The 107,467-nt window shown below is 32.7% G+C and overlaps 18 protein-coding genes and 2 non-coding genes across 39 annotated transcripts; 11 read left to right on the top strand and 9 right to left on the bottom strand.

Moving 5' to 3' along the window:
• Positions 1–6,528: 6,528 nt before the first annotated feature.
• Positions 6,529–11,117, bottom strand: LOC101247931 (RNA-directed DNA methylation 4). The gene is made up of 10 exons (XM_004242442.5): positions 10,900–11,117; positions 10,725–10,805; positions 10,004–10,095; positions 9,529–9,597; positions 9,391–9,432; positions 8,077–8,228; positions 7,854–7,972; positions 7,358–7,442; positions 7,198–7,271; positions 6,529–7,097 (listed from the first exon to the last, which is right to left on the bottom strand). The coding sequence occupies exons 1-10, from the start codon at positions 11,000–11,002 to the stop codon at positions 6,835–6,837; spliced, it is 1,080 nt and encodes a 359-aa protein (XP_004242490.2). The 5' UTR covers positions 11,003–11,117; the 3' UTR covers positions 6,529–6,834.
• A 1,173-nt stretch (positions 11,118–12,290) lies between these two features.
• Positions 12,291–14,378, top strand: LOC101248788 (protein LURP-one-related 7). Its single transcript, XM_004242445.5, has 3 exons — positions 12,291–12,835; positions 13,264–13,476; positions 14,153–14,378. Exons 1-3 carry the CDS (start codon positions 12,593–12,595, stop codon positions 14,297–14,299), a joined length of 603 nt encoding a protein of 200 aa, XP_004242493.1. The 5' UTR covers positions 12,291–12,592; the 3' UTR covers positions 14,300–14,378.
• A 146-nt stretch (positions 14,379–14,524) lies between these two features.
• Positions 14,525–20,598, bottom strand: LOC101249096 (uncharacterized). Its single transcript, XM_004242446.5, has 7 exons — positions 20,158–20,598; positions 19,759–19,922; positions 17,942–18,153; positions 16,954–17,208; positions 16,729–16,815; positions 15,440–15,612; positions 14,525–14,981 (listed from the first exon to the last, which is right to left on the bottom strand). The coding sequence occupies exons 1-7, from the start codon at positions 20,511–20,513 to the stop codon at positions 14,870–14,872; spliced, it is 1,359 nt and encodes a 452-aa protein (XP_004242494.1). The 5' UTR covers positions 20,514–20,598; the 3' UTR covers positions 14,525–14,869.
• A 1,522-nt stretch (positions 20,599–22,120) lies between these two features.
• LOC101249376 (U2 small nuclear ribonucleoprotein B'') lies at positions 22,121–26,934 on the top strand. Its single transcript, XM_004242447.4, has 5 exons — positions 22,121–22,408; positions 23,598–23,770; positions 25,291–25,375; positions 25,992–26,080; positions 26,410–26,934. Exons 1-5 carry the CDS (start codon positions 22,333–22,335, stop codon positions 26,686–26,688), a joined length of 702 nt encoding a protein of 233 aa, XP_004242495.1. The 5' UTR covers positions 22,121–22,332; the 3' UTR covers positions 26,689–26,934.
• A 268-nt stretch (positions 26,935–27,202) lies between these two features.
• LOC101249655 (uncharacterized) lies at positions 27,203–35,471 on the top strand. 4 transcript variants are annotated; one of them, XM_010324816.4, is made up of 4 exons: positions 27,203–27,553; positions 34,180–34,317; positions 34,409–35,038; positions 35,144–35,471. In XM_010324816.4, the coding sequence occupies exons 2-4, from the start codon at positions 34,182–34,184 to the stop codon at positions 35,221–35,223; spliced, it is 846 nt and encodes a 281-aa protein (XP_010323118.1). In that variant the 5' UTR covers positions 27,203–27,553; positions 34,180–34,181; the 3' UTR covers positions 35,224–35,471. The 4 variants fall into 4 exon arrangements, with proteins under 4 accessions (XP_010323118.1, XP_010323117.1, XP_069155600.1 ...); XM_010324815.4 differs by having other exon boundaries at positions 27,238–27,553; positions 35,138–35,471; XM_069299499.1 differs by lacking the exon at positions 27,203–27,553 and adding an exon at positions 33,322–33,411.
• LOC104648134 (putative F-box protein At4g38870) lies at positions 35,222–42,382 on the top strand. 5 transcript variants are annotated; one of them, XM_069299496.1, is made up of 5 exons: positions 35,222–35,281; positions 37,927–38,015; positions 39,862–40,379; positions 40,471–41,232; positions 42,110–42,382. In XM_069299496.1, the coding sequence occupies exons 2-4, from the start codon at positions 38,002–38,004 to the stop codon at positions 41,190–41,192; spliced, it is 1,254 nt and encodes a 417-aa protein (XP_069155597.1). In that variant the 5' UTR covers positions 35,222–35,281; positions 37,927–38,001; the 3' UTR covers positions 41,193–41,232; positions 42,110–42,382. The 5 variants fall into 5 exon arrangements, with proteins under 5 accessions (XP_069155597.1, XP_069155598.1, XP_069155595.1 ...); XM_069299497.1 differs by lacking the exon at positions 42,110–42,382 and having other exon boundaries at positions 39,865–40,379; positions 40,471–41,753; XM_069299494.1 differs by lacking the exon at positions 42,110–42,382 and having other exon boundaries at positions 40,471–41,753.
• A 54-nt stretch (positions 42,383–42,436) lies between these two features.
• On the bottom strand, positions 42,437–44,724 carry LOC101268771 (F-box/kelch-repeat protein At3g06240-like). Its single transcript, XM_004242501.2, has 3 exons — positions 44,630–44,724; positions 42,922–43,448; positions 42,437–42,813 (listed from the first exon to the last, which is right to left on the bottom strand). Exons 2-3 carry the CDS (start codon positions 43,436–43,438, stop codon positions 42,437–42,439), a joined length of 894 nt encoding a protein of 297 aa, XP_004242549.2. The 5' UTR covers positions 43,439–43,448; positions 44,630–44,724.
• Positions 44,725–45,981: 1,257 nt separating this feature from the next.
• On the top strand, positions 45,982–50,803 carry LOC101249933 (protein DOUBLE-STRAND BREAK FORMATION). 4 transcript variants are annotated; one of them, XR_003247289.2, is made up of 6 exons: positions 45,982–46,135; positions 46,207–46,414; positions 47,340–47,483; positions 48,186–48,309; positions 48,517–48,711; positions 48,780–48,823. XR_003247289.2 is itself a non-coding variant. In XM_004242449.5 (6 exons), exons 1-6 carry the CDS (start codon positions 46,077–46,079, stop codon positions 48,783–48,785), a joined length of 741 nt encoding a protein of 246 aa, XP_004242497.1. In that variant the 5' UTR covers positions 45,982–46,076; the 3' UTR covers positions 48,786–50,803. The 4 variants fall into 4 exon arrangements, 3 of the variants coding, with proteins under 3 accessions (XP_004242497.1, XP_069155594.1, XP_010323120.1); XM_004242449.5 differs by having other exon boundaries at positions 48,512–48,711; positions 48,780–50,803; XM_069299493.1 differs by having other exon boundaries at positions 48,517–48,849.
• Positions 50,804–52,968: 2,165 nt separating this feature from the next.
• On the top strand, positions 52,969–56,558 carry LOC101243798 (LOB domain-containing protein 12). The gene is made up of 2 exons (XM_004242502.5): positions 52,969–55,361; positions 56,035–56,558. The coding sequence occupies exons 1-2, from the start codon at positions 55,203–55,205 to the stop codon at positions 56,398–56,400; spliced, it is 525 nt and encodes a 174-aa protein (XP_004242550.1). The 5' UTR covers positions 52,969–55,202; the 3' UTR covers positions 56,401–56,558.
• LOC101250229 (UDP-glycosyltransferase 87A1) lies at positions 56,541–60,107 on the top strand. The gene is made up of 2 exons (XM_004242450.5): positions 56,541–58,723; positions 58,960–60,107. The coding sequence occupies exons 1-2, from the start codon at positions 58,240–58,242 to the stop codon at positions 59,832–59,834; spliced, it is 1,359 nt and encodes a 452-aa protein (XP_004242498.1). The 5' UTR covers positions 56,541–58,239; the 3' UTR covers positions 59,835–60,107.
• Positions 60,108–61,619: 1,512 nt separating this feature from the next.
• LOC101250815 (uncharacterized) lies at positions 61,620–65,057 on the top strand. 2 transcript variants are annotated; one of them, XR_742147.4, is made up of 3 exons: positions 61,655–62,743; positions 64,173–64,356; positions 64,432–65,057. XR_742147.4 is itself a non-coding variant. In XM_004242452.5 (2 exons), the coding sequence occupies exons 1-2, from the start codon at positions 61,967–61,969 to the stop codon at positions 64,642–64,644; spliced, it is 990 nt and encodes a 329-aa protein (XP_004242500.1). In that variant the 5' UTR covers positions 61,620–61,966; the 3' UTR covers positions 64,645–65,057. The 2 variants fall into 2 exon arrangements, 1 of the variants encoding a protein (XP_004242500.1); XM_004242452.5 differs by lacking the exon at positions 64,173–64,356 and having other exon boundaries at positions 61,620–62,743.
• Positions 65,058–65,304: 247 nt separating this feature from the next.
• On the top strand, positions 65,305–65,375 carry TRNAG-GCC (transfer RNA glycine (anticodon GCC)). Its single transcript has one exon. It is a non-coding gene; the product is annotated as a tRNA-Gly (tRNA).
• Positions 65,376–65,454: 79 nt separating this feature from the next.
• On the bottom strand, positions 65,455–70,925 carry LOC101250520 (shewanella-like protein phosphatase 1). Its single transcript, XM_004242451.5, has 10 exons — positions 69,430–70,925; positions 68,536–68,636; positions 68,301–68,414; positions 67,898–68,110; positions 67,371–67,506; positions 67,108–67,283; positions 66,768–66,856; positions 66,568–66,637; positions 66,286–66,391; positions 65,455–65,732 (listed from the first exon to the last, which is right to left on the bottom strand). Exons 1-9 carry the CDS (start codon positions 69,644–69,646, stop codon positions 66,305–66,307), a joined length of 1,203 nt encoding a protein of 400 aa, XP_004242499.1. The 5' UTR covers positions 69,647–70,925; the 3' UTR covers positions 65,455–65,732; positions 66,286–66,304.
• A 64-nt stretch (positions 70,926–70,989) lies between these two features.
• LOC101251102 (mitochondrial import inner membrane translocase subunit TIM17-2) lies at positions 70,990–73,658 on the top strand. The gene is made up of 2 exons (XM_004242453.5): positions 70,990–71,127; positions 72,666–73,658. Exon 2 carries the CDS (start codon positions 72,781–72,783, stop codon positions 73,489–73,491), a length of 711 nt encoding a protein of 236 aa, XP_004242501.1. The 5' UTR covers positions 70,990–71,127; positions 72,666–72,780; the 3' UTR covers positions 73,492–73,658.
• Positions 73,659–73,916: 258 nt separating this feature from the next.
• LOC101251392 (laccase-3-like) lies at positions 73,917–76,253 on the bottom strand. The gene is made up of 6 exons (XM_004242454.5): positions 76,118–76,253; positions 75,883–76,034; positions 75,556–75,800; positions 75,310–75,438; positions 74,290–75,231; positions 73,917–74,204 (listed from the first exon to the last, which is right to left on the bottom strand). Exons 1-6 carry the CDS (start codon positions 76,205–76,207, stop codon positions 74,074–74,076), a joined length of 1,689 nt encoding a protein of 562 aa, XP_004242502.1. The 5' UTR covers positions 76,208–76,253; the 3' UTR covers positions 73,917–74,073.
• Positions 76,254–79,656: 3,403 nt separating this feature from the next.
• Positions 79,657–82,147, bottom strand: LOC101251693 (laccase-3-like). Its single transcript, XM_004242455.5, has 6 exons — positions 81,960–82,147; positions 81,727–81,878; positions 81,404–81,648; positions 81,150–81,278; positions 80,130–81,071; positions 79,657–80,045 (listed from the first exon to the last, which is right to left on the bottom strand). Exons 1-6 carry the CDS (start codon positions 82,065–82,067, stop codon positions 79,915–79,917), a joined length of 1,707 nt encoding a protein of 568 aa, XP_004242503.1. The 5' UTR covers positions 82,068–82,147; the 3' UTR covers positions 79,657–79,914.
• A 1,538-nt stretch (positions 82,148–83,685) lies between these two features.
• On the bottom strand, positions 83,686–86,922 carry LOC101244091 (cation/H(+) antiporter 14). Of its 4 annotated transcripts, none has more exons than XM_069299492.1 (3): positions 86,568–86,922; positions 85,353–86,357; positions 83,686–85,192 (listed from the first exon to the last, which is right to left on the bottom strand). In XM_069299492.1, exons 1-3 carry the CDS (start codon positions 86,790–86,792, stop codon positions 83,942–83,944), a joined length of 2,481 nt encoding a protein of 826 aa, XP_069155593.1. In that variant the 5' UTR covers positions 86,793–86,922; the 3' UTR covers positions 83,686–83,941. The 4 variants fall into 4 exon arrangements, with proteins under 4 accessions (XP_069155593.1, XP_019069955.1, XP_025887546.1 ...); XM_019214410.3 differs by having other exon boundaries at positions 86,550–86,921; XM_026031761.2 differs by having other exon boundaries at positions 86,573–86,708.
• A 542-nt stretch (positions 86,923–87,464) lies between these two features.
• Positions 87,465–93,002, bottom strand: LOC101251999 (transcription initiation factor TFIID subunit 15b). Of its 6 annotated transcripts, none has more exons than XR_011221874.1 (8): positions 92,561–92,927; positions 92,258–92,489; positions 90,845–91,499; positions 90,421–90,571; positions 90,256–90,337; positions 88,938–89,151; positions 88,759–88,808; positions 87,465–87,756 (listed from the first exon to the last, which is right to left on the bottom strand). XR_011221874.1 is itself a non-coding variant. In XM_010324821.4 (6 exons), the coding sequence occupies exons 1-6, from the start codon at positions 92,766–92,768 to the stop codon at positions 89,031–89,033; spliced, it is 1,449 nt and encodes a 482-aa protein (XP_010323123.1). In that variant the 5' UTR covers positions 92,769–93,002; the 3' UTR covers positions 88,598–89,030. The 6 variants fall into 6 exon arrangements, 1 of the variants encoding a protein (XP_010323123.1); XR_011221875.1 differs by having other exon boundaries at positions 87,465–87,752; XR_011221872.1 differs by lacking the exon at positions 87,465–87,756 and adding an exon at positions 88,044–88,563.
• A 3,347-nt stretch (positions 93,003–96,349) lies between these two features.
• Positions 96,350–96,431, top strand: TRNAS-CGA (transfer RNA serine (anticodon CGA)). The gene has a single exon. It is a non-coding gene; the product is annotated as a tRNA-Ser (tRNA).
• Positions 96,432–101,081: 4,650 nt separating this feature from the next.
• LOC101252299 (protein LIGHT-DEPENDENT SHORT HYPOCOTYLS 5-like) lies at positions 101,082–102,604 on the bottom strand. Its single transcript, XM_004242456.5, has one exon. It carries the CDS (start codon positions 101,885–101,887, stop codon positions 101,219–101,221), a length of 669 nt encoding a protein of 222 aa, XP_004242504.1. The 5' UTR covers positions 101,888–102,604; the 3' UTR covers positions 101,082–101,218.
• Positions 102,605–107,467: the final 4,863 nt, after the last annotated feature.

Below are 107,467 nucleotides of genomic sequence, written 5' to 3'. Positions count from 1 at the left end.
TAGAAGGCATTAAAAGCTCATTATAATTGCGTCTATTTCACAAGTAAGAAAATTAAAAAACTTCAAATAATATTTGCGGCTGTAAAATATGCTAAATCAGAATATTATGAGTATGAAATTTGTTGTAAACGTAACATCAAATAGGGCAAAATCTGGTTTGCAGTTTGGTTAAGTAACTAAGTGAATTAAGAGTGTTGGACTCTTTAACTTCATTATTAGGCTCATATAATTATATTTTTTATTTCTAGTACTAATAAAAATAATTGTGTTTATATCTATATATGGCACTTTGGCATGTTATTTGTTTCGTATTAAATATAGTTTTTGTAGTTTTCAATACTTATAGATATATTCCAATACCCCTTTTCTCTATTTCATGTTTGTTTGACATAATCTTTCTTGTTTAGAAATTTACAAGGATGTTTACAACAACATGGCAAGTTGTATTTGTTGCTTGTGTAAAAAAGGTGGCACCAACATAAATAGTAATTGATCTCATTGTAACATGTTCGTTGAATAATAATATATTCAATCGTAATTCTAGTAAAATCTAAGGAAGTAAGGGTATACACAATTTTACACCTACTTTGTAAAAATAAAAATGTTATTTAATTTTTTATATAGACATTAAACTCAAAAAGGAAATACAATTATATCGAAGAAACAATAGAAATTAATGGAGAGAAAAATGCTAATACTTTCTCTGATCGAATTTATATGAGTTATGACACCTTTTATGTTTTGAGAGTCAAACAGTTTAAGTTTGATAAAAAAATTACGCATAAAATCTTCATTTTTTTAAAAATGAAATTTATATATTTGCAAACTACGTAAAAAGTAATATGAGTCACAAATAATCCAAAATATTTTAAAATCTATGAAAAATTTATAGTCAAAAATAGACTCATTTGACTCTCGATAATTCAAAAATATGGCATATCCAATATCTATCTTTAACTCAATCAATTTATGTCTCTTCTGTCAGGCTGACCTAATTATTTCATAATGTTTTTGTACCTTTTCTTTTTTCTCCCTTGTTGTTATCATGTAATTATGTTTATCAAGATTGAAACGAGAAATTTGTATTTTTTTGTCTCAGCTGAGATATGAATCGAAAACATCTCATGAATTCTCTAACTTATTTTATTGTTCACTACATCATAACCTTGGTTGCATATCCTTTTTCTTGTAGTAGTACAAATTTACTACACACATGTTTTAACGAGGTCATTTTATCATATATAAATGTTTTAAATTAAACTTTAGTCTTTGCTGGTTATGACTTGTGAGTGTGACCAAGCGAAACCAACTATGTAGAGCTGTCAATATGGGCTAGTCCACCCCTTCGGTTTATTTTATAGAGGCTTCCACATTTTACTGATCAGATCGAGCTAGTTCATTTTTTGTGTAGGTCAGAAAACGGTCGGCCCAACCCACAAGTACATGGGTTACAGGCTTGCCGGACCAGCCCATTTTTTAAAAATTATATATATATATTTTAATTATTAACTTAAATTATAATTTAAAAATATTATCATAAACATCGACAAAACAATATTACATGATGTTAATGTTACTACTTTTTAATCAGCCACAAATAAAATTATCTCTATAATGTTTATTAAGTTTTTTTTCAAGTAAAAATATAAATATCTAAATAGAAATATTAACCTAATTGTTTTGAGTTTGGACTCTTTTTAATTTAAATTTTATAATATATTATATTTTTTTAATTAATTTTTTATTGGCTATAGGCCGACCCTATCGATATTTTTCAAACCACACAAATTAGCAGTCTTATTCAGACCGGGTTAAAAAGTCATTTTCTTAAATGAACTTCAAAAATCAACCTTATTAAATCTCGAATTAGGCTAGACCAGCCCAATAAACCTAGCCTATATTAACAACTCTACAACTATGGACTTATCTTGTTAAAGAACCTAAATTAGCTTTGTCAGTATTGATTTTATTGGTTATATATGGTGGAGTCATCAAATTATAATTACTCCCAAAGTAAATGGTCCTTCAATTGTTAAACCTAATGTATAGAATATGTGAATAAATATTTCTAGATTTGTCCAGCATTTAATCAAACCTAATTTCCTCCAAGTTCAAAGTAACTGCAAAGTGTAATCTCATCCAAGACTTTTTTGGGACTCCTAATTTATTTCTTTTTTGAATTACCTATTTGTAACAAATTTTAAAATGACAAAAAAATAAATTATAATCACAATAAAATGAGAAGAAATATAACTTTATTTATTAAAATTGTGGTACAATTTTGTTGATCCTTGATTCTACTCTTTTAAAATTTATTCATGATTTAAGGACCGTTAACGGCATATTTTTCAAATTAAAATGAATGATTTAATTTGACCTCTATATTAATATTCTATCAATTTGTAGAATATCCGTGATCTTGATCTTTAAAAACACCTAATAGTTTATGGAATATTTTGAGACGCCTTTTAAGGAAATTTTGTACTCTATATATAGTCGTGAACTAGAATTTAGGATTGAGTAGCCTTCAAAAATTCTAATTTAAATTGAACACAATTTATAGAGTTTTAACTCAAATTAAACACATTTTGAAAAAGTCCCATAAAATTTCAAATACGTACACATGTGTTTACATCAAATAAACAGACTAAGATCCCTTACTTGTGGCCATAGTCTATATTTCTTTATCACTAAGTGATTACTAAATACTATCTTCCTCCGTCCATCATTGTTTGTTATACTTTATATTTTTAAAGTTAAATTATAAGAATTTTAATTAACATTTTAAGATGTATCATTTCATCATATTGATATGCAAAAATTACAATTTATAATACTTTTCATATAGTTATTTTTTTGTTTAAAATATGAAATTAATATAATCTGATTTAACTTTAAAAATTAATCAAATTTTAACACTTTAACTTAATGATAAGATAAAAACTTATCAATATCAAATATTTACGTCAAATAAATTGATATAGATCCCTCACTTGTGGCCATAGTTTTAATTTCCATTATTAGCTAGTACCTGCTACTTATTAACTATATAATGTATAGGTATCGATTGCATGGTTAGATAATTTCCAGCACTAACTAATTAATCTTTTCTATAGAGGACAAATCTGTCGCTCCCAGTAGTTATTGATGTAATGTTTGCAAATTACAATTATATTTTTTGATATATAATTTAATTTTGCTTTTTATTGTCATTTATATAAGGTTGAAGGTTAATCAGTCGTTTGGTAGAGAGCATTAAGAGAAATAATTCATATATTATGTGTAGTATTATTTAATTAATATTATATTTGATAGATTTTGAATCTATACCTTACGTGGTATTATAAAATGTATAACTAATATTTTTGATTTGGTGATATTAATAATCATAAAAATTAGATGTCATGGTATTAATCTACGTAAACACAAAATACCCCTCAATCTTTTCGTCATTTTTTTTTGTTGATTTTATATGTTATGTTTATGCTTAGAGGTGTCAAATAGACAGGTTGTATTGAAATTGAAAATATTATAATGGATTGAATAGAAATTGAATTGGGTCTTGACATGTTCAATTTTACTTTGGGCTCAAATGGACTAAAAACGGGTTGGGTCTTGATCCGTCCAGTTTGACCCGATTAATTTCAATAATTTAATTTTATAATCACAATTTGAATTTCCGCTCAAGATTCTTTTGAGTTCATTTTGATACCCCTATTTACGCTGGTAAATTTATTTAAATAAATCAGCTTACAAATTTTATTATTTAGAGAAAATTGTTTGCTGCTAAATAAATTCGAGTCAATATAATATTTGAAATATGACTTGTTTGACCTTTACTAATTGAAAAGATATATATCACTACATGACATTTTTAATCTTAATTAAGTTTATTATTTGTTGATATATGTCATTTTCTAATTAGTTGTAGTTTGAACAATTTATAAAATTGCATGCATATTAGAATTGCAACTTGAAATTTTTATACGTAGATGATTTATTCGATTTTATTATCGTTCATCGTCTTTTTGTTTTTAATAATAAATGGTCTATCTTTTAAAAATTGAAATTGATATATTGTGAGTTATTAATTTATTAAGATGACAATAATTTAATCCTCAAATAATTCAAGTGAGAAAATATCAAACATAACGATAAAATTATTCTTCTCCTAGCTAGTTAAAAGGACACAAAAAGATAATCCGATAATTATATATCTTGGCTCAATTACATAAAATAAAAAATTTCTTAATTATCCGAGGATATAATTAGAAAAAACTTTTTGTAGAATTTTAATTAAAATACAAGATTAGTTAGAAATTAGTAAATGAAACACTATTAAAAAAATATAAACACTACATATACTATACATACATTACTAATTCATATATTATTAATTTTTTACCAACTTACACCTAAATGTGCGAAATTGGAGAGTACAAAGACCAAAATTATAATTGAGTAAAAGTTATAGACACGTTTCACACATCATTCTAAAATTAGCTTCTTGAAAAATGAAATGTGAGGTCTTTTAAATTTGTTTAAAGCAAACTTCTAAAGGTCATATTAATTGGAGGGGTAAAATGAAAAAAAATTAATTAATACTAATGTAGTAAATGCTTAAGTAATATGGGTAAGTATTTTTAGTATGATATCTATCTAATATACTTATTCCGTTTAAAAAAGAATGACCTCCGTTTGTTTTAGTATGTTTAAAAAAAAATGACCTCTTTCTTTTTTTGGTAATAACTTTCCACATGGCATGTTTAAGGCCACAAAATCAAAGGGTAATTTTTGTACATTTGACCTAACTTTAATTTAGAATCACAACATTCAAAAGTCTTCTTTATACTCTTAAACTCTCGTGTCAAGTCAAATTAGGTCATTCGTTATAAAACGGAGAAAGTAATTATTACTCACTCAACTGTCTAATTCTAATTTCCCACGCAAAACATTCACTAATATTTAAGTTAGGACCATATTATTGAAACCTCTTATTTACTTTCTTAAATATTGTGTAAAGCTAAGATCAGGAAAAAAAAATGAACAAAGAGTATACTCCCATATGGTTTTACCTTATTTATGACTTAATCATGATAAAATAAAATTAAGCGTAAATACCAAATGAAATTTCTACATACAAATAATTACATATTTCCAGCCTTAGTTCCATCAAATTTTACAAATCTATACTATATTTGCACTCGTTCAATAGTTTTTATAGTAATGATTGGATCTACTGCTTTACATGAACCCTCTATTCATTCGACAGAAGACACAGGGGTTGATTGAACATAATGGTTGTTGCATGTCATGCGATTGGAAGAGCACGAGAAGAACAAGCTACTGACTGCAATTGCTGCTGAAATGGAACAACTGCAAAATGAAATTCAAGAGCACTGTAGAGTGCTAAACTTCCCTCGGGTTTGCCTAGATGCCTAGTAAAGAACGAGCTGGTGAGAAAGAGCTTGAGATTATAAAAAGCATTTCCACACAAGGAGCAGGCGACTGGGAAGTTTTGCTTCTAGAACGCCCTGTCGACTCCTTGCAAGCAACCTCGACAGAAAAGACAACAGTGGATGTGCTCTGACAACCTCGTCCGAGCCTCCCTCCCTTCATTCAATGCTTGACAGCTTTCTTCATGCGGCATGACACGTCCATCTTTGACAATTGGATAATGAGATTCCATTGATACAAAACCAACACCAATAAGAATTGAACCTACGAATTCGTCAACTATGAGTTGGGCGCTCCTCTCAGTTAGGGTCTCCCCCTACCTACTTTTCACTCGCTCCATTTGTAATTTCCTGTGTTAAGCTTATAGTCTCTATAGCCCAGTGAGCACTCCGGAGCCCAGCTACTAACCAGAGGCGCCGATTGGGAAAGTAATAAGGGACGTTAAACATAATTCTAGAATGGTCTTTCTGCAAAAAAATCGAGTACTGACAGTTTAAGTGAAAGTTTTCTAGACTAGTCCCTCTAAGGTGTTGAGGAAACTTACTTCCAAGAGAGCAATTTTCGCCTCAATAATTACCTAACGAGAAAAAGCCGATGCAAAAGTAGTCCTTTACGCAATACTTATGCTAATATCATAATAAGACCGTTGATCTTTGTATTTGTTCGCTCAATCTTGTTCAGTTCCATCCAAGCTCGGTTTGGTCTCAATAACACTTCTTCATATTTCTTTCTCTATGATATCTGTCGGTGAAAACCTCCTCCTTCATAGCGGGAGATCGTATCGGTGCTATCTTGTTAGGAGGTCGTAAACAAAGGGCTTAGAGCCTTATGCTCGTCCAAGAGAAAGAAAGAACGGCTGAAAGCGGAAAGCCTATCTAAAAGGGGAAGCAAAGTAGCTGATAGAGTGCACAAACGATACAAAGAGGTTATTTGATACATGAGATAAAACTTGGTGGTAATTTTACCCCATGTTTGATCAGAGGTACTATCTCATGCTGTGTACCAAATGATCCCGAAGAGAGATTTAATGAGCCCAAACACTATTCAACTGGGCCTCAAGCTGGACAACACTGGAAAACGACATATTCATAAATCATTAAACTAGGCAACTACAGTTGAGATGTAGGCAAACCCGGCTGAGATTTACAATACTGGCAAATTAGTTTTAAAAACGCAAAAGCTCGGGAAAAGATCTTTGCCCAATGACATAACAACATGCCATTCACCACTACATCAGATAGCAGAATTAGCAAGTTCAAAACACATAACTACATGTTATCACACAAAGCAAGGTTAACGATGATCTGCAAAGACATATACAGGTATGCACGACATAGGTACTGATGAGAAATTTTAAACATGGTGTTGTAGTGATGATCACCATATATCCTCATCATCATCGGAAGCTTCAACATCGGACTCACCATACATATCATCTTCAAGGATTGGATCTGCATGATCTGTCCAGTCTTCACGGTCCACATCCTCAGTTTTAAAAGAAATTACACCAACAGTTTCAGATCCAAATTGTTCCTCAGAAGTGCTGCTTGAAGCTTCTGATTCGTCATTTGATGCCTGGGTTTCATCCTCGTCTTCAGATTCCTCTTCGTCCGGGTAATCATTCCAGGGATTATGTTCAGCTGAAAAAGAAAACTTGAATATCAAAACAGTTCTAACAAAAAAGTACCTTAAAAAATAACAAATGATACTAAAACGGGGTGGAAAGGCAAGAGAGATGACCATTGGAATCATCAGATTCGTAGTCTGAATGATCAGGGCCGTCATAGTAATCATCATCTTCATCAACTTGTACCCTAAAACAACCACATCAACTATTTAAGTAAGAGCTGAAAAGTTAAGATAGCATATGAAGAAAGTTATTTGTTGTACGAATCCTTACAATGGAAAAGGGCAAGCAATATCCTCATCAGGGTTGTTATCAGTCTTAACAGTATAATAGTCATAAACGTAACCATCTGAAGATGCTGCACAGGAATTAGCATAACCTTCAATAAACTCACATAAAAATGACAACAGACAGCAAGCTCCAGTGCCCATTTGGCCAAATTCACAATAGTAATTCTTCCAGAGACTCAGGAACGGAAAGCATTCAAAATTCGATTGGTTAGGAATGAATGCAGAACTCTAGCTAGAGTACCTTCCCTAGAAGCATGGCTGAAATGGCCAGTGATGATAAGCTAGATTTTTTACCATTTCATCTTGTTTCAGAACATAAATACGTTAATGAAATTTGTCAAGTTGATAAAAACTTCACAGAGCAATCTATAGCTTATAGGGATTCCCTTGCGCTGGGGGGAGGGGGGGGGGGGGGGAGCAAATCATGAGATTGAATTTGAAAACAAATCCCTGGAAAAGGGAAGAAGCAATATAGAAACCTTGTTTCACTACGTAATTATGAATCTCTGACTCAATTTCTTCAGCAGCACTTGGCATGACTTCTCGTAAAAGAGGCAAATATTGGGACATCATCTTGTGATCTTCCAGCTCAGTAGTCCTGCATCAATGTCATAAAACCATCTCTTTTTCATTTGTGAAGGAAAAAGATAACACATGCGACAGTAACTTATGAAGCTAGCATGTAATTACAAAAACACTTACTCTTCTTGCACTTCTCGGCCTTTTTCTTCAGTATCAACACGAATAACATCATATAGTTTACACATCTCATTCAGCTCTTCATTGTGCATTAGTTTTCTCTTCTCTTTTCTGCTTTTCCATATTTGCTCAAACCGGGCATTTTTCGACAAATCCTGAAGGAGGGAAGAGCAAGATAAGCTAAATCTTAAAAAGCCTAGAAAAATTCAATTAGGAGAAAAGATAAGTGAATCTACTACACAAGAAACCACTATTAAGGTTATTCAAAACCCACTTAAGACCATAAGGTTTAAATGAATCAAGTTTGATAATATTGTAATAACGAAAAGAGCAAAGAGTGCCGCCGTTGGCACAAACTTCAAAACCCAATACATTTATGAAATCAATCACATGCACAAACCTCTAGAATACAATATAATAATAGCAAATCAGATGTGGAATTCGCTAAACTAGCAACACAGTTTCATAAGCTAGATTTAGCAACAAGCACCTACAGATGCAGAGTTAAAAAAGTTTAAAAGATATGTTGTAGAATAGGCAACAAAGTTTACGACCGCACTATCATATACTAAAAATATGTTCAGAAAAATTCTTCATCAATTTTCCCCACGCAACATTCTTTATTTTTTTTCCTTGGTAAATCCAAATATATCAGCTAAAACTGAATAATATATTCCACTTGCTTATTTTTTTCAGACAGATATGCATGTCATGTAAAGTGTTCCTATAGATAGTTTTGTTTCTTTATATCAATATCAGAACTGTTCAAGTATATTCATCCTTCGTTTGGTATTCAATTTTTTTTCTGATTGTTAGAATTAAACAGCATTTAAGAATGTCATTTGGGTATTAACAAGCAAATTACATCCTTAACCACTATTTGATTGTAACATTCAAAAACAAGTGGTACCATTGCTGGTGGGATGTGGTATGTATCCCATGGGATTAGTCAAAGTGCACACAATCTAGACACCATATTATGAGAAAAAAGAACGTAAATTTGTATTATCTCTCTTTTACTTTTTTATCAGTAATCTCCAATTAGAACATCAAACCACTTAAAGCAATTCTGTTTCGTTCAGACATAAATGTTTCGCATCAACATAATGACTAACCACACTAGAAATAATTACATTTGACAAAAAGGAAAACAAGAGTTCCACAAATAAAAAAATAGAACAGCAAATTACATGCTGTGTGGCTAAATTGCTATTAACTAGTACAAGAGGAAAGATCCATCCATGAAATAGTAAGAGTGAAAAAACAAAATTGAATTACTACACAAGTAGATCTGAAGGTATAGAACTCTGGTAATACCTCTTGCGTTTGCTTTGCCTTGGCAAGTAGTTGATCTTGTTTCTGCAGATATCAATTAAGTACATGCATTTATCAATTATAATTAAGCTAAAGCTCTGGTAGATGCAAAATTCTTGGGTAAATCAAGAAAGAGCTTACCTTTTCTGTCCTAAAACTTCGCCTAACCTCAGATTTCTCTTCGACTTCTGAAGAAACAGCTGGAGCCGACTGATAAAATGCAGCTATTAGAAAACTCATTGTAGCTTCTATCAGGGTGAGAAGTAAGCTAGTAAAATAATTGCACAAACAACTCAAAAACCCTTTTAAAAGTATGGCTTGATAATACAAGTGCTACAAAATTCTCACACTTCAAGGGTACAAGTACAACAACAACATACCCAATAAGGTCCCATAAGTGGGTCTTGGGAGGGTAGGATGTATGCAGACTTACCCCTACCTTTGAGAGATAGAGAGTTATTTCCGATAGATCCTTGGCTTAAAAGAAGTGAAAAAAAAGGAGGATTTGAAAGAAAATAACAACAGCAAAATAGCAAGATGAACAATGCAAAAGAAGCAACTAGTTGCAGTAAAATAGGATGTGTATATTAAAAATGTAGATTATACTACAACTAACCACAAAAGACTTCACGATATCAACAGTGACTTCTGAGCTAGTTACGGTCTCCACATGTTGCACAAGTACCTTTCTGCTCTTCAATTCCTCAACTGAAAATAATTATTAGTACATAACGGTATAGAAATCAAAAAAATAGAAAGACCTGGCATGTTACAATCTTAGAACTGCATTTGTTGCTCTTGAACTACAATAGAAATTAGAAATCCACAAAATAACCAATTACTCATTTGAGCATATATGTAACTAACATCCAACGAACTATACCTCTGTCAACCAGCTGTCTTTTTCTACAACTTATCAAACATTTTTCCAATACTTCTTAGAGTTAATGGTCAAAGCACAACTAAAGTTCCCATTTGTCTGAATTTCATATCTTAATTATAAGGTGTACGAGTTCCCTACCTGAAATATCACCAACTATTATTTATCAAAACACACTTCAACTATCCGTTGTTCCGTTGCCCAATCTGAAATACTAACATCATTCAGGTAGGAAAAAGAATACAATTGATAATTGAGGTGTTTTCTTGTAAATCGTTGGTGATAGTAACTCAAACCTATTTGATAGTGCACCTAAGAAACTCGAAAAACTGAGACATTTGAAATACTTCAACCTACTTTTTAACTACAAAAGTAATTTCAGATACTATATAAATTCAAAAAATGTCCGAATTCTCATGTTGAACTTTAAAGTGTTAACCATCAAAATTTTACAAACCTCTACTAGAAGATTCATCGATTGAAAGCTTTGCAAAGTCGAGCAACGGTCGTTTGGCTGGCCTCTCATTGATTTCAAGCCCTGGCGGTGCACAACAATAGGAATGATCGAAAAGTTAAGCTTCGAATAAACCGAAAATAACAAAAGATTGTCTGTGAAAAACCCTAGAACTTACAGAAAGCGTCAAGTCGAGACTGGAAAGCTTTTCTCTTAACCCTAACAACGACGAGCTTGTCTTCCTTCGCCGGAACAGAAGAACTCTCCCCGACTGCAGCCATTGCTGCCGGAAAGAATGTCAGCGGCGGTGTTTCCTGAGCTACTTCGACTTACATAATTGGGACTTCACAGTATATTATATGAAGCTTGTGCAAATTTTACTGAAAATAAAAATATAAATGTTTTTTTTGTCTATTAATATACTCCCAATTATTGAATTTTTTATCCTTTTTTTTTTTAGTATTATTAGGAAAACTCCCTTTTTAATTTATTTTTTACGCAGCATTTTATAAATAGATTAAATTTTTTTTTACTATTATGTATAATTTTTTATTTATTAAATTCTTTTTGTCTTCGGGCTAAGAAAAAACTCGTGAAAGTTCTCGTATGTTCATGTTTATTCTTTATATATATTTTATTTTTTTTAGTGAAAATTTTGGTTCGTTTACCGTATATTATTATTAACATACCTTTGCATGAAAAATCGGAGATTAAAAGCTTAGCAAAATCAAGCCATGGTCATTTAAGTGCCTGTCGAGCATAAAAACTGGATCGATTTAAAATTTATGATTCCAAACAATTTGAAAAATAACAAAATGTGAACAGTGAAAAAGCCCTAAAACTCACATAATGCGTCACGGCGAGATCGGAACCTTTTCCAATCAGAACTACTGGTGGCAGGTGGGTCATCTTTAGACGGACTTCCGATAATTGTAGACATTGCTAAGAAGAAACTTTACGGTGAAGTTTCACACGTCCGTCGAGTATAATTATCATGATTGTCAGTATTTATTTTTTCACAAAAATTTGACATTTTATCAAGTCATCAAAAAATGATGATAAAAAGATGATCGGTCAAATTATAAATTTTTTGATTTATTTAAGTTAAAACATTGTTTTAGAAAATCAAGTATACATAAAACATTGGAGTATAATTCGTTCACAATGATGTACTTACATCAAGTATACATTTTTTGAAACTTAGGATGATAGATCTTATTTTACAAAATATAAATTTATGCATTATGAAATTATATTTTTAATGTAAAATTCTATTTTTAAATTAGAGATTTAAATCAGTGTTGAAATTGAAATATTATAAACGTACATTGATTTTATAAAATTTTAAAATAAAATTTCAAATTTTATAATCAAACACATATGAATCTATAAATCTTCGATCATTGTTACATGAGAAAGAAATTATCAAAGAAAGTTCAAAATAACAATAAAATTATCTATAAGCCATGAATTTAATTCATCAAATAATTATTAATATATTAAAGTAATTATTTACATCATATTCCTTAAAATAGACCTTTTTTAGGAACGCAAAGTATTTTGTACATTAAACTTCTTCGCATGCAAAGGAAAATTTTAGGGAAATGAAATATATGTCATTTCTTTAATATTAAATTCATCAAATTGAAATATTTTCCAACTCGTCTCCTTTATTCGATTATAATTACAATATAAAAAATATCCCTTGTTGCCAAAAGTAATTTATAAAGTTAAATTCGTCCGACTTTTAATTTGATTCTTGTCGAAGCAAAACGCCGGCGAACTCCGGTCATTGCCACCATCATCTTCAAAATTTTCCGTCTCTTTTGGCGGAGTTATCCTCCCGGAGTTCGTCAATTTTAAGCTGGTTGATGGAAACCACTGCTACGCCGGAGGAGTGGCCGCCGGACGGGCAATTTCCATTTGATCTTTTTGTATCGAAGAAGTATAAGTCCTTCTGGGATGCTGGAAACATCCAATTTACCGATGCTGTTGGTAATTTGTTCTTCAGCGTTGACCGTCGTCAACCTCAGAATTCGGCAGCCCAGACCCACCCTCAAAAACTAATTCTCGATGCATCGGACAATACCCTGATTCGCTTAGTTCGATTAACTGTAAGTTTTCTTAATTGATAAAAAAAAAAAAACAAGTTTATAGTCAGAAACTGCTTCTTTATGCATCTGATAGTACTGTCATTTGAATAGTTCCATTATCTTTCTCTGTTGTTGATTCTAATTTGTTGAGACAATGTTTAGCTGTTTACGTTACGGAAGGAAGAACAATTACTAAAAGGAAGCTCATTTCTATGTGCAAATGGTTCTTTTGTGATAACAATGTTGAATGTAGACGTGAAGGAGTCGCTCAGATGGTAAACGCGTAAGGTTGAGTTCATAGGGAGGGGTAGAAAAAATGTAGAATGTATACTAAAATAATTTGAATGCATTGATATCATCTCTTAAAATGATGAAGCAAAAGCGTTTGTTTGTATGGTTGTTTATCTTCTTAAGACGTCGTGTGATGTTATTTCTGTCCTCTCTTGTAGAAAGGATCATGGCAAGGCTTTATGGTAAGTGATAATGAAGAAAAGGCGTTGATGTTCAGTGTGAATAAGACACTAAATACATTCACTAAACTAGAGTTTGACATATTCCTTGGTGATGGACATGTTGAAGGCGCAGAGGCTGATCTTAAGATGAAAGGTTCTGCCTTCAAGAGATCATGCACCATCTACAAAGGCAATTCCATAGTAGCTGAGGTATTAATATACTAGTATATAGCAAGTTAAATAGTTAACCTACAGTAATCCAAGACCTATGCTAGTGGAAGGTGATCGAGACTCGATAGAGAAAAAGAAAAGAGCAGCTAATGAAAATCAAGTTTTAGGGGAGGAAAATCACTATGATTCCCTGTTTTGAATGAACTTTACGCCTCTTTTGCTGACCCAGAGGTATCTCACACAGGCTAACAAAGGCTCTGAGCTGTATCTTTCCCCTCCTATTGAACGCTGCTCCTTCCCTTGAACATTGTTCCTGTGTCCTACATAAACATCTATTTTTTTTTCCTGAATTTATCAAGGAAAAGCTCAAATGTATCATACCTTAAATCCTAGACTGTCAAAGAAACAATCAAGGTTGAGCCTATAGAAACATAGCATGATAAAATAGACTTCCTACCCTAACTTGATACTGGATCCGAAACTAACTATTTCCTACACATAGCAGTATAATATCTCGTCATTGATCATTGTAACATTTTCTCATGTATTCATTGTTCCCTGGTAGATCCATACATGTAGGAAACTATGTTTATGGTCGTGTTGGAAGGTGTAGATTTTGACTGGATTCTTTAGATCTACACAGATCCTTAATGTGTTCTTATTTCATGTTTGTCACATGTTGAGTTTTAACCTGCTTCATTGTGCTTGAATGCAGACTAGCCTTATGTACACACTTGGGTTCAGGAAGCATTTCATTCCAAGGAACAGATTTCGAGTAACCATATTTCCCGGTTTGACTGAGCTTAGCCTTGTTGTGGCTTTGGTTGTAGTATTTTTTGACAAACAGAAATTTTGGCTATAAAAAGGTTGAGCCTCTGAGTGTAACAAAGATAATTAAATCCTCATTCCTTTTTATTTCATATGACAATGTTTCAGTGTTATCTTCTCCTACATAAAATTTCAAAAGATGAGCAAACAATTGTCACATATCAAGAGACATTATTGTGGGAACCATGATCGAAGAACTGTCATCTTTACAGCGGTAAATCTTAAAAGCATCCATCTTGCTAAGGATAAAGCCTAAGAATTCGAAAGGTTTAATGTATTGCGCAATTACAACATTATTGAATTAATACATCAGGTCAGAAAAAACAAGCAAAAGAAATTGGAAAGAACAATAGCCCAGTGTAATGATGTATATATGAATCTGCGGTTATGTTCTGGATACCAAAGCATACAAACACAGGCAGTATACGCCTAAACTAGCCTAGAGTACAGCGCAAAATTTCAAGAAGCAAACCTCACTTAGAGAGTTCGTCAAGAAAGCAGCCAGATTATTTGTTGCTGAGAATGACCAGATTCACAGAGCACTAACAGATGCAATACAGGTTAAAATCTCAAAGTTATCTGTTGAAGATCGATTCTTTGTGGTTCATCTCATGAAAGGAACCAGCCATCTCATTTCTGAACCATTTCCATTTGAAAGATAATAGATTTTCTTCCAGCTTTGTTCTGTAAATGCCTCACGCTGAATGAGTCGTTGTCTGTCAAATAAGAAAATTACACAAGGAGAGTTAGTATTAAACAGTGTTGTTCTGTGGCCACATAACATAAGATAGCTTTATGAAGCAGACCTTCAACTAAGTTATAAATCCTAAAAAATAACTCTACGTTCCTTCTCTGGGCATTCCATAGTTCTTTGTTTTTCTTTTGTTGTTTTCAAAGAAATGGTTCCAACTTTTTTACATGGTTTTTCTTCTTCCATTGTTTATTTGCTTGTGTTTCCTTTTGATAAATCAATTGTTCATTCTTTTTCCTTCTTTTTGCGGGATAATTCAATTGTTCACTTCCTTTTCCTTATTTAATAATTCAAATGTTCTTTTGTTCCTTTTCTTGTTCAATCGTAAGTTCTATTTTCTTCAGTATTTATGTAGTGAGTGAATGGTCACAACAGAATCCTCGCTATTCACTCTTCCTTGGGTATTATGAGGTATGTGCATACCTCAGGTAGTAATGACAAACTGATGCAGCTTCATCCACACTATAACGTGGGAAATTGACGCGAGCATCTGCAGGAACATCTGGTAAGTCTTTGCGTAGCTTCCCTACAGCAGTTGAATGCGAGAAAGCACCCACCATCATATTGTCATGAATCATGGACCTAAATGCATTCACCTGCATATGATGGGACTGTCAGTGACCACACTTAAACAGGCAAGCTACAGTAATAAGATATTTTTAACAAAATGTAACGATTAATCAAAAAAATTTACAGCCATGCCAAAAAAAAATAAGATGCATACTTAGTTGCTTATCAATGATCAGATCTCTTGCAGTTAAGTGAAAAGGTGCTACTTGTCAAGTGTATCAAATAATTAGAACAAGGCATTCCACAATTGACTTGTAAGCAATTATGGTACTGACAGAAGAAAGACAGATAATATGCCCATGTGCCACACCAAAGAATTGATGTATGCCACTGTCAGGCTAACAAAGGCTCCGATCTCTAAAAAATCAACCACAACCATCTATGCATTGTGGTGTAGCCTCTTCGCATCAATGTCAAGTTCTGAGCCCATGTCAGCGAAACAGACCTGTAATGACTCTAGAGAGCTCTTTGCTTTACTCCTTTACGAGTCAATACCATTTGGCAAGAAGGGGACTTTTTATATTAATTTTTTTACTTTGCTCAGCCATCCATCTCCTTTCTAAACATAAACTACACCAGAAACATATCCTAATAATTCAGAATAAGAACACATAATAATCACATTAAAAGAGCATCTTCCATATGTTACAGCAATAAGGATGGCACTACAGGCAGTATCACGAAAATTTTGGTTGACATTTCGTGTAAACACTACATTCTCATTGGTTACAATACGACATAGGTCACTAGTTTTGTCCACTTCATGCATCTAAGTAAAGTCTATAGAGTCTGTCCTAGTTTCAAATTGGGAGCCAGCACAGGAAACTCCCAATTCCTGATGAATCCTCAAAACTTCCCAAGATATTCCGTCAAACTTTATTCATAACAGTTAGCGTTTATATTCTCGGTGTTCCCAACCACAATGCTCGTGAAATGTGGAGTCAGAAAGAGGATGCATACACGGTATAATTTGCTCCAAGGAAATCCTCCCAGATCCAGTTTAGCAGGCTAACATAATTATATTAAACGCAATGTCTTGTTGTTTAAAATCAAATAGACTGATAGCCAAGAAAACAAAGGCAGGAGAACTGCATGAATAATTAACAAAGCAACATTTTTGAACACTTAATAGAACAGCTTACAGTTGCAAGTTCTCTAGCATGAATAGGTCGGCAAGAACGAACAGTTACTGGCTCCTCATACTCGCTGAATGTGAACCAACTGTTGTACTGTCCATGACCAAAAGAAAAATCAGGAAAAGGGATGCATGATCAATATCAATAGGAAAAGGAAATTAACCCTAACCCAGGAATGATTCAAGGGATAGAAAAAGGAGGCAAAGTCACAGCGAAGAGTATTTTTCTCACTTGATCAACGGCAATAAGAACAGGCACGTCCTTGACAAGGGATAATTCTTCCCTCAAACGAACTAGCACCCCAACAGCCGCGTGAGTCGAATTAAGCCCGATCTGAACCAGGTCAAGAAGAGTATAATCTTCTGGTATTTGTACCACATCAGCACCCTTCATCCATCCAACACCAGCTCCCTCTCCCAATGGAATAGGTTCAAAAATTTTGCAGGGTATCTTTTGGAGGTGATCCTTATTATACTTCAAGAAATCCTGAAATGAGAGAAAAATTAGATCCCAATGTTTAATTCTTAGACTTGTAAGCAAATACTTCTCCAGAAACAACTAGCACAAGATACTATATGAAAAAAGCAGATAAATATATGGATAATATCAGGAATTTGGTGTCGATCTTATTTGTTTGAATATAGAAGTTAGGCTAGACCTACACATGTATATACCTTACAAAAAATTCACTTTCATGTTTATGGAGTAGGATTAAAATGAAAGAGATCCTTAACACAAAGTCAAGCACTAGATGGAGGAGATAGAGTAATAGTGAAGTCACGGGGAAAACATGCAGAAATGGTGATCCATATTTGTTAAATGACATTGAAGAACAGTTTCAGATTCTTTTTTTCTAAAGCAGTGTATGAAGATCCACTAGGTATACATAGCAGAGCCAAGTTAGACGATTTCCGAGTATATCCTACTAGCAGATATATTTCTCACATCCTGGTGAGCAAAACTGTTTCTGCATAAATTATATAATATTTGAAACAATAAGTAAAGAGAAGCTGGGTTCATTCAGTTACAGAAGACAAAAATGTATTACAGTATCAATTAACAACAACAACATACCCAAGGTAATCACAAGTAGTGTCTGGGGAGATAAGATGTACACAAATCTAAGGTCCACCCTATCTTTGCTGACAATATCAATTACCAAATGAAATTTAACTAGTCAAACTATGTTTCATATATTAGAATAAGTACAATTTCTTGCCTGGAGAACATTTGCTGCTTGCACAGGAGTATCCCATAATCCTGTTTTAGGATTTTTATAGAAAAAGCCTCCATGAGTCCATTCTCGGCCTTTAGGAACATAAAGAACTAGCCAACCTTCATCACGTGCCCAATTAACAAGCATTGCAAGGGCAATACTCTTACCAGAACTCACAGGCCCATCTAATACAACTTGCTTTCGAGCTTTGAGACCTGCAAGTTGAGGAACATCGTCAATCATTCTCCTAAACATGAGTTCAGTAAAATCAGCTCATAAACAACAGACTTTCTTCGGATATCAAATGAAGTGGAACACATAGCTTTCTTAAGATAAATTAATCAATCTTCTTCAAATTATTGCACAACTATAAGTTGAGATATAAAAACTACTTTCGGTGTCACTAGGCCTCTGCATACTCTTGACATCATTATAGAAGAGAAATAACAAAAGAAGAAAATTCATGAGGTCTCAAGTTCGAATCCAAGTGAAGAAAAAAAACACTACGTGATTTATCCTCATATGCCCAAACATTTGGTGCGCAGAGTTACACAGTGCCTGTTAGCTGGTGGAGGTAGCGGTATCCGGTGGAATTAGTTGAGGTGCGCAAGCTAGCCCAAACACCACCATCATTTAAAAAAAGTGAAGCTACTTAATTTCAAAAAAAAAGTGAAGCTACTGAGTGTAGTTTATTAAGAAACAGTAAAATCTGGTAATGTAAGGGCAGTTTTATTTTCAAAATGATCCATGAGTCCTGGGCAGAGACTCAGCTTTAGCTATGAGATGATAAATCAATTAAGTTTTGATACTTCTGCAAGCAGCAAAAGAAGGGACATAATGGCAGCTTTACTTGTAAACCAATGCAGATATTAGGAGGAGAGAAAGCGCAGGTGATAAATGTAATGTAAATTATCGAACTGTCTTTCTCCTTCCTTCGGTGGGAAGACATACTCTAGGGTTTAGCTTGAATTGTATTTCCTACTCAACGTGTACTCTTTTCCATATTTGAGGTAATTGACTTCTCCCCTCATACTTCAAGAAAAGGAAAATCATTTTAATTTTAAAAATGAGAAAAACAATGTGGAATGATGAGTTCTCTTTGTAGATGAGCAACGCATAATTTGTGGGTTTAAGGCACGTCACAGGTTCAAACTCTACTGCCAACAAAAGAATGGTATATAAGTGGAGAAGGGTAGAGCGACAGGTCCATTATCCACTGAGTGTTGAACCGCACGCCACTGATCTTCAGCTTCAGGGACTTCTCGGTTATAAAAAAATACTTCTTTGGTAGATCAAGTCTTTAAACAACCTTCCACACTGATGCAAACCATCTAAAACTTTCTAAAGTGAATTTTTCCGTCCTATAAAACCACGTTCTGCAACCATCTGAATATGATTTCTTGAAGAGTTCATATTGCTGAATGTATTCTTATGAATTGAAGCTCATACCTCCAAATTACTCTCTTCAGTCAGTTCCAGCAAACTAGTTCAATCTAACCTTCTGCTGAAGGCTTAATTACTGATTATAAATCAACAAACTTGAAGAAACCAAATTCGCTTTAGTCAATCAATTATGCTGGAAGCCAAGTAAGTTGGAGCCAGCTACATGAATCATATGTAACCATCTAGTCCGTTATTCAATACTAAGTATTCAAGGCAGACTAACGGTTCTATAAAAGTAGATACTGATACTCCACTTAACCACATTTCACATGAGTACTCCTGAAAAACAGAACTCTTTTCAATCATAATTCACTATATCTGGTAAGACAGAAAATGGACCTTTAAACATATTCAGCACAAAAAGACAAAGAACACACCTTTAGTATTAGATTGCAAAGTAGGATCAACAACCATTCTAAAATTATCTCGAAGATCCAAAAAACTCTGGCGTATTAGCAATGCATCTCTCATAGAGTCACCGAATTCCTTAAGCATCCCCACTGGTAATCCCTCCGGCAAAACTCTATCCAGCTCTTCCCTCCTATAACAAACATTTCATGAGTACAGACACAAACCACCTTAGCAAGTAAATCCAAAACTTTAATTCCACGTGTAAGAGACAACACTACACCCACTAAAGCTTTGTTACAATTTGCACAGGTTAAGTATAAGCATATTTTTCACTCCAATATATAGTTTGAGCCGATCAAAAACATTTTCCTAAGATACAGTTCAAGCTAAAGGCAATTGGTACATTCACTACTCGAAAGATGTACCTGAATTTCATGTAAGTACATGTATCTTTTTTGGTAAGCTCAGAAATAGAAGCTGCCGAAGTGAATAGTGAACGACCATCTGGACCTATATCCAGTGATTTATCCTTCTCGTCTTCTTTGAGAAAGCGTGCACGAAGATCCTTGTTGAGCGTTTCAGCAGCTTTGGCACCTGCTGCAGCATTTTCGTGTTTTATATCCGGTCTGAAGTTGGGTTTCTTCGGGTGTGTGCTTGTCGCGAAGGTTCTGGAAGAAGAGACCTTAGAAGATGCTGAGATTGCTGCCTGTATACGGATATCTCCGGTGGTGGGATGGGATTTCGCCGCCGTAGCGGCTGATCGGAGTATTGACCGGAGCATTTCTTCAGGGTTTTGGAACTCAAGGGTTTTAGCCGGCGAATGCTTCAGTAGTGTTTTTGCAGTTGATGAGATTGGGAAATTTGAAAAAACATTGAGGGTATTTTTGTCCAAACAAAAAAGTATGGTTAAGCCCAAATGGTGAGGTCCATTTAGATACTGAGTGACTATTTGCACTGTATAGCCTTTTTAGGCCACTATTTAAATTAGGTCCCTATTAGCTTAGTGGCTAAATCGAAAAGTGATAAACTCCAAAATTTGAATGATTATTTGTCAGATGAATTTAGTTCACTAATCAAACCAGGGAGATAATTCATAATTAGATATAAATTGTTTCATCGAAATATTCATTATAATAAGTTAAATCGTATCAATACATTATAAAAAAACAATATTATTATATAGTATAACTTCAACACATAGTTAAATTAACCAAAAACATTTTATAGGTAAAAAATGTGATTGGACCACTCATTGAGCACATGAATGAATCTACAATGTAGACTTATCATATCTATCTAGACCAATAATGTAAAAACTAAAAGATAAAGTAATATAATATATTAAAACGTGTTAAATGTTAATTAATGTCAAATATTATAAAAGTTCTTTATAAGGTCAATAAATTAGATTAAAATTTATTTAATTTTAATAGAAAACATATTATGTGAGAAAAATTTATTAAATATTCCTTTAATCATTTGAACAGGGAAAAAACATCATAACAATAGCTTCAATTAAATAAGCTTTATCAAGACTATTGTACAATTTAAGCCAATATCATTTAAATCGAATGGCGTATTAATTTATTATAACAAGTTAAAAACTACATTAATTATTACTTATAATACAAATACTAGATGAGACCTAATTTGTTTGCACTTAATAGATGCATGAATCTTAATAATTCAGATTCAACACATTAAGTATGTTTGTTTTTTAGGTCTGAATATAAATCATTCAGATTCAACCATTAAGTCCATTTGTTTTATTTTTAAAAAAGTCTCTTAATGAGTTTGAAGTGGTCTTTAACAAATTAAAATTGTAGGTAGCTCTTAGCAACATTCAGACTTATTAAATAAGTTATCAAATAATAAATTGATTGTTTATCTGCTCATAACTAAAAACTTTATTTCTCTCCCTTTTTAATCAAACACCATTTTTTATCTCGTCAACTCGTAAGTTTTCATTAATCCTTTTAAGTATTTTTTTTATTAATAATTTTTTTGTATTGACGTGTGTCAAGAACAGTAATTGCAATAATATTTTTGGTGTATTGTTATTTATCAAAGTTTTTAAATGAGAAAATAGTACTCAAGTCATGGTTATTAAAATTTTTAAAACTTTTTTTTATCAAAGTGATATATTTTGTTAAAATGAAACTTTTATAATATTTTTATTAATATAATGTTCAATTTCACATGCACATTAAGATATTAAAAACAAATGACATTAATTATTTAGTCTTCAATTTTAAAAATCACGTCTTAATATTCAAATTAAAATACATAAATCATAATATAAATTTTAATATTTAAGATTTATATTCAGATTCAAACATTTTAATCTTAATAGAACCAAACGAAACAAACGAGACCTAAATGTATTGCAAGTTTGCAACATGGGTTGAAGCACCCTCTTGGGCCTTGATAACATCTTTTTATGGGTCGGTTGTCAATTTAAGCCCACCGACCAATAAACCCACACCCCACTTTGTGTTTCGTCATTCTTGTAGCTCCAAACTCTTCGAATTTTGTGGCGCAGATTCAGAAATCACAGTGAATATACAGATAGTGAGAAAGTTGCTCTTCTCTTCTCGGTAATGATGCTTACGGGAGACATACCACCGAATCAAACTATTTACATTAAGAACTTAAACGAGAAGGTCAAGAAAGAAGGTAACTTTTTTTTTTTGTTTTTGAAGATTTAAGCTAGGGTTTTAGCATAAATTCGAATCAGGAATTGTTAAGGCTGCAGAATTTCAGCTGTTTATGATCTTTTTATACATTTACGTGTTGTTGAATAGATGTAAATGGAAGGAAAATACCATATAAAGCCGTGGTGTATGAGTACTATATGGAGTTGTAAGTTGGCGAGAAGGTTTTAGAGAAGTCATAATATAAGGGTATCTAGAATATGTATGTTTATACCGGGTAAGGTAAAGGATAGAGTTTCAAGTGACTTGTAAGCGCAGATTGTTTTCCGTGAATGTTGGGTCAAATTCTGTAAGCCATGTACCTGAGAGGAGCTTAGTAAAGAAGAAGGGGTTTCTGTTGTTGGCGCCCTATTTTAGTTTAGTGGAGCTGGAGTTTGAGCAGTAATGGTGGTTTTTCCCAGTCCCATTCACCGTCTCTGTCTAAAGAATACAAGCCCTTTTGGGTGAATTGAATTCTGCAAAGGTAGGGGGTGTGATTAGTGTGAGGTTTTTAGAACCCCTATTTTCTATAAGAGATAAATTTTAGAATTAGAATGTTCCCGAATGGTGTTGGACTTCATTGGCGGACACCAACTAATTTGGGGATTGAACAGGGAAAATACCCTTCGATTTGATCAAGTTTTCTGGTGATCATTTCCTTCCTCTTTTTGTGCATTGTTGCCTCAATATCTATATTATTATCTTTGAATTGAGTGTTAAACTTGGCATGAAAAGAAATGTACTTATCAAGGAGAAATCATTAAGATTTGCTTTGTTATTGTTCTATGAAGTACCAAAACTTATGACTCTTATGCAACACTGACTTGAGAAAAGGTATTCTTATTACAACAGAGTTTTGCAATAGGACCCAATTATTGGATTGTCTATTTTCTTTTGCTCGTTTGTGCTTTCATATGCTTTTTTCTGTTTGCTTATGGTGCTCGTGGAGTTTTATTTTTATGTGTACTAGCAATGATGCCATTTTGAATTGTTGCTGTTATCTAATTTTGGAAAATGCCAAGCATACTCTGGCTTGTCTTTTGTATATGAGAAATAAATGTTGTATATAATTATGAACTCTTATAGTTTATAATGGGTTTGGCAACAGCTGTTTGCAGGAGGATTAGTGTATGCCCTTTGCTATATGGTAATGGTTTTTTCTTGTTTTGCAGAGCTAAAGAGGTCTCTGTATTGCTTGTTCTCGCAGTATGGGAGGATTGTCGATATAGTAGCTCTTAAGACTCCCAAACTTAGAGGACAATCATGGGTTGTGTTTAGTGAAGTAACATCTGCCAGTAATGCTGTGAGGCAAATGCAAAACTTCCCGTTTTACGACAAACCAATGGTGAGCATAATGACAGTTGGAATTGTGATCTGTTTCTCTTGTTCATTATTTATGTACTAACATGGCTGTTCTAGCTTAATTGTTCAAAACGTTCTGCTTCATTGTCCTTATTTTCTCTATCCATCTCCTGAAGTATGTGATGATCCTTTATCAACTTGTTATGTTTATGTGATATCCTTTGTCCTATCAGAAAAAGCTCTTACTATGTCTACTGTACAATAGTTCTCTACATGTATCTTTTTAGCTTGGCCTGCCCTGATTTCTGGTTTTATAGTCTGTCCATAAATCATGTATTCCTTCAAGATGTGGAAACATATTGCTGACTCCACACTTTGCTTAAAACCATTTTATAATTTTTGATAAATACCTGCACTTCATTAAAAATTATACCAAGTTATATTACTAAAACTAATGCTAATACAGTATTTGTCAAAAAGGTATGCCAAACTTTTTTTTACAGAATGTGGTAATCCTCACCCTAACCACCCTGCTCAGGAGCCAAATAGTGCCTTTTCCTACTTTGCCTCAATGGTGACTCGTACTCGCGATTGCATGGTTGGAGGTGGAGGCCCAGGCCCTTCTCACTAGGCTATCCATCCCTTGTCTGCCTTGGTTAAGATTTTTTGTTCGATCTTCTAATTTTTTTTTCCTGATTATGCTTGTGGTGGTATAAAATTGAAATATAGCTGCCTGCCTGAACATTGATAGACTATGACCTTAAGTCAAGCCATGAATTATTATTCTTATAAGGACCATGGAAACATCACACAAACTAACATGATACCATCTGGGCCCATAGGGTTCAGTATAGTGGTAAAAGTGCTTCATGTTGTATGTAGGTTATGGGCATGTCACATTCGAACTCTTGTTGAGGCAAAAGCCTAGTATTTAAGTGGTGAAGAGGAGACTGGATGTCCCATTATCCCTCAGAGTATCAAAGCATGCACCACTGGAACTCGGGGTTCAGTTATAAATAAAATAACACCATTATAAGACCTTAGATTGGATACATGTATGCATGTGCTTTCTGTGAATTGTCTTTCTGTATCAGTAGGAATGTGCAAGTTCGATCTTCTCTGGAGTCGGGACATCTACAAGCTCTACATAGCTAGCCAATGAAGTTATGGTCTAAAGCCTACAACAATCAGCTTAACCTTTACAAGCAAAAGAAACTGTGTAATAGGATAAAAAGAGTATCAGATTAATTCGATATGACCTGAAGTTTATCAACAATTAAATGGGAAGGGTTAGATGGAGGTTGCTGAAATAATCATACAGAGTAAAGCTCTGTATCTGTTACTCATTTTTGTCTAAATCCTTATCACCATATGCTTTTTAGGAAGAAACTCCTCAGCTTTGTAACAGTGGGACTTTTTTAGTTTAATTTTCTCTGGGGCTAAATGTTTGTATTAATTGCTTAAATTGGCTTGCTGTCCCAAAAAAATTTGGGTCGCTGTTGTTCATTTTACATGGTGTAGAATAGTAGAAAGGTCAGTGACTAAGCTTTTGATATAATGCAGCGGATACAATATGCTAAATCAAAGTCAGATTGTATTGCTAAGGCAGAGGGGACCTATGACAAGAAAAAGAAACAAGATGAAAAAGGTGACTTCATTCTGTTGTATATTATTCACCCGCTCCATTTCCTCTTAAGCTTCTCACTGGTTCCAAAGTGCATGTCATGGATAATCATCTATGGAAATGTTAAAAAGTGAATCTTATAGTCCAAGAGGAGCACTCCTTGCTGAAGCTAAGAGCATTCAAACAAACTAAATAAACATTAATTACTATTATAATTTCTGTTTACCTTTAAGATTTTACTTCTGGCGAACTTCTTTTGTTACAGCTCAGCTAAACGGAATATTTTATAGTTCAACTGAAGTGTCTTAACAGAATAGTACTAGATGTGTAATCCTCGAGTAGCACCTGTCATATTGATTGTGATCTTGTCTACTACATCCACTTACAATTTTCTCATCACTGTGGGTGCCTCATGTATCTGGACTAGTGATGGAAAATTTTGTTAGGAGTATTGTAATCATCCGCATGCATGCATGCATTTCATTTTGTCACAATCCTCGCAGTTTCCAAAGCTTGATAGTGTTGCAGTTTTGATGAACCACGTGTGTATTTGCATTGCATGTATAACTTTTAAAATCAATTTGTCAGTTATTTTGTCGACTTCTAGTGATTTGGACTAACTTGACTTACTAATATGTAGTGGAGAAAAGGAAACGTACTGAAGAAACTCCTCCGCAAACTGGTGCAGCTAATGGCTCAAGAACTGACAGTAACGGCGGAGGTCCAGCTGTAAGTTTGTTGCAACTTCATTATTTTTTTCAAGTATTGCTTCTTTTATTTGTTTTAGTTGTACAAAAACTTGCCTCTCCATTGTCCATAATTGTGTGATTGATAGTCCATATGGAACTTCAAATATAGTATGACCGCCTTTGTAATGACACCAAAGTAATGCGCTCACAGCCTGGTCATACTTACACCCATAGCTCCGAATGACTAGCAGCTTGACTTCATGACAACTTCTTATGTGTTACCGTTGATCTCTTTTTGTGAATATTATTATCTGAAATATATTCATCTATTATCTTCATTAATTTCATATTGTTGAACAACTTTTGCAGGCTGCATCTCGACAAGGAAAGCCAAGTGCTCAAGATGTTGCGGAACCAAATAATATTCTCTTTATACAGAATCTGCCCTACGAGACAACAAGTATGATGCTTGAAGTGCTCTTCAAACAGTATCCTGGCTTTAGAGAAGTTCGAATGATTGAAGCAAAGCCAGGTATTGCGTTTGTGGAATTTGACGATGATGTCCAGTCTTCAGTCGCCATGCAGGCCCTTCAAGGCTTCAAAATCACACCCCAGAATCCCATGGCAATTACCTATGCCAAGAAATGAGCATTCTTAATTCCAGTACATGCTGGGTATTGTATGTTCACCCCATAGGTCAATGTAGAAGGCACATGTATTATACACTTGAGCAGGCTTCTTTTGGGTCTTTGTAGCCAGTAAAAATGTTTTAAACAATTTGATTTTATGTACTAATCCTAAGAAAATATGTGTTTGGTTGTCGTTTTTCTTTCGTCACAATGTGAGTTGAATCAAATATTTGTTTTCATACATTAAGTATTTTTGCTAAGATAATGGATGATCGACAAAGCAAAACGCAAAAGGTGAAAGAGTGAATGCATTATAACTAGGTTCTCTGGTTTCACAATATGAGCTGCTAAATATTTTGCAAATTTTCATATTCTTCATTTTTCAATAGTGACTGCCAGAAGCTTTTTATATTATTAAATTATATATGAATATAACCTATATCTAATTGCCGGACTAATGCACGTTCTATAAGTTGATTATTCAATAGTTATAAAATGATTAATAATGAGTTATGTGTGTAACTAAGTTGAATAATGTTTCATTTTTTTTAAACATTTGTTCATTATTAGAGAAAGGATAGAGACGAAAACGGAAACAGTGATGTTCATTTTTCTAATACACAATATTGCATAGTCTTTTGTAGTACTACTAGTTATATTAAATTTAACTTTTTCCTAACAAACAATATTTGGGCGAATAAGGTTTAAAAGTTAAATAAAACAAACTAAAAGGATTTTGGTGTAAATATTATTATAAAACATACAGAGGGGTACAAACTCTGCATGTTAATACTTGATATATATATATATAATAGAAACTTGGGAAGGTCTTGCTTTAGTTGGAGAAGTAGCCATTTCCCCTTGAGCATTCTCTTTCTCGTCTGGTAAGTTCAATTCCTTTTTTTTTCTCATTTCTTAGCTAAATAATCGACGTTTTTGTGTTAAAAAGATGAAGAGTAGTTTCTGGGTTAGCTAAAAATTTGATGTTTTTGTATTAGAAAATGAAGAGTAGGTTCTGGGTTACCTAAAAATTTGATGTTTTTGTGTTAAAAAAGCTAGTAGGTTCTGGGTTAGCTAAAAATTTGATGTTTTCGTGTTACAAGATGACTTGTAGGTTCTGGGTTAGCTAAAAATTTGATGTTTTTGTGTTAAAAAAGATGATAGGTTCTGGGTTAGCTGAAAAATTGATGTTTTTGTGTTAGAAGATGAAGAGTAGGTTCTGGGTTAGCTAAAAATTTGATGTTTTTGTGTTTAAAAGATGAAGAGTACTGGGTTAGCTAAAAATTTGATGTTTTTGTGTTCGTTAATGAAGGAAGCTTCATGATGTTAGGAAGAAGAAGAAAAATCAGTTAAGAAATAGCTAAGAAGAAGAAGAAGCAGTTAAGAAGAAGAAGGAAGAGTAGTTTATTCTTGTATATGGTGTGTTTTTCATGTACAGAGAATGAGCTGTATATATAGCTCTTTAACATGCCCAACTATTATCAACTTTGTAACTAACTAATTGAAAAGTAGTTATAACTAACTTTCAGTAAAAAGACTATTCTACCCTTTCTATATTCAACAACTTTTCTATATTACAACACTCCCCTTCAAGCTAGGAGGTGCAAAAATATTCAAAACCCCTAGCTTGGATAACAAGTGTTCATGTTGTAGTCTAGATAACCCTTTTGTCAATACATCAGCTGGCTGTTCTTTGGTATGAATGTACTCTACTTTAATCAGTCCCTTTTGTAACTTTTCTCTTATGAAATGGCAATCGATTTCAATATGTTTGGTCCTTTCATGGTATACTGGATTAGCAGCTATCTGAATAGCAGCCTTGCTATCACTGTAAACTTGGACTGGTACTTGAACCTTAGTACCTACTTCCTTCAACAATCCCAACAGCCACACCAATTCTGAAACAGTTGAAGCCAAGCTTCTATACTCAGCTTCAGCTGAGCTTCTCGACACTGTTGTTTGCTTCTTTGCCTTCCATGATATTAATGATCTACCAATCTTAATCATATACCCTGTCACAGACTTCCTAGTGGGTGGACAAGATGCCCAATCAGCATCACAGAATGCAGTAACTTGTCCATCTGAATCACTTGCCAATAACAGTCCTTGACCAGGTTGATTCTTTAGGTATCTGATCATCCTTAATGTAGTATCCAGATGAGACCTTTTTGGTTGCTGTAATAATTGACTCAATGTTTGAGTACTGAATGATATATCTGGTCTTGTCATATTCAAATACAACAACTTGCCTATTATCTTCTGATATGCTGTTTGATCAAAGGATCATCTGATTCTGCTTGCTTCACATGCTCATCATATAGTTTAGATGTTAGTTTGACATTGATGTCAATAGGTGTTCCTGCAGGCTTAGCTGCTGTTAGACCAACTTCAGCTATAAGTTCTAGTGCATACTTCCTTTGATGCATTAATATACCAGCTGCTGATCTGGTAAATTCAATGCCTAGAAAGTATTTTAACTCTCCTAAATCTTTCATCTTGAATGCTTGTTGTAGTGCCTTTTTTGTGTCTTCTATTAGTTTAAGACTACTGCCAGTAATTAGCATGTCATCAACATAAACCAATACTAATATAGTTCCCTCTTCTGACTGATTAATAAACAAGGAATAATCATGTTGACTTTGTTTGAACTTGAGATTGCTAAGAGCTTCAGTCAACTTTTGATTCCATTGCCTAGGAGCTTGTTTCAGACCATATAGGGACTTTGTTAGTCTACATACTTTCTCCCCCTGACCAACAAATCCCTGAGGTAGTTGCATATAAATCTCATCATCCAAATCACCTTGAAGAAAAGCATTGAATACATCTATCTGATGAATATGCCAATGCCTAGCTGCTGCAAAAGAAACAATGGTTCTGACTGTCACCATCTTAACAACAGGTGAGAAGGTCTCCGTTTAATCTATTCCTTCTTGTTGAGAATAACCTTTAGCCACTAGCCTTGCTTTGAGTCTCTCTATCTCTCCTGATGATTTGTATTTAACCTTATAAATCCATCTACACCCAATAGCCTTCTTCCCCTATGGCAGATCAGTAAGCTCCCAAGTATGATTACTTTCTAGTGCTTGAATTTCATGTTGCATGGCCTCTATCCATCTTTTATCTTGAACAATTTCTAGATAGGACTCAGGTTCCTTAACAACAGAAGTGGCTGCAATATAGCTTTGATATGTAGGGGAAAGATGATCATAACTCGTGTACTTTCCTAAAGAGTACATGACATCTTTGTTAACAGTCAAGGACACAATCTTTCATCCAAGTTGGTTTGAGTTTCTGTCTAGTAGATCTTCTATTAGTAGTAAGACTTGCAGACTCTTGATTCATCTCATTTCTACCATACCATCAGTTGGAACTTTTTCTACCTCATCAACAGAAGACAAAGTATGAGTCTCATGAGACACATTATCTTCATGAGACACAGTAGTGGAAGGACACCTGGGAATCACAGGATTTATACACTGTACATTACTACTTAGCATGTCTGAAATTTGCATAGGATCCACAAACACTCTTTCTTGTAATGAAGGCTCTATCTTTGTAAAAGGAAACACATCTTCTCTAAACACCACATCCCTACTTGTGAAGAATGATTTATCAGTTAGATCAAGAAGTAGATACCCCTTTTGTAACTCTGAATAACCCATAAGAACTGCTGGTCTTGATCTTGGCATCAACTTATCATGTTGTGTTAGAAGTTTAACAAAACACAAACATCCTAGAGTTTTGACATGAGATATTGATGGTTTACTACCATACAACCTTTCATAAGGAGTATTAAAATGTAGAACACTACTTGGTAACCTATTAATGATATATGCAGCAGTCAACATACACTGACCCCAATATCTGATAGGAATATGAGCTTGAAGTCTTAAAGCTCTGGTAACTTCAAGTAAGTGTCTATGCTTTCTCTCAGCAACCCCATTTTGCCGAGGAGTGTATGGACATGATCTTTGATGTAAGATTCCCAATTCTGTAAATAGCTTATGACATTCTGAGTTTACAAACTCAGTACCATTATCAGTCCTCAACACTTTAACCCTCTTTCCAAACTGAGTTTGAACATATTGCAGAAACATTCGAATGGAAACACACACAGCAGATTTATGTGATAGTAAAAACAGCCAAGTTACTCTTGAAAAATCATCCACAATTGTAAGAAAATACTTCTTGCCATCAACAGTAAATGTATTATAAGGACCCCAAAGATCAATATGAAGTAGCTCAAAACAAGCAGTACTTTTAATGCTACTATTAGGAAACACATTCCTTGTTTGTTTAGCAAATGGACATACAAGGCACTTAGAAATGCTACATGCACTTTGCTTATTCATTGAAAACATCCTTGCAAGCACTGTTGATGATACATGACCCAATCTTCTATACCATAACACCATGTCTGTCTCCTTGACATCATTAGCAGCAAATGCAGCCTCAACTTCCTTTTCTTGATCATTATACTGAGTAGTCAAATGCTTTATTAGCAAGTACAATCCTCCTTCCTCTTTACCAACTTCTTTCACCTTCCCACTGTAGAGTTCCTGGAAGACACAAAAATGAGGAAAAAAGGTAACAGAACACCCTAGTTCCTTAGTGATCTGACTTACTGATAACAAGTTATACTTGAAATCAGGTATGTGAAGCACATTTGATATAACACTCCTTGTTGATAGACTACAAGACCCAATGTGAGACACCTGAGTAGTAGTACCATTTGGTAGATAAACAGGCTTAAAGACTTCATGCACAGTGTTTTTAGTCAACATATTCAAACTAGACACCATATGGTTTGTTGCACCAGTATCTATAATCCACATATTACTATGTGCAGAAACAAAAGATGTTTTACCTGTATTGTTTGCACTATTACACATAAAAGTTGTAGGCTCAGACTTTTGTTGAATCATTTTTAGAATGTGATCATATTGATCCTTAATAAATGTACATCCTTGAAGCAACTGTTGAACCTCTTTCTCTACTGGACTCACTGTTCTGTTAACACTGAGAGTGGTAATCTCTGATGAAGATTGATACTGCTCAGATATATTTCCCCATCCCGGTGGAGGAACATTGGTGTTCATTTCATAAGTAAGATTTGCATGTGTTAATTGTGCCTGACTGTAGTTGTTACTACCAGTATTACCATATGCAGGAGAAGTTCCTTGCACTTTTCTTTTGGACTTAAAATCAGGAGGATAGCCTACAATCTTGTAACAAAATTCTTTGCTGTGACCCTTACATTTGTAAAAATCACATATCAACAATGTGTTTCTTTTCAATTTCTGACTTACATTGGAGCTGCTACTTGCTTTAGAATATAGAGCAACTGACTCCAATGCAGCTGAAATACTATTAACACCACTTACTACAGCCTTTTGACTCTCATCACCAACTATCATAGCATAGGCATAGTTAATTGATGGTAATGGATCCATCATCAAGATTTGACTCCTTGCTTGATGATAGGAGTCTTTTAAACCCATTAGAAACTGGTATAACTTCTGCCTATTCATATGAGCAACAAAGCCTTTGGATATTTCACAGTTACAACAAGGAGATGGCACCATCACCTCAAATTCATCCCACAAGCTTTTCAGCTTTGTATAATACACAGAAACAGAAACAGTACCCTGCTGTAGTGAAGTTATATCTTTGTGTAGACTATAAGTTCTAGAGCCATCTATTCTATCAAATCTTTCTTTTAGATTAGTCCAAACATCAAAAGCAGTAGAAGCAAATGCAATGCCACTTAGTTAACTCTTGGATACAGAATTCATTAACCATGACAAAACAATAGCATTCACTCTTTCCCATTGCCCCCATATTTCCTTACCAAACATCTTCTTTCTAGCAGTTTCATCAATCAAACCCATCTTATTTCTTCCTAGTAAAGCTATCTTAATAGACCGACTCCACAAAGTGTAATTCTCAACACCAAGCAACTGAAACGAGATAATACTCATTCCACTAACATCAGTAGGATTAAGAAACAAAGGATGGTTATAATCGATACCTTGACTCTGCCCAGAAATGACTTGTGAAGATCTGTTTTGGACTGAATCTTCATTTTCACCTTCAATTGCCATTTGAGATTTGAAAAACAATGATTCAGCAGTAATTCAACAAACTTGAACTTAAAGATCTTTTCAACAACACTTGAGAAACTTGTGAATCTGTGAATCAGTAATTGATTCTTTGATCTTGTGATTTCTCTAAAAAACAAAACTGTGAATCTATGAATCAACTGTGATTCTTTGATTCTGTGGATTCTCCAGCTTCATCAGTGTTTACTGAGAAGCAACCTGGCTCTGATACCATGTTCGTTAATGAAGGAAGCTTCATGACGTTAGGAAGAAGAAGAAAAATCAGTTAAGAAATAGCTAAGAAGAAGAAGAAGAAGCAGTTAAGAAGAAGGAAGAGTAGTATATTCTTGTATATGGTGTGTTTTTCATGTACAAAGAATGAGCTGTATATATAGCTCTTTAACATGCCCAACTATTAACAACTTTGTAACTAACTAATTGAAAAGTAGTTATAACTAACTTTCAGTAAAAAGACTATTCTACCCTTTCTATATTCTACAACTTTTCTATATTACAACATTTTGTGTTAAAAAAGATGAAGAGTAGGTTCTGGGTTAACTAAAAATTTGATGTTTTTGTGTTAAAAGATGATAGGTTCTATGTTAGCTGAAAAATTGATGTATTTGTGTCAGAAATGAAGAGTAGGTTCTCGGTTAGCTAAAAATTTGATGTTCTTGTGTTAAAAAGATGAAGAGTACTGTGTTAGCTAAAAAATGATTTTTTTGTGTTAGAAGATGAAGAGTAGGTTCTGGATATATATGCTTCAAATCCATTGTGTAAACCAAATGTTTAGAAGATGACCAGTAGCTAGCTTCTAGTTTCACAAATGAAGTCATTGTGTATTTCTTGTTATTTTGTTATGGTTGAACTAAGAAATATGAAATGTTAGACTTCATGATAATTGCTTTATTGTCATTTGTGTTCTGAAATCTATGTCTAATTCCATGACAATGCATTTACTTTTTTCCTTGTTACGATCGTATTAGGTTTTTTTGTTTTTGTTTTCCTGCTGATTGTATTTGTGTTCTTAAGATTGTATTGGTCTAATGTCATATGTAAACTGATTTGAATTTGGTTTTCTGCTGAGTGTATTTATATGGTAGGTAGATGTTTAGCCATTGCAAGAAACAACTGGAAATAAAGAGCCCCTTATGTGGATTCCTTTGTCTAAGAATAATAACATGATCTTATTCGATTTTTTTCGTGCTGATTGTATTATTCTAATGCCGTGGCACACATGAAAATTATCTAATTTGAATTGATTTTCTGCTAATTGTTTTCCTCTAAATGATGTATAAAGTGATATATGGTTAGGTAGATATTTAGTCAAGTTACACTTGCATGAAATCCATTCAAGAGATAACTATTGTTTGATGTTTATTTGGGATAATAATGAAACTTCTGTCCAGGGATGGATATCAAATCTATTAAAGATTTATTGGAGCAGATGTTGAACCAAGTTCAACATCAACATACTGGGGATTCCAAAGATGTATATGAAATGATAGGGAAGCTAGAGCAGATTAAATCATATCTTTTAACCGAAGGTAATAATCAAACTATGTTTATAATTTAATTTTTTTTTTGTCTAGGTACTTTTTTTTGCTGATCAAATTTTGATATATTTCTTTGATAAAGCAATGCATAGCAATGTATTTTCTGGATTTCCTTCCCTTCATTCACCTACACCTCAACAACCTTCTCCTCCAGTAGCTGACCAGCAATCATTAGTATCAAATCAACAAACTACTCCTCTGATAGCTGGCCAGCAAGTAATGACACAGGCAGTAGACACTGTTTCTCCCATGAACTTGGGACAACCAACACCAATTGTGGTTCAAAATCCACAGCCAGCTGGCCCCTTTTTCAGGCATCCAGTACATTGGCAAGTAGTTGATGAGAATCTGTTTGATGCCGTCGACAAACCTGTTCTATGGTTCAGCAAGCTGGTCACAGAAAATATGCAAGAGGTGCTTACTGTTCCACCTAAGAAAATATCGTACTTGGTGAAAGGAAGCCCTCTTTCATCATATGCGCATTCTCCTCTGTTTACGGGCATGAGCCTACCTGTTGCACTGCACTGTAGTAAACTAGAAAGCATGATTGGTGGTGCTCCAGGATTGCTGTATAACAAAAGCAAAACTACAATGCATATATACTGGCCCTCCGTTAGCAGCTATTTTAAGATACCAACCATGATTGATGTTTCGTTTCAATGGAAAAAACATGGTCCGAGACATATGTTAATAGTCAAAGTTGAAGAGCAAGGTAATTAGTTAGGACTTCATGATTTTTGTCTTCCTTTATGATTCTTCTATAGTTTTTTTGTTTAACTAGGTTATTTTCTTGCTCACCCATTTGGAACAGGAGCAGGACCATCTGAAGCTGGAGCTGGAGCAGAGCCATCTGGAGCTGGAGCATCAAAACGTTCTAAAGTAGGTGGCGGCGTTTGAAGAGACTACGAATTTCTGCATCACAGATGTAATTTTCATTTTGTCCATCTATTATATGGTAAGTATTGAAGTGTTTAGTCTTCCAATCTTCTTTTTTTTTTAAAAAAAAGGGGCGCCTTGGCCAGAGACTACTGTTAGTAATACAGAATCAGAGGTGCCAGAACAAAACCTCGTTGCCCAAGAAAAGGGTCCATATGGACTAAACTTAATCATCATATCATAAATAATTTCTTTTGTTAGAACTAGAAGTACATCCGTTACTAATTTGTTCATAACAACACCAAGTAGAAAGGCAGTACAACTAAAATAATATTATTATTATGTTTCTAAAAAAAGATTGGTTGTCAAGAAAATAAGTTCAATGAAGAAAGGAAATAAGATATTTAAAGTTCACACACATTCTCCCATATATAACTACAACTACATGAATTCAGATCAGTATATAGTATCGTATATTGGGTTTTAGCAAACTGTGAATGAGAAATAAGAAATGAATCAGAAATTGGAAAATGTGAGAGACCAATGAAAAAGTCATATCTCCTGTATTGGAAGAAGAAATGACAAATGTTGTCCTCATATTAGGAAACACGTCATTTAGCGAGCTAACTAGAAGGTACCCTTACGCCATTGTCGCAAATTATTGAAGTTTGAGGTATTGCTATTATTCTTTGATAGTTAATCCATTTTTGCTATTTTTTGAAGTTTGAGATATCGCTAGTTAATCCGTTTTATTTTGGGATTAAATTTTTTAAGGATACATTGTGAATTTAGATTATTTATTTTCTATCTATTTGGTCTTTTCTGTTTCTGTTTTTACTAACTTGAATACCTAAGATAACTTTCAAAGAAAACTTAGTGCTTAATTGTGTTTGAACAACCATTGAAGGAGAAACTTAACTATTGATGAGGTTCGTTAGTCTTTCATGTGTAATATTACATATTACGTACCTTTTACGCATAGAAAAAATTAAAATGCAGTGAAAGTTCATTAGCATCTGATAAAGAGTCCATGTTATAAATAAAAACTATGTGTTGTAACGGTTCTAATTCTATTAAAATTATATATCTGAAGTTTATTAATTGTGTTTTATGTTTTATGTAATGAAAATTTTTAAGGATGTTTAACTCAAATAAGAAAATATAAATAATAATTTTTTTTAAAAAAAAAATTGATTTCAATACAAATGACATCAACTCGGATTTAGAGCCTGTTTGACAATATAGGTGGGAGGCCCAAAACACTCATTTAGAAAAAGAACCCTTTTTGTTGAAAAATTAAGTGTTTGATAAATGAGCAAGCTTGCTTTTAAACGAAAGCAGAAGCAATTTTTCGCTGTTGGAAAAAAAGCTATGTACAAAAAGCAGAAACAAAAAATTATTTAAGAATAAATATCTTTATCATATGTAATATTTAACGATATATTTCTTATTAATTAATTAACATATTTCATAAATTTGGTTAAATTTCATTTAAGAATTTAGTTTTTATTTTATGTAATAAATTTTATAATTTATTTTATAATTATATATTATATATTATTTTACGCATTATTTTTGTAGACAAAAAAACAAAAAAAAAATATTTTTTCAAGATTAGAAAAAAGAAGAATAAATTACAATTAAAGATTTCAGTTTCCCAAAAGAGTACTCCTATAAAGTTTTAATTTTAAAAAAATAAAAATTAATTATCTTTTCTAATAATAAATTTAATAATTTCTCGCTAAAAAGTTATTTTAATATTAGAAGTACATTAATAGTTGTCTTTTTTTATATATATAGTTTACTCTTTAAAGTACTTTTTTAAAAAAATTAATTAAACTCAATTTACTTATGAAAAGTACTTGTTAAATCAATTATCAAAACACAAATTATTTTTTCAAAGCACTTTTCTAAAAAAGTTCGTTTAATAAAAATACTTACAAAAATAAGTTATTGTTAGTGGCAATGCAAAACAAGGGCATCTCCAATTTTACATCAAATTTGGCGTCATAATCAAATTTGGTGTAACCAACTCTAACCATTACACCAAATTTTACATCAAATCTTTCTTTATTATTATATTATTATTTCTTATTTTATATTATTTTCTTACATAAAATAATTTTCTTTCTAAAACAATCATTATATATAATTTATATATTTTCTTTTATAATCGTTTAATATAAAATTATTTGCAGCATAGTTTTTTAAATAATATAAATTGCTAGCAAATATTATACAATGAAATGAAATCATTGATGGAATTAAATAAACATTACATAATTGAAAAAATTGTTTTAAATTCTATCTAAATATTCAACTTTCAAGATCACTACGTTGCTCCCACAAGTGCTATTTATGAATTAATGTTCATGAATTTGTTCGACAAGAACAAAGTCGAAGAATGAAAAAAGGAAGTCAACAATTTCAACAATCGTAATCACAACCATAACAATTTTTTATCCCATACAATTCATATTTTAATAGTATTGATGAATCTGGAAAGAATCTATCAGATTATTAAGTTATTATTATAATTTTTTAAAATTATTATGTTTTGTTGTATTTTTTAGAATTACAATGTATTTTATATTTCAATTTTAATGTATGTAAATTACTACTTTATTGAATGTTTATTATTATTGGTTATTTTTAAGTACATTCTATTATTTGTTTAAAAAACCATATGTTTGCATTTTTAATTTTTGTGAAGATTAATTGTAGGAAACGTAAGATGGTCAAGTCCACTCAAGATGAAAAGTGCAAGGCAGCTAGTAGCAAATACAGGGGTGGATTTACATGGATACGAAGAGGTTCGGATAAATTCCCTTCGTTGAATAAATTATATGGTATATATAGGATCAATTTTTTGATTTATACGTATATACTTAGTGCGTAAGCCGATGGCTTGATTCAGTGGTAAAGGGGGTTCAAAAATTCGCTAAATAAGTGCTAGGTTTGCAGGTATGATTTCATATAACAACGTTTTCCCCCCATAGTTTCAAGAGATTTTCATGTTATTTCTAAAAAAATGAAAAATCTGTTTGTTTGAAAATCTATTGGAATTTAAAATATTTTATTAGATATTAAAAAATAAATTTCTTTTCTATTTTCATAAAATTAAGTAAAACTTAAAAGCTTTTTAATTTTTCAATAATTAAAGTTAATAAATACATGCTCTCATACTCAATTTAAGTCAAACATTTAATTTATATTTGATTAAGGAATAATATAATTTATAAGTAAGATTAAATAAATAAGAGTAATTATTTAAAATTTACAAGTAGAAACGATTGTCTCAATATTATCAATCTTGATAATTATTTTCTCGACGCGAATTTTGTTGCTACAATATGATCAAATTCAGAAGTATTCTTTAGTTTCAAAAATTGAATAACGTTTATATACAACAATGACACAGATAAGACCCTTAATTATAATTTTAACAAATACGTTCTCTCGTACTTATTTTAATGTTATTCTAAATATATACTTACTCGATTTTATTGTTTTAGTTGAGATAAAATTGATTTTTTTAGTTTCTGATCCGACCTATTTATATTTGACCCGTTCCACCCTTTCCACTCATATAGATACTATTAATGTGCTTACTTATTTTTTTTAAACCCCTGAAAATTCTGTCTCCGCCACTGAGAAAATATGGGTGGCGAACAGTTTGCACATTTTGCTCATCTAGTTCAACTTGCACAGTATGAGAATTAAGGCAAATGTAGTGCATCTTTCACAATCCTATGGCCTATCTGGCACAAGCTAACACCAGTTCTTGGATATTAGATTCAGTAGCGTCACATTACATTAGGCGTGAGAATTTCAGTTCATAATAATAAATGAGTCCATTTTGTTTATATTTTTGGATCACTCATATTTTAATTGGTTAAATTTGAGCTTCAAACTATTTTAAGAGTCTTTATAAATATGATCAAAATGAATTAAATATGGGTATCCATTTGATCCATATTAGATCACTTATTTTCACTTTCACTCAATATTAATATTAATATTTCAGAAATACATTAATATTTGACCAGGGGGTTGGGGTATGTGGAGAGAGGTACATTTATGTTTTTGAAAAACAAATTTATTTAAATGGGTTAGAATCAATTTACCCAAACATATATGACCAAATCCATATTTGCCCATATTATATTTGAATGGATTGTAATTCAAATCATTTTTTTCTTAAACTATATTCAGCCCATACAAATCCGATCAAATCCAATGTACAAGCATAGCACAGGAAATAGGCGTATGACCCAATCTCCTGTGCTATGCTTGTACATTGGATTTGATCGGATTTGCATGGGCGTATGACCCATTCTTCCTTTAGAATGTGTATCAAATGCTCTTAAAGGAAGACCTAGTCTTTTGCTTTGCTAAGATCACATCAAATTATTCACTTCCATCAAAGTAGGAATAGAAGTGGTTGCAATCTTTTTCTGTTACTGCATTTTATTGAAATGTGATCTGTCTTTGGTTTTTTCTTGTTCTTAGCAAGTGTAAAAGGAGCGCAAACATTTGTTCTTAATTTTTCGTTATTGCTGCACTTGAATACTCTACTCTCACCAGACCTCAGTAGGTTGTTATCGTTGTTTAGTTAACAAATTGTCCAATAATCAAACCTTTTTTCTTCTGGATTAGTAGGCATCGTACCAAGAAAATCTTCATGGAAAATAAAAAACAAGATGTCATTTCTGTACCCAAAGAAGTTGTTATTGAGATATTACGAAGAGTACCTGGCCATGATTTGGCTGAAAAGTTAAAGATGGTATGTATGCAATGGTGTTCGATTATACATACTGGGAGCTTTGCCTACTTACATATTGAACAGAGAATAAAATCCTCGTCGTTCTCTCAAATGGAAGCAGTTATTGTTGCTTTTGACGGAAATGAAAATCGTTCAGTTAAAATTTCTTCCTTGGAATGGCACACTAATGATAATGAAAATGATCATCTATTTGAAGATTGGAAGACTAAACACTTATGCACTGCAAAAGATGCACTATTAGGCCAGAACTTTAATCGTTTGCAGAACATGGTATGGGCCAATTCTGTGAATGGTTTCGTCTGTTTTTGGTCTTATTTTGATAAACCTCGTTTGCATATCTTCAATCCTGTCACTAAAGAATACCTCATAACTCCACCGAATACATATCTAGGTATTTCTCTTGGTGAATAACATATCTCTTCAAAATGACACGATCCTTATTTTATCGCCTGTTTTAATTCTTTGTGCTACTTATATAACAGGGGTACGAAATTTTGATTTGGATACTACTGTGGGCTGTGGATTTTGCCCAGTTTCATATGAATACAAGGTTGTTGTTCTTGATGGAAATTCGGAAGTGATTAAGCCTTCGATTTTCACTATTGGAACTGCCCATTCATGGAGGGCTTTGAGAGTAATTCCTCATCACAATATTATAAATGTTGTTACAATTGTATATTTGAAGGGGATGTTATATTGGTACGTAACTTCTACAATTGAATATTCTTTTCATACAACAAGTTCAAAAAGTACTCTCCTTTGTTTTGATGTAAGGAAGGAAGAATTTGATACGATTGTGGTACCAATTGAAATTCCTGAACGTTCTGTATCAAATGTAGTAGAAAAGGGCGAAAAGCTTTGTTTGGTAACAATAAGTTATGCTCCTATTTGCTCCCTCTTGATCAACGTATACGTTAACATTGATGATGATGATCTGAGTAACTTAAATTCGTGGAAGAAAGAGTTCACTGTGACTGCTCCGAGTATTGCATATAAATTGGATCTAGATGATAATGTGTACACCCTCATTGTTACTGATGAGATCGTGGTGATTCAACTTGGTGACAGCAATGACCGTGGATTTTTCCATGTTGCAACTGGAAAGCTGTTGGGATTACTTTGGACTAGGCACGGTACTTTGATCCCTTACAAGTCAAGTTTGGTTGCTTTTTGCCATCGACCACTACTTCCTTCCTTGTCTTGAACTATTCTTTTTGATGCACCGCAAAATCACACGAGGAGAGGTAACTCACGCTCTACCAACCTAAGACCCTTATTCGAAATCACCTTTTATGTCACGCTTTAAATGGTTTTTTTTACATTCATTTACATAATTTTTTATGGCTCGTAATTACTGTGGGGTTCATTCCCATGTACCAAACTTTGAATAACTTTGTGTCAATTTCAAAGTTTGGTAGAGTTGGTAATCTATGAAGAAGAAAAAATTGTTTTCTGCCAATTTCAAAGTTTAGGAGAGTAGGTAAGCTATGAACAACAAAAAATATTTTTCTTCTATAGCACATTTGGAGGGTGGAGGGCAATTCTTCATTCTAAGTACACCAAAAAGAATTACAAAAGAGAGAAAAGAAGAGTCAGACATCACAGAGGAAGATATTCTGTGAGAAAAATTAGAGAGTGTGAGCGATATTGTAGTGAGGTGAAAAAATCAAAAGAGTGTTATTTCTTTTGAAAGTGTAGTGATCTTTGGAGTATTACTCAGACATACAAGTGTAAAATCCTTACTATAGTGATATTCTTTGCTCCACTCGGGTCGTGGTTTTTCCCTTATTTAGGAAGGTTTTCACGTAAAATCTTCGTGTCATTATTCCTCTTTTATTCTCGTTGATTAACCGCATTGTTGTGTTCCGCATTTATTGCCTTTATTACCGCAAATATTATTTCTGTTATGGATTTATTCCCAACAATTACAACACAAAAAGAAAAGTTCAAAAATATATACATTAATTTACTTTTGTTAGACCAACATTTTCGTAATCGTCATGTTACTTGTAATCTTAAGAGTCTGGGTTTGAGTCATCAAACAAATAAAAAGGATGAAAATTCCTAAAGAGGATCAAAGTAGAATAAAAAATAACAACTCAGTCTATCTATGGTGAATAGGAGGAGGAAGCAAGTAGTGGGCGGTGGCGCAGAGCAACCAAACTTGGCACATATGGGATTGCTGCAGTTACAAAATAAGGCAACGGAATTAAACCCAACAACTTGCCATTTGTTACGTGAAATAAACCCCAGTTTTTTTTATCAAGTTGAATCAACAATATCTCATCAGTAATCTTTACGAGATACACATCCCCAAGTCCGTCCATTCTGTATGCAATACTCGGAAGAGTCACACAAAACTTTATCTTCCATGAATTTAAATTACTCAGATCATCATCAATTCTATCTGCAACATATCCCTTGATCATGAGGGAGCAAATAGGAACATTATATATGTTTACCAGATAACCTTCCTCTGTTTTCCGCTACAGTTAACGGTCCTTCTGGAATTTCAATTGGAGCTACAACTATTTCGAATTCTTCCTTCGAAACATCAAAGCAAATAAGAGTGTTAACTATTTCTTCCCCAATAACATTTTCTCCAGACCAGTATAATTTTCCCTTCAAATATACAACTGCCTGAACTTCATTAGCAAAATTTTTATGGGGAATATCTTTCAAAGCTCTCCATGATTTGTCTCTTCCTATAGTGAACACTAAAGGTTTAATGTTATTCGAATTTGTATCATAAAGAACAACCACCTTATATTCATAAGTAACTGGACAGAACCCAAAGCCCATTGCAACATATCCATTCTGTAAACCTGTTATATGGTAAGCATGCACTTAATATTTGAAAATTAATAAAGAATTTCAGTATTTAATCGAGCAAAGATTGAACTTTGGCGTATAAAGACTATATATAGATATACCTTTATGTGTATAGGTTGGAGTGATGACATGTTCTTTACTGACGGGATTGAAGATATGGAAACAAGCATCATGCCTAGACCAAAAACAGATGAAACCATTCATAGAATTCGCCGTCTTCATTATCTGCCACTGCCACAGATGCAACATAGGTCTTGGTTGGGCAGATACGATTTTTGTTGTATATAAGTCTTTAGTCTCCCAATGTTCGAATTCATCACGATTTTGATTGCAATAATTGTGCCATTCCAAAGAAGAAACTGTTATTGACTGTTGATCATTTGCCTCCTTAATTATAACTGCTTCAAGTTGCGAGAACGATGATGACTTTATTATCTGCTTAATGTGTGAGTAGGCAAAGCTTCCACTATAGATAATCGAACACCATTGCATACACACCATCTTTAACTTTTCAGCCAAATCTTTTCCTGGTACTCTTTGTAATATCTCCATAACAACTTCTTTGGGTATAGACATCACATGTTTTTTCTGTCTCTTGCATATCTTTGTGATTTCCATTCTTTGATTTCTGAAAAATCAAATATTTATAATATGATTCATAATTTGTACTTCCATAATATATAACAAAGCTGTTGAAAATATATTTAATGTTGAAAATGTCAAAAGACATACATAATTGCACAAAGTAGTCTAGGTAAAAGTATGATAAAGAACCAAACATGTGTTGCGGTGCAATGATGGGAGTGTTTCACCGTTAATCAGAAGTCTCAAGTTCGAAGGTTGGGTATTGAAAAATTTTTGATGGGAGCACCACACTCGGATGCAGCGCGCGATTCAAATTTAGTTGGAGCTCCAATGTCAAGATACCGGTGCGCGATTCAAATTTAGTCGGAGCTTCAATGTCGAGATACCGGGTGGGAAAAAAAAGTATGATAAGAAGGTTATCCCAATTACTCCCTCCGTCCGGAATTGTTTGTCATGTTGCGCTTATCGAAAGTCAATTTGACTAACTTTCAAAGGTAAATTGAATCACATTAATTCGATATTTTAAACAAAAAAAATTGGATATTTTAAAACTATATGAAAAGTATTATAAATTACAATTTTTTGCATAATATGATGAAAAAATACATCTTAAAATGTTAGTCAAAGTTTTTTTATAGTTTGACTCTAAAAATAGAAATCATGACAAACAATATCCGACGGAGGGAGTAGCAATGTTAAAAGAGTGCATTGGAAATAGGGGGCGACCGACATGGGGTCTAAGGGGTTCATCCGAACTCCCTTGATAAAAAATTACACAGTATATATAAGGTAAATATTGTGTATTTATGTGAATATGTATATATTTTGAACCCCTTTAATGATAAAAATAAATTAATGGCGGGATAAATTAATAGCCCCGCCGCAAATTTCCTTGAAATTAAGCTCCATGTTGAGGGTTCAAATCCCTTCCATGCTAATTCTTAGGAAAGACCCTCAAATTAATCCCAAGGCAATATATAGCTAAAAAAAATTAATATTATGAACGATAAAAGATGGGTTATCAAGAAAACAAATCCAATGAGCTAAAAAAATTAATTTTATGAACGATAAAAAACGGGTTGTCAAGAAGACAAATCCAACGAATTTACATAATAAAGCAAATAAGATCTTCAAAAAGTTTGCATACATTCTCTCAACTTTTTTGTAGTTGGATCATTTAAATAAGTAGAATTATATAAATTCATAATATATAGTATAATGTACCTGCGATCACTTATTTGAGAAAATTTAGTGCCTAATTGTGTTGAACAACGAGAAAATCAACTGTTGATGAAGTTCGTTAGTTTTTCTTGTGTAATAAATTGCCCCTTTTATAGATAGAAAAAAATTAAGAGGAAATTCTGTTTTGTAATAGTTCTAATTCTATTAAAATTATATGTCTGAAGTTTATTTGTGATTTATATAATGCATAATTTTAGTGATATTAAGCCATAATATTAAATCAAATTAAGTAAAAAATTTAATAGTGAATGACATCAACTCGGATTATGCAAGGGAAAGAGGAGGCATTGTGTTAAAACCATAAAGTTGACGCAAGTTATGCATAACTTCATAAATCACTGGGAGGAAAGTGTAGTTTTTTAACAAGGATCTCTTTTAAATTTACCCAAAATTTAACTTAATAATTATAAAAATTGGTAACTATTCCAATTTGCAATTGTCTTTCATACGTGTATCTCACGTGGATTCTAGGAGATCTATTAATATGATACCTTCAGTTTTGGTTATTTCTTGTAGATTGATACGTGATTGGTAATAATGGGACGGGTCTTTCGGAAATTATTTTTCTGTTTCACAATATATAAATAAGGTTTAATAACATTTTTTACAATTTTATGACGTATTTGATACATGCTAACACCAGCATTATATCATATGTTTAATGATCACGTTTACTTTACCACTCTCATCCCATTTATCTCCTCCTTTACTTATTAGATTGCCTTATTCTTTTTAAATTTTCATTTATTAGAACTCCTTTTAGGCCTTATTGTTTATTTTGTTTTGTTTTTCCCTAGTTGACACATTATATTCTAAAGGAAGACCTAGTCTTTTGCTTTGCTAAGATCACATCAAATTATTCACTTCCACCGAAGTATGAATAGAAGCTTTTTGCCATCGACCACTACTTCCTTCTCTTGAACTATTCTTTTTTTTATTACCGCAAAATCACACAAAGAAAGGTAAACATACCAAGGCAAGTCACCTGTGACGAGCTCTACCAACCTAAGATCTCTATTGGGAAAATTCCTTTGACTTGACAACTTTGTGGGTCATAACTATTCTGTAGGAATTGTTTTATTTAAAGTAAGAAATCAACATTTATTACATGTTTAAATTATTTTTATCATTTCAATTTCATTGTAATTTACATTATTTTTAATGGCTCGTAATTTCAACGCAAAGTTAAAAAAGAATATTAATATTAATTTACTTTGTTAGACCAATACTTTATAATCATAACGTTACTGATGATGTTGAAGTCATCAACATCGCAGGGAGGAAAGTGTAGTTTTTATGTAACAAGAAGGAGCTCTTTGAAATTAACCCAAAATAAAATTAAAAAGGGAACGCGGAAAATACAAAATTCGAACAGACTATAAATTAGGGCAGTTTGAAACCTGCAGCTCCTCATTTCCTTCTCGTGAAGATGTCAACTGCAGTTTCGCACCAAATCTCCCTTTTCAGATTCCAAGTCGAGAGCCGTAGGTTTGTTTTCGATAATCAAAACTTCAATTCTGATTCAATAAAATGCACTTGTGAGCATGATTTTTGTGCAGACTGGATGAAGGAGCTCTTCGAATTCTCGAGTCCGTTTTAGCTTGGGACGATTACAAATCTCTGGACGGAGTGGTATGTATTTTGAAACAGTTCATGAGACACGAATCTCTCCGCATTATTGAGGAAATCGCTGGAAAAGCTGCAGAGCATAAGCTTCTGATCGTAGATTTTCTAGTTCGCGTTTTTGCTCTCATCGGAGATACTGAGGTATACAGCTTTGACTCTATCGATTTCAAATTGGTACATTTGACTTTGATTTGATTATTTGGAAACACATAGTTACTAGAAGACAGAGATAATCGGAAAGAACAGTAGTTTTCAGTAGGATGATGTTGAAGACACTGATGAATTAAACCATGTATTTTTGTGGAATTTGTGATAAGTTGAAGAGCTGCTTGAAATTTTGTAGCCTGTTGTGTTCGGTATTTGTTTTATCTTCGAAAGATAATCTCATGCTAATATTGTTTTGCTAAGGAAGTTATATCCGTAGTTTTAAACTTTTAGTGTTCGAATGCACTTCAAATAAGTATTAGTAGTAGACACAGATAACTTATATTCCTGTACAAGTGGCTGTGATTTTGATGGTGGAGGCAGGTGGTAATGTGAGTAGTACAAGATGTAAACAATGACTGCTGTATGCAGAGAAAATTGTATCTGTAAAGGAAATATATCCTTCCTTATGTATATACAAAAACTCTTTTCGGTTAGAGTTTGTGAAAATGAAGTAATCAGTAGAAGTGACATTAAGGAACACGAGACCTGTCTATCCAATAAGTGTAATGATTGGATAGCTTTCATGGTATATTAAAAACAATTTGACAGAGCATGAGGTTAAGAGTTAGCTGTAGTCTTCAACAGAACGTTGATGTAGTTGACGAGAATTCATCTGATTTTAAACATCACATCATGCTTTAAATTGTCCTTTTGAAATTTGTGAAAGCTGCATACAAAATTTATCAGAGTTAGTGTGTCGAACATTTTGGGACATCCAAAGTGTAGACATATCCTATGTTGTGAAAGCTTTAAGAAACCACAACTATTGATGATTTTATTCTTCTATTATAGAAATTCTGGTTTTGCCTTTTTATTTTCGGTTCCAAACACGTGACTTTTAACCATTGGGTATACACAGAGTTGCTTGGCGTTGAGATATGAAGCATTGCTTATGAGAGAGCAGAAAGCAATCTGTGATCAGAGGCTTCTTGTTTCATATAGTGAGTGGCTCACTTTTGCTGAGCATTCACTTGAAAGTGGCTTTTGTTCCATCGCAAAGAAGGTAAATTTCTGTCAAAATTTTGGGCACTTGTAAGTATTTTACACGTGCAAATGATCAAGGAACAAAACTAGTATATGCTGTCCATTGAAAATTTATGCTCAGGTCAGAGTTAATGCTAAATGCTACTTCTTGTACTGTTATGTTTCTATACTTCTGTGATCATAGCTTGAAGGGTCTTATCATGTCATATTGTTTTCCATTTTGGATGTGTTTGTAGGTTCTATCTCTGTTAATTTACCTGAATAATTTGATCTGTCATTCAGATGCTATTGTGGAAATCACTAAACTTTGTTATCTTTATGCCTCTTGTTGGAAATTTGTTAGATGCAAATTAAGTACGGTTCTTTTGCATTCTGAATTAGGAATTAGACTCACTGCTGAAAACATCTTGTTCTAATTAGCCTCCTCCACCTCAGCAATTAGTCCTCCTTTGTCTACTTCAGAAATACAATATGGACAGTTTGTCATGGCCTTATGTGTAGTGAAAGTTATGATAGGAATTAGATCAATCTAGCTGTGCAACTATTGCATGTTTAACATCTTGCCGACACTAAGAGCATATGTTTTTGACTTGATGCTATCTATTTTGTACGTTTATTTTGAGCCTGGTACCTTATGGCTTCATAAATATTGTGAAGTTACAACATCCTACTGCTTATAGTAAGTGTATTCCAATATCTACCTCTGACCTTTACTTTTCAGGCATGTGAAAAGGCGCTCTTATGTTTTGACGTGAACATCGTAGATGATCCTGAAAACTATTTCGTAATTGAAAAAATTAAGAATCTTAAAGATGTTGCTGTGATCTCAGCGTCTTCAAAATCTGGTATGTTCAAATATTTCATTAGATCCCTCCTTTGTTTCATAGTTAATGCTTTGCCGTTATATGTTCCTAACATGAAAGTGAAATGAATTTGGTGGAATGACATCAAAGTCTTCCATTAGATCATATGTAACTGGAAGGGTGGTGAAGGGAAAGCTAATTATTAACTATTCATTACTGCTAAAGCTTTCTTGTGGCACATTAGTTCAGGCTCAGGCAGCAACGTACTTCAAGAACAAGAATATTCAGCAGAACTCACAAGGATCCTACGTTCCTGTGGAAGCTAAAAGTTCAGGAAGCACTCTGTTTAGAGATGGAATCAAAAGAAGGCACAGACGCCAATTGGATGAATACCGACATCTGAAACTGAGTGGAATAACTGATGGAAACATGCAAAATATTTTGGTAGGTCAATATGCTAAGTAAAAAAGATCTTATTTAATTTCGTCAATTGATTACAATTGATAGTGCAGGAATGATTTTTCTCTGAAGTAATACTATTACGGAGTCACCAATATGATCAAAGATTAACTTCTCTTCTTATTGGTTAGTATCTTGGAAGGTAATTACTCTGATAAATATACCACAACACCATTGCTATGATATGTTTAATACTTATTAAAAATATGGTCTTATAACAAAAATATTGTGCTGTGGTAAGAACCTCTAGTTTCATCTATTGACTTTTTTGTTTCTTGTCTAACTGAAAGAGAATTTGTTTCATCAATTGAAAACTCTTCAAAATTTATTTTTGTACCATAATAAGCAATTTTTTGCATTTTTAAATTACTGATAATGAGACAAGGTCAGACTGCTTGCCTTGTCTCTTCTCGACCTTGGTCCTGCAATAGGAACCTAGCATGCTGGTGATAAGCCTTCAATAAAATATATTTCTTAGGGAATCTGTAATTAAGTCTAAGCAACAAACAAAGAGTACATTTGCAGCAAGATATTAGCTTCAGCCCCTCTCCATGCAATCACGTGCCTATGCAGTTGATTGTTTTGTCAATTTTTAGACCTTCGCCAAATTGGATAGGTGTAACTTACTAGTCAAAATCAGAGAGTTGGATTAGTAAGAAATTTTGACTCTAACAATTAGGAATTTGTATACCTTTTTAGAAATCCAAATCTTCTTTCTTTATATAATTGTATCACTTAAAGAATCAAATATCATGCACCGTTTTGAACAGGAAGAATTAGGTGCGGATATACGATACAGGGTAATACATAGATAACAGGTTGATCGAATACAGTTGCTTAGCATAAATCTTGTATGCGTTAAAACTCTCACTAAATTGCTACTTCCTTCGTCCTGATTTGTGTATTTTCTATATTCAATAACAAATTTAATTTTAAAATGCTTAATTTATTTTTAATGATATGATTTACAATCGCATAAATATTTATAATTATATTTTTTTACTTTTTTAATTAAATATTATCATATAAATTGATACAAAGTCAATACAAATAATAGATTCAAAATAATAAATTATTGACTATAATAAAATATAGAGTTTGAATAGATGAAGTTCAAATCTAAATTCGCACTCGGGAGAGAATGATGTGATGAACCCTCCATCGACTGTGACTGATTTCAGGCTCTGACGTACTCTCTTTCGATAAACCTCATTGAAAATTTTAGGATTTCAGGGAATTGATTTTCACAAAAATATTTGCCACCCTTTTTTTTCTCTTCAATATTTTATTGTTCAACAAAACCCGAAGCCTTGAATTTCCACCACTTTAGAGACGGAACAAAAGAAAAGAAAAAGATAATTTTTAAATTTAAATAAATAAGAAAACATCCATTTTCCCAATAATCGAATCTTCCATATCACCAAGTGCAATTAATGGATGCATTGAAGCTCGCATGTTTTTTATTTTCTCTAAGACGGTACTGAAGATGTCTGTTTTTCACTCTTATTTTATTCATCACCTTATAGAATTAATTATTCCATCAAATCAATAAACAATATTTACAAGGTTCTCATCCTGTCGACCACGGCTCTTCTTCTTAGCTATAAGAAGTTACTGGGTTTGAAAAATTCTAAATTGGAAACTGAAACAGAAGATAATCTTTTTTTTTTGTATTTTATGAGGTTAGGTGGGGGACCCATAACTTTTTATTTTTGTCTTAGAAGGAAAAGTGATTTGGTCATTTAGACTAGTTGAACATAGAAAATTGGATATGATGAATTATATAATTCAATAGAGTTTTTAGTAGCTGGGAAAGAGAGCTGTTTTCCTCGGAATAGAAGATAAAAAGTTTGGAATCATGTGGAAAGCATTAAATGCTAAAGAGTGGGAATCGAAGCTTGGGGTTCTTCAACTCTTATTGTTTATGGTGTATCATTTCAGAAACCTCGTGATACATTTGCTCTAATAAGCTCATGAATATTTTTTTAATTATATGTCTAGCTTAGCCATACTGCTCAAGAATCTTTTCATTTTCATTCCAAATTAATTAATGGTCAATCAGATGTGGAAGCTGTTACTGCTTAAATTACTTCATTTTGTGCATGTTACTACCGTGTTCTCCATGTTAAATTATCTATCGTGTTTCTCTTTTACATATTTTCTTAAAATTAATTTCTCCTTATTAAATATGTTGAGTAGTAGTACTAAGATAAAAATGAGAAAAAATAATGAACTTTATCTTGCATTTCTAAATGAGAAATTAATCTCTCCATTCCGTTTTAATTGTCATATTATAATATTTGAGAGTTGATTTAACTAAAATAACGAAAAGTATTATGAATTATATATCGATCAAAATTCATATTGTTGACTTGTTACAAAAGAAACTATGAAAATTAAAAGGAACTGAAAAAATATAATTTAAAATAACTATTTAGAAATCACAATAATAATTTGAGACGAATGGAGTACTGCTTTTGTTTTCATCTGGGTCTTCTCATTATTTGCAACAGTTATTTCAGCTTTGCGTGGACTAATTCAGTGGTTTTCATTAATATCTTGGTTGCTGGTTGTTTGTTGCTTTCATTTTGTTTTCCTCCCCAAATTAAAGAACTTCTCATTATTTTTTTCCAATTTATATTTTATGGGGGGATGTTATGGAAAATATTAGAATTTGCTGCTACAAATATTGGATTATTCAGTTGTCTTGAGGGTAGTATCGGCTACGGTCGAAGAGTAAAACTGAAGGAAATATCCAACTTTTAGAACTCTTGGAATATGTGTAATAGAAGGTGCTAAATTGGACGTAATGCATAATTAATTATTCTGCCTAAAAGTTTCTAAACCATCCATTCTTGTCCTTGAAAAAGGGTAAATACGTAATATGCCCTCATCAAATTAATTCAAATTACTATGATTAAAGTGATTGAATGAAATTTTTTAGATAGATTGAGAAATTAATTAACTAACCACGTTTAAATGACGGAAGCCTATATACAAACACGCAATATTCATTTATTAGTTCAAAATGTAAATAACTATGATATGGTAAGTTTTCGCATTAAACTTATCTGTAGGTGGTATTTACATTAAATCAATAGACAATGTGTTTTCAAATAAATCGTTTGTGCTTAATGATTGCTATCTCCGTTCATATTTAACTTAAAATACCCCTTAAAAAGCAATAAATAAAATTATAATTTTAATACTTCTTCCATAGCCAATTGATTGAATTGTTGAGACTTTTTAAAATTAACTTAATTGTTTAATTTTCAAGACTATTTTTAGAATATTTTTTTAATTTTATTCTCATAAATCAGTACTAGAATTAGTTATTAATTAGTATTCAGTTATTTAATCATAAATTTGACAATAATTAATAAGGGTAAAAATAAAAAATTATATTTAACTCATATCTTAAATCTTCTTTTCTTAAAGGATGTAAAACACCTCAACAATTCAATTAATTTGAAATGAAAAAAGTATATATCGCCCACTTATTCATCTAAATGTTGGAATAGTATATATTAAATGGTAATTTATCTCTGTATTTTTAACAGGATAAATAAAAATGAACATCTATTTAAGTATAATGAAGCAATTGATATGCGTTACTACTATATCGGATTGTTACTTCAACTTTAGTAAGTTGACATGATTTGAATATAAACCTATGTGTTTAAAGAAGAAGAGCACCCATAAACACTCTTTCAAGTTGGTTTAGCTCAATTTTACAGTTCTACTAATTAATTATGCCCAAAAATAACATTTCGTATATGAAGAAGTAAGTCATTAGAGTGCATGAGTAGAAACTAAATGGTGGACGTGTATATGATTATAATGTGATTATTAAACTTGGAACCTGTGTTAAGCACGTCGTATTTTATAGATTAAACAGCTTAAACACATGGTTTACAGCCTAAACAATTTCCTTTTTAATAAGAGTCGCTAATTAATGTCAACTAAAATAATGTTTGTCTGGAGGAGTACAAGTCAATTGGCACAAATTAAACCTTAAATTGTCAAAAATGTGGAAAAATTAAAAATAAAAAGGTTTCCCGACTTGATTTGTGTCAATATATAATTAAAAAATTCAATTTTCAATGCAATAGTAATTCTCTTACTTAAGCTTCTTTTGCCTACAATGACTCATGTTTTATGGTTACATCAATTCGTCTTTTTATTTTTTATTTTTCTCCTTTTTTAATAATTTAGCATATACATATTATATGTAATAAAATGTTTTTTACCGATGGTAACAGGTCATTACTAACAATATATTGCAGGGTTCATGTAATTTGAAATTCAAGTGACCTTAAATTGAAACCATTCAAATTAATTGAATAACCAAAGCAAGTTGATACGTATCGAGCGTTAGAAAAATATTTTTAGATGCTGAAATTGATTTTATTAATACTCACTCCGTCCACAATTGTTTGTCATCATTTTTATTTTTAGAATTAAAATATAATAATTTTGACTAATATTTTAAAATGTATTTTTTCATCACATTGATATGCAAAAAAATTTAATTTATAGTACTTTTCATATAGTTTTTAAATATTCAATTTCTTGTTTAAAATATCGCATAAATATAAACTAATTTAACATAAAAAATTAATCAAATTAATTTTTAAAAAATGTAACATAACAAATAAAAGTGGACAGAGGGAATAATCAATAAGATGTATAGATAGAATATTGAATTAATAATAAATGCGCCATTAGTCTGTTTGGTAAAATGATATTGATATGTAATTTTTTTTGGTTTAAATGACAAAAATGTCCACAGAGCTGTTTACAATAAAATTTTAGAAGTACTTTTAGATTAATTAAAAAGAAAAAGGACGGAATAACCAAGTAAAATATAAAAGATAATAGTTATAAGTCACAAAAGATTAAATCAAGCAATATATATATATATATATATATATATATAAGTGAACAACTTGTGACCTATAATTGATTTTAATGCGTATAAACTCTTTAGATATTTATCAAATACATAAATAAATCAAGAAGATATTCCAATTAGTGATTTTCATCAATTAATAGCTTGTGTATATGTAAAAATTGTAAAACTTATAACAAATAATACTCCTTCCTATTCATAATAAATGAATTTCTACCATTCTTTAAATGATTTAAACTAAATAAATTTTTTAAAGTCCAAAAACCTATTACTCAAAATACCTTTTCTCTTTGATGAGTTTTCCAACGCAATCTCTATTTATACAAGATTATTTTTTTTTTTTAAAAAATGTATATAATTAACTTTTTAAAAATATATCTCACACCTTAAAAATTTATATATATTTTTTTCAAGGATCACACGAGGTAATTTTTATGGTGGTTTATAAGAAAGACATATTAAAAAAAATATAGACGTTTCCATGTGAATGTCCGCCAACAAACATTCACGTCGAGCTCATCTTTTGGTCTTGCTCGGGTCTAGGGTTTTTTTGCATCGTTACTCACTATTTTGTTAAACCCTAACCCTAGTTGTTCTCCCATGAATTTATTGCCCCTTGTCTTATCTACTACTATATATACTATACTTTAAAATAAAATATTTCATTTGCAAAATTGTATTATTTATTAGCTACCTATAAGTATAGATCTCTAATATATATATTAGTCAAACAATAACGTGAAAATTCATCAAACTGAATTATTAGTTGCCAACCTTTAACGCTTCTTGGCGGTGTCACCATTAATTCTTTATCCTGTTTTTTTTAATTATTATTATTATTGTACTTAATTATTAAACTAACTGTATCTCAAAGATTAATAAATTAATGAAACTTGAAATAATTTTCTACTAATTAGTCCTTGAAGATCCAGCTTTATAATGTCATTTTTATATGATAAATGGACCTCATATTTTCTGATTGGAAGTTTCCATAATTCTCTTTTTAATAATTGTGATTTTCGGTTCAGTTTATTCACAATTATGGGTAGATTACGGCCATTTGAACCCATTAATTTTTATCAATTAGAAATTTCCTAAATACCTTTAAATATTTGACAATGAACTCGATTATTAATATTATTATATTAATTAGTCTGGAGTCATATGATAATTATAAAGTTTAAATCTTTAATCTGTCAATCACTACGGCAAAAGAGACCTATAGTAACTATAGATTTTCTAATATTGTAGCAAAAAATATTTATGGTTGATTGAGTTAATGTCATTGCATTCAAAGTCGTTATATAAAGATGCAAGATTCTTCATTAATTTTTGTAGCGTATGTGCTACTTGTTACTAGTATAGATATCAGATTACTCTATCCATGATATTTTATTTGTGAATACTAGAGTAACTCTTTTTGAAGTGTTATAAATAGGTTCCCAGCTGATTCTCTTCCAAACTACACTTTGTCCTAAGCTTGCTACTACAATCTCTCTCTCTCTCTCTCTCTCTCTTCCTTAATTCTCATTCTCTTTGTTGAAGTTATCTTTCTGGCACAAAAATGGGAACAGGAAGTTCTCCTTGTGCTTCTTGCAAGTTGTTAAGGCGTCGTTGCGCCAAAGACTGCATCTTTGCCCCTTACTTTCCTCCTGATGATCCCCACAAGTTTGCCATTGTTCACAAGGTTTTTGGTGCTAGCAATATTAGCAAGATGTTGCAGGTACTTCTATAAATCCTTCTTATTTAAAACCAAGTCCTCTTGTAACTTTCTTTCTGATGAAAGTTTTATAAAAAAGGTAAACACCAACCCTAAGGAAAACCTTAATTTTGAGTATGTATCCTTTTTGTTAAAAAAAAAAATGAAACTTTAGAATTTATTCAAAAATATTGTTTGACTTAGTAGTCATATTTTTTGAGAAAATATATATGGGTTAGGGTCATGCCTAAACCCGCACCAGTCATTAATTGGTGGTTTTAGTAGAAAAAAAAAACTTTGATCTCATCCGCCTTTAACCCGAGTTAGGTCTAGGGTTTCAAGTCCGTATATTGAATAACAAAACTCATAGTACAAAGTACTTCCTGTTGGCCTTACTCAGCGCGAATCTAAATTTTATTGGTCAGGGAGTTTCAAATATTGAATGCATACAACCAAAGATGAACTTGAAATGACCAAAAAGTAAATGTTAAATGAGTTGTTTCTTCATGTTATATTAATTTGGGAACTGAACCCCTTCGTCAAAAAATTATAAATTTATATTCAGTCAAAATTATTTCACGTTTTGGTTGTTTACTTCTTTTTTTTAATATTTGAAGTGAAAATCCTGGCTCCGTCCCACTAGTCATATATACGTATGATATATTTTTTTTCTTGGTTTACATTTGTATATTTTTAGGAACTTCCAATACAGCAAAGAGCAGATGCAGTAAGCAGTTTGGTGTATGAAGCAAATGCAAGAGTACGAGATCCTGTTTATGGATGTGTAGGTGCCATTTCATTTCTACAGAATCAAGTTTCTCAGTTACAAATGCAGTTGGCTGTAGCTCAAGCAGAAATATTGTGCATCCAAATGCAACAAGAACCTGTTCCTTGCAGTTTACCAACAACTTTAATGGAACAAGAATTAGATAAATCACCCTATGGAATAAGTAATAATAATAACAATAACTTCAATAATAATCTTCAGCAATATCTCAGCTTTGCTTCCTCTAGCAGTTCTATAATGCAAGATCCTGTAAAGAGAGAGTCTCTCTGGACATAAAAAACTAAATTAGCCAGCTTGTTTAATTACTTAATTTGGTTGTCTTGTTAATGTAGCTAGTGGTATTAGATGTTTTGAAGTAGTACTTGTTAACTAATGAAATGATTCCGTCACTTTCATTTTATATGACACTAGTTTATTTTATGTTTTTCTGAAAATTATAACGACGTGTACGATTTTATTTTTGGGAACTTTTTATTTTTATCATGATATTTTTAAATCAGAAGTTCAGATGATACCTACAAAAACTCTTCTTTTAAGTCAAAAAATCTAAAAATTTAAACATTGAACGTCGATTTCCAAAATTGAATAAAAAAGAATTATTATTTAATTTGTATATATGTGTTCGGGCCTAGGTCCCTATAGCATGTGAAATTTGTTGAGTAAGAGTTAAGTGAGGCTAAACATTTTCATGGAATTTGGTCGGTGCTTTAGTTTATATATTATTATATAAGTCTAAAATCACGTTGATTTTATTTATTTATTTATTTAAATCAGTTTTGATTGAGTAGCATCACCATATGATAAGGTTTTGATTAGTTCTAATGAATGATTGAATGGATATTATGTATGGATGTTGAATCACTAATTAATAAAAATTTAGTGTAAAATAAACGTTCGAAAAAAGTATTTTAAATGTTAATTTATCAAGCGGTGTAGAGCCCCTAGTAGGGGTGAATTTAAATTCTTTTTTTTTTTGCACGAATAGCCATATCATATACTCTTTAACTTTTAGGCAAATGTTAAGTACTTACTTCTTTTTTTAGCTTTTTCTATTTTCACTTCTAGGTTAGATATGTTGTTATTTTGACAAATTAAGTATAATGGTTAGAACTTGTCGACATTAAAATTATATTCAAAATTGATCTTATTTGGAAATGATAATTTGTGATTGAATTGTCTGAATTTGAAGAACGAAAAAACTTGTTTGGCAAACAAATTCAGCCATACGTGCATGCATGAGATCTAAACCAATTTTTACACACAAATTTTCAACCTTACATATGGTTAATTATTCCCAAAAAGGAGAAAACTTGTTAAAAAATTATACGAGGAGGATTAGTAAAATTGCAACTCCAAAAATGGATGTTTATGTACTTTACATGTTCAACTTTTACTAAATTTTTACTTCTTTACTTTTCTTCTTTCTATAATTGGTTAAGGTACCAAACAAAATTTATTAGTACAAAATTATGTTACAATAATATAAAAAACATATAATATATTATAATAATAATATCATATAGTGATGGATGACTCATTTTGTAACTTCTATATGGCATTGCCAACATTTTCAGGCCCACAAAACTTGTTTGGGTCTTTAGCCCAATTTTGAGTCAAAGCCCAAAGAAAAAATTGGTTTTGCTCCAAAGGAGTTGAGGGGAGGGGGTGTCGGTAATGAATTCAGCCAAACTCAATACATTAGTTTAAATTTGAATTTGTCTTAAATATTCATGGAATGTTTATAGATTATTAAAGGCATAATAAATAAATATATCCTTTTATTTGATTGACCTTATTTCACATTTATGTTGTCTAATTTTTAGTGTACACAAGTAAACATTTAAATCTGTAAATTTTCATGTAGGATGTCACTTACGACGTATATGTCTATTGCAACTTTATATAAATTTAAGTGTTTACTTATATACACCAAAATTAAATATATAAATATGAAATAAAGCTGAGTTAAACATCCTATTTATATATTATTTCGGGCAACATTATCACTCCCCTTTTTTCCCTGTCCACTCATCAACAACAGTGTTCTATATAGTAAGCTCAATCCACAAAACTAACTATTTTATTCAAACAGCTCTCAACTTTATCACCAAAAATATGGAAATTCCTTCACAAATCAATTGTCATATTGTGGCAATGCCTTATCCAGGAAGAGGCCATATAAATCCTATGATAAATTTCTGTAAATTCATAATCACTAAATATCCCAACATATTCATCACTTTCATTGTTACTGAAGAGTGGCATAGCTTAATCACTTCAGAAAATTTACCAGAAAACATAAAATATGCTACGATCCCTAACGTCATTCCTTCGGAATTTGGCAGGGCTAATGATTTTACTGCATTTGTCAAAGCTACTTTAACTAAAATGGAAAATCCCGTTGAGAAATTGATTGATGAACTGATGATGAAACCGAATGTTATAGTGTACGATACGTATTTAAGTTGGGTTATCGGATTGGGAAATCGAAGGAATATTCCGGTGGCTTCTTTTTTTACTATGTCGGCGACTATGTTCTCCATTTGTTATCACATGGATCTTCTTGCTCAGAATGAGCATCTTAGAGCCAATTTATCAGGTATTGCCTTTTCAGTCTTTGAATGTTTTAGCAACGACTACGAAATCAGTGTAATCCCGTAAGTGGATCTGGGGAATATAGAATCTACTCAGACCTTACCCATGCCTCGTAGGATAGAGATGTTGAGCTAATAATGACATTAATTGCAATGTGTTCTCCGCAAGCAAGCTATTGATTAGCAATTTCTATTTACTTACATGTTTTCATTTTTACATGATTGTGATTATTCATGACAGGAAAAATGCACGAACAAGTTGATTATATTCCTGGAATTCCTTCTATTCGCGTTTTAGATCTTCCTACGCCATTTTATGGAAAGGGGCAAGAATTATTGGATGTTGTTATGGAGATCTTCTCTACAGTTTCTAAAGCAGATTATCTTTTGTTCACTTCAGTCTACGAGCTCGAATCTATTGTTATCGATGTTCTGAATCAGATACTCCCCATCCCTGTCTACACAATTGGTCCAGCAATACCTTACTTTACTAGCGAAAAAAATCTCTCATCGACGACTTCAATCGATGAACCAGAGTACATTAAGTGGTTAAATGCACAACCAAATGGTTCTGTTTTGTACATTTCACAAGGGAGCTTTCTCTCCGTATCGTGTGATGAACTGGATGAGATCATAGCTGGTGTGCACGATAGTGGTGTTCGATTCTTTTGGGTGGCACGTGATGAAACTGATCGATTTCAGAAAAATGGATGTAGCGTAGGGCTTGTTGTGCCCTGGTGTGACCAATTGAAGGTGTTGTCACATCCTTCCATTGGTGGATTTTGGTCACACTGCGGATGGAATTCAACTAAAGAAGCAGCATTTTCAGGCCTTCCGATGCTGACTTTTCCTATATTTTGGGATCAGAAAACTAACAGTAAGCAAATTGTTGAAGATTGGAAAATTGGTTACAGGGTGAAAAAACATGAATCGAGGGAAGAGATCTCTAGCTTGTTGAAATGGTTTATGGATTCTGGAAATGAGGAAGTAATGGAAACGAGGCGAAGAGCGAAAGAAATACAGAAAATCTGCCAGTTTTCCACTGCAAATGGAGGATCCTCTGAAATTAACATTGATGCTTTCATTAGGGATGTTTTGTTCCATAAGTACACTTGATGGCCTGATGCTCGCACTCTTCAAAAAAATTCAAACAAGTGCATGTTGAATTTGCCAAAAATAGTGTATTTTTGAAGAAGAGTCCAAGCAACTAAGGTTGATGCAATGCTATATTGAACTTGTAATTGATTTATGTTCATGAGATTATTGTAGGAAATTACTGCAGGATTATGAAATAATGTAGTCTTTCACTTGTCATTTATCTCAGCTCTTTGGGTAATTAAGGAGCTTTCTTTTATTAATTTACTGATGCTGTTCGTTTTCTCTGTTTTATGTAGAAATTCTCTCTTTGCTTAATGTTTATTTTCTCTCTTTTATGTAGAAATTCTCTCTTTGCTTTATGTCTTCTTATAGAATGAGATATATTTGTGAGTCACTCTTATCGTCAATTGTCAAGCTTTATGGTTCTTGCTCCAAGCCAAAGCTTAGATATCCAACTACATGCGGAGAATCAACGGTGTTTTCACTTTTCTTTTATTTGATTAATATTTCTGATCTATATCGGTTGGTGGTATAGACTATAGATAGAGGTGTCAATTTATCATAAAACATTTGATTTTGAATATTGGAGAAGTTCAAATTTCATATAGAGAGGTAAGATGCATTTTGTCTTGTTTGGTCAAATGTTTTTTTTTTTTTTTTGTATTTGGGATAATACGTTTCCTAACAAAAGTAATTTCATATATAGAGGGACTCGAAACGCAAGATATATGTTTAAATGACTACTTACTACTTCACTGTAACTTTAATCAAGTATCCTTCAGATGAAAAGAAAAAAAATTTGAATTCGATGCACTTACAATTTGTAATATGTAATAAATATTTGCACTAAAATTATTTAAGAAGTATATAAATAACTTTATATAATTAATTAAGTAGTTTATGGTAAGTTGATAACCTATTATAAAATAGTAAATAGTTTTTTTATTATTAATTTAGTTATACTAATTAGTAGAGGAGAAGAGTCATGCTAATGAAAAATCAACCACGTCGGCTCAATGTTGAATGATCCTAATAGAAAAGTCAAAAGGGTTCTAGAAAAAGGAATTATTTAGTATCAAGTATTTTACACCTAATTAAATAATTATTTTTCAAAATTAATAAATTAAGTGACGCATATTACTTAATTATTGTAATAATTGACTCATTAATTGATACGCTAATTTGAAGCTATTCGGAATTAAGTAACTTTTTTTTTTATAGATCGTTGCATTTATTGAATATTATACTATATGATTAATTTAAGTATATCGATTGTTTTGATTGTAACTTAAATTTTATTATATTATATTATTTAAATTTATTGTTAGGTAAGGATAAAAATATTTATTATGTAATCACATTGTTATCTTAATTTTTTCTGCTTATTTTATTTTTATTTTTGCTATTATTCGATATATATATGACATTACATAACGATGATACAATCTGTCTAAATAAGATATTTATTAAAATAATATTATAATACAATCATACAACACATATTATGAAACAATACATATAAATTATCCGAACAAAGCATAAAATAGTAAATTAATTACTCCCTCCTTTCGCTTTATTTTTCAACTCTACTAAATTAGATATTCAGTTTGAAAAGTTTAAAAATAACTTATCACTTAATTCTTCATTATTATTTTTTATTAAATATAGACATTTTCAAAACAATAATTAAATTTTTTAAAAAAAGTAAAAAATAAAATTATTATTTTATTCAATTGGATCGTAGTGCTAATACATACTCAGTGAAAAAGTTAAGTTTTAATAATTTAGTTGAGGCGTGAGACTATGAACAAATTGATTTGGACACACAACTGAAATATTATATAACATAAACAAAAGAAAAAAAAAATTACTGTTCTTTTTTCTTTTCCCAATTAGATTAGGAAAGTCGACAGTTTTTAGCAAAATTCCCAATTTTTTGGAACCCTAAACCTAACCGCAACTCTTCTTCCTCCTCAAACCCTCCACAAAATTCCTCAAAAAAAAGCTTAAAGCTTTCTCTTTTCTTGATTTTACGGTTCTCTGAGTTATTGAGCCGCTAATTCTGGTACAGAAAAGGAACTAAATTGACCACAACCCGTACTCAAACCCGACCCGAACCGGAAGGTACTGGAACCCTAGTTTTCCCATCCATGGCCACCGATGCTTCGCCGAAGTTTCAACAACGGGACCTATTACCAGTGCCGCAACCACCCGATTACCATCCGGTGGTTGCCGTTTCGCCGGCACATGACGGACTCCATTTTTGGCAGTTTATGGTCGCCGGGTCAATTGCCGGTACGGTTGAACACATGGCGATGTTCCCTGTAGATACAATCAAGACCCAAATGCAAGCTCTAGGTACTTGTCCCTTAAGATCTGCCAGTATCCGTACGGCGCTTGGGGGAATTCTTAAATCCGAAGGTGTTGCGGGACTTTACCGTGGCATTGGTGCTATGGGACTCGGTGCTGGTCCAGCCCATGCTGTTTATTTCTCTGTTTATGAGAGTTGTAAGAAGAAATTTTCCGGTGGGAATCCGAATAATTCAGTTGCACATGCTATTTCGGGTGTTTGCGCCACAGTTGCAAGTGATGCAGTTTTTACACCGATGGATACGGTGAAGCAGAGGTTGCAGCTGAGTGAAAGCCCGTATAAGGGTGTATTGGATTGTGTAAAAAGAGTTTTGAAGGAAGAGGGGTTTAAGGCTTTTTATGCTTCGTATAAAACTACTGTCTTGATGAATGCCCCATATACAGCTGTGCATTTTGCTACGTATGAGGCAGCGAAACTGGGGCTGTCCGGTGTTTCGCCAGATAGTGCAAGTGATGAAAGTATAATAGTTCATGCTACTGCTGGGGCAGCAGCTGGAGCATTAGCGGCAGTAGTTACAACGCCCCTTGATGTTGTCAAGACGCAATTACAATGCCAGGTATGCTGTCTGGCTTTATGGGAGTTATTTGTTTTATTGATTTGGGCTGGTTATCTGGGAATCTAGTTGTTAACATTGTCACCCATAGTAGTATATATTGGTCTGGAATTAATAACACTATACTTCGAAATTTAACTATTAAGAACAGAGCCGGAAAAGGTCAGCAAAGTTTTATCTCGGGACTGGGTTTTTTGAGGATAAGGTTACATAACTTAAAATCACAGAACTAGAGAAAAACAAAAAAGGAAGAAACCTAAAAATCTTACTCGGCTTTTGGATATCCCAAGCTCTTGAGGCTGGCTTGTCCTGACTATTGAGGGTTGGCTCAAGTTATATTAACCTTAACCATAGGAGCAGTTGCTGAGTAGAAATCAGACACAATATTATCTGTAACCTCTTTCTACTGCATATTTTTGTGTAACCTTCTTTGTAAAAGTTTGGATAACAAGAAGGCTTATTCAATTATTGGTGCTTACTCAATTAGGCAACAGGACCAGTAGCATTCACGTCCTTTAAGGTCTTGTACACTTTATGGATGTTAATAAGTGATTAAGGACTTCAGTTTGATGGAAGAGAAATATTGCCTAATTGAGTTTTTAGTTGAATACTATAGGGTTTGTACAGTTAGGTTGTTTTATTTTCTAAAACAGCTTTTCTACCTTCACGAGGTAGTGGGAAGGTCGGGGTACATTCTCATCTATATCCAAGCCTTGGCGGCAGAGTTAGTAAAAAAACCCAACCTGAATGTATGAAGTAAGGAATAATTAAACCTACTGTCTCTCCGTTGGATTTTGAACCTAAGACCTCATTGTTCTCAACCCACTTCATTGACCACTAGGTCCCACATTGTTTTCAAAACATCTCCATTTTCTTTCTCTCCTAATATCTAAAAAACATAACCTGGAACAAACCTCCTAATCTATTTCAACTCGTAGCTGCCCCTGCTGAACAACCAGCTATTATGAAACTCCTTAACACTTAACAATCAATACCCCTCAACAGTTGAAGTTCAAATATTGAAATTCATCGTTCCAAATACTCAAGGCCAAACTACTATTTGCAAATATTGAGATAGTATTTATGGCAAGACATGAATAGTTTCATTTGTTCCTTACTTCATACATTTAGGTCAAATGAGAATACTTGTGCATGTTATCCTGTTTTACAGAAACTATTTATTTCACATAATCAATGATGTATTATTCAAAACTTTGAAACTTAAATTAAGGATAATCTGGGGAACACTCTAGCTTGGTAACGAAATCACATGTGGTCTTACTCAACGAGGAAATAGAAGAAAACTTTATCTGATCTTTATTTGCTCTTTTCTAGAGCTGTATTTGCTGCAAGGCCTATTGGCTGTGATTTTGATTTTTGCTCCATTATATTGGAAGTCTTCATGTAGCTACTAATGGTGGGTCCTGTGCAGATGTGTTTAAAATCTTGGAATCAGTCCAATTTTGTACCCCTTACGTCAACTACGCCTCAATACCAAATAAGTGGGGTTCAGCTATACAAGTCCTCGTCATTTAAGAATCTTTAAAAGAATATGTCCGATGTTGTTTTGTATTTTGCTCTTAGATTGCTGAGTTCTGCGTAGCATTCCACAAAGGGTAGGTTGTCCTTAATCTAAAGTGAGGCATTTGCTAAATTACGTTACTCATTCCATCTTTAATGTGTTGATGCAGGGTATCTGTGGCTGTGATAGATTTAAATCTGGGTCAATTGGGGATGTCTTTCAGATAATTGTGAAGAAGGACGGATATAGAGGTCTTATGAGGGGATGGATGCCAAGGATGCTCTTCCATGCTCCTGCTGCTGCAATTTGCTGGTCTACATATGAAGCTTCCAAGGCCTTCTTCCAGGAGCACAACACTGTTAACAACACTGCAACGGCCTGAATATATAGTACGAAAGGGAATATTATCACTTATCTCCACGCCAAAAAAAAAAAAAGACAAGAGAAAGAGAGAATTCTCTCTATTGTTGTATGCATATGATAATTTATGGTTGAGACAGAAATTCCACCTGATGTGGGTTTGAGGACGGAGAAACAAGAAGAGAGATTGTGTACTTATTTTGCGTCTACCATCACAAAGTTATATTTTCATTTTTATTTAGGGTTTGTATAAAATTATAATAAGTTGGTGAGATTGAGTCCTCCGTTTTTGATGATTTTTTTCTTCTTCATATCATGAAGAAATAGGATGAATTGGTTTAGAAAATTTTGGGTATTTAATTCATCACATGAGAATTGGTTATTGTTATCACTCTCTTTTCAAATGTTAGTTGGAACACCATCTTGATTCATCAACATTGCTTTTACTAGTCTTGATCTTTATATTATTTCTCTCACCCCTATGACTTTTTGATAGCCAAGGAGAGTTTAATTATCAAATAATTATCACATTACAATGAATGATGATTCTCTGTTCAAATATTTCCCACCCAAGTGTGAAACAATAAGTTTTAGCAATTTTTTCTAGTTTTCTGTTCAAACAAACAAGCAATGAAAAGAATTTTTAATATTTCAAAACTAAATAATGGATCATAGACAACAAGCACCAGTGGTCTAGTGGTAGAATAGTACCCTGCCACGGTACAGACCCGGGTTCGATTCACGGCTGGTGCATTTTTTTTTTTCCACAGCTATGGATTTCTGTTCAAACATCTAATGTTTATGAGAATGGCTAAAATGTACGCATAACAAATGACTGTTAACTACCAGTCTACCAGTACCTTGGATTTGCTATATACTGACGAACACAATGTATTTTCTGACTAGTATTTAAGTTACAGCGGATCGCTATACAGAATTTATACAAACAGAATACAAGGAGCCAGCTTTCAATTTACAGTTCCCTGTTATCTGCAATGGTTGAAATCACTCTCATTCACGGTACAGACCCGAAAGCCCCGTGTTGTTTTATTTTCACTCGACAAAAACAGGAACGGAACCATGGCTATGGTGAAAATAGAAAGATAGAGCCTGGAGACACAGAAAAAGATGAAATGATGTATCACAATTCATAAATATCACAAAATGATCCTATGATGAGTAAAGTTTTGGGTTCGCAGATAACGTGCTAACAATTTATATCTTATGATTTCCTACAAGGTTACAAATTCTTAAACAAAATGTTTTGGGGTTGAGAAAAGAGAATCTCAGAAATCCTACATGTATATTTGCTCTTGGCGAACACTTGCCAAACAAATCCAAGAACAAAAGGAAAAATTATAACAAGTTCATTCACTGAGAAGGGAACTCAGGGATTTTATGAAATTCTTGACGTTTCTCTTTTAAACAAAACATTCTCATCGCACCTATCCATCGAAAATTATATGCATTCAGTTTAACCATTCAAAATCATGAAATGCAAACAAAAATAAAGTGAAAGTAAGTAGATGTCCATTTTTAGTATTATTCTTCGTTTAGGTTTAATATTTGCAAGGAGGGTGCGGGTCAGGAGCTTCCATCAGCCCTTACAATGGTAAAGTGAAACCTCATACCAAATGAAGAATGGAAGTTCTTCTCAGCATACCTTGGGGTTTCTATGATATCTACGTGTAATCAGCGACCTGAAGTTCACTGGACCAATCCCTGGTGCTCCTTATGGCCCTAGCTTTATTATCTCTTATTTCTAGTACCTGATAAAAGACAATCGAAGACTCCAAGCATAAGAGGGTGCATGAGCCGTACAAGTATGCTAAGCTAATATGACAATAAGTTGAAAATAAATTAAGAAAATCGTCGCCTCTTAACAGAGTGAGTTGTACATATTATATTGGAATTATAATAGTACATGAGCCAGAAAGGAAATCACCTCAGGGCTTGAGTCAAGTACTCCTCTGGACATTCCTACGTCAATTCGCCATATGCTACAGTTGTATTTACTGCAGGAAAACCAAAAATAATCAAGAAACGAGTAGTAATCATTGGTTTTAGTAATTAATCATGTCTAATACAAAGTGTCTATCTTAGTATTGCTTTTGGAAAAATAACGATGATATCAAGTTCCTCTACCAATTTACTCCCATCGGTTGAGGAGTATGTCCTACAACCATAGCTTTGGCGCCCACACTTTGTAGTGTCTCTTCAAGAAGATATTGTACCTGATAGTAAAGGAGAAAATCATTAAGTTACAGATTAGCATCACTTGATATAACCATGTTACATTAAGATAAGAAACTAAACATAACTGATTTCAACACAGGAAAGAACAATAGGCAATAAACTAGTAAATACAACTCCGGAAAGAGCTGACTGAGAAACAATTGCCATCGATTCAGGATGAAAACGAGATAAGTTCACATGATATGAGAGGACAGCTTGCTGTATGTGCACAGAAGGAACTGCATATAACCTGCTCAAGCTGGTAGTTTTCCAGCTCCACGCCATCTCTGGAGTACAAACGGTTCCACACAACACTGTCATAGCCCCTGGTGGCTATAAAAGGGATCTGTGGAGAATCGTCTTCTTCACTCGGACCTTTCATCCATCGAGAAACTTCTCTATTCAGCCTTTCTAAGCCATAGGCAACTGCAATAACATTAATAATCATATTAGAAAATCATTTTACATGTATCCTAGAAAACCAGAAAACCGGGCAGCTGATTAGCTAATTACCATGATGAGGAAGAAGGCCACCATGACAGAAAAGCCAATCCTCAACCTTAAGAACTACACCGTGTCGTGCCAACTCACATGCCAATGGACCCCCAGGTCTCATCAGGATTGATCTTGCAATTACACCCTTTTGCCGCTGTCCTAATATTTGGACGACTTAATAAGCATAGAAAATATCAAACACCAAAGCACATGGAAAAAACAGCCAATGATTCTTAAGAGTGGCAAGTTAAAAAAGGAAACTATCTCAAGTATCTGCTTAAGAATTATACAGTTATCACTTTAAAGGCTTTCTTTGGTCAACCCACTGATCGCAATTGGACTGCTCGCTAAATTCAGTAATTGTGTAAATGGTTATGCCTTGGTAACAAGGTAATTTGTTGTTTACCTATAGTAAAATGTTTTTTTTTATAAATCAACACTAAAATTCTTCTTATGCCAATATATTTGTTTGTCCAGCCATTCAAAGTAACTCCGAAACCACCCATCAGCAAATGAGATGAAGACTAGATTTGAAAGGAACACACCTTCACCAAATTCCACTGAGCCCAATAATTTTGAGACACCTTCCGGTCCTGTTTCCATCTGGCAGACACAGCACACCAACTGACAAAAGCCTCTTCCCAGTTGCGTTCACATTTATCCAAGTATTCCAAAAAGTCTATACACTCGTCAAGTGCCCCGTTATCAACATATCTGTAGTCTCCTTCGACATTCATAGTTTCATGATTTCCATTGACCTATGATAAATAATAATCATTCATGACATGAAGCACACATAAGGTTAACAGCAAATCATCATTCAAGTCTCCAAAATATCCGTTAAATTGCACAGTATAAAAGCTACATTTACCCAGCTGTAACAATAAAGATAACAGAGATTAGTTGTCAGCATATTGCCAAGATACTTGTAGAATATGGCTCACAAACCTGGAAAACTGCCCCACCATGGGCTTTTGCCTGGATATCTAATGACTTCAACAAAGATAAAATTGCAAGTTCGTCTTCACCTCTATCAAGTATATCTCCGAGCTGAACCAAAACCTGGTGAAGAGAACAATGTAATGTATCTATACACAAATCAATGAGTTGATAAATCTCAACTACTGTAAAATGCCATTTATAACCTTCAAGCTAGAATGTGATCGCAAATTTAAAAGCTCACCGTCTCACCACCAATCCACAAACTTTGACCATCAGAACTCAGCACACCAGCCGTCTCAAGTGCACATCTTGCCTTATCAAGATCTCCATGCAAATCTCCAACTAACACAAAAATCAGAGCAATCAAATATGCAAAAGGTTAGGGAGAAGAGCACTCCCCAATCATAACCTGAGTAGCCTAACTTTCTCTACATGAGTAGGAAATCCTATCTTTTTTTCTCCCCTATTCAATTGTGTATTTTCAATTCATCATTTCACTCCTATCTCTCTCTCACGCGCACACACAACTCGTTTAGGACTGAGGCATGGTTTAGTTAGTTAGGAGATACTATATGTAATCAATAAACCTACCTGTCAAATTCATGAGCTTAAAAAAAAAATTGCTATGATACAATTGACAAAGAAATTCTCCAAATTTCTCCAACAAAAGTTCTAGCATGTTATGTCTATTTTTTGGCTTCATTTACGTACGCGTCGTCAAAAACACACCTAAACTATTCCAATTTTTTTTAGTTTCATAGAACAATTGAGACTTGAGAGTGTGAGCTTACAGCGAATTACAGCTCGAGTAATTTCTAATGATGTGTGTACTCTACCCTCTCTCTTTTATTAAAAAATTCTGCCTCGTAGCACTCCAGGTAGAAAAACAATTCCATCTTGTAAAATTAAAATAAATTAATGCTTCCTAAGGTTAAAAGCTAAAACTATCACCATATAAATTAATTTATTTCGATCGTGACATCGACGTTTTCTTCTCCACCTTAATTAGGTAGCTCATGTGGTTCAATTTTTGCAACAACCCACAATTCCCAATTGGAACTATTTCTAAATATTAAAACATGCATTCTACCCAGATAATACTCTTGAAAACCCAGAAAGCAAAAGTGAAACGAACCTGCTACAATTCTGCGACCCGGAGCAGAGACGAAAGTGGGCGGATCCCCATCAACTACAATAGGCTTTAAGCTACCATTACTAGATGTGGTGCTGCTACTGCTATACTGAAATGGAGTTGAAACAATCGAATCAATCAATTTGCGTGATTGTGATTGTGAAGAAGAAGAAGAAGGTGGTTGAAGGGGCAAAGAACAAGTTAACGAAAGAGTAGCCATGATTTTAGGAATAATACTTTTTTCTCTTTCTCACTATTTTCTAAGATTCTCAATGCAAATATCAAACCAATAAAGTGGAGCTGTTTTAGCCACATATTTGCTGTATCATTTCCCTTTTTAACTACGTATCTCCCTTTAACAAAAAAGAAAAATAGGGTTGTTATAATTTTTGAATAATAATAATAATTTGATGAAAGGTATAAATAGTAAATTACTTCAAAACTTTTTAAAAAAAAATAAATTTTGAATCAATTAATTGAAATTGGGATTAAGTAATATTGAAGTCTTAAAAAGATTAGGGTAATACTTGAGTTTTCAGATAGATAGCGGTTAAAAAGCACACGTATTAGCCATTTCTTAATTATTTGTTAAAAAAAAATAATCGTGTTCAATAACATATATCGTATAAATTCATAATTCTATTCACTAGATACTGATTTATATAGATTTATGTTAGTGTTGCTCAAGTTCATTTAGACATAGTCTTTGACCAGTAACAATTTCTTTCTAATTGGGTGCTCATGAAGAATTCTGTGTCCATGAAAAGGCTTTATGTAGTAATTTAGAAAGACATGGCATTTATGTACATTTTATGCTAATGTCAATGACAAAAGAGTTTAATACTAAAATCAAATATTGACATTATCACAATCCAATTTTTGGATGTAGTGTGGGTGAATGAGTTATATCATGTGTCTTCGATTTAAGTTTTAGGAGTAATTTGCATTCAAAGATTTAACAATTCATAAGATTTTAAATTTCATATTAATAATTGTATTTTGATGCGAGAATTAAGATATCTGATACCTAAAGTGATATTTGTTTCAAATAAGAATATATCCTCCGAATATATTGCGAACGAGATGCTAGAGGTGAACTATTGTTTAGTATTTCTTGAGAATTTTTACTTAGCAGTTCGTTAATAACTCATCATGTAGATTAATGTGCATCGGAAATAAGAGGGGAGATACTCAAAGAGGGGAAGTATCCCCTCCCACGGCTCCTCACTGTTTGTGGGTCATTATTCATTGCTGATTTAGATAATAAATTGTTTGCATGATCAATCGTATAAATCTCGTTATAATTCTCATTTTTTCTAAATGATAAAATTTAATTGATTTGTCATATTAACGTGAACATAAATATTCATAGATATATTATTAATTATTTTACAAAATTATTTAATCGATAAAAATGAAGGACGATGTATTAAAAAAGAGCCGAGGACTAATAATTACTACTAAGTGAAAATAATTTTATTATTGATATTGTTTTTTATTTGAGGAGATAATAAAACACAAGGCCAGAAAGACCAATTACTTATTTATTTTCCAGTTTATTTCCTTTTTTTTTTTTTTTATGAAAAGTAGTAATAAAATCAAAGAAACAAAAAACAATTGTATATAAAGCAGCCCAAAACCTAAAAAATTGGTCGTTCTCTTCTTCAACAAGTTCTTGTTTTCTCTCTTACTGTATCGCAGGTAATTAAAAATCTATGCAACTCTACATTACACTGCTATATATTTATATGTATGATTTCTAGGGTTTCTAGGTGTCTTGGGTTTGTTCATTTTTGGTTTCAAAACTCTTGTACTTGTTCGTGGATACACTTAATTCTTTGTTTATAACGTTGACCTGCTTGGTATTTCGATAGATTGTTGGCTAATTTTTGATGGGTCACTGTTTTCTTGAGATGTTTTTGCTTAATTTTTGATGGATTGTTTTTCTTGAGATGGTTTTGCTTAATTTTTGATTGGTCACTGCTTTTTTTGAGATGTTTTTGCTTTCTGTGTAATTGCTATTGCATTATGTGTTAATCTTCTAATTCTCATGTCCACTGTTATGATTTTGGGAGTTATTGAAGTGTTTGGGGTGGTTTAGCTAGGGTTTAAGCCCTTTTTGATTTTGGGATTTTATGTCAGTGATTATAACTCTTTTTCAATCAGTGTTGTTTTGTGTTAGTGCTCTAATTCCCATTGTTACCGGGCTTACATTTGGTAATATCTGAACTAGCTCGTTTCTATGGTCTACGTGTATGAAATCTGTGATTGGTTTTGTTGAGTCAATGTTGATGTTCTATCTGGTTTGAATTACTGTTGCTTTGTGAAAAATGATTTCTAGTTGTCATTTATGCTCAGTTCTATTTTATGGTATTGTTGAAACTGGGTCATGGTACCTGTACTCTAAGGGGTCATTTGGTATGAGGGATAAGGATTCATTTTATCCCGCATTTGGTTAGGGTATTAATTAGTCCAGGGATTATGTATCCCACCATTTATACTACAATGATGGGATAATAAACCCCATATATACAGTGGAACAACTAAGCCCATGGGATTACTTCTTTTGGATGAAGAAAAGCCCATGAGATAACTTTGTCTGTCCACTGCCCATACCAAACAACTCTAAGTTCCTAGTCTATATAGTTTCTGAATTCTTTGGTAGTTTGGTGAAAGGACACTAGAGAAAGTGGAGTAAAGAGAGAAACAATGATTAGTTAATCTCTTTGAGCAGGGTCACGGTGTGCAAGGTGTTATCACCAAAATGTCATTTGTTTCAAGTTTCAAAGAACGTATTGATTATTATCTTAGTTTATCAACATTTATAGCTTGGCTTCTTTAGTTTGCTCAAATATTTGATGCTGTTAACATATCTGCCCTAAGAGTGATTTGATGCTAAGTTGTCCAGTCCAAATATTATTAAAAAAAACTATAGATTAATCCTTATGGTGAAAAAGCTTTGCTTCCATAAGAAACGGGCAAGTTGTAAGTAGCTGAGAGGAAGTTATTGAACTCCTTCCATGATTAAAAAAATAGTTACTTTATATATAATCTGAGTTCACTTTGATACTTGAGCTGGGTTTTATTCTAAGAGCTGTAGGGAAAAAGTAGTTCTTTGTTTTCAGTGTTGAATGCAAAGTTTGTGTTCATGTTAGTGGCTTTGCTGTTTTCAATGTTAATTGTGATTTTCACTTTACAGCCCCTTGATGGTACAGTTAGATGAGACTGTTTTGATGCAGGTGAATTCATTAAATTAAACCAATCAGTTCCTTGGAAAGTAAAAGCACGTCTGCTTGGTTGGTGTCATCCCCTTTAGCCCTTTTCCCTCCTAGATAGTGCTTGTCCCCTGTTACAATGGGAACACCGGAGACCTCTCGTGAACCATGCCCTGACCGTATACTTGATGATGTTGGCGGAGCATTTGGTATGGGTGCTGTTGGAGGTTCAGCCTTCCACTTCTTAAAAGGCATTTACAACTCACCAAAAGGTGAGCGCTTGATTGGTGGTACACAGGCAGTGCGCATGAATGCTCCTCGTATTGGGGGTAGTTTTGCTGTGTGGGGTGGCCTATTTTCCACCTTTGATTGTACAATGGTTTATCTCCGGCAGAAAGAAGATCCTTGGAACTCAATTATTGCTGGTGCAGCAACTGGTGGCTTTCTACAGATGCGGCAGGGACTTGGTGCTGCTTCTAGATCAGCATTGTTTGGTGGAGTTTTACTTGCGTTGATAGAGGGAGCTGGAATCATGTTAAATAAAGTCATGAGTGCACCCCAGAATTTCCCACCCATGGATGACCCACTACCAAATGTCCCTGGGGTGCCTGGATATCCACCTGGGCAGTTGCCTGGTCAACCAATGAGGCAGCTTCCTGGTCAAGCTCCAGTAAGTATTGATGGTATGATGACAGAATCTTCAGCGCCAGCCTCTTCTTCCTCGACATCCTGGTTTGGAGGGCTTTTTGGAGGTGGAAAGAAAGAGGAGACTGCGCCAAACGGTGGTAGCAAGACACAGGTTTTAGAGAGCTTTGATGCTCCTAACCCACCTACCTTTGAATATAAATGAGTTTAAGAGATAGATTTAATTTTCAGGTTAGTTAGTGTTATTTTCTTTATTATTTGGAATCTTTATGTATTGTGAACAAGTATTGACTTCCAATCAGTGTGGCCAAGGTCTTGTTATGTTTCATGGAAAAAGTAGTTTTCTGAATAAATATCTTCCTTTGAAAACAATTATGTGCTCTATAGAAACTGCGCAAGAAAAGGGAATACACTCTTTTCTTAACATATTCATTGATGTCTTAATACATAACCCTTGGCATAACATATTCATTAATGTCTTAATACATAACCCTTGGCATCAAACTCATTCACTAATGTCTTAATACATAATGTCTGCTTTCTTTCATTTGGAAGGAGGTGAAAACAATGATTTAAGTATGAAAACGTTAAATGTGCAATACTACTATCTGATGCTGACAGAATCCAAGATTAAGATTAGTAAGGTGAAGTAAAGTTCATTTCTTGGTTAATACCTGAACATTAATCATAGACGAATGAAATCCTGATGGCTCACACTTGAGAAAACAACAAACAGAAACACTAAAAACTGCTTAATTTTAAGACAATTTGCTACAATATAAATTTTTTAGCATTGTGGTAGATCTGGTGGAGGTGGTTCCATTGTCTGTTCCTCTCCTATTCCATTTTCGACGATGAATGCCATACCTAGGCCCCAAGCCAAATGAGAATCGATGTGGCAATGTAACAACCAAACCCCTGCAAAAAAATCAATCCAATTATCAAAACAGGTACACAATTTTTAAAACTTGAACATTGTTAATGATGAAATCAGGTTATTTACCTGGATTATCAGCAACGAAACGGATGACTGCCCATCCACCAACAGGAACATCGATTGTGTTCCTGACAGGCGGATCGATCAAGTTAAAGTTGGCAGTATCAGTTTGAGGATTGAAGTTACCAAAACCTTGTCCAACGACCCAAAAATGGTATCCGTGAAGATGTATAGGGTGATCCTCTGTTGAGAAGATAGCCGTATCTTGCAACACAATTTGTACATTAGAACCAAATTTCAGCTTGTACAACTTAGTTCCAAATCTTGGTTGCCAAAGTCCTCGTGAAACGTTGCCCGTGTAATCAAATTGCACCGGTGGAACAGGTGGGAAGTCCAATGTATAAATCCCTGGAATGTTTTGGTAATAGGCCTGCAGCAATGAAGTTCTTCTAGGAATAACAAATGAAATGTTGTTCACGCTAGCAGCAAATCGCGTATTGTTAGGCCCTTGACATCTAGGGCCAGGAGTGCAATTCACTAAGCCTAGTCCAACAGTGAAAAACAAGTTGTCATCAATCTGATTGGGAACTCTATTATTGCTAGGGATGCTCCTCAATTGGTTAGCGAAAGCAGTGGCTGTGGCTGTATCATTGAAGGCAGGAAGTTGAGGCAATAAAGGCCTTGAATTCGCCCCCGAGTTGACATTTGTGTACTCAAGTATGGCAGTGGTAGTAGTGTTATCAAATTGCCCATTTCTAACTGTGGCATAGGCACGAGCGGCCATGTAGTATCGGCCAGGGGACTGATTAGCAGTTAGAATTACATTAGTTGTTTGTCCAGGTCCAACCATAATGACATTAGTTGTAAAAGGCTTGTTGTAAGTAGCATCAATACCCACAACAGTGAGCATGTGGTTTGCAACTGAGAAGAAAAGTTGTTGATTGAGTGCAGCGTTGATCACCCTCAGGAGAACTGATTCTCCCGGATTCACAGAGTATTTCACAGTACCTGCATTTCAATTCTGAATTAGTCATTTCACGGGTAGTGTATATGAGTTAAATCGTTTATGTTTTATGTAGTAAGGACCTTGTGTAGAGCATCTGTATAGGTCACCAGGTTGACCATTAATAGTATATGCATCAGAATTATTAGGAGCTGCTCCAGTAAATTGTGCTTGTCTTTGTACTGCAATAATGTCTCTGTTCCACCATTCCCCTATACAAAATGAAAAACATATAATCATATCGAATTCGGAGTGTAATAAAAATAGTGCAAAAAGTGTTTTTTCACTGTCAATGTATAATCGAGAAGATAAAGAGAAAGAAGCATTACCAAGAATAACAGGAAAATCTTTTTGGGGCAGTGAAAAGGGGAAATTAGAACCCTGTTTAGGTAAAATAACTAATGCTCCATAAACAGTAGCTCTAAGCCATTTGCTGTGAGCATGCCACCACAATGTACCCTCTTGATTTTCAATAGTAAATCTGTATGTGTAAAATCCTCCTGGTCTAATTGGGCATTGTGTTACATACTCAGGCCCATCAGCCCATGGTGTTCGCATTAGACGAACCCCATGCCTGCACGGAAATTCACAAGAGTCTAAGTTTTATGCAATGATAAAAGTTAAAAAAAATATATTTTTCACTTATAAGGTAATACCAATGAATGGTAACGTTGTAACGAGCTCTATTAACAACAGTAACAAACAATGTATCTCCATTTCGAACTGTCAAGGTTGGCCCTGGGAATTGTCCGTTCACTGTAATTATATTCTTGGTTCTGCATAGCCTAGTTACACTAGTTTCTTGAACCTGTTAAAAAAAAAAAAGTGTTTCAGGACAATGTTGGAATTTATTTTTTTAATTATAAGAAGAAAAGGTGAATGAATAATTACAATAAATTCATGGTAATGAAATTCTGCATTAGCAAAAGTAGAGAGTAGTGATAGTATAACCACAATGAGACAACTTATACAAGTATCCATTTCTCTCAAAGCTTAAAAGCTGTATGTTATAATTAGAGGAATTAATGAAGTGTTAATGCAATGATTATCTATTTATAATGTTAATTACAAGGATTAGGAGGTAGATTAGTTTAAAGTCAAACAGGGATTTTGGAATGTTTTAGGCAACTTAGTCCAACTAAATGGTGGATTTGGTACAACTACTTGAAATTATAATGTAACTTTGTTGTGTGTCTATTGTAAATCAGTAAATTTAGTTATTAAAACGGTTTCTATGTTTCTTTTTTCTATTATATGTTACTTCAGTATTTCTTATTTAATTTTCATCTTCTTTTTCTAGGTAAAATCATATTTTTATATTTGATATGTGAAGATGGTAGTACCTAATCGAGTGATATGATAGAGTTTAACTATATGTACATTTAGCAACCTTAAACAGTTGGTTACATCCTATAATTGAATCTCAAAAAGGAACACTGGTGTATTTTGATAAATAGTTTGTGATAGTTCAAGTGGAAAAATCACACAATTAATAAATCAGGTAAAATACTCGATAAACCAAGATAATTGTGTTTGCTTTATACCATTAAATCAGAAGGTGGTAGGCTATATAGTTGGATCACCTGTCTTGGAAAACGTTTAGGTTTAGATAGATGCCATGTTCTTGCTTTAAGGTATAGTTATATATTGTCGTTAACACTTCAAAAATATTCTTACACATACAATATCATAACTCAAAAAATTGGGGAAAAAATCATTAATTTGATGTGCTGAAACCAAAAAAAAAATTAAGAAAACCTTCTACTTAATAAGATCATGAATTTCGTTTATATGATTAAGTATTTTTGCATTTCCATTGTGTAGATCCAGAATTTATGGATTAAGTCGTAATTATGAGATTCGACGATGAATTCAATTTCAAGATCTGGGCTAAATTTCCATATGTTGAAAGTGAAATTTATTGAGTTTGTATCGGGTTTGAAAAAATATGGATAAAACAGAAGTTCTGATGAAGAAGTCTTTTCAATAACTTCCGATCGATAAGTCGGAAAGAAAGGATGAAGATAACTGAATATAGTGATTTTAAGCATGAAAAAAAATCGAGGGAACAGGGGTGTGGTGATAGTGATGTATTCGAAAAAGCGTGGGAAATTGTGAAAAAGAAGGATTTTTGTAATTTTTGGATATGGTAGGGAATAAAAAAAATGCTTAGGGAAAAAATGATGTGTAAATGATTGAACGAAGTAAAAATTACTTTGATTCAATCATACATCTTATTAGGTAATTTTTCCTAAATTTTATTATAGAAACTGAAAATAATAAAAGTTGTTACGAAAAAAATTTCTCTAATCAAGAAAGTAAGTCAAACCAATCACTCATCAATTTATTGATATAATTAGAAACAAAATATAACGCCGCAAGCTCAACTAAACCTAGTATTAGGTAATTTTTCCTAAATTTTATAATAGAAACTGAAAATAATAATAGTTGCTACGAAAAAAAAATTCTCTAATCAAGAAAGTAAGTCAAACAAATCACTAATCTTTAAGATATATATATATATATATATATATACTAGTTTCCGAAAACGTGCGTTGCACGTTTATCCTAAAATACTTCATACAATGTTTGTAGTGCAAATAATAAATTTAAACAATATATATATCAAGAATTAGCTATTATGCATGAAAAAATACTACTTTTAATCATATTTGTTACCGACCCAAAGGTATATATGTACATTTCACAAATTTCGTCAATAATTCATTTCCTCGTAAATTCAAAAAATAATGAAGTTACAGTGGTTCATCAACTTATAAGACACCATTGATTCTCTTTATCTTCATTTTTATTCTCTTCATGTTCATTTTTTTCTTTCTTTAATTTTTTTGTTAGTGAGTTGGATTCACTTGTACAGAATCACATCAACTTTTTGTCTTGTAGGATATTCCATTGATTCTCATGAATGCAGTGATAAAGCTAGAAGTCTTTCTTCTTGTCCTTGTGTAAAAGATTCCTTTTTTGGATAATCCAATTAAGTGTACCGTCTCAACTTCTATAAAATAATTTTTATTTAAAAATCAAATCAAAATTTTATTAAGAACATATCAACTTACACAAAAATAATTAATTGCATATAAGGAACAATGATTTATTACCTGAAAATTGATACCACTTGAAACAGTTCAATCTGTGTTGCTTCACTTACTCCATCATCACTATGAAATATTAGCGTCATTTCTTAATTGTATCTTCATAAAAAAAAAGTCAAATTCAAAAAATTTATTAGTAGTTGAAATATTCAACAATTTAGATGAGTTCAAATAAAGATAAATACAACATTGAGCATAACAAACTCATATAAAAAAAAAAAGATAACATGATTACATGAGAAAGTATAATGTATAATATAGGAAAATGGAGAATCTGCTAATAGAAGATAAAAACATTATAAATTAAGTGATCCAAGAAGTGCCATCAACTTCTTGAGAGTGTGGAAAGATTATGAAGGTGTGAATATTAATGATGAGATAGTGGAGGTGTTGTATTAATACACATTATGATAAAATTTCACCTAAAACTGATCAGATAGAGAAATGAAAAGTTTCTCTAATACGTTTTCGTAATAACTTTATAATTAATTATTTTTACAACTATTCATTCTCCTACATTATTTTAACAATAAGTGAATCAACTTAATTAACAATTTAAGCATATTTAATATTTAATTAATTAATTATTTTATAATATTTTAATTTAGTATAAGGCTAAAATGGTAATTCAACTTTTAAGTTTTGACCTTCATGCTTATAATAATATATGATATATATATATATATATTACTAGGAGCATCAATTGTAATTATTCAGGGGCATCAATGTAAGGGGTATATATTTGTAATTAATTTATATTTATGAGATATTTGCTAAGTTTTTCTATTAATTTATTTCAAAAGATTTATTTTGACCAAAGTAAAGTTGATATTGCATTTACAATTCAATCTAGATCGAGCATTATTTGAAACTTTTAACATGATTTTCTTTATATTCAGGTTCTGAAACTATTTTTAAATGTGAGACATTACATTCAAATTCAAATTCAACTACGTCACATAAATTGAGATGAAATAATATTTTCACATAACTGTCTGCTTATTTTTCAAAAAATACAACTAGTTGAACAAGTTATCTTATTGTTGCGGTTTGTGTAAAGTTCTGTTAGTTAGTATTCATGTACGATGAAATTCCTACTTCACCGTGCCTCAAAAAACTGCTAAAAGTGACTAATCTCAGGGAAAATAGAGTGAAAAACACACACAACGTATGTCAGTTTTCAAGTTTCATACCTAAACTATCATGTGCCTGAGTTTCCTATCTGAACGATATGGTAATATTCCATTGAGGAAAAGAGAACTATGGATAGTTCAAGTGATAAACTCACACAACTGATAGTTCAAGTAAGAAACTCAATAAACTAAGATTGTGATTACTATATAATATATGAAGTCAAAATGACTCTTTCTTGAGAGGTACTTGCACATATATCATAGACAATGAATTTCAAACTCAATAAAGCCAAGGCTAAACCCTGATGGCTCACACATAGGAGAAATATCAAATACACACACTAATAACTGCTTAACTTTAGGACAAAAACATAACAAGGACAATTTGCTATAATTGCAAAACATATGATTCTTCTGAATCTAAACAATTGACTATATATTTTTAGCATTGTGGTAGATCTGGTGGAGGTGGTTCCATTGTCTGTTTCTCTCCTATTCCATTTTCGACGATGAATGCCATAGCTAGGCCCCAAGCCAAATGAGAATCAATGTGGCAGTGTAACAACCAAACCCCTGCAAAAAAATCAATCCAATTCTCAAAACAGGTACAAAATTTGAAAACTTGAACATTTTTAATGATGAAATCAGGTTCTTTACCTGGATTATCAGCAACGAAACGGATGACTGCCCATCCACCAACAGGAACATCGATTGTGTTCCTTACTGGTGGATCATTCAAGTTAAAGTTGGCAGTATCAGTTTGAGCATTAAAGTTACCAAAACCTTGTCCAACGACCCAAAAATGGTAACCGTGAAGATGTATAGGGTGATCCTCTGTTGAGAAGATAGCAGTATCTTGCAACACAATTTGTACATTAGAACCAAATTTGAGCTTGTACAACTTAGTTCCAAATGTTGGTTGCCAAAGTCCACGTGAAACATTGCCCGTGTAATCAAATTGCACCGGTGGAACGCGTGGAAAGTCCAATGTGTAAATCCCTGGAGTTTTTTGGTAATAGGCCTGCAGTAATGAAGTTTTACTAGGAAAAATGAAGGAAACATTGTTCACGCTAGCAGCAAATCGTGTATTATTAGGCCCTTGACATCTTGGGCCACGGGTACAGTTCACTAAGCCTAGTCCAACAGTGAAAAACAAGTTGTCATCAATCTGATTGGGAACTCTATTACTGTTAGGAGTTCCCCTCAATCTGTTAGCAAAAGCAGTGGCTGTGGCTGTATCATTGAAGGCAGGAAGTTGAGGCAATAAAGGCCTTGAATTCGCGCCTGATTTCAAATTTTTGTACTCAAGGATTGCAGTGGTAGTTGTGTTATCAAATTGCCCATTTCTGACTGTGGCATAGGCACGAGAGGCCATGTAGTATCGGCCAGGGGACTGATTAGCAGTTAGAATTACATTAGTTGTTTGTCCAGGTCCAACCATAATGACATTAGTTGTAAAAGGCTTGTTGTAAGTAGCATCAATACCCACAACAGTGAGCATGTGGTTTGCAACTGAGAAGAAAAGTTGTTGATTGAGTGCAGCGTTGATCACCCTCAGGAGAACTGATTCTCCCGGATTCACAGAGTATTTCACAGTACCTGCATTTCAATTCTGAATTAGTCATTTCACGGGTAGTGTATATGAGTTAAATCGTTTATGTTTTATGTAGTAAGGACCTTGTGTAGAGCATCTGTATAGGTCACCAGGTTGACCATTAATAGTATATGCATCAGAATTATTAGGAGCTGCTCCAGTAAATTGTGCTTGTCTTTGTACTGCAATAATGTCTCTGTTCCACCATTCCCCTATACAAAATGAAAAACATACAATCATATCGAATTCGGAGTGTAATAAAAATAGTGCAAAAAGTGTTTTTTCATTGTCAATGTATATATGTTAGATCGAAAAGATAAAGAGAAAGAAGCATTACCAAGAATAACAGGAAAATCTTTCTGGGGCAGTGAAAAAGGGAAATTAGAACCCTGTTTAGGTAAAATAACTAATGCTCCATAAACAGTAGCTCTAAGCCATTTGCTGTGAGCATGCCACCACAATGTACCCTCTTGATTTTCAATAGTAAATCTATATGTGTAAGATCCTCCTGGTCTAATTGGGCATTGTGTTACATACTCAGGCCCATCAGCCCATGGTGTTCGCATTTGACGAATTCCATGCCTGCATGAAACTTACAACAGTTTAAGTTCTATACACTGACATGCAAAAAAAATATATGTCACTTATAAGGTAATTTACCAATGGATAGTAACGTTGTAACGTGCTCTATTAACAACATTAACAACCACTGTATCTCCGTTTCGAACTGTCAAAGTTGGCCCTGGAAATTGTCCATTTACTGTAATTATTTTCTTGGTTCTGCATAGCCTAGTTACACTAGTTTCTTGAACCTGTCCCAAAAATAAAAAATATTTCATGATAATGTTGAATAATTTACTAAATTATATTTTAAAAGGTGAATGTATACTCACAGTAAAATCATGTTTGTGAGATTCTGCATTAGCAAAAGAAGATAGTAGTGATAATATAACCACAATGAGACAACTTATATAATTCTTCATTTCTATGTTTTTGTGCATTTGCTTTAGGAAAAAGCTTTAAAAGTTGTAATGCTTTATTAGAAGACTTAATGAAGTTGTCTATTTATAATGTTAATTACAAGGAGGGAATCATAAATTTTGTTTGTTCTTTTAAAAAAAAGATTAGTTTAAAGTAAAAAAAAAAAAAAGATTTAGGCAAATTAGTCCAACTATATGGTGGATTTGGTGCAACCACTTGCAATTTAATTCTTAATCTAATTAAAATATAAGACTATGGTGTTTGAAATCAGTAAGTAATTTTTGACTATTCAGTTAATAACGGTTTCCCCTTCCCTTTTTTTCTTTTGAATTGTCAAAATTTTCTCACAATATCTTCTTTAATTTCTATCTTGCTGTTATTTAATTTGTCAACATGGTTGAAACTAAGATTTAATAACTTTAATTTCTAATCTGGCTGTTATTTAATATGTCAACATGGTTGAAACTAAGATTTAATAAGAAGAAAATGGTCGATGAAGTTGAAATAGAATTGGTGTATTTGTGTATTTTAACTAGTTTTAAGTCCCGAAAAAGTATTAATATCACTTTTAATTTTTATATAGTTATGTATAAGTTATTTGATAGCATAACAATTATAATATAGAAGTTAAACTCATTAGAAATTAACTGAGGAACTTTATTTAAGACTAGATTAATCTTTTTTATATATATCTAGTTGAATTATTTCATTAATTAGCATGATAAAGACCGATTAAAACATCTAATTTAAGTATGAATGGACTGTTTGTTGGCCAAACGTTGAAGAAAGTAAACCAATTAAATGCGAGCAGATGGCCCCCAAATGTGCTATTTAGATCTCGTTTTTAAAATTATACGGAATATGTTATTCTCGTTACTTCTCATAGTAAGTGTTGACATTCAAATTCATACAAGTTCTTGAAATGCATTGTCCAAGCTGGTGGATGTAAAAACGTTGATAGTACGAGACTTCGAGTTCAACAAAAGTAATAATTTTGAATCAAATTTTATATTTATTTTTAAAAATATTTAATAGATATAAATCATTAATTTAAAACTGTAGTTTATTAATTTTCAAGTAATTGAAGTAAAACAAAGTAAATTAAAGTTGAATTTTGGGGTTGGTTTTCGTTGATTAAAAGTGATACTTACCTAACAAATAAAGACGAGACATGTATTTTAACTTAAAAAATTATAAATTGCTAGTATAATCTAATTATTAATTGCTATATGCTATAACTTGGACCTATAGTATGACATGTGTGCAACTAAATAAATACTTAATTGTCATCGTTTAAGCTAAAAAAGTGAAATTTTGTCAAGTAATTGTACCATTGCTAACCCAACTAACTTCACACTAAGGTTAAGTACGATCAAGGAAGTGGTTAACAAGCTATATTAGATTCAGCTAATCCCAATTATTTAAATATGCAACTTCACTTTCATTATATGTGGTTAGGCAGCCTGTCAACTAACTTACCAAAGTAATTAGGGAAAATATTACATCTGTTAATCGTACGACTGCTCACATTTTCGGCATTTGTTTTACCAGGTATTATGGAATGATTGGGATTCCTCAATTCATAATCACAGGCCTTGGATTCAAGCCTTGAGAACAGAATGGTGCGTAAGACAAATATACTTAAAATGTCTCGAGACTCTTTTAAAATGGTGAATTTCTAGTTATCACACGCACTATCAGATAACATAAGGTAAGTAGTAACCTTCTGCAACAAGTTGAATAGTGACTACTTCCATTATACATAAAAAGTAAAACTGGACTTTGTACTTGCTAATTTCTACATACAATTTTTGACAAAAATTTACAATTTAGTAACCTTTAACCTATTTTCTACATTCTTGGAATTGATCAAAGAGGAAAACAACTTGAGTTGCTACCCAAAAGGGCCATAACCAGAATGCTGACTATATTTACCTGAAGCAGAATGCTGACTATATTTACCTGAAGCAGAATGTTGACTATATTTATCTGAACCAGAATAAAAACTGCTAGCAACAGGCTGCAGTGGCTGGGTGTTTATAAACTCGGTCCCTGGTGGTGTTTGTTGCACAACGAGCAATGAAAAACTATAATCCGAAGTAGCTAACATGTCTCCGATAAATCCTAATTCTGGACATTCGATCCATTCATTAATCCCTAGTGTTAACTCGGACTGTTTGTGGTCTCTACCAACTATACAAAGATCACAACTGTCCTCGAGTGAACGAAGAACCTGAGTTGTCCCCACTGCATCATTCACCACTTCTTCTTGGTAACTCACTCTCCCTGCATCCACATTATTAGCCTTGAACCACTGTATCATATGTGACTCCATACACTTCTCGATATTGTCACTCGAATGTTTGAGCCAGACAAGACTCATGCTGATGTGGGGATGCCCTAGCATCCTGCAGCAATAGGCGAGTGCTTCATCATCATCAGGACCACCTAGGTAAAGCATTGTGATGCGGAAAACAGAATGGCCAAACAAGATCTGTGTGTTATCGGCTAATTGCCCCCGATCAACTAGGATCCCAACTGAGCAAGGTGCTTTATGGAGTACCTGTTGGTTCACCATCCTAATTGCAGGGAAATTGGCTCCTACTGTTCCATCAATAGCCCACTGCTTGTGGAATGGGATGATCACAATATTGACACCTTTGTCCACCGCGATTGTACATATGTCATCGTGCATAGTGGCATACGGGACAATGGAGGTGAAGTGTTGAGCCATCATAGAACCTTGATTTCTATGCGCGAGAATGTTGAATGCATTAGATATATGTTCAGTTCTGCTAGGCAGAGACTTGAGTTTCGGTTTGCCTTTTCTATTATGAGTTGGCACCAGTAAAGCAGCTGCGCTGCCTTTGAGCTCCATTAGATTAAGAACAAACACAGCAATTGGCCTCCTTCTAGATGGGTTGGACACATCAAGAAGATTGACTAAGCTCGGGACATTATCTTCGTTGTGAATACACACTTGCACCCGAAGCTCACTGGTGGGATCCAAATGTTGTATACTATTTGTTCTGTAGCCTAAGTACCTTCTTGATGGATCATAGAGGTACCAAATTAAAGGTCTCACAATTCCTGTTATGACCAACATTGTGATTAACAAAAGCGCATATGCTTCACTCGTTATTGCCTGTAGATAAACCAAATACGAGACATGTAAATAACTTGTTTACCATAAGTGAATAGCAGTGACAGTATGACAGTGGGACTAGTAACGAAGTACATGCCATAGTGGAAAAAATAGAGAGTTTATATAAAGCCATAGAAAAGAGAAGAGATAGGTTGCGTACTCCAGTATCCTTTAAGGCGATATAAAAGGATGCCTCGATAATTCCTTTACAACACATGATGAGAGCAAGAGGTACTGCATCTTGGAAGGAAACCGCGAAGTGAACAGCTGAGACAAGAGTGCCAGCAAACTTACCTAAATAACCCAATAGAATCACTGCTTCGACGCCTATTAGAGACTTTCCTCTTCCTAGGGAGAATATGTCCAATGTCAACCCACTGATAGCAAACTTAGCAGGAAGCAGCAATCCAGTACAAAAAGAATCAATCTTGTAGACCATCGATGAGCCCAAAGGCGGTCCCTCTGGCACCACTACTCCCAAAATAAAAGTACCAACAGCAGGAGGCTGTCCAAGAGACTGGGCCACAAATCCACAGAGGAGAGCTAAGACAGCTATCATTAGAAAATGGCTTTCCTTCATAGCCCCTCTTTCCGGTATAGTCCTAGCGATATGTTTCACTAATGGCCTTACAGCAAACACGATTACTATCAGGAATGTGCCTATCCATGCAATGGCCAATACTCCATTCCACTTGGAATAATTTGATGATGCATCTATTGTTGTTAAAAGTATGGAAGAAGCATATATACAACCGTCATTAACCAAGGAGGCTAATGTAGCTATTCGACCAATTTCTGAATTTAGAATCTTAAGGTCGCTAAGAAGGCTAGTGATCACAGGAAAGAATGAAGCAGAGTTAATTATAGATAACAAAGGCAAGAAATGCGCTGTCGCGTCATCTATGACAGTCAAATAAGGTAATACATAACAGGCTAATCCTCCAAGTGCAAAAGGCATAAAAAAAGAGGAAACACCTATTAGAACCGCGTTTCGCCCTGCTCTTCTCAGCATTGTTGGATCTACTTGAACTCCAAGAACAAACACATGAAACATGAAACCAACATCTGAAATTGTCTGTAGCACCATTCTGCCTTCTGGTGGAAATATTAAGGCCGAATACGCATCGAACCTACCAAAGCCTGATCGCCCCAAGATAATGCCAGCCTGTTCTAGATCAACAATAATCATACTATAAAATTTTGTAACATATGTGAACAACAGCTTCAACTGAAACCAACATTTCTAGATATATTTAGTTGTTCAACTCATAAAATTCAAATCGCGAAGTAAGCATGAATTTTACGAGAAAAGTAAAACAAAATTGTGAGTTAGAAAAGAAAAAAAAAAGAAGCTTACAATAAGTTGTGCACTGACCATACTTTGTTTAAGAGGTTGAATGAGGGCAAAAGTAATCCTTGTAACAAAGAAAATGAATATCAATTGGGCCAACACAAGTGGTAAACTAAAAGCAAAAGGGTTACCGCCAGACCAAACACATCCCTTTGAATTTGTCATATCGGAAAATTGACATATTAATAATTCTTCACGATGACTCCCTTGTACGAATCCAGCCCAAGCTGAAACTTTTCTTCTTACCATTTTTTTTTTGATTAAATTTTGGTGAAACAATTAGTCATACTATTTGTTTAGGATGTTACAAAATTAAAGTAAGTAGAATTTGCTAGATTGAAATGTGGATAATTGAACATATATCCGTAATATTAGCCTGCTTTTTTGGATTACTTTCCTATTAAACACACTCCTAATTTTCAATGATTCTGTTCCTCTCTCTTTTTTTATTTTTATTGTTATTTTGACTTGTTTAAGGCATGGGGAGAGCCAAGGTGGCTGGGTACACACCCTCCCTAGAAAACTATGTGGGTATACAATTATAAAATATTCACCATTATATTTGATTTTACATATTCTTATTACAAGTGAGAAAAGTTTGTCCATCAAATTTCTAACTCAACGTCACCATCAGACTTTGAAAGTTCAGTGTGGAAACTAGATATCCTTTCACCTTAGAAGATTGTTACATGGTAAGATGAAAATACTCAAATTTTAAATTTATGAATTTTAAATATATTTGTGGAGACCTTTTATAAAACTCACATGTTACATGCGTAGAATTTTATTTTTTGTATCTGTAACAAGTTTTACATTCGTTTGTTTTCTTTTCTAAAATACGAGTTTGGGTGCATAGCCGTTTTGAGCCCAACGGGGGATCGCAACATGTAAGCTTTCGACCACTACGTCTACCTTATTCCATTTGTACGACTATTTAATATATAGTATTTTGTTATAGATTAGAATTCCTTTGTAGTAAATTTGTTTTGCCTTATTAACTTGCACTGCTTTCTTTTTATTTAATACTACCACTTCTAGTCGAGAATGTATCAAAACAATTTCTCCACCTCGGATCTATATCCACACTATTCTTCACAAACCCACTACTTTTATCAAGGTCTCGACAGCGAGAAATTTCAGCTGCACTTTGAACGAAACATCAGATACACCATATTGGGTATTATCACGAATTGCACCATTGTCCGCCGCCTTCCTTCAGGAGACATTAAAATCATCAAAATCTTATTTGCATGGTAACTTGAGAGATATCAGAAGACCTTTCTTCACACATGATGTCCAATCCCCAACTCCCCAATAAACATAATATTTAGATCGACACATCAGAGTCTTAACAATACGATAGCAGAACAGTGCCTCCAGGTTGTAGGAAAACAATATCTTACAACCGTTTAGCCTATGAACCATTATTCAGTACAACATAAATGTTCTCAAGACCTTCTTAAGGATTATTAAAGGTTAAAAACATTGTCTAAATGCTAATTGACTGAATAGTATGAATAATAGAATAAGCCAAGGTCATACAACTAGAATATCCTACTACCCACTAAAAAGTACTCATTTGTTGTACCAAATTTGAAAATGATAAAAACAGACACATGGCTAAAAATGGGGTACAAAAAACCTGCAGAAGTACCAAAATGAAAATTCAAGCTACTTCCAATGTATGCTCCACACAAAGAAAAACTATTGCCACTCGGAATTTTATTTAGAACGACAAAAAAATTGGACACTGGTCCTATTTCCTGTGAATAGATTGAGAACCAACATGCAAGCACTCAGACCAAACAATCAATTTACAGTCTTGTTTTCTCAAATTGTAACTAACACATCATCATTATTTGTATAGCTGTGTGGTCGGATGTCTTTTTTCTGATCCAAACATTAATCCCTACAATTAAATTACCAAGTACTTCACCATTGTACTCCGCCATTCATGCTGAAAAATGTGTTTAGTACAAGAGACTTGTCCTCCATATTCTTCCATGGAAGAGAAACTGAACTAGCAGATACACAATAAAAGAAAACAGTACAAGTAATTAACAGCAACATCATATAGGAAACAAATTCATTATACAAGGGGTCTAGTGCAGAGATGCTAGCATTTCCAAAATGCAAGCAAAATCACTTAAAGAGACCAAACATCATTCAGCTTAAATTACCAGAGTAATCGGTTTTCCACAGTAGTAACACTCACCTGAATATTTCACCTACCTTAGCAGCAATTTGCAGAATATCCAATCGCCTCTATCAAAACATTCAACATATCAAAAAAGGTTCTGAACTAGAAAACCCCACCCCTTACGCAACCCCAAGTAGCAGAAAGAAAGAAGAGAAGGTGGATATTGCTCAAATGGAAGTGAGTTAACAGCCTACCTCTTTTAAGTCACAGAGAGTATATCTTGAAATGGAACTAACTAAAAAACCCTCCCACCACAAATTTTAGTACATAAAATGCTCGACTGGAACTCAATAAGGACGTGAACGATTTCCACCATGAAACTGTCTATCTGGGCCGGAACCTCCACCGTCTCTGTAGTTATCCCTGCGCCCGCCACCACCACCACCATAACCTCCGCGACCGCCACGGCTGTCAAAGTATAGACAGACATGAGCATAAGAGATATATTTACTATACAGGTTAGCACAGGGAGTCGTAAGTTCAGCATACACAAAAGGTCCCCCATCCCATTTATAAATTTAACCCAACAAATAACAACATAACCAGTGCAATCCCACAAGAGGGTCTAGGAGGGTAGTAGACTACGCAGACCTTACCCTATCTCGTAGAAATAGAGGGGTGGTTTCCGATATACCCTCAGCTTAAATAAAGCCAGCCAAATATATCATTAACCCGATGGAACTATATAATATAAAAGAAACAACATATTCTTCATTCAATCCAATAGATTAAACATTTTCTAAACCTTGAGCCAATAAAATATATAAACAGTTCTAAATGGCAATAGAAAGAACATAGGGCAGGAAGAATGCATAGGGTGTCAATCAGCAAGTGGATTTTCAAGTAGCAAAAATGGACATCGATTAAAAACACAATTACAACATACAACATGCAAAAAAAATTACAAAAACACTAATTCTTGAAAGCACTATTGAAATATGTAACTTTACAGTTTTACATTGAAATATACATAGATGATGCTGATGAATATATTTTTGCAGGATAAAGAAAAAATGTTTACTAATGAAGCCACACAATTATGATTAACCGGGTTCCCATGCACCTCATAAAGGACAAATGTAGTACCAAGTTATAGAGATGAAATTTGATTGCTTAATTCGCTTTTCTCTGGGAACAAATCAATGTATCAATGATGTTAACAATTTACTGAAAATAATTATTGAAATTAAACTTCAATACAGACACCCTATGCGATCAAGTATGAATTTTAGGCATGCAACTTTAGTATGAAATTTGGCACAGCAATTAGAGTCAACATCAGATGCAAGAACAACTCTGATCATCTACTTGATAAACAACCAAAACTCTGGAGAATTCATAAAAATAACCATACATCCACTATCTAGTTAAACACACTTGCTAACTCTGCATACATTCCACAGCATAACCACTAAGACATGTTGTGAGTTGACATAAACTGTGAATTGTAGCACAACTGGAGGTAAAATGCAATGGAGTAGAAAGAGTATGCAGTAATTTAAGAAGGCTCACCCAGAACCAAATGCCGGAGGCGGCTTTGGTGCAGACTTTTCAGCCATCGCTACAGTGATTTTGTAACCTCTGAAGTCGTGATCTGATGATGATTATATTTTATGGTCAGCATGTAAATAATATACTGCGTAAACTCAATTGAATAAATTTGGGTCTAGTTTGTACTATTGAAAAAGCCGCCGGCAGAGTGAGCTGCAGAAGGATCTTCGTATGACAGAACTGCATCTCCTTTGTTATTTCCTTGATCGTCTGTGTATAGCTTTATGCTCCAAGGCCACTGGTCTTTGTAACCTCGTTTTTGCTTGATTCTTGCAACCTACACGTTAAAAAGAAACTTAAGCACTTACCCTGGTATATATGCTAAGAGAAAGTCATTAAAAGTAAGCTTCTTTATTGTCACAATTCAATGGCAATTAGTCTGCAAAATCAAGTAGCAAGTATTGGGTTGTCCTTCTGTCTAAGCTCAGGCATCAATACCACATTAACACAGCAAGGGTTCACGTGAAGTTAAGAGAAGAACAACGTAAATGCTACAAGACAGAATGAATCTGATACTGAGAATCATAACCGAAAGAAATCTGCATATTACTTGTCCAATGCTCCCAAAAAGTTCTCTAAGTTCTTCGACGGTCACATCAGGAGGCAAATTTGAGATATATATTCTTGCGTTGTCACAGAGATCTCCACAATTCTCATCGCATTGCTTGACCTTTACCGGAGCCTCAGCTGGAGAACTACCATAACCACCTCCTGTATTCCGGGCACCACCGCCATATCCCCCATCATATCCACCTGGTGGACCACCCCGTCCACCCCCACGAGCATCAGCTGGTGTATCCCCACCATAGCCACCAGGGGCACCATACGAAGGGGGATAAGATGCAGGTCCACCAACATAACTCGCAGGCGGGGGAACTGCATCGGGGTTTCCACCGTAAGTATTAGAAGGTGGTGGATAGTTGCTATCAGCAGCCCCATAAGATGGAGGAGCATGAGGAGGACCTTGGGCATAACCACCACCATCTCTTCCCTGACTACCACCATAAGAACCAGTTCTACCACCTCCAGCATTTCTGCTTTCATAGTTGTCACCTCTTCCCCCTCGACTATTTCCATAGCCGCCATCACTTCCACCTCTGTTATAACTGCTACCACCTCTGCCACCACGATCATCAGAACCAGCAGGTGAAGGTGCACCACATTTGTTACATTCAACTCTTCTAGCAAAGTTCAAATTTCCACAACTACACCCAGACATGCCAGAATTAATAACAATTGACATGAAATGGTAACAAACACAATAACATATGTTAAATGAAATATTAGCAAATGAAACCCAGAATACATAACCTTGAACAACCACCGCACTGAACTGACATCTTGTCAAATTAATAGGATAGAAGCACTATTAAAATTAGAATGACAAAGGCAAGGAGAATCAAAATAAATTTCTTTCTTTATGAAAAAAAAGAGTACTAATAAAATAACTAAGCATCCAGGGATGCAAGATGTACAGAAGTAGGAAGAGCAAGCTTTAGAAAGAGCAGAAATAGAACCTTACATAATACAAGAGAGTTGACAAAATCCAAGAATTGTTCAGGGTTATACAGAGGTGTAAGGTTAACCCAACTAAAAATTAAAACTAAGCATAAATTCTTAGTGAACCTGCATAAGGAAACACTGGTTATATTGAGCAAAGTGGCTGGACAATTTGGTAGTAGGATTTCATACAAGTAATGAAATAGGACATCATATATTTCTAGTGACAGGATATCATGATTTTCCAAAAATTAACCTCTGTTTTATCTGAAAGAGTTTGCACAAACTATCGCTGCCTCACTATCAATTGGATTAGGTTCAAGAGTAAAAGCAAATATAATCCTTTTTTGCTCATATGGAATTAAGTAGGAGTCTCACAAATTTTAAGGGAATTAGGGGGAGAAGTGAGTAAGGATAATTTAACATGACCTGAAAAACCACGAGAAGGATGTGAGAATATTACCTTGGGTTAGGGCAACGCCAATCACCTTCCTTACCACTTCCTCCACCACGACCGCCGCCGCGACCTCCGCGATCTCCTCCTTGGTATCCACCACTACCTCCACGATCTCCTCCTTGGTATCCACCGCCACCGCCACGATCTCCTCCTTGGTATCCACCGCCACCTCCACGATCTCCTCCTTGGTATCCACCGCTACCTCCACGATCTCCTCCATGGTATCCACCTCCACCTCCTGTAAATAGAACCACATGTGAATAAAACTCATTCAAAGTACAGACATAGTGTAATAATTCAAATAGATACCTCGATTATGGGAGCTACCACCATAGCCTCCACCTCCACCTCCTCGACCTCCGCCACCTCTACCGCCGCCACCGTATGATCCGCCACTGCCTCCGTAACCACCACCTGAACCACCATATCCTCCGCCACCCGATCCATACCCACCGCCTCCTCCGCCACTTGGTGGCGGAGCAGATCCGCCGCTTTCGTAACCGTACGTACCGGCCATCGACTGCACTAGCTAGGGTTTATGAATGAGAGAAGAAAAGATAAAGTAAAATACTATATGGGGATAGAAGGGTCAACTTTTATATGCCGATTACACAAGATATTTTTCCTTATTAAATCTTTGTCCACTTCTCCAGCAAATAATCACCTACCTTGATTTGGAGCCAAGTTATTAAATATAAATAAATTATGCTTTATTAATAATTTTATATAAGTTGTATCATGTTGGGTAATTGAGAAGGAGGTGAGATGTCAGGTATAAAAATAGAAAAACTTGTATACAATATCAAATTATTAATTCAAATTAAATGTTATAAATATATTTTGATTTAATTGTATTATTTAACAAATTATTGTTATTTTCACCACTTTTCTTGGTGTAATCTCGTTCGCCACTCTCGTTTGGTGGCGATCTCACTCTCCTCTCTCATTTTTTATACAAAAACAAATGTATAAAATGTTTTTGTGTTTGTATAAGGCGAGAGAAAATTGTATAAATATATATATTTTCGTTCTCCTCTTTCCCCTCTTCCAGATCTCGATCGCCACTCTTCCGAATCCGCTCGCCTCTCTCGCTTATACAAACGAAAACAAAATGTATAAGTTGTGATTTTGTTTGTATAAAGCGAGAGAAAAATTATATATACACATGTAAATACATATATTTCTTCGTCCTATACACTTATAGTTATACAATACAAATATTTCTCTGCCCAATTTTCTTTTGCTTTTTTCTCTTTCTCGTTTTATGCATACACAGATTATACAAATCTTTTGTATACAACTATTTTTTTTATATGTATGATGAATTGGACAACTGTTTTTTTTTGTATATATAGCTATTTTTTATATATATATACATGTTTATATTTGCTATGGAGCGTAATTATACAAACTTTGTTATAGCATACAAGTATGAATTTTGTGGTTGTTATATGTGAAAGTTGCTCATAAAAATAATATAAAATGTAATTAAAATTTTAACAATTCATATAATTAATATATGTATGCATAACTAAACACTTACATTTCTTATAATTATTATCTGCCTAATTTTAATTAACTAAAAAACAAACCTTACATATTTCTTTTAATTATTAAATAAAGTAGATTATAAAAGGGGATAAAAATTGCAAGAAATTAAGTTAATTTGGTAGGCAAAAATACTTTAAACCCCTACCGCAAAACTTGTTCCGTTAACACTCCCTTGATATGTAAATTGTAATTGAAGGGAGTAATCGATGAGATAATCAATTCTATTAGGAAAAATGATAAAAATCGCTTTTTTAAAATCATTTATTATCGCTATTTCCTATTAGTTTTAAAAATATTTTAAATTTTTTATTTTTAAATTAAATAAGACGGATATAAAAATCTGACAAAAATAGAGATGGATACAAAAATGTGACAAAAAATGAGGCGATACAAAAATTGTGACAAAAAATGAGGCGGATACAAAAATGTGAAAAAATATATAAATATCCATCACCTTTTTATTGTATCAGCCCTATTATGTATCCGTATTTTTGTATATTTTTGAGGAATTTTGGTCATTAAAAATTTATAAGGAACAAACGGGCATTTAGCCTAAAAGTATGTTATTTATGTCATTTGCCCATTCTATTAATATGTGATATGTTGGGAATATAATTAATATAAGGGATTGTGTCAAATTACATTTTAAATTCTAGCAAAATGTGATCGTGATATGTTATGAATATAACTAATAAGAGAGATTCGTATGAAAATATATCAAATTATATTGAATTATCATATTATATATATATATATATATATATATATATATATATATATATATATATATATATATATATCACAAGTGTTCGATTGGGCATAATTTGTTTCTTCTTGAAAATCAGCCCACAACTAATATGACAAAATGTGATGTAAAGGTGAAAATGTGTATTAATCTAAACAAAAGTGAGATCAATTCATCTTGAATCAACTTGGATTAGATAACACTGATATGGATGGGACAAGTGGAGAATCATATAGAAAGAATTACAAAATAAATAAATAAATTGTAGAATATTCCATTAGAAAAGTTATCAAGAAACCAACAAAAATATGATAGTAATTTTATTTTATTATATTATAAATAATTTTTAGCAACAGCATTGTTTAGTCAGTATTAATCAATTAATGAAGAGAAAAACAAACAAGTGGGAAAATGAATTTGAATAGACCAACCTCAAGTGAAGCAATGACTAACTCCACAAAAACCTCCAACTCATAATGAATATTCCCCCTTCTCATCTTTTACTATATAATTCTTTCTTTCTTTTCTTCATTCGTATCGATATTCAATATTCAGATGGTATGAGAGTTCAATTAAAATTAATTATATATTATTATAGGACTTATTTTTCAACGATATTTTTAATAAACTTGAATTTGAGATCTAATTAAAAGAAAGAAACAGAGTCATCCCACTCAATCCGTGTTAGATTCTACTAACTATATGACTAATGATTTTTCATCACACGAACCTCATGCGATTTAATTTTTTTCCATCAACATGATTGTCATGCTTAATTGAATTTTATGGAAGTACTAATTATAATTTGTAAGCACATAATATTATTGTGTGAAAAGTTTTATATCTGTTTGTTTACGGGATGTGTGATCTCTTTAATAAAATTTGAGCGATTTTCATCTCTTAAGCTAGTTTTTTTTGTTGAGTTAGACTCACCGAAATATTTGCCCTTGCTGTTTGCACAACATCGCAAACTTGAATGTCTGTTGAACACTGTACACTGGTGTACAGGCTTGTGAGATAGATGCATGTGTGGCCAAATTTGGTAAGTTATGCATTTAGTTCTATAACTTTTCTTATTGTGGTCTTGTTGATTGTTTAAATACGAAAATTTTAAATTTTGTGATGTAGAACGAATACTCATGAAGTCAGTTAATTTGTTCTATACTTCATATTTTTTGCACTTCCAATTTTCATATGTATATGTAGTCGGGACTTTTTGTTAGGTGTGTCAATAAAGTTTCATATTGATAAGGGTTGGATTTAAGCATTTTAATATTATTTTAAAGTGCTTAATTCCCACGTGTGAAATGCCAAATGAATTGCACGTTTGTGGTGCTTGTCGTGGAGCATTTGATTTGCTCCTTTAACGGCATTATATGTCTCATTATTCTTATCAATTGTGAAAGAAAAAGAGTTTTGACCCTCATTTTAAGACCCCCAATCTCAAAATATGATAATAAGTGCACTAGTTCAAAATTGGAATCTATGGGCATTTATTACTTTAAATTACTAGACTCGTTAAATTAGTGAGATTGTCATAATACTTAGTAGAGAATTGTTACTTCATTTAGGATTTGTAAGGTGAAATCTAATTTTCCTTGCTTGTACTTATTCATGTTGAAGATTTTATTTTATTATTAAATCAAAAAAAATCATTAGACATAAGCGCTTCGTCGAATGATATAAATTCATCACAAAACAAAAAAGAGTTTGTCACAAAATGTTAATAATAGAGTGATAATTGGATAATCCAATTTTTTAAAGTAAATTAATATTTTTAATCAGACAAATAACGCGATTACGTCGATATGTCCGAGTGGTTAAGGAGACAGACTCGAAATCTGTTGGGCTTTGCCTGCGCAGGTTCGAATCCTGCTGTCGACGAATTTTTTTGCCAAGCCAATTGCTTAAATGGGCCTGTCATCTCATCTGGCCCAAAGGCCCAACTTTGGGCCTGTCATCTCGTCTGGCCCAATCTTTTCCAGAACTTGGGCCTTTATGTTCATACGTCCGTTACATTCCATAGGAAAATATGTGTTCTTTTCATGAAGAGATTTTTTTTTATTTTTTAAGCTATACATAAAGGGGAATGAAAAGGGAATCTCTATGGAAATTATAGGGTATAAATCAAATCTTCACTAATAATTCAAAAAACACAAGTAACTAATCTACTGAATTATCAAATATAAAATTTTTTTAAATATTTAATTATCTCAAATATATCACGTAAGCATTTATTCGATCTCAAATATATTACATAGGCATTTATTCGAGATCTCATCTATCAAATTCGATGGTGGTGCCAACTCAAATTTGATTGGTTAAAATAGGAACAACAAAGGAGACTCTTCATGTTAAATGCAAATGAATAAAAATACGGTGCACATATATTGTCGGCGACCTTTCATACACTTGGTCAAAATTTTCACTCTTTAGTCTTTTTCTACATCCCTCAACTCTCCCTCCCCCAACTCTTTTTTTTTTTCGCGGGACCTAAAAATTTATTCATACTTGATATTTATATATTTACATTAAATATATATAAAAATGTATTTTCTTTATCTATAAATGTTCGGAAGATATATTAAAAATAGTTATTCAAGATTAATCGCGGTTTGTTATTTTTTTTCAGTTCTAATAATTACTCTATTTTGTTCAATTGAAAAAAATTACGTAGATTTTTGGTATTCTGACTATAGTAGATTATACTAATCAAATTACACCTTGAATTGAATTTTTTACTCCAGGAGAGTGCATGATCTTACTCTGACAAATAATTATGGACAGAGGGAATATATATTACTCACTTTGTCCCTATTTACTTTTCATATTTTCTCTTTTTGTTGTTCCTATTTACCTGTCCATTTTGAAAAATCAAGAAAAGACAAATTTTTTTTCTATTATATCCGTATTTAAACTTCTTGAAAATTTTCAAATTTTAATTCATTATTTTTGAAATCATAATTAATAAAGATAAAATTATAATTTTAATGTGCTAATTATTATTATATTAATATATGTGTCATTTTTAAAGTGGATAACTAAATAAGAACGTAACACTATTTTTTATTGATTTGGTACATGTGACTAGTGTGTGTGAGTAGATATTTTCCCCAACCTAGTAAAAGTAGCTAGTATGATAAGTTGCTTTCTTCTAGAAAGCAAAAATAATCAAAGATTTAATCAAATTATGTAATCAATTAGATAACCTTTCATTTCGAAGATTCATCACGTACCCTACACTCATGAATATATCAATATAAATATTACCTACTCTTTTATTTATTTGTCTTGCTTAAGCGTTGAGTCACATTATATTAGGAGAAAACAAAACTTCATTATTAATAACTGTTTCCTAGGATAATAATTTTTAATTTGTTTGGTGTGATTGTCCTAATTTAGAGTCAGGCATACGCGAATCTTTTTTATTGAAAGCATATTGCAAAAATAGGATACGATAAGAATTTAAAGTTTAAGAGTTCATTTACAACATTTTTTTGATCCAAATTTTGTACATATATATTTCAAATCCTAAACAACGTGCTCTTGTTGTTTTATGATGTGTTGTCGATATTTTTTCAAAAGAGTACTTCGTATATAGACCATGCTTTTCTATAGTTATAATATATGCATGTATTGCGCACCATGCTCAATAAATATTGTTCACGAGTGCCATGAACTTTTGGACAAAGACAAATAATTGCTGATCAGTTGTTTTTATCTTTAACAAATATTATTATTACTCTTTCGTGTTTAATATATATTATCATGTGATTTTGTTTTATTCTTTAATTTAGATCTCATATTTGAGCGTTGGATACAGAAAATTTTATTAAACAAACTGCGAGTATTGAGTGAATTTTATCTGATGTGAATATTAATTTGAATATTGAATATCAGATATCAAAAAGATGCTTTTAAAAGATCGATAGCATTCCTTTAAAACTTTTTGACCACCCATTTTAATTGAATGAATAAACATTGAATACTTATTATTTAGGTTAGACGAGAATAAGTTGACAAATGGAGTCGTAAATTAAGAATAAGAAAAATAAAGTTGGGCAATTCTCTTAATACAATCACTTTTTTTTTTCTCTTTAGATATTATTCTAAAGTCTGATAAGACGTTTCTGCTGTAGAAGGTTGGCTTGAAAATTCATTATTTTGGGGAATGGACCAAATAATTGTATGAAAATGATAATTCATTCCGGCTAATATCAGAGGCGAAGTTAGGAATAAGTTTTACGAATTTGAAAATTTTAAATTTTAGTATAAAGGAGAAAATATTATAAAACATACTTTTTTTCTTTAAAAAAAAACTTTTATTGATATGGTGGGGTTCGAATCCACAACACTAAGTTGCAAGCATTTTCATTCATCATTTTTTACCACTGAGCTATCAAACAATTTTTTTAGAAGATTCACAAGTTATATATATATATAGAGATGTTTATATTCTAATATAAACACAAGATCTATATAAAACCTATTAAATTTGTCTGAGACCACAAACTCTCACTTCGCTCTGCCTCTCACTAAATTCAGATGAAAATGATTTAATTTCATATATATGTCGAATTTCAAGTAAAAATGAATATTCAGTCATTTACACGTGAACAACATAATAAACTTTTTAATCATATTTTTAAAAAATGTTACTTAAAAACTTAAGTTGCATATTCAAATAACCTAATATTTAAATAAAATGATCAACCACTTCAGTAAATAATTTTCAACCAAATACAGTCCTATTCGAATTCCTTATCGAAGGACGAACTATTAGCTGCAGGCATAAAAAAGAAATTTCCAAGAAACGAGGGATAGTTTTATTTCAGCAGTAAATAAAAGAAAAAGAGCCAGTAAAAGGTTGATTATTTAAAAAAGGGATAATTCACAGGTACCCTTCGCCCGAAATCTCAGACACATTAATACTATACTAAGGTTTTATTATCCCAAATTTATTTTATTAATAATTTTTAACCTTTTTGGCCTATTTGACACTATCTTGTGGGCTTCTGGTTAATTTTTTTCAACCTAGTGCTACGTAGGCCGAAAAAAAATAGAAAATTACTTATAAAATAATTCAACGATAATAAAACCTTAATATAGTATAAGTGTTTCTCTAAACTTTTAGACATATATTAAAGGAATATTTATGCAATTTTCTCTTTTTTTTAAAAAAAAGTCAGCTGGAAAAGGGAAAATAGAAAAATGATAAAATGGTGATCATTGGATCACATCAATCAGATTTGGATACATAAAATAATAAGGCATAATAATTTATAATTTATATATTGGAAATAAATAGTCAAGAATATTATTGCGTACGTAGCCTTGCACAGGAGGAGGAGGAAACTTTTGTTTGTTAGTACATTTAAATGTTATTTTTAAACAAAGATATGATAATTAATAACCAATGAATAGATTTCAACAATAAAATAATTAATGGATTTGAACAATAATTACTTCAATAATAAAATTAAAATAATGAATAGAATGGAAGCATCATCAGTTGGCCAAGGGTCCTTTTCGCACTAAAGAAGGTAGTGCCTTCTCCTGTTTTTTTTTTTTTTTCTAATTATTATTATTAAATAAAAGTATACAATATACTTTTATTATTAATGTATAGTAGCTAATTATTCAAGGATGCCCTTATATTGTTCTTTTATAATTTCTGTTGATATCACCCCAATAAAACCTTTTTAACGTCTCATTCTTAACCAGGAAGACCTCAAGAACAGAAAATTGATTTTAAAATATGATTTTTATATTATACTTCTTTATTGACTTGGGGTAATACCATATTATATCTTAACGTTAGAATCCAAATAACAATTAAAATTTGAAATAAGACGCTATTTTTGAAATTCTTGAAACTGGTATGAATAGTGCAAGTAGTACTAAAACTTTGCAATAACAATAACATACATACCCCAAACTCTGTAATAGCTGAATTATGATAACAGATCGATAACAATATATTTTCAAATCATTTGAAATATAATTATATAAATCTCTAAAATAACTATATAATATCTCATTGTTAACTTGATAAAAATTGGAGTACGTATTACTTATCATACATTACTATATCCACGAATAAATGTTAAAAAGAAAAACAATTCATCTATCGATAATCAATATACACATAAAAGTTTTTAAAAAATCCACATAGGGTAACAAAATCTTGGGGGTAAAAAGAAGGCACCTGAAACTGCAAAAAGTCTGACGTTATATTTGTATACGGCAGTTTAAAGATACACACGTGAGGATATACAGCATATATTTTTTCCATTTTCATACAAGGTAAAATAGGGGACCATGTATGTATATATTCATATGCAATACTTTTTTATTTGATAATCATGATATTCGAATCAGTTTTCATAAATTTCGACTAATTTTATCAAATACATATCATCTTCTGTGAACAATATATATCAAATAACTCTGACTATCAAAGTTATAGAACAGAAACTAAAAATAGCTGATAAAATCTCCGCAATATATGAGGAGAAATATTCTTACCAGATGAATGATAATTCAATTGTTACTATATATATTTTAGTAAAACAAATGTGATCAGAACTAAATTTGAATTCGCGTCATATAAGATTCAAGTAATTCACAATTACTAACTAAACTTAAAATTGAAAATGAATAGTATTATACTATACTGTTGTATTAGGATCAGTAGGTGGTTGTTGACCAATAACACCGTCTCCGCCACTGCCATCACCACCACCACTACTACTTCCTCCTTCTGCCGCGACAGCACTTCCAGCTGTCGCGACCGAACTGGATGTACTGGGCCGTTTACGTTTCTTCTTTTCATAAGGAATTCCTCTAGCTTTTGCTTGACTTTCTCTAACTTCCCTTAAATAAATTCTAACAGCTTTGGCACCAAATGGATTTGATTCAGGTTTTCCCCCATTTTCTTCATAAGCAGCTCTTAGCCTTCCAATTAGTGCATCAAGGCTACCCCAAGCCTGTTTTAACGGACACGCACAAGGTGCGGGTGGATTTGGGTGCCCGAAATACGGGCACCCGGTCACGTGCACTTTTGTTTTCCCAAATTGATCAAGGTACTTAAGGAACTCGATCACGTGAGCTCCGCTGCAGCGGGCTAGGGTTAATGGCGGTTTGTGGTTCCTTAAGTACTGTAAAAAAGTATTCCAATCTCGACGTTTCTGTGACTCGTATCGACTTGGCGGTGCTGCAGACACCGTTGTTGACTGTCCCCCCTCCGTCACAGCGCTTGCTGATGATGTACCTGTACCTCCTTCGCTGCTACCGACAATGTTTGGGTCGGGTTGTTCAACTCTAGATGTTGAATCCATAAAATGCTAGAATTTATGAGAATAAAATATATTGATAATTCCAATTACTAACTCCACTGATGATTAGTGTCTTCTAAAACCCCAAAATGGAGCTTTTACATCGTTGTCTGACAGTTAGCTAAGAGAAAAAACTCGATCGCCTCGCAATTATATTGCATCTATTTTACTAGTACTGAATACTAGATAGACAGACCGGTTTCTTTTTGCTTGTCTAACTCAAACCCAGGTAGTCACCATCACTCAAAATTGTTATATACGAGGAAGTGGAACACATTCAAATTCAAAATCAAATCAAATCAAATCGAAAAGAAAACCTTACACAACAAGGCGAAAATTGATTCCAATTTACCCTCTTTGTTTCTACAATTTGAAGCAACTCTTTGAGAAAACGATACAGTGAAATAATGGATTACTTTGAATTTTTTCAAAGTTTGATAGATGATGATGCGACTTAAGGATACACTGAATGTGTGATGATGAGAATTTTTTTTATTTTTGATGAATTCAGAAAAATTAAAGAGAGAGAAAAACTATACAGTATACTGGTGTAATAATAGAAGGAAAAGAGTGAAGAAAAAAAATTAAAAATAGGGAGAGTAATTGAGAGGGTGGTGGGGCCTAGCGGGGTGAAGTTAGGCGGGGGGTTACTATTCACACCACCGGAGGCCCCTCCACTCTCAAAATGCATTTGCACTGTTTCGTTATCTTGTTTTCTATTAGTAATATTATCAAATGTATTATGCCCCACTCACTTTGACTTACGGTACGTACCCTTCTTCCAAACCACATGATTTTACCGTTTATTATTTTCTTCGTTTTAATTTGTTTAAAGGATATTTAGTCACGAGAGGAGCCTTTAAATAATTGATAAAGTTCTTATCATGAATATCACAAATTTAAATCCTAAAAATAAAGTTTTTGATAAAAATATAGAAAGTAAGATAGTGTATAATAAGCTCTTGTAATTTGATTTTCTCTCGAATTGTGTGTATACCGAAAACTCAATTGCACCGGACAACTCTTTTTAAAGGACATTTGATTATGAAAAATTCACCTTTTTTTTCAAAATTAAACTTCAAAAACATGCTTGTCATATAATTTTGAAATTTAACTTGAAAATGAATTGAAGAATTTATACTTTAAATTACTAAAAAAATATCAATTTGTATTCATGGCCAACTATGATTTTCAATTTTTTAATATTTTTTTTCAAATTTTCCAATGAAACCACACACACTTGTCTTAGACTAGGCACAAATTTAAGTAAGTTAGATTTTTAAATAATATTATCTTAAATTATATAAATATGTATAATATATTAATAGATCGTTTAATTTTATAAATTTAAATTAGATACCTGATTTAAATTTAACAATTATCAAATTATATTTTTTTTCCGCCATTGTCAATATGTTAGAGACTCTATTTTAAAAACAAATTAAAATAATAATAATACAAACAAAATTGGACCGGAGGTTCTACAACAAGGGCAAAGAATAATTTTCACACGAAACCTAGTATTTTTTATTAATTCAATCGAGTGATTTCTTAACAATTTTATCGATACAATTCGACATACTAACGCAATGTTTGTTTTTTTGGAATAAATGTCATTATATTTATATTAATTATGCATAATTTACGCTGACAATTTATATCTCCCCCAATTACCCCCACCCCCCACAACAGCATATACTAATTTTTTTAAAGTTATTGCAACTTATGGGCAATAAAATAATTAATACAGTATAATATAATATATGGGTAGTATAAAATTGCTCATTAAAAATAAAATAAGAAATATAAAGTTAATTATTTCCAAATTCAGTGGTGTATGTATATCATTATTCTTCTCAGTAGAAACTAAAAAAATTAATATATCACATAGAGTAGTTTTTTTTTTTTTTTTACCGAACCTACTTAATTCTAAAGGAACAAATCAAATCTAAACAGATAAATCTACATGTTTTTAATCTTATAATCATCCACTCAATTAATTTAAAATTCGCATGATGTATTAAAAGACAATACTCTTCATTAAAATATATTTTATTTTTAGGACTCGAAATATAAATCTCTCTTTACCGTACTAGGACGGTTATTGTCGGGAGAGGAGCTACCTCGTATGAAGCGGATTTATCTGAATTTCCTTCTGGCAGAAAATTATATTATTTATAAATGATTAAAATAATTTTATATGTATATATAGTAAATGTCGAATCTCCTTCAACTGCTTCATGTGTCTATTCTACTGATTTTGAATTTCTTTATTGAAAATCTTGCTCCGCTTTTGACTATTGCATTGTAAAGTGATAGTAGTATATTTTAGAATATATAGATCTTATGATACGTAGTGGACAGGTATAGATTATACGGTATAATCTAAAGTCAAAAGTTTCAAATAAATATTCTTGATGATGAAAAGAATTCATTTTCTTTAAAAAAAAATTATTACATTAGGGGTTTGCGGAGGAGATTATAAGTTGAAGCATAAAGAAAGGTGAACATTTAGATAGTTAATTAACTGATCTATTCTCTTCATTTCATATTAGTTGATCATCTTACTAAAAAATAGTTCTTTCATATTAGTTGATCATTTCATTAAATCAAGAAAGCATTAATTTAAAATTTTCTATATTGTCCTCGTGATTAATTATTTTTTTATAATATTCGTATTTATTTGTAAAATTTTTAAAATCTCCAAAGAAATTTAAAGGGTGAATAAATAAATTATTTTTTATTTATAATTTCTTATATGTATAAAAAGAAAAATAATCTATTTATATTAAAAATGTTGAGAGTATTTTTTTAACAGTATAAGTTTTTAAAAAATATGTTGAGAGTATTAACCTAAGAAATTCATGGTTTAATTTGTAACTAGGTGATGCAGATATTCATTAATTATTTAGCTCTAAAAAGTCTAAATTTGTCCAATTCAGAACTTCACATCACTAAAAAGTGTTATAGTATCAATATACCCCCCCCCCCCCCTCCCCCCAAAAAAAAAAAAAAAATTATTTCATATCAATAGATAATAAAATTAACAGGCTCTATTAGTTGCATGTTAATTGCATTTTCACTTTTTCGTAAAACTAATTAATTATCATTACATTATATACTAATGTCTAGATATATTTTAATTTGCTATGCTTAAAATATTTTATTGCCTCCGGCTCTACCAATTTATACTTTCTCGTAATTTTGTTTAAATTAAATCAATTTTAATTTTTTTTTTTTGATATTGTGGTTCAAAACAAATCCTTAGATACTTTCGTAGTAATAAAAACATCTAATTAAGAGTAAAAAAGAATTTTAAAAATAACTTTTTTATAATTATATCAAAGTGATATTTTTTGTGAGACGTCAAACTAAATATGTCAAATGATCAATTGGAACGGAGCACCTAATACTACTTCTTTTATTCTAAATTAACCGTCACCTCTGAATAATCCGTTTATTAAGAAACCAATACATACAATACATCGATTAGTAAATGGACCTCGTTCTTATTCTTTTGTTTTTGTTGCACTTGTATAATACACAAGAATCACAATATTGTTTTTGTTTTTATATTTGGATTACACTTGCATAATTTTTTATATTAATATTATTATTACCGTTTCTATATTATGAGCATTATATAATTTCACACTGTTGCTTTATTATTTCAAATTGCTGAAGAAATATATATTTTTCTTTACAATTACTTTTTATTGATTAAACTAAAAATTAATAAATTTAAAAATATATAAAATCGAACTAAATCAAATAATACGGGAATAAATAATTGTCACTTGTTATGTGGTGCACATAGAATTGGTTAATGACAAAATGGCATCTTGAATTGGTCAAGGGAGTGTAGGGCCACTGTACGAACTTACTTTTGCAGTGGGATTCCAAATGTCAGTATTAAATAGTAATTTTAGCTCTATGTATTATTTTCTTCGTACGATATTGTTTATCATGATTTTTATTTTTAGATTTAAATTATAAAAATTTTAATTAATATTTTAAGATATATATTTTGATCATATTAATATGTAAAAGGTTGTAATTTATAGTACTTTTCATATAATTTTAGAATATTTATTTTTTTTGTCCAAAATATTAAATCAACGTGATCTAATTTAACTTAAAAAATTGACTTTCAAAAAGCGTAACATGAAAAGCAATTCCGAACGAACGAAGTAAATAGTAATTTCCTATCGTGGGTAGCCTCGATGATTTTTACCAAGGAAATTCTACGATATCAATAATATATTTAATATAATCGATTTAGAAAAAAATATAAGTCATAGTTACAATAATATGATAAACAATAACATGTATAATAATAAAATTAAAGATTTGTACTGATAATAGTGGTAAGGGAAATTACTTACACAATGCTTGAGTACTTATTAACCTTCTGTCATAATCAATTTTCTATTCCGCCACATCCTCTTATTTAGGATCATATCCTCCATAAGCACTTGTCTAATTATCACTTCAATATTTTTTCGACTTACATTTATCTCTCCTTGATTCGACCATGGTCAACCTCTCGCACCTAATTTCTTGGGTATTTGTATCAATGGCGGAACCACATATAGTTGAGGGGTGTCGATCGACACTTCTTCGTCGAAAAGTTACACTATATAGTTTTAGTAGAAATATTTTTTATTTATATATATTACATATTGACAATCCTTGACTTCTACAGAACTTTACTTCTTTACATTTTGACGCCCTTTAGTCGAAGTTTTGGTTCTGCCACTGAATTTTGTATATCTCCTCTCATATCCAAACCATCTCAACTTCGTCTTTCTCATCTTGTTTGTCACGAGAAGGTCATTCTCACCTTATTTTAAATTATTTTAATCTTTTAAAATAAAAAATAAATTTGTTACTGAAAGTGTCATCCGATAAAAAGAGCTTCAGTAATTTTAGTTGTCTCTTAATATGAATAAATATGAATAGTGAACATCGAAAAATTTCGCTAAAAAAAAACAAAAGATGGGTTGGGAGGACTTGACGGTGGGAGTTAATGCCAAAATGTGGAAAATGAGGCATCTCGTGTGACTCCATTTAATTGCATCTCTCTCTTTGTTTTTCCCCTTTGGTCCATTCATTTGAAACTCACACTAAATTTGTCTTCTTTATTTTTCAAAAATTAAGAAAATGACATGACAAAAGAGTGCAACATTTCAAACGACAAAACTACATACTTTTAATTGATCAATATTCTATAGCATCGAAATTCTTTTCTGAAGAAATATTTGTATAGATAAATGTTGTTTCAAGAAGGAAAAAAAAAGACATTATTCTCTTCGTCCGTTAGTCTCAAATTAGTTGTCATATTTCGCTTTTCAAGATTCAATTAATTAACAATGTAAAATTGAATTAGATCAATATAATAATTTGTACTTTCTCTTATTTCAATATGATGAAAAAAAATACATTTTAAAAGATTAATGCAAAGTTGACGTAATTTAACTCTTAAAAATCAAGACTTTGCAACTAATTTAGAGTAAAGAAAGTAGACACCCAATTGTTAAAAAGGATTTAATTAGACAATTTAGAGTTGCTTTACATTAATAT

Source organism: Solanum lycopersicum, chromosome 6, assembly GCF_036512215.1.
Source record: "Solanum lycopersicum chromosome 6, SLM_r2.1".
NCBI lineage: Eukaryota > Viridiplantae > Streptophyta > Magnoliopsida > Solanales > Solanaceae > Solanum > Solanum lycopersicum.
Note: the sequence above shows the minus strand (reverse complement) of the source record. Positions and strands in the feature narration are given on the sequence as shown.

What these genes read in the sequence shown, in the direction of transcription:
- LOC101249096 (XM_004242446.5), bottom strand. Translation starts at nt 20,513, where the DNA reads ATGCTCCGGTCAATACTCCGATCAGCCGCTACGGCGGCGAAATCCCAT. An exon ending in TTCTTATTGCCGTTGATCAA is followed by an intron (nt 16,816 to 16,953) that starts GTGAGAAAAATA and finishes GGTCATGGACAG; the next exon opens with TACAACAGTTGGTTCACATT. An exon ending in GTTTGTCATTACTACCTGAG is followed by an intron (nt 14,982 to 15,439) that starts GTATGCACATAC and finishes CTTATTTGACAG; the next exon opens with ACAACGACTCATTCAGCGTG.
- LOC101249655 (XM_069299498.1), top strand. An exon ending in ATCATATCTTTTAACCGAAG is followed by an intron (nt 34,318 to 34,408) that starts GTAATAATCAAA and finishes TCTTTGATAAAG; the next exon opens with CAATGCATAGCAATGTATTT. An exon ending in AGTCAAAGTTGAAGAGCAAG is followed by an intron (nt 35,039 to 35,137) that starts GTAATTAGTTAG and finishes CATTTGGAACAG; the next exon opens with GAGCAGGACCATCTGAAGCT.
- LOC101250229 (XM_004242450.5), top strand. Translation starts at nt 58,240, where the DNA reads ATGGAAATTCCTTCACAAATCAATTGTCATATTGTGGCAATGCCTTAT. An exon ending in TCTTAGAGCCAATTTATCAG is followed by an intron (nt 58,724 to 58,959) that starts GTATTGCCTTTT and finishes TATTCATGACAG; the next exon opens with GAAAAATGCACGAACAAGTT.
- LOC101248788 (XM_004242445.5), top strand. Translation starts at nt 12,593, where the DNA reads ATGGAAACCACTGCTACGCCGGAGGAGTGGCCGCCGGACGGGCAATTT. An exon ending in TTCGCTTAGTTCGATTAACT is followed by an intron (nt 12,836 to 13,263) that starts GTAAGTTTTCTT and finishes CCTCTCTTGTAG; the next exon opens with AAAGGATCATGGCAAGGCTT. An exon ending in GCAATTCCATAGTAGCTGAG is followed by an intron (nt 13,477 to 14,152) that starts GTATTAATATAC and finishes GCTTGAATGCAG; the next exon opens with ACTAGCCTTATGTACACACT.
- LOC104648134 (XM_069299496.1), top strand. An exon ending in TCCACCGAATACATATCTAG is followed by an intron (nt 40,380 to 40,470) that starts GTATTTCTCTTG and finishes CTTATATAACAG; the next exon opens with GGGTACGAAATTTTGATTTG.
- LOC101268771 (XM_004242501.2), bottom strand. Translation starts at nt 43,438, where the DNA reads ATGGAAATCACAAAGATATGCAAGAGACAGAAAAAACATGTGATGTCT. An exon ending in TCCAACCTATACACATAAAG is followed by an intron (nt 42,814 to 42,921) that starts GTATATCTATAT and finishes ACCATATAACAG; the next exon opens with GTTTACAGAATGGATATGTT.
- LOC101249376 (XM_004242447.4), top strand. Translation starts at nt 22,333, where the DNA reads ATGATGCTTACGGGAGACATACCACCGAATCAAACTATTTACATTAAG. An exon ending in CGAGAAGGTCAAGAAAGAAG is followed by an intron (nt 22,409 to 23,597) that starts GTAACTTTTTTT and finishes CTTGTTTTGCAG; the next exon opens with AGCTAAAGAGGTCTCTGTAT. An exon ending in AAAGAAACAAGATGAAAAAG is followed by an intron (nt 25,376 to 25,991) that starts GTGACTTCATTC and finishes ACTAATATGTAG; the next exon opens with TGGAGAAAAGGAAACGTACT.
- LOC101251693 (XM_004242455.5), bottom strand. Translation starts at nt 82,067, where the DNA reads ATGCACAAAAACATAGAAATGAAGAATTATATAAGTTGTCTCATTGTG. An exon ending in CTCACAAACATGATTTTACT is followed by an intron (nt 81,879 to 81,959) that starts GTGAGTATACAT and finishes TTTTTGGGACAG; the next exon opens with GTTCAAGAAACTAGTGTAAC. An exon ending in ATACAGATGCTCTACACAAG is followed by an intron (nt 81,072 to 81,149) that starts GTCCTTACTACA and finishes ATTGAAATGCAG; the next exon opens with GTACTGTGAAATACTCTGTG.
- LOC101244091 (XM_019214410.3), bottom strand. Translation starts at nt 86,792, where the DNA reads ATGGTAAGAAGAAAAGTTTCAGCTTGGGCTGGATTCGTACAAGGGAGT. An exon ending in TGGTCAGTGCACAACTTATT is followed by an intron (nt 86,358 to 86,549) that starts GTAAGCTTCTTT and finishes GATCTAGAACAG; the next exon opens with GCTGGCATTATCTTGGGGCG. An exon ending in TCGCCTTAAAGGATACTGGA is followed by an intron (nt 85,193 to 85,352) that starts GTACGCAACCTA and finishes GTTTATCTACAG; the next exon opens with GCAATAACGAGTGAAGCATA.
- LOC101251999 (XM_010324821.4), bottom strand. Translation starts at nt 92,768, where the DNA reads ATGGCCGGTACGTACGGTTACGAAAGCGGCGGATCTGCTCCGCCACCA. An exon ending in TGCCGGCGGCTTTTTCAATA is followed by an intron (nt 90,338 to 90,420) that starts GTACAAACTAGA and finishes AATCATCATCAG; the next exon opens with ATCACGACTTCAGAGGTTAC. An exon ending in CCTCCGGCATTTGGTTCTGG is followed by an intron (nt 89,152 to 90,255) that starts GTGAGCCTTCTT and finishes ATACTTTGACAG; the next exon opens with CCGTGGCGGTCGCGGAGGTT.
- LOC101249933 (XM_010324818.4), top strand. Translation starts at nt 46,077, where the DNA reads ATGTCAACTGCAGTTTCGCACCAAATCTCCCTTTTCAGATTCCAAGTC. An exon ending in TTTGTTCCATCGCAAAGAAG is followed by an intron (nt 47,484 to 48,185) that starts GTAAATTTCTGT and finishes TTTACTTTTCAG; the next exon opens with GCATGTGAAAAGGCGCTCTT. An exon ending in CTCAGCGTCTTCAAAATCTG is followed by an intron (nt 48,310 to 48,511) that starts GTATGTTCAAAT and finishes GTGGCACATTAG; the next exon opens with TTCAGGCTCAGGCAGCAACG.
- LOC101251102 (XM_004242453.5), top strand. Translation starts at nt 72,781, where the DNA reads ATGGGAACACCGGAGACCTCTCGTGAACCATGCCCTGACCGTATACTT.
- LOC101252299 (XM_004242456.5), bottom strand. Translation starts at nt 101,887, where the DNA reads ATGGATTCAACATCTAGAGTTGAACAACCCGACCCAAACATTGTCGGT.
- LOC101250520 (XM_004242451.5), bottom strand. Translation starts at nt 69,646, where the DNA reads ATGGCTACTCTTTCGTTAACTTGTTCTTTGCCCCTTCAACCACCTTCT. An exon ending in GGGTCGCAGAATTGTAGCAG is followed by an intron (nt 68,637 to 69,429) that starts GTTCGTTTCACT and finishes TTTTTGTGTTAG; the next exon opens with TTGGAGATTTGCATGGAGAT. An exon ending in TACTTGACTCAAGCCCTGAG is followed by an intron (nt 66,392 to 66,567) that starts GTGATTTCCTTT and finishes GTCTTTTATCAG; the next exon opens with GTACTAGAAATAAGAGATAA.
- LOC101250815 (XM_004242452.5), top strand. Translation starts at nt 61,967, where the DNA reads ATGGCCACCGATGCTTCGCCGAAGTTTCAACAACGGGACCTATTACCA. An exon ending in AGACGCAATTACAATGCCAG is followed by an intron (nt 62,744 to 64,431) that starts GTATGCTGTCTG and finishes GTGTTGATGCAG; the next exon opens with GGTATCTGTGGCTGTGATAG.
- LOC101243798 (XM_004242502.5), top strand. Translation starts at nt 55,203, where the DNA reads ATGGGAACAGGAAGTTCTCCTTGTGCTTCTTGCAAGTTGTTAAGGCGT. An exon ending in ATATTAGCAAGATGTTGCAG is followed by an intron (nt 55,362 to 56,034) that starts GTACTTCTATAA and finishes GTATATTTTTAG; the next exon opens with GAACTTCCAATACAGCAAAG.
- LOC101251392 (XM_004242454.5), bottom strand. Translation starts at nt 76,207, where the DNA reads ATGGATACTTGTATAAGTTGTCTCATTGTGGTTATACTATCACTACTC. An exon ending in AGATTTTCCTGTTATTCTTG is followed by an intron (nt 75,439 to 75,555) that starts GTAATGCTTCTT and finishes CATTTTGTATAG; the next exon opens with GGGAATGGTGGAACAGAGAC. An exon ending in ATACAGATGCTCTACACAAG is followed by an intron (nt 75,232 to 75,309) that starts GTCCTTACTACA and finishes ATTGAAATGCAG; the next exon opens with GTACTGTGAAATACTCTGTG.
- LOC101247931 (XM_004242442.5), bottom strand. Translation starts at nt 11,002, where the DNA reads ATGGCTGCAGTCGGGGAGAGTTCTTCTGTTCCGGCGAAGGAAGACAAG. An exon ending in GTCTCGACTTGACGCTTTCT is followed by an intron (nt 10,806 to 10,899) that starts GTAAGTTCTAGG and finishes GTGCACCGCCAG; the next exon opens with GGCTTGAAATCAATGAGAGG. An exon ending in CGAATCTGATGATTCCAATG is followed by an intron (nt 7,098 to 7,197) that starts GTCATCTCTCTT and finishes TTTCTTTTTCAG; the next exon opens with CTGAACATAATCCCTGGAAT.